The sequence below is a fragment of the Mauremys mutica genome, chromosome 8 (genome assembly GCF_020497125.1).
Source record: "Mauremys mutica isolate MM-2020 ecotype Southern chromosome 8, ASM2049712v1, whole genome shotgun sequence".
NCBI lineage: Eukaryota > Metazoa > Chordata > Testudines > Geoemydidae > Mauremys > Mauremys mutica.
Genome location: NC_059079.1, coordinates 43,228,766 through 43,372,944, shown reverse-complemented (window position 1 = coordinate 43,372,944; position 144,179 = coordinate 43,228,766). Strand labels below are relative to the sequence as shown.

General features: G+C 41.1%; 2 protein-coding genes across 2 annotated transcripts; both read right to left on the bottom strand.

The window, feature by feature from the left end:
• Positions 1-1,193: 1,193 nt before the first annotated feature.
• ZNF281 (zinc finger protein 281) lies at positions 1,194-6,297 on the bottom strand. The gene has a single exon (XM_045028391.1). The coding sequence runs from the start codon at positions 6,079-6,081 to the stop codon at positions 3,460-3,462; it is 2,622 nt and encodes an 873-aa protein (XP_044884326.1). The 5' UTR covers positions 6,082-6,297; the 3' UTR covers positions 1,194-3,459.
• Positions 6,298-61,189: 54,892 nt separating this feature from the next.
• Positions 61,190-140,449, bottom strand: KIF14 (kinesin family member 14). Its single transcript, XM_045025988.1, has 30 exons — positions 140,380-140,449; positions 136,246-137,535; positions 135,195-135,449; positions 131,976-132,063; positions 125,888-125,986; positions 123,389-123,441; positions 122,902-122,932; positions 122,226-122,333; positions 120,678-120,794; positions 119,402-119,520; positions 117,215-117,387; positions 115,015-115,162; positions 114,842-114,905; positions 112,981-113,165; positions 106,461-106,563; positions 106,004-106,164; positions 103,675-103,822; positions 102,332-102,484; positions 101,372-101,498; positions 100,151-100,244; positions 99,088-99,226; positions 92,861-92,961; positions 85,625-85,719; positions 84,510-84,734; positions 84,190-84,374; positions 83,381-83,539; positions 82,212-82,334; positions 76,086-76,160; positions 74,516-74,654; positions 61,190-64,666 (listed from the first exon to the last, which is right to left on the bottom strand). The coding sequence occupies exons 2-30, from the start codon at positions 137,400-137,402 to the stop codon at positions 64,281-64,283; spliced, it is 5,010 nt and encodes a 1,669-aa protein (XP_044881923.1). The 5' UTR covers positions 137,403-137,535; positions 140,380-140,449; the 3' UTR covers positions 61,190-64,280.
• Positions 140,450-144,179: the final 3,730 nt, after the last annotated feature.

Genomic DNA, 144,179 nt, shown 5'->3' with positions numbered 1-144,179 from the left:
GGATACAAATGATTTGAACTCAGTGGTTAGCTAGGAAAAATATGTTTGTGCTCTACTTAGAAACACATTTTCAATTGATTGCACAATTACCAGTGTGAGTATAACAGTTTCCATCTCCCAATCTTCCACAAGGGTTCCTGTCAATCCCCTGGATACTACCTATATTACTTGCTTAAGTACTTTGTGTTAATGTAATTGTTTGGTTTTTGCCCATAGTTACCATTCTGTTTCTTTTTGGCATACAGATATCTTCTACCTTGAGTTTCAAGTAACTTCAAGGCAAATGGAACTATATTCTCTGCTTAAATCTACTCAACTTCCCTACTTCCCTTTTCAAACTGTTTTGGGGACTTTTAGCACTATTGCATTTATTTTCTACAAGTGAGCTTACGAAACAGTCGATAAACCTATTAAGGAAGCACAGAACATATACTTAGGGCTGGTCTACACTAGGAACTTACATCGGCATAGCTATGTCTCTCCGGAGTGTGAAAAATCCACACCCCCGAGAGAGGTAGCTACGGCAACCTAACCCCAAGTGTACACAGCATTAGGTCGAAGGAAAAAAAAGCTACCACCTCCCTGAGAGGCGGATTACCCTCGCTGACTGGAGAACCCCTGCCATCAGCATTGGGAGTGTCTACACTGAGGTGCTACAGCAGTAGAGTTGTGCCACTGTGGGAGTTTAAGTGTAGACATACCCTTATGCTACCTACTGCTTGTTTGAATAATGGTTTTGATACCTTACTTTTGGTAGGTCCTTCTTTAAAGGCAAAAAAAAAAAAAAAAAGAGCAATGGGTTCAAAGCAAAAACCAGTTAACAGAAAATGTTTTGTTTAAAATCTTAGAACAAAATTATCTCTGCATAATATCTACAGAAACTCTAGCTCTCAACTTTCAACAAATTACAAAACATTCAAATTACAGTAAGTGCACTACCACTGTACAGAGCCATACACAACAAAGAGGATCATGTTGGTCAACTAGTTTAAGCAACATCTAACTAATCTCAATGGAAAGTTAAACATTAATGGTATGATGTGGCTCAATTTTTTTTAACAGTGTATTCAAATAAGAATTTCCAAACCAAAAAAGAATCTAAAAGCATTAAAGTATTTAAGTCTGCATGCTTAATACCAAGAGTATTTTTATTGATCTAAAAGAACAAAAATTTACAATAAAAATACCTTAAAACATGCCATCAAGCTATGTTGCTTCTGCGATGCTATTAAAAACATTTTATGGAATTTTCTTAATAAAAATGTCTCAGAAGTGTGACTGGATAATATAAGTGATATCTTCATTCTTTATGATTTTGTGAATAATAGGCTTTTATTATTAAGCTAAAGCAAACAATCAGAATACATATTCAATATCCAGTACACACAATATAAAGAAAGTAAATCATAACCTCTGCAAAACAAGAGATGATAAAAAGCACGAGGCCTACAAAAGTTATGGTCTACTCCATCCCTTGATGACAGACTGGGCTCCGTGTCTGGCGATCAGAGGAAGCTTACCTCACTAAATCGAAATAAGGATGAAATACATAATCAAGTTTAGAGAAAAAGTTAATGAGATTAGATTAATTCTGTGGAATCAGGCCTACTAATAGTAAAAAGGTGATAGTTCACTTAGAGAAACAGGGTTTAGGTTTGTTTTTTTGAGAGGGTGGAGGATAATGGGACAAATTACCCAATTTTTTGTAACAATTTGTTTAATAATTCCATAGTTTTCAAAACACCACTTTCATATCAGAAGTGTTTTACACTTGCACAATGTTAATTACTTTATTATACATGGAAGCCTGTAATAGGCTGATTACACTAGAAGACTGCAAACCACCACTGGTACTTTTCTGACACCAGAAAAGTACGTAAGACTGAAACATCACCAACAGTACATAAAAAACCATCAGCATAAACATCACCAAAAATTACATAAAAAAACTAAGCAGAAAAAAACATTTTCAAAAAAGTGGTTTAGAGCAGTGCCACTGCCTTTCAGCAGCTTCAAATGGCCACTAGCAATTCTGGGTTTCCGTGGCTCCACAGGCATTAATCAGGATTCACATATAATAAATAATGTACCACAAAATATACATAAAGTATGGCAATAATTCCATTAAAGGGTTATGGTGACATTAAACCACTCAAGCTCCACCCTTGTGATGTATGTCATCACCAGAAACCTTTGATGGCATTGCAGCCTTAAGCCCCAAGCCTGCAGTGAGATATGTTGTAGACCAGGGCACCTATATGGAGACCCACTGAAGTTACTGGGATCTGTTGGACACAGCCATCCATGTTAGCAAATCCCCAGGCAGCATCAGGGCCTTACTTTGTACAATTGGGAGTATATTATTTCTTATTGTACATGGAAACCTTAATAGAATTATAAAATACATGGGTGTTTACATTTTTATTTTTCTGTACTTGATGTCATAAGACGACACCAGTAAGTACATAATAAATTATGCACTTTCCGGAATGTAAATCTTTTCAAATTCCAACTGTTAAGATGGGAAGTAACCAGGGAAGGACCACAAACCATGTAGGATTGAACCAGGGAGGACAACAAAATATGCAGAATGAGGACCTAGCATGCTAACAGGAAGGGATGGAGGAGAAGGGAAAAACACTGATTTGTTTTAAACCATGTATAATAAATAATGTATCCCAAAAGGGTATATAAGTTATGACTGTAGCTTCAAGTTGGGGGGTCTAATGACATGAACGAGCCACTTAAGTTTTGTTCTCAGGGCTTATGTCACTAGAATCTCTTTATGGAATTACAGCCTTGTACAGGAGTTCAGGGGACATTATTGTTTATATTAAAGCTATCATTCTAGGCATTTACCATGGATCCAAGAATATTTGCCCCACCAATCTGGAATGAGTCACCTGGAAGAAGAGGAGTACATTAAAAGCCACAGCAAGATGTAGGTAGCGAAATTCTCAGAATTTTGGATCATCCTAGATATAAAAGACAGCAGTCTGAAAATGTTTTAGATCCCTTCCTTAAATGTTGAAATATATTTGCCACTATCTGTAAATTGGAAGTTCCAGTACACAAATGGTGCATAGAATTTCCATGCTTCGTTACACTTTCCTGAGAGTAAAGCAATTAGAATAAACCTTAATCCTAGGAACAAAGTTAATTTTTTGCATTTTAAACTTTTGGGCTATTCCCTGACACTCTATGTATGTAAATTTGATTGCTAAACATTTGGAAAAAAAAAACTATTTTAATCTATTGATTTTTTTTTATTAAAACCCATAATAAACAGACCTAAAAAAAAATTACACTAACAAAATAAACTAAATATGAAAAGTTGCATTGAAAGGGCATGTTACATTATTCTTAACAGGACCATGTAGAAACATTCCAATGGCAGTGTTATGAAAATAGAACAAAATTACATTAAAAAGACCCCACAGCCTGGTCACACTTGGGACCTTACCTGTAACTTTGGCTGGTAGGGGTCTTTACTCTTGTACTACATGGCTCATTTACATCAGACATCATATTTGTATACCCTGAGAAATCTGACACTGAAGTCCTTATTCTATGGTCCACTTCTCCATTAGAGTTAGTGATAAAAGTCATTGGCACCCTGCTGCCCAACTTAAATTGAGAACCAAACGCTTGTGCAAAGTTCTCAATCTGGTATGTTGCTCTAGGCTCTACATCCTTCTGGGGATCTATCTGGCTAGCTAACTCCTGAGGTGGAATCTGAAAGCTTGTTGAAGATTCTAAATTTTTCTGTTCCTTCTGGCTACTCAATTTCTGAGATGTAGACTGGTAGTTTGATGAAGTCTCTAAATTTTTCTGTGAATCTATCAGATCATCCAGCTCTTGAGAAGGAGTCAACTGTTGATGTGTAGCCTCCAAAGCAGATAAATAAAAACCTGGTTGAGATCCAAGCAACATCCCAAAAGGAGGCTTTGGCAATGCAGTTGGCAACACTGAGGTAACAGACTGGCTGAAGCCACACTCAAGAGGAGATGTAGTGTATATCTGTTTGTCTTGAAACAAACTGTGGTTATGGAGAGTTGAAGACAAACTAACAAATTGGAAACTGGGCCCAAAAGCAAAACCAGTGCTATTGGTCGTTCTTTCAAAAGCCTGTTGGAGGTATTTAGAGTATTCTTGCAACATGCTTGCCTTATCATTTGAAGATGTTTGAGAGTTTGGGCTCAAATTTTCTTCTTGAACCATCTCTGAATGTTCTCCCGAGGTGTGCAAGTCTACACGCTGTTCAGTTATACTGAAAGGATCTTCCTTCTGGACTTCTGACTTGTGAGAGTACTGGTCCAAAAGACTCTGCAAGACTTCATCAGGAATTCCAGACTTGTCATGGCAAGACTTCATTTCAGTATTTAGAGATGTTGAATCAATAAGAGATAATGGGGCTTCATTATCCATAACACTTACACCTGCAGACTGGATGACAGACTGTTGGGAGGCCATATGTCCAACATTTATAGAAAAGGCACTGTTACTGCTGGCGGTTTGCAAATATCTTCTTTTCTTTGAAAACTGCATGGCATCATCATAATTGCTACTTATTTGACCTGGTTTTCCACCTGCATTTTGAAGAAGGCCAATAGCTTCTACACCAGTATTGGTTACTATACCAAGAGAGCCACTTTGTTTCCCAGGCAATGGTTTTTGCCCAATAATATCTGGTAATGGTGACACAAAATTAAGGTAACTCTTGTCTGCATTTTTTCTGTTTCCTTTTTTGAAGACCAACTTTGGCACCTTTTTTTGTAATTCTTCCATGCCAGCACCAACTAAGCCACCACTGGAAGACACAACAGGAATTTCTACTGCATAATTCTGCATGGTCATATTACTTGCAACTTGTGATTCAGCTACTTTATTACTAGACTTATGTCCTTTGTTATCAATGGATATACTTTTTGTTTTACTTTTTCTCCTTGAAGAACTTGTATTTCCCTGAGACAACACAGCCAGGCTCCCCATGTTGTGATTTGATGATCCAGGTTCCATTCCCGCACCTGCTTTACCTATGGCTTCACCACATGTTCGTCTGTGCTTCAACAGTCTATCAGTCCTTGAAAAATACTGCTGACAAGTGTCACATTTGTATGGCTTTTCTCCACTATGTGTTCTCTTGTGTCTCTCCATATGGTACTTCTGGATGAATTTCATGCTGCACTGGTCACATCCAAATGGCTTCTCCCTACTGTGAATCTTCTCGTGTCTCTGGAGCAAGTACTTCTGGATGAAACCCATGCTGCACTGGCTGCACTGGAAAGGCCTTTCCCCAGTGTGAATGAGCACATGTCTGCGCAAGTGATAGGAGCTCCTGAAGGCAGCGCTGCAGTGTTCACAGACATGAGGTTTCTGACTTGAGGACAAGATGGCAGCTTCTGTGTCTCCCGCCAGTGGGGGTTTGGATGAGGCGCTCTGCTTGCGCTTGGCTTTGATTCCCTGAGATTCTGGCTTTGGCCTCTTCACCTTCTTGCCGTGGCCATCGTGCTTTGGCTCATCGGAGCCCCCAGGGGTGCCCTCGCTCCTGCCGCTCAGTAACAGGTCCCGGTGGGGATGGTGGTGCAGGTGGTGGAGGAGGCTGAGGTCCTGAATCACGCTCTGGCTGGCTCCTTCCCCACTGCCACTGCCCAGGGCTGGGTGCCTCTCCTCCCCAGCCCCTCCGAACAGCCCCCCATAGTGCTGCTGCTGTTCCTCCTCGCTGGGTTTCTCCTGCTTGATGCTCACCAGCGACTGGAGGAAGCCCCAGGGGCTCCTCTGCGAGGAAGAGGAAGGGAAAGCCCCAGCCGGCTCCTTCTTGAAAGTCACGTCCTGAGAGGGGGGCGGCGCGGGAGTCTCGGCCGCCGCAGAGGAAGAGGCGGCGGCGGAGGGAGGAGGCGGCGGCAAGACGCACTGCGAGGGGTGCTGGGCCGCCGGCGGGGGCGCGGCCGCCCGAGTGAAGCTGGTGACCGGCGGGAGGCGGTGGTTGAACATGACCATGCTGGGGGGGAAGGTGGGCTCCATGGCCGCCGCCCTCTTGCTGCCGCCGCCGCCGCCGAGGAAGCCGCTGCCGAGTTTCATCCCCCAGGAAGCCGGGCCGGGGAGGAGGCGCGGCCCAGAGGGGCTGCGGGACCCGCCGCTCGCCCGCAGCCGGACGCCGCTCGCTCAGGGTGCCGCTCAGCGCCCGTTCACCGAGCCGGCCCCGCCCGGGCGCATCGTCACCGCCCCACCCGCGCCGACGGGCAGCACCCGGCCCTGGCTGCACTTACGGCTCCCGCCGCCGCCTCCAGTCAAAAATAACGCCGCGTCCGCTCCACAATGGAATTAGCAGCCCCCGAGCGCGGCACTGCACATGCGCAGCGCGCGGCATGCTGGGAACGACCCAGCCAGGAGGGCCGCGCTGGGCGGGCAGCGCTCGGCGAGCAGCGCGCAGGCGTAACAGACCCCCCGCCCCCCCCGTTCGCGCCCATCGGCCATCTCTGCCCTGCGGCCCGTCACGCCGCCTGGCTGCGCCCGGCGACAGAGGCCGAAGGGGGGGGGGTGCGCACCCTGTTCCTGGGGGAGGCCCGTGCCCCCGGCGTGACACAGGGGCAGGGATGGCCCTGGACACGTCCCTGCTCTGCATCAGGGCTGTGTAACGGGCTGCGCGCTCGCCGGCCGCAGCTCCGTGTCAGACCCCTCGGCATCGCCTCAGGCATAGTCCTAGCGCCAGCGCGCAGGCTGCCTTGCGCAGCCTCTTAGCGCAGCTTCGGGAGCAGAGCCTGGTAGAAACCCCCGTGAAGACACAGGCGAGAATGGGTGACGTTAGCTCCGTGGGTTTGGGGCCTAAGGGCCCCGTTAACTAGCCCCGGGTACAACACAACCTAACGGTGTTTCAGACCTGTTAGTGTAACGCACTTGTGGATGGTTAATACAGGTCTCCCTCTTTAGCCTGTATCGTAACAGGGCTTCTCAGGCATGAAAAGCTAAATGAACTAATATAATTAGGGGGGAAAAACCCATACCGCTCCGCGCGCACACACACACTGGGCCTAACACTAAGTAAAAGCACGTGTGCATCTTCACTCCTGCAAAGTATCTGCAGGATTAGGGGATATCTAGATATAGACATAAATAAATCTGTGTATTGTTTTTGTTGACAGACTAAAAAATAATTACTTTGACAACATCTTCTACACACACAGAAATTAATATTTTATGTATTTAGAGCCAGATTCTGATACCCCTATTGAGTTAGCATCTTACTGCACTGACTCCATTGACATTAATGGAACCACTCCTGAAATATTACTTAAGACTAACAACCAAATTTGGCCTATTGATTGTATATATGTATCCATTCAAAACAGATGCATATTTGCTTGTGGGCACTTCATCTGAAATCTGTGACAAGTGCAAATTGGAAAGCACATCTAGATAGGTCATCCTTTCTTCCGAAAAAAAATAGCATAAAGTAAAAGACAACTCAGTTAAAGAAAACTGTGCAAGCAAATTAATTGTACATTTAGAGACTTGATAGTTGTTATACCTGAAGACTGCTACATAATTACTCTCATATCAGTACAGCCCAATTGAAAAAGTTTGGCACACAGTTGTAACAAATATACATATGCCTGATTAATGGTGCTGCTTGCCATTTTAGTTGCATATAAGAAAATCCCTTCACTATTATTAGGCTTAGCAGAATTTGATTTTGAATGTTTTTATAATTTTGACAGCTAAAAATATATATTTTAAGCATTTTTTAAATTTTTGTTTATTTAAATTTTCACAGTTGCAGAAAATTATGGGGTTGGGGGAGTTTAACCATTACTTAATGACAGTAGACAAGTCTAAAACGTTAAAGCCTTATAACTATTAAAACAAAAATTGTCAACATCATGTCAGCATCTACAAAATAACTATCAATAAACTAAACTCTAATAAGTTGTCAAGCAGCATTTCTCTTTGCCTATCTGTAAATTTGTATTATTATTGATGGAGATTTTTTTTTGTCAGTTTGTGTGTATTTGGTGAAATCAACGTTGGCTGACATTTACTGGTAAAAATCTCATCTTTCCAAATGTAATTATAATGGACTGATGCAACTCCAGAGACATATTCACAATCACACCACTTTAATTAAAAAAATAACCTCTCCATGAAAGATTGCAGCTGACATTTTTCTTCATTTTCACTAGTGTTGTTAAACTAGATATGCAGTCTTGACTACTAATAACTTTTGAATAAAATTCTGTTTAATTTCCAACAGTTGATTCCCAAAGCTTTTTATTTATTTATTTCTATAGATTTTTAATATGGCATCCCAAATATAATATGCACCCAGGTGTATTAGTAACTTCTTACTGAACTGATTAAAACTCTTTTTTTATCATGAATGGAACTAAGGGCACAAGGTATGATAACAAAATTATGATTTGTTTACATTCCGTTTGCTATATCTATCACCTGTAAAGATCATCAAGTAATTTCCATAGGCCCGTTTGCAGCTATTAGAAAGCCTTGCTGTAGATTTTAAACGTCTTCCAAAATATATAAAAGATGTAAATATTAAACCTAGGATATAAGAAGTTTCTATACCCTACAGAATTCTAAAGTCAGTTATTAAGTAAGACTAGTTCTTGCTACATTTCATGTAACTATAAATGCAGTTCCATTTAAACTGTGTGCAAACTAAAACTTAGTTATATATAAAAACCAACTTGAATTGTGAAAGTTTAAGACTGTCAAGTGTAGCTAAGTGTTAAAAGAAAGACTAGGAATTCAAAAACTTAAAGCAGCAGTAAAATATTAGTCAATGCCTATGAGAAATGAGTCTGTCCCTTTATTCAGGGTGTCTATGTTTAATGGTAAGATGGGATGCATATAAGCTAGTCCAAGCATGAAGGGCAGTAGGACACTCATATGGAAAGCCAACTTTGTCCCTCAGTTATCAAGATAAGAAACCTGTCATTTCTCTCATTCACTCTGTCAGCCTTGAGATACTCCAAGCAGACTTACCTCTGTGTTGTACACCCCATATATCAGGAAGATGAAGAGACCCTGTAAAATAAAATGGAGGGAAAAAGCTGTTAACTCTAATCATTTCAGCAGTAGAAATACCTGAAATAAACTTTCCTGGGAACAGACAAAAGAAGACACACTTCATCAAGGTCAATTTATTTTTCTATTTTTCAACATTATAAGCTGTACCTTGAGCATTTATTTGATAATATAGGAGTACATTGCCTACAATATTTGTGCTGTTCAACTGTTTGGCAATAAAATATTCAGGACCAAAGAATCTAAAATGTTAATTAGAAAAATTTAAGTCACACCTGAATGGTCTCTTGAACATGAAATAAAAAAACATCAAAAATGCTATTAAACTAAGAAAAGAGCAAATATTTATATTTCTAAACATCTTTTAAAATTCAATCAGTAAAAAGTTTTATAGTTTATTACCATGTTCCATAATAAAACTATATGTATGCATGCATACACGTTTGTGTTTGATATATAGATACATACACACCTAAAAACACAAATATTCAACTTTTAAAATGAAACTAAAATAGCAATAAAATAAGAGATGTATCATTATAAAGAAAATATAGAGAAAGGTAACAAAAATTAAATGAAATAGCTAAATTGTTCAATATTTCATTAATCAGAGATCTCTGTCTCGACAGTAGGGAGTAGTGAACTCTCAAGGCAGACTTAGACGCTACAAAATATTACAGAACAGTAGATACTAATCATGATTTATCAAAGCCAATATATTTTATGAGCTTCTTCAAATCTGACTAGCATCAGACAATAAACAAGCAAAGAGACATTTTGGACTTCTGTGGGGCTCTGTGTGATCTTTTCACAGGAATTTATTTGCAAGATCAGGGGCTGAGTTAATATACTGTTAATTCTTCCAAAGACTAACAACAGGCAAAATCCTTCAAAATATGAGCAAAATACATCAATTAGGAGCATAGCAAATCAGAAAAACATTATAAAGTTGTAGAAGTACTTTCTTAGGGAAACTTCAGTAACTTGAGTTCAACACCTCTGGTATAATTACCCTGAAGAAATAAAAAGTCTCATATTTGCTCAACAGAATTTTGAATTCATATGTGGGCCTACCCTACGTTATAATAAGAACTTTGTTTTGTTTTTTCCATTGGCATATACAAGCTGCCTGTAACACTATGATACATGAGGTTATCTGAAGCAGAATAGAAGATAAGGTAACAAAAGAAGTTACCGGTTTTAAGTTCTATATAAAAATTATTTAAACACAGCTAGGGTATTTCTGCAGTTGTTACATCATCAGAATTACTGTATCAAGAGACATTGAACTATAAGGGAGATTATGCACAAGTATTTCCCCAGTTACACAGCATGGAAGTTAAACTCTTGAGGGGGAGAATAAGATTACTTAATTAATTTATAATAAAATAAATATTAAACTTCAGTACACCTTTTTGGGGTGTTTCTTATCATGATGAAAGCAGTTTATTTAATGATACATATAAACTGATACAAAGGACAGACACCTGGTTCTGTACACGCAGTATTGAACATTCTGCACTTCTATATTGTGCTTCTTGTTTGCAAAATAAGTGCCAGATCCTGCAAACACAGCAATTCATGTAAGTGAAGTTACTTACGTGCATAAGTGTTTGCAAAATTGGGTCCTAATTTTGCTTTCAAATGAGGGTGAGCATAAACTTCCTTATGTGGAACATATAGTGTAAAACACAAGGATTAATAAATTTTAGTATACCACTGGCTTCTCTTAAAGAAGAATTTGAAATCCATGTTGCTTAGACTAAAGGAGAAGATTAGCCTGAATTTACATATTTCATTAACTGAAATAAAATTCAAAGATGAATGAAATGTAGTTACAGAAATTAAATAATTATGGTTGTATGATAGGTCGTAACAAAAAATAAAAATGTATGGAATTTAAATTGAATGTTCAAACTTGACTAAGCAATAATCAAATGAAGTTAATGCGATACACAGTAATTGACGCAGTATCACAATTGTTATTACAAAGCTGAAATACTATAACTTTTTTCTAATATTCTGCACAGAGAATTATTGTATAAACATGGATCCTTTTTACAGACCTGAAGGTCAATCAAGCTCATGACAATTAGTATTGAAGACTGTCATTGACACTTAACATTAAGACAGTCATACATTTAAATTATTTGATTATTATTTAATGGCCACATATGGACCAAACATATGCAGCTGCACAGGACTAAGAGGAGGAGTAAGATACACATCTGTATGGCCTCCTCAAATCTCTGTTGCAGGTGTAAAAGCAGGAGTTGAACTCTTGGTACTTCTCTTTCTACATAGGTGGACAGCGAGTGAGTGGGGAGGGGCAGGAAAGATGAGTTGACACAGAGGAAGCAGTAAGCTGTTATTGGTAAGAACAGATAGATTACTACTCTCTGGGAGCAGGGAAGGAATTGTGCCTCTCTTAGTACAGATCATAGAATATCACGATTGGAAGGGACCCCAGGAGATCATCTAGTCCAACCCCCTGCTCAAAGCAGGACCAATCCCCAGACAGATTTTTGCCCCCAAATCCCTAAATGGCCCCCTCAAGGGTTGATTTACAACTCTGGGTCTAGCAGGCCAATGCTCAAACTACTGAGCTATCCCTCCCCACAAAACGGGACTCAAACCCGGAACCTTTGAATCCCTTCATCCTCTAGAAGTCCAATGTGCTATCCATTGCACCAGAGAGCCACCTAACTTACTCTGCTCACTCTGTCACCTTACTCTGATCTAAAAAAATCCCTTCACTAATAGGCATGAAGACATTTTATTATTTGTATTACAATAGCAACTAATGACCCCAAGTGAGGTTGGGATCCCATTGTGCTAAGTACGGTACAAATACGGAAGAAGAGTTCCTGCCTTGAAAAGTTCACAATCTAAATGGACAAGACAGACAAAGGGTAGGGGAAAGGATAGAACATACAAGCAGAGTTGAGTCTCATTTTCCAAGAGTTCAACAGAAACATTTCACACTTCTCCTCTGTTGTTTTACCTAGAAGTTCCCACCAGTCCTTCAGATCAGCTAGGGTCTACTGCTCTGCTTTTTTGACTTTGGAAAAAAAAACAAAAAAACAACCAGTTTTGCTCTGTTTAGTATTTACTCAGAAAACCTCTTTAACTGGGTCTCTCTCTTGGGTATAAATCAGTAGTTCATCTTTAAACCTCAACTTTTCTCATCAAAATTGTCCTTCCTACCTTTGATAAGATAGCCCATGGACAGTTTTAACCTTTAACTATTTCTCAAAATCTGTTCTACCTTGGTTAGTAACAGTTGACTGTCGTATTAAAAGTCCATTTGGATTTAGGGCAAGAAAGCCCTGAGGTCCAGTTCTTTTATCAGAACATTCACCCCATGATTTATTATTTGTTCCTTCAATCTGCTGCTATTTGAAATTTGCTAGAATCTTTTTTTATTGACAATATATTTGTAAGATTTGAAAGACATAAAATATGCAATGTGTCAACATCTGTTAAACATTGCATAACATCAAAAAGTGAATATAAAGTATGTTTATGTCAACATTGTTTTAAATATTCCCTGTATCAGGACTTTTCTTTTTGGATCATATCATCCTTCAGAGTGTATGGCATTATTTAATCCTGTTTACCTTTAATAATCACATTTTTGAGGCTCTTGCACTTTCATTTGCTTAACATAAAAATAAAAATGAACAGCTAAAAATTCCCAAGTACTAAAAACACAGCCTGAGATACTTCAGTGAATCAATTAAATATATTAGAAGATAAATTGTAAATCTAAATTTATCACTTTGATGCAATGTAAAGGAATTAAAATACCTGAATTGTAGTTTTACTATGTAAATTCCTGACATGACCACAAATATTTTAACACATGCATCTAATTTTAACTTATTAAAACCTTTCTTTACAGAAATAAATCTGTGTTGTAAAATACATTCTTTAATATACATGCAGTGAGGAAAAGAGAACACTTCACCTGCAGACACACTGAATTAATTATGCTTATTTATTCCATGTGTAAGAAATGGGTGCATGTTTTGTGGCAGTAGGCATGTATGGATTGCAAAAATTACATGGTGAGACTGAGCAATCTCCCTAAAATCATAGATGAATTATATCAACCCTTGTCCTTGACAAGGATATAGAAATTTTTTACATTCCAGGGCCAGGCTTCATAGTCACCAACTTATATATGGCCTTGCATCATCAGGGAAAGAATTAAGTACCCTCAACTCCAAAAGTACAGGTTTTTATCACTTAAATTAAAGTACTTCCATTAGCTTGTCCAAAGTATTTGTTTTGACAGAACCATGTTGCCATTTAAAATTACATTAAAAAGCTTCAAAATTAGCACCTCAGACATACATAGGAACAGTTCACATCTCTTAGCTATTGTTCAAATCTATCTGCACTCTGTGAAAATGCAGGGAGATAGCATGGCTTTGGTTCATATTCAGGTGGTTTTCTTCATAACTATAAATACTAGAAACTTTTTAAATGATTAAAGATTTAATATCAAGGTAAAATGGCATTCTGGCTCATTCTCCCACTGCAAGAACAAGGCCAATTTCCCCCCCCCCCCAAACTCTGTCCTACGCATATTGCTGTGGAGACAAATCTACCTGGTACTCGAGAAGAAGATCTAAAGCAGAACAAATAACTTTAAATAGCATTGCCTACATCAGAGGACAAATTCAGTCCATAACTATTCACTAAAGATTGATTGAACCAATCCAAAGGAAAAAAGGTAGCAACTGTTGAGACCTGAGTTATAACCAAGGGAGTGATCTACCACCATACCTCTCAAAGTTAAACAAAAACAATTATCTAGACAGCTGTAGCAAACATCTTCCTCAGGAACAAGTGCTGCTAAGAGGCTCGTGGAAATTCCAGTAGAAATAAATGAGATATTTATAAATGAGGGGTAAGCACCTTTGCCAGGCTATTGACATAAATACAGCCAAATTCTGCTATCCTAGCTCATGTTTACTAGTAACTTACAGCACAATTAACACCATTAATTTCAATGAGACAATTCATGGATTAAGGTACTGCTTAATGTGAGTAAGGGAGACAAACTTTGGCTCATGGGAAATGGAAGGTTTAAAATTATTACCTCTAGAGATACAGATGTAACGTTGTAAATAAACAGGGATGCAATCAAAATGTGATCCAAGTGTTTCTGTCAGGTCCAATTCTACATTTTCAGGTATTCGTTTACCTTGGATCTACAGATACATTTATTTTCTGCAAAAGGTTCTGACAATATATCAGGGTGCAGCAGCCATTTCAAAATGTCTGTGTGTATATTTACCATGATCTTTAGTGTAGTTTTATGTATCATATCACCCTTCCTTTTGGTGCCTAATAATTCAGGGCTTGATCCAGGGCCACGTCAAGTCAATGGGAGTTTTTCCATCGATTTGAATTTTTTTTTTGATTAGGTCCTTAATCTCTAGAGGTTGGATTAAACTAATTTAATATAACTTTCATTCTACTAGAACAAAAATGTTGTAAAGACTAATTAAAGGGTTAGAGTACTGATGAGATAGTAAATTGGATCTAGTGCAAATTGTATAGCTACATTGTCTGAAATATAATTTAGTGATTTTGGTCAGAATTCAGACCATTTAAAACATCCCTTGAAGATCGAGAAATATGAATTTACTTTCTAACAAATCAGACAGAGGGTTATCCATCCTATGTTTCATTAGTGAGGTATAGATATAACTTATGAAAGCTTTCCATCTAAATTCTACCCAGTCACTGAATTCATGCTAAATGTTGTTTCCTCTAGAGCTAATGTCATGTGATTCAACAGTTCTGCCACAATTTTTTCCTCATTTTAAACAAATCAGATCAACTCTCTTTGGATTAGAAGCAGTCAGCACTGGATTTAGGGGCAGGCGACCCAGAAGACTGTCTGGGCTAGCAGGCTTGGGCTCAGGGTGCTATTTTTGTTGTTAGCAACAAAAGGGAAAATAGAATGTGTGCAGTAAAATATTTCCGGTATTCCATACGTGGATGCTTTTTTCACTAACCTCCTAGAATGTTCTGGACCTTTATAGAATCTCATGGAACCTTCCAGACCTTCTGGGAATTACATTTTCCTTGAACTTCCTAGAATGTTATATACCTGCAAGGGCATGGCTGACAAGGGGCAGGGCATCGCCAGTCAGTGAGATACAAGAATGAAGTGAAGTGAAAGCCCAGATAGGATACTGTGAACCTTTGTTTTATTGTGTAATTGTGAAAGTGTACTTGTGTTTTAAGACTTGAAGGGTGTAAGTGGCAAACTAATAAAGGACATATTTAATGAGACACCAAAGAGATCTATCGAATGCCTATCTATGCAACAATATAAAAGAGATACTGTTACTTCTTTTCCCAGGCTTAACACGTAATATTTGATGACTTCCTAAGACTTCAAAACATACACTTTTGCTCTCCCTATTACTGTTTGTTTTCCCCCTTAGAAAACAAAAGATGCCCCCAAAGAATCCTTCAGGACCTCAGTATAGGAAGTTAAAAGCTCAATTGCAATCTAGGTTGCAGGAAAAGGCAAATTTGATGGGAAAATATCTGAAACAGAAAGAGAGACTGGGCTTTAGGCAGTTGCAATTGTCCCAGCACAGAAGAAATTGAGAAGCGAAGTATACATGATGGACATCCTACTGAGGAATTAGCAGATTTACCTGAACATAAGGAATGGAAACTTGAAGAAAGTGATGGAGAATTGTCCAGTTTTCCTGGCAGCGTAAAGGAGAGTGATGAAAGAAGAATGTGGCTCACATGAAAAGGAGAGTAACAACAAAGAAAAAAGGAGAGAAATGATGAAGAATCAGTCTTGCATGATGACAGAAACAGCAGTGAAAAAAATTACATATCACAAATCGATACATCGAATCCTGCTTTATGGCGGGCAGTCCTAAACTCTGCTGATATTGATAGTATAATTTTGAACAGTCTGGGGAAAATCAAGGATATGACTTTCCAGTAAATAAGCATAAATGACACTTTTCAAAGTCACGCTGCGAAAGAGTGCTCAAGAATGGTGAGAAACTGACTCGGTGTTGGCTAGTTTCCTTGAAATTAAGTGACAAAGTGTTCTGTTTTTGTTGCAAAATATTTAACAAGAATGCCAAATCATTGCTTGCACTTTCTGGGTATAGTTACTGGCATAACTTAGCTGATGCTCTGAAACAACATGAAAAGTCACCCAGCCATTTTATGACCTACTCCAAACGGCTGGAGGTTGAGTCCAGGCTCAAGATGAATAAATGCATAGATGCAGAAAACCAGCACATTATTAATGTAGAAACCCAGCATTGGAAGAATGTGCTCAAGCGTCTGATCTCAATTACCCTCTTCCTTGCAAACAACAATTTGGCTTCCCAGGGCTCGTCAGATAAGTCGTTCACTCAACATAACGGTACTTTCCTTGGTTTGGTATAGCTCCTTGGGAAACAGACAATATCATGTGTGAGCACCTACATCGAGTAGTTCGTGAAGAAGCTATGGACCGTTACTGCAGCAAAACAATTCAAAACAAATTGATTAACTTTATGGCAAGGAAGGTACTCGAAAACATATTGATGCGGCTTGGCAAAGTGAATTACTACGCCATAATAATGGACTGCACTCCCGACAGTCACAGTGAAAAGATGTCATTTACAGTAAGATTTGTTGACAACGAAGATCGCTGTATCCAAGTAAAGTAACACTTTATCTGTTTCCAGTCTATGGATAACTCTACTGGAAAAGGCCTAACAGAACTCTTTATGAAGTTTTGAATGAGAATAAAATAAAGCTTCATGACTGCCAAGGCTACGACAATGGCATAAACATTGAAACAGTGGCATCCAGACAAGGATCCTTGCACTGAATCCAAGAACTTTTTTGGTGCCTTTTGGCAGCCATTCTCTCAACCTCATTGTGTCAGATGCAGCATCATCTTCTTTAGATTCAGTATCTCTCTTCGAAGCATGGGAAAGGATGTAAGTCCTGTTTTTAGCATCAACTATCAGATGGAAGATCCTCATGGACAGTGTTACAGATCTGACCACGAAGCTGCTAAATGACACTCACTGGGAGATCTGCATTGACAGCAAAAGGACAATGAGGTACCAAGTGACTGAGGTTTACGACACTCTGATGGAACTGGAGCAATCAAGTAAAGCTGAGGCCAGAATCCTACACAAGGCGCAAAGCCTGGCAAATCCGATCACTGACTTCAAATTTCTGGTCTCAGTTATGGTTTGGCACAATATCCTGTTCCAAGTAAACATTGTAATCAAGGCATTACACACTCGGTTGATGGACATTGCAACCACTACCATCTGATGAGAAGCTGCCTTGATTTCATTGTATAATAGGATTTGTATAGACAAAGGATTTGATGATGCCATCACTGCTGTCAAAGAAATGCTGGAAAACTTAGGAGTTGAGCCTGTCATCTTCAAGGAAACTCATATGCATCAGTAGAAGAGAGAGTTTGGTTTCAAGGGCAGAGATGAGGTGATGGGAAGCTCAGAAGAAAAATTCAAGAGGGAGGTTTTTTGCTTGCTCGTTGACACTGCACTCGAGTGTCCATCGAAGAAAGGTTTGGACAAATGAAGCACCATGAAAAAACCTGGGGTTTTTTTTGTATGACTTTAGTAAGCTGCCAGCAGACAGGAAAACACTCTTGAATAATTGTATGGACCTTCACCAGACACTGACTCATGGGGAATGTTTGAACATCAATGATAAAGACCTCTGCATCGAATTGGACAATATCCATCACATTTTGCAACATGGGAAGGAGTCTCCACTCCAAGTTCTCCAGTTCATTCATGATGCAGAGCTGAAGGACACTTTTCCTAATGTTTGGCAGGCCTACACTGGTATACTATTTTCATCAAATCCCTAAAAACTTTTCAGTAATTTTCTTCTATTACATTATTGGGCCAGTTCTCCAATACTTACTAACATAAGCAATCTCACTGAAGAGAGATCCAAAAACTGGCCAATGGCATTTTCAAGCAATAAAATAACAAATGATGTCAGTCTCTCATTGGCCATCATCGACTGAAGGTGTGTTTTAATGAGCCTAAGCTTTGAAAAGCTGCACTCACCACTTGTGGCAGCATGAACAGAATTCTCCTTACAAGACTGGGCCCTATTTTTCATAACTGCTGTAAAGTCAGAGTTACAATCCCCAATATTATACTTCCGTAGAGACTTGGCATTTATATTTTGTAAAGGACAATAATTCCAGTAGCACATGAAACAACTGTGATGATCCCAAAGATTTCTCTAAGGGTAAAATGTACACTACAATGTTCTTAAACAGATATTTGATGTGTTCACTTTAGTCTTAAAATGAGATTATAATCTGAAAATGCTTTTCTGGGGTTCCATGTTTATGTTCTTGAAGTCTCTTCCATACAAATGTATTCAGTTTACAAATAAAGTTCTTATAAGTGCCAGCACAGAAGAAAGTTGTGGGGTGGAGGGTAGAAGAGACCTAAAACTCCCCAGATCCACCATGGTTTTTATGTAAAATCTACCAGCTAAATTTCAGGCATATGCTAAAGTATCATCTCACTAACTGTCCTGAAAATCCTTATGTTGGTCCCATGCGTGAAAGTGGACAGGAATCTGCTGCATTTGGATGCTGGAGAAAGGTACCAAAATTATCTGGAGATTAAGAAAAGTACAAGTTGGAGACCTCATTACTCTTTTTATATTTAAATAAGAGAAGTCAGGTAGCATTTCATGCTCAGTGCAGAATGAGAGAGAGAAAGCTGGAGTTCAGTGGTTTTCACATTCTGCCTATTTCTCTGCTGGGATCTTCTCTCTCTCTATTTTAATTCTTCCTGTTGGCCTCTTATCACCACAACTGAATATCCCCATCCCTGGACAACTGTCATGGAACATTGTTTCCAAAAGTCTATCCCATCCCCTGGTACAAGGACACCGCCGAAAATAGTCTGCTCTCTGTTAGCAAGAGGGAAAAATCGTCACTCCATGGGTGCCTTATAGCGGGGGCAACATTAAGAGACCTCACATGATGTTCATCCATCGTTGTCAATGAAGACCTCAACAACTCATTCATTCGATGACCGGACTCTGTGCGTCCGAAGATGACTGATCAGTCTGATTAGGGCGTGGAACTTCCTGTCACGTCGGACAGACATGTGATGGCACTGTCGATGATGTGCGAGCAGCTCTGGACTTGCGCAGCTCACGCTTTCTTTCAGCCTCAGCAGTACGCCTCGCCTCAGAGGTATTACTGCCTGTGTGAATGAGGCTGCGCCATGCTGGACGGTTCAGTGCGAGAGTTTCCCATGTGGCGGTGTTGATCTCGAGGGACTTCAGAGAGGTCTTCAGCGTGTCCTTGAACCGCTTCTTTTGTCCTCCATGGGAGCGCTTTCCCTGGGTGAGTTCTCCGTAGAAGAGCTGTTTAGGAATGCGCTCATCTGACATTCTCACGACATGTCCAGCCCATCTGGTCTGGGCTCTCATCAGCAGTGTGTGAACTGACGGCAGACTGGCTTTGATAAGGACTTCAGTATTGGGCACTTTGTCCTGCCATCTGATTTTTAGAAGCTTTCACAGACAGGAAACGTGGAAGTGATTGAGCCTTTGTGCATGACTCTGATACACAGTCCACGTCTCACAGGCGTACAGCAGAGTTGGAAGCACCACTGCTCGGTAGACCTTCAGCTTCATTGGTAGGCTGATCCCTCGACGTTCCCAGATGTTGGAGCGCAATCGGCCAAACGCAGAGCCGGCTTTAGCAATTCTGCAGTTTACTTCATCATCGACTGACACTGCTCGGGAAAGGGTACTGCCCAGGTACGTGAAGTGGTCCACTGCCTGAAGTCTCTGTCCATTTACAGTGATGGACGGTTTTGAGTACGGAGCATGGGGAGCTGGCTGGGGCATGACCTCAGTCTTCTTGATGTTAATGGTGAGACCGAAATTGTTGCATGCAGATGAAAACTTGTCCATACTGGCTTGCATTTCTGGCTCTGTACTAGCATTCAGAGCACAATCATCAGCAAAGAGAAAGTCTCGAAGTACAGTTTCCTTCACCTTGGTGATGGCACGCAGTCGCCTCAGATTGAATAGTTTCCCGTCAGTTCTGTACTTCAGGCCTACTCCTTCAGTGCAGTGTTGAAAGGCATCAGTCAGAGTGGCAGAGAATATCATGCTGAACAAAGTGGGTACTAAAACACACCCTTGCTTGACGCCGTTGGCGACTGGGAAGGCCTCAGATATTTCACCGTCATCCAGGACACGAGCCATCATACCGTGATGAAATTGACATACCATTCGTATGAATCTGTCTGGACAGCCAAATTTTGACATGATCCTCCACGGGCCCTAGCGACTGACAGAGTAGAACACTTTCGTGAGGTCCACAAAAGTTGTGTAGAGTTCACGATTCTGCTCTTGACATTTCTCCTGTAGCTGACGCGCAGCGAAGATCATGTCAATAGTCCCACGTCCCTTGCGGAAGCCGCACTGTGATTCTGGCAGTAAGCCCTGCTCCAGCTGAGTGATCAATCGGTTCAACAGAACCCATGCAAGAATTTTCCCTGCTGTAGAGAGCAGTGAGATTCCACAGTGATTGTCGCATACCTGGCGATTGCCCTTCCTCTTTTATAGAGGTGCATGATGGACGCGTCTCTAAATTCCTGTGGAATGGATCCCTGCTTCCAGAAGGACTGAAACAGCTCAGTGAGTTTCCGTAGCAGCACGGGTCCACCGACTTTATACACCTCTGCTGGTATGGCATCTGACCCTGGGGCTTTGTCACTTGACAGCTGGTTGATGGCTTTCTTCACTTCGTCCTCTTCTGGTGAGGCATCCATGGAGTCATTGACTGCAACCTGGGGCATCTTGTCAATGGCCTCATCATTGATGACTGAGGGGCAGTTGAGAACTGCTTCAAAATGTTCAGCCCATCTGTGGGGAATCTGCGTCTTCTCTGTAAGGAGCACAGTGCCATCAGAGTTCAGGAGGGGAAAGCTCCCAGAAGACTGTGGACCATAGAGTGTGTTGAGGGCTTCATAGAACTGCTTATAGTCGTTCCTGTCCGTATACGCCTGTATTTCATCTGCTTTGGCACTCAGCCACAAGTCCCGCATTTTGCGCGGTCGGTTCTGTACTGTTCTGCGAGCGTTGATAAAGGCGGTCGTCTTTGCCACTGAGGATGGGTTGTTCTGATATGCACGATGCAGGCGGTGCTTCTCAGCAAGTAAGGCCTGGATTTCTGCATCATTTTCATCAAACCAGTCTTGCCGCCTGCATGTGGAGGGCCCCAATACCTTCGATGCAGCTGTATGGACAGTGTTGTGGAATCGCTCCCAGTCTCTCTCAGCATCATCCTCAATACGAAGATCAGCAAGCTCATTCTCTAGGTCTTCCGCTAGATTTTCAGTGATGCGGCTATTTTTCAGCTTCGACACGTTGATCCTTCTGAGAGCCTTACAGTCTTGTGGTCATCTCTTCGGCATGATATGGAGCTTCATTTTGGATACTATGAGCCTGTGATCCGTCCAACAGTCAGCGCCGCACATAGCTTTTGTAACCCTGATATCTTGTCTGTCCCTTCTCCTGATGATGACATAGTCAATCAGATGCCAGTGCTTGGAACGGGGATGCATCCACGAAGTCCTGTTACGGGTAGGGAGGCGGAAGACCGTATTGGTGATCAGGTGGTCATGTGCTGCACAAGTTTTCAGCAGTAACAGGCCATTGCTGTTACACTTTCCCACTCCATTTTTCCCCGATGACTCCTTCCCAGGCTGCGGCATCGCATCCGACTCTTGCGTTAAAATCGCCAAGCAGGATCAGCTTGTCTGTGCAGTGCACTGATGATAGCATAGCATCTAGTTCTTCGTAGAATTTATCCTTCACATCCTCTGGGTTGGTCATTGTGGGAGCGTATGCGCTGATCAAAGTAGCTTGTTTTCCTTTTTGAAGCGGAAGCTGCATTGTCATGAGTCGGTCATTCACATCCTTGGGGGGAACTGGCAAGTTTCCGAACAAGGTGATTCTTGATGGCGAAGCCAACTCCAGATTCGCGACGCTCATCACTGCTGCGGCCACTCCAGAAGAATGTATAGCCTCCACCTGATTCGGACAGCTGTCCTTCATTAGCAAGGCGAGTTTCGCTAAGGGCTGCAATGTCAATGTTGTAGCGTGTGAGCTCTCTGGCGACAAGTGCTGTTCTTCTCTCCGGTCTGTCTGCCATGATGTTGTCCAGTAGCGTGCGCACATTCCATGTGCCAATGGTGATCGGTGTCACCCTAAGTTTTGTTTTTGTTCGACTGCTTTTATGGGATCCCTGCCAGCCGCGGTATGCTGGCCAGGGTAAGGTGAAGCAGGCAATGTTTAGGGCACCTTTTCTAGCCCCTTCCTCATTCTACGGAGGTGAGCAGTGCAATCCTGAATAGGGCTGCTCAGTCGCTCAAGAAGACGCCGAGCTCCACTGCTGCTTGGGTCAGTGAGGATCAACCATTATACCTGAGCCGCCTGTGTGCAGGTCCATGGCTACATCTCCCAGTGTATCCACACCTGCTGCTTCGTCACTCGCCCATCACCACAGGACTTGATATGATGTGATATATGATGTCGAGACTTGCGCGTGAATTGGATTAAAGTGAGGGAGAGTTGCGCAACGTCAACCTCACTCTCTCTTCCCAGTTCCTATCTGTATCCAGTGGCAGGACAAGGGTCGAGACGGCTGGAGATAGGGCAGGGCGCAGTGGATGACCAGGACGCCTACGTGTCTTGTCGTGCTCTTGAGCGTTCCACAACACTTGCTGTCACCGCCTTCCTGACCGTTGAGCCAGGTTTCCTCAGTCAGCTGGATCCAGCCTTCACATGCAATGGGTAGAGAGGCCCTAACTCACCGAGGGTCTCAGACTTATCGGCTACCCTCACCTGGTTTAGCCCGCCAGTCGAGATGGTTTCTGGGGTGTGGCCGCTGTCCATGCTGACAGCTACTTGGAGCCACAGGTGAGAGCTGAGTGTCAAGTGGGGACCAAAGTGGATGAGCTACTCCTAGGAGTACGACTGCTCCCGTATCAGAGGTACTACCCCTCCCTGACAACCCCATCCACCCCAAGAGACCTCACATACTAAGGAGTACAAGGGAGAGCTCAGAAGATGGAAGGAGAAAGGAGGAGACAAAGGGAAAGAAGATGGTCAGACAACAAGAGGGGAAGAAAGGTGATGGTGGTGAAGCAGGGGACTACATCAGGGTGCTCAGATGGGCTCAGTATAAAAGGGATAGATCACAGCTGGGTTCAGATGTCAGAAATGTTATCAGTCTTAGACCTAGACAACAAGATGAATGTTAAAAGACTGATCGTGAAAAGAAAACAACTCTACACTGTCCAAGAGGAAGTATTAGCTATCAATAGGAAATCTGAACAAGTAAGGTATCAGTTGACTTCATGTGGTAAATATTAAACCCTCAGCTTGAGGCAGTGGTTTGTGATTGCAGCTCTGCCATCGTTAGCCTAACTAAAAGAGAAAAATATACTTAAAAAGGACAATGACAGCTTGAAAAAAGAAATCACACTTCTGTTTAAAAGTAAGTGGAGCTCCTCAGAGGCATAGAAGTCAACCCATGTGGTATGACTTGCAGGACTGGGGCATAGCTGACTATTGAGGGGAACACTGAAACTGACTACACAAAGCGCTGTCAAATGTACAAAGTAAAACTAAAAAAGACAAGCATTGTTTCCCACTGACTTTTCAGTTATCATAATTCAAGTTATTACTTGTTACTGTATTTTAAAGAGTCTCTTGCCCTTTTCCCATTGGGCTCCACATAGACACCGGCGTGGAGTAGGTCCAGGATCCAAATATTAGTGATTCCAGTTCGTGTGTGCTGACAGGCCCCTACAAACATCAAGGAAGCAGAAAAACCCTTATGCATTTTTTTAAAGTAGAGTTTTTAAAAAAAAAATAGTTTTTGGGAATAGTATCTAAAAGGTCCTCTATCTAAAACTGGATTTTTTTTAAAACTAGTCAATTAAAAAAAATAAAGTTGACAGTATCCCTTTAAGGCCAAATTTGATTTAATCAAAAAAGGGTCCAAGTAGGCCAGAGAACCTCTATAGAAAGAGTGGTTAGAGAAAAATATATATTCAAAACAGTAGGGAAATAGTGTTCATATCCTTTCCATTACTATTTTCGCTAATCTTTCTTCTATGAACTATTTTTCATAGTTGAAGGGTACATCATGAAATTTTAATTTGAAGAGATATTCTAATAGCAATTATTAGCTATATTAGCCCTAACAGCATGTGTACCAATAGACGTATTGGTAAACCTTTCAGGCAGTTGACGCCACTTGGTCTTCAGGTTTTTTCTTGACAATGAAGCCAGGATATACGCCAACAACCTGTGGGTCTTTGTGTGGCTTACTACTACTGTATGTTAAGCAATAAGGCATTCTTGTGGTGATGATTAGTCATTCTGCTACAGCTAGAAAGTCTTGAAAAGCTAATGAAAAAGAATTAAAAGTAAATAATCGGATTGTCTGAGAGGAATAAAATTTAACCTTTTGGGGTTGTGATAGAGTCACAATCCTTCCTTTCTCATGCAATTTTTACACAAAAAGGGCAACATTTTCAAAGGGTCTTGAAACCAGCTTCTAGTTTTGGATCCCTGATCAACTGTAGATACAATATGTGACCCATCATTTCTGCCTAAATTTGAATTTAGGCATTTAACTGCCTGATCTATGGGTATAAGCAGCATTTTATTATTAGATATCCAAATTCTAGCATTTGCAGGCACAAAATTATATTTCCTTTGGAACATCAAAGATGGATGCTGTGTACTTATAGCTACATTTACCTTCCTTGAGCTATAAACCCAGCGTAGTGTTGAAAGAAAGTAGGCTGGGAGTGAGGAAGCATAATTATTGCCCGTATAGGTAAACAGGATACAGTGGGACTGTAGTGTACATAGCAATCTTTACCTGAGTGCTCTGAATATTCTTGGGAACTCATCTCCCAGTATTACTGGTAATGGATTGATGACTTATTTCTTGTATGTGTACACAGTATGCAATACTAATTGTATTCATAACATGAAATGTTCACAGCATCTTCTTTGGCTGATGGACTGAGAACAAGAACCCTGACTTGTATGATTACCCAGTTAAATAATAATTTGATGGCTAACTCATTATGGGCCATGTTGTATAAAAGAGCTACAATACATCTGTTCTGGAATTTTAGGAGGTCCTATGGAATTCTCTGTGATTTGTTTATGATGTTGTGATGATTGACTGTCAGTAACTAATAAATGGTAAATAAAAAAGTAACCTGTGATATTAAAGTACTACATTAGCTACATTGTGATTAAATTACAGTAACACCACCAGCTATAAACCTTTATAGAATCTTCTCAACCATGCAGTAATTCTCCTAACTATACTATTATGTAGAGCACAAATATTTCTTTGTAAATCCAAAGCAATACATCAGGGAAGCATTTACTGCTAAAGCTAGATTGAGAGTAAATGCATCTTGGGTTGCTATGAATAAAAGCTCTAGCTTCTCATTACTTTATGACAAGACACAGAAATTCACTTTACTTTTCATTTAAGCTTTTCTGCTCCAGTTTATAGATGTATGCCTTCACGCTTTTATTCCCTTCTCGCTTCAGCCGTACGTAATAAATGATTATAAATTTTCACATTTGACCACCTCTCTGCTAGTCTCATGCTTAATGCACAAAGTTAGGAAGCTGCAGGTAAAAATTTCACAAACACTTTTATTTATGATGTTGTCCTTGGTAACGGAAATTTCAATGTACTGAAATGAAAAGTATGATTAAAGGGATACGACGTTCTGACAAGGATAGTAGAGGGCAGCCTTCTATTTCCCACTGAAAATATATAATACTTTTTTGACATCAATTTCATAGAGAATAGACATGGGCTAGTCATGAAGAGAAAAAAAGACACAAACCATTTCTAACTTCAGCGTTGTTGTGCCTTCTTAAATAAAACTTCTCTCAGAAACATTTCTGAGTTAATAAGCTTCTGAGTTGAAAATTATTCAGACAGAATCACAGCTAATTTCCAGTGAGTGAGAGTGGCAAAACAACACAGAATAAACAAAGGAGAAAAGTGATCTGGGACCTATATGATCAGTTTTCTGTGCAATTAAAAAAATACTAATAATAAAAAAGACACCCCTTCAAGAGAAGTAGTCTCTATCATTTACTGTTGTCAGACTTCCTGCCATATTCTTATCACAATGGGAATTATTTTCTGGGTTATTTCTCTAATTTTTCCTTTTTATACATCTGTAAAGTGCCAGGCACACCTATGGCACTCTCTATATAGTAATTAATAGGTGAACAGTGAATGTTTTATTTTGAATTACACCAGTTTATCTATAAAAATTGTTTGCCATACTGTGTTAAAGATGCAGATATGGGGAGAAAACACTAGAACCACATTAAGTAATCAGAGTTTTAATTTACTCTACATGAAAAATAAGTTATCTAGCATTACAAAAGTGAACTTAAATCTTTCCTGTTAAAGTTTTAAATCAATAGTCCTAATCTATAGTATTGACTATCTAAATATGTGATATTAGGTCCAAGGTATATATTTTTGTTAGATGACTTTATCAATTAAAAAATGGCCAACCAGTCATGCTGATCACAAAACTCCTCTCACCAAAAATATTCTAATCCTGTTTACAACAATTTACATATGGAAATAAAAAATCTGTACTCAAAATTGTATAGGTACATGGAAATATAAATTGAATCAGTATTTCTCCAATTAAAAATTAAAAAAAAAATCTTATGCAAATGTGCAATTTTAAAGGAAAAATAGGCTTTATGAAACAATGTATTTTTAGCAACCCAACACAATAATGCTGCTATATAAACTAGTAAACTCTTATCCTTGCATTCAAGGTCTTAAAGCTTTTCTGTTTGGGATTCTTACTCTTGAGTGGTCTCACACAGAGGAACTGGATGCATCAGGGAATTGGTAAATGAAATATGGACCTTTTCACCCTTACACCACTATTTCAAATTCAGTCCAGACTGGCAGTGACTGAAAGTTGTTCCTAATCTGATGGCTCTTCAGTAGTCTACATTAAATAATTTGTTGGTCTATGTCCAGTTCCCAACAGACGTTTACCAACCACAGTAACCGTCCTTCTTAACCGGCATTAACTGGACCCAGAAAGACCAATGGCTTAGCTATTATTTTAGTTGGCCCCTCTAGTTTAGGGCTGAGTTACATTGACAGGGCACCATGGGGAGGCTGGCACTGTTAGAGCCCATGTTCTATGAGTTCTATAGATGAAAAAAAAAAGAGCCTTGAACACTTTTCAACACATTAAAAAAAGATTTACTGAAGAAATCCTTGAGCACTGCATACACTAGTTATGAGAACAAAAGGATTTTTTTTTAGAAGAGGGCAAAAGAAGTTGTTATACTGCAGATGTCCATAGTCATTACATTGTTAGGAAAATATTTCATCAATGTATATGCTGAAAAATTTTCAATCTGTTTTTGTACTTTAACAACGTTACAACCTTCTTCACTAAGGGGAGTTGCAAATACTTTGTGACAGATTCCATTTGTTGGTTAGCTATCGCAGAACCCTGAAAAACATATTATGTATCATGTCAGTTATAAAAATAACACCACAAATTATAACCAAAACAAAATTACATGGCAATTATCATTTGAATGTCTGTTTTAATCCATTTCAGATTTGCTGTTACTCTGCACTGTTTTACACCTAACATTTTTATATTTTACCATACAATTACAAACTACTGTGGTCATTTAAATTATTTGTTCATAGTCACTGCTATTATAATACCAGCAATCTACATTGCTGAGCACTCTGCATAGTGTCCTCACCATAAGTGTGTTGTATTCCAAATGTATTTAACATTTGCAGCCTGAAACTTGACAAGAAGTGCTTAGAGTGGACATGTGGTATCAATTATGGAAACTAAAAGCATACAGGTTAAAAGTACAACAGAGCTCACACTTTCTTTTAACTACCTAATGTCTCTGACCCCTTTGTACAAAAGCACTTTAATCAACATTATATATATTATATTTTAGCCTCACGATTTAACAGGCTGTAAAAAATGTTTGGCTATCAATTATACACATCAAGTTGATATGCTGCAGAACTGAGGGTCATTTAAACTTAACAATTATAGCTGAAAGTTGGGGAAACCCATATGGGGAGCAAACTAGGGGTTTTTAAGCTTGCAAGCAAAGGAGAGACTTAATTAAATTAAATAGAGAGAGTTCCCTCAGCTGACACTTATGAAAAAGCATTGGGGCTCCAAGATACTCCACTGTTGTCTCCCACTCTCTCAGATATTCAAGCCTTGCCCGTGCATACATACAAGTGCCAATAACAAAAATGTCACAATCAAGTGATCATGTTAGATAAATTTGGTCCTGATCTCACTTTAGGGCCTAATCCAATGCTGGAACAATGGGCTAAGTCTGGATCTGGCTACTGATGGCTGGTATGAGATACGGGTCAATACACGTAAGTGCTCTATTTGTAATCATAAAAATGAGATAATGTATAGGATGCTAAACCACTTCTTTACATCCCCTTCATCTTATAGGGAAATTGATAGTCCATGTTCTTCAGAATGATGAGGAGAGATTGTGGCCAGTTAGAAACTATGTTTTTGCTAACCAAAGATCTTTTCAGAAGTCTCTTTTCTCACTTATTATGCCAAATTCCTTGGAGATTACTGATAAATTTAAATTTCACTGCTATTTTGCTGAGCTATTTCAGAGAGGATGTCCTATTTCCTCTATTCCATGCAACCTCAATTTCAGCTCATGCCACGTAGGAAATGATCGCAAATTGTAGAAATCATCCCAAGTGTCAAATTTTGGGTGCCAACACTGAAATCAGACCCCCACCTTCCTTCACCAGAATTGTTTTGATTGCAGGCTAGGAACCTCTCTTACTATTGTACTTGAAATCCCAGGCCTGACTTTTGTTTGTGTACTGTAACTTGGGCAGTAGAGTTAATATGATCAATTCTGGAACTGGGCATTTGACATTTTTGCATGGCTGGTGCCTTTGTAATCCAGGATGGATTGCTGCAGTATCTGTTTATCTTATTTTGGCAGAATGTAACCATGCTGTGCTGTTGTTGCCTTTTCCCTGTTGGATTTGAACCTGTCGTCACAATAAATAAATTGTAGGGTAGGGCTGAGGTTATCTTATGGTTTTAGCAGCTCCTTTGCCAGAAGCAGGTATGATACTTTCAGCTGGTTGAATAGCTCATTGATGTGACTTTCAACTCACTCTTTGGGATCAACCTGTTGGACAAACAACAGTGAGCTTGTTCATCAGAATTTGAAGCTCTGGTGAAGAGCTGAAAACAGCTATTTGTGAGAAACAAAATACTCATGTGCATTTTAATTTGGTAAAAGAAAAATGACACAAAGCAAAGATGATGCATGGTCTCTTGTACCTTTCTCAAAAATTCTTACCCTGGATTGAGCATGTCTCTGAATTATTACAAATGCATTGATCTGACTTCAATCTGAAGTTACCAAGGTTTTATAAGACTGCAATAAAGCTTTCTTTGCATTAACCAGCCAAGCACATAAAAATTTTAATGAACTGTTTTTACATGGTTCATTGGGTAGCTCCCAATCGCCTATAATACAAATCACTCCTCCGTCACAGTCAGTTTTCCCATGCAGCCTTTACTTTTTAGTTTACAAAATGCAAATTGAATAGCAGTTCTAGGAGACCTCAGCAAGTATTAGGTTACACAGGAGGTGTACTTCCTAATAGGGAAAATGACTTTGTAATCCATCCCATTTCAACTACACAATTCTAACAATTTAAACCAAAAACCTCCAACATCCACAAGTAATGCAACAATATGTTTAGAAAAGCACACTTGCTTGTTGTCATCATGCAAACTATTACAGGCCAGTATGAAATGAGCCTTGGAGATATCATCTGAAGCCTTCTCAGCGTACTGCAGTGAGTGACAGTATTGCTATGGAGTGTTTGGGGAGCTAAATTACCATTAATCATAGAATAGGCTGTCTCCCCAAACAGGTATTTATTTTATATTGACCTAAAGGCAGAAATGAATTATTGAAATCAACATCAATGCAGATCAAATCTCTTTGGAATAATTAAATAGCATTAACAAACAAGTATTTTGGTGTATTCTAGTCAACCTTTAAAAAGCAACACGAACAACATTAAATATTTATAGTTATGTTTTCAAATAAGCTTTACGACATATTATGTATTTAAGATTAAAGATTAGTTGTAACACATGATTTAATAATGAATGCAAATTATAGATGAATATTTAACAAACCATATCACGTTTTATGTCTTAACATATCCTCTGCCATTACTGTGACTGAATGAGAAATGGCTGTATGATGTATTGTCCTGCTGCCTAGGGCCCTGGGTGTTTTCACCTTGATATGGCCTTTAAAATAAATTAATTTGTTAACATTTAAGAACTCTGTAACAGCTGACATAAAACATTTATAAGTCTGTTTATGATCTAACCAGCCATGCACTAATCAAATAATATATTTTTTTTAAATTTATTTGGCCAATTGTTCCATGAAAAAGATTTGGAAATGTTTATTTCCAAATTGAGGTTGGGATTAAACGGTACTAATGGTACCATAAAGATGTTATATGGTGTTAATATAACCTGAGTATTAAAAACATAATGAATTTGCTATTTATGAACCATTAAGTTTTACCTCACCCCTAGAATAAACTTCATACCATTACAGACCTATTAATAACTTTTCTCACTCTCTCTTTTTTCTTTTCATCCCTATTCCCCTTCCTTTCTTTCCTCTACATGATCAGAGACACATAAAAGCATAGACATCTATACAGTAGGCACAAATAAACCTACTATTTTATTCTGAACATATTTTCAGCATTTTGTATGTTTAAACTAAAAGAAAAACAATTGCACAGAGGAAACAGCATCAGTAAGATTCACTTAGTTTAGGATGACCAGATAGCAAGTGTGAAAAATTGGGACAGAAGGTTGGGGGGTAATAGGAGCCTACATAAGAAAAAGCCCCAAATATCGGGACTGTCCCTATAAAATCGGGACATCTAGTCACCCTAACTTAGTTTTCATTATTATTAGTTTTTAAATGTACTATCCAGCCCACTAAACTAGATTTATTTTAAGTCCATAGATCACCTAAGAGAACGCAAAACAAATATAAGCTTCCCAGCCTCAAACATCCAAATCCAAACCCAGTATTAGAGGGTGAAATCCCAGTGATTTAAATGGAGATGCACCCATTACAACGAGTCTGAGTTTGGCCCCAACTCTCCAGCAAGTTTCTAAAAGAAAAAAACAAAACAATTCAATTTCTGTGCAGTGCTTAAAGGGCCTGATCCAAATAGATTGTTGTCCTGATTCGAAAAGATTCAGATTAGGCTCAGAGGGAGTTAAAATAGAACTGGGTTTCTTTTCCGATATGGGTTGCAAGTTTTTATACTCTGCATAATATTTCTTCATTTTTAGTCTTCTAATTTAAAGGAAAAAGTTAAATAGGATTTCCCTCTTCCCCACCCCCTACCCCTTACATTCTACTTTGTATCAGTCAACCCTGGAATCTGGTTCCCTAGAACAGCTCCCGCTCTCCACTGCCATGTTACATAGCAGCAGCTGGGCTGCACTAACTATGTCTCACATGTTGGGGGTTTTTTTCCCCATTTTTTCCACAGTTTTTTTTCCCCTGCTCTCATTTTTCTTTTTACCCGTCTCATTTCTCGAATGTTGCTCTCCATATTCTATTCTTGCTTTCTCTCCAATAGTCTCTTCCCCTGAGTGCTCTTCTCTCCATTATTCCTGCCCCTTCTCTCACTCAATTTCCCATGCTCTCCTAGCTAGCTACTATTGCCCCTGCTGTATCTCTCTCCCCCCCCCACCCACCCACCCACCCACACATCGCTCCCGGCTTCAGAGATATTTCTTTGCCGGGCCACTCCCCCACTCAGAATTTGGCTATTGTCCCCATCAACATCCGCCCACTCCAATGGGGATGCTCTTCTCTCCTGCAGCTCCTCTTTTAGAGGCGTAGTTGTTACATAAGAATGGCCATACTGGGTCAGACCAAAGGTCCATCTAGCCCAGCAGCTTGTCTTCCAACAGTGGCCAATGCCGGGTGCACCAGAGGGAATGAATAGAACAGGTAATCATCAAGTGATCCATGCCCTGTCGCTCATTCCCAGCTTCTGGCAAGCTGCCGTACAGCCTCTTGTCCCTCTCCTTCCTGGCAATAGCCATAGAGTGTTCAGGGAGCTGTTCCACATAGCACCATGTAGTGGAGGGCAGAGGACACAGGGCTTGGGACAGCACAGAGAAGCAGGTGTGCCCTACAGGTTTGGAGTGCCTGCCCAAGAGCCAGAGGTCAAACCCCAGAAGGGTCCCCTCAGCTCTTTGTTTTCCCCAAGACAAACTGAGTTTTCTATGGGTGGCTCTCAGAGAAATCCTCAAAATACTGTGGGCCTGTCTCCTTTGCATATACATTAAATATCCCATGGAAGCTGGGTTTGCCCCAGAGTCCTTGGCCAAAATTTCCATCCTCCCCATAGTTGTGCACCAGGGAAACAATCCTGCAAGGTGCCAAGCAACTTTGCCTCTTATTGAAGCCAATGGGAGTTGAGGGAAGTCAGCAGGGTTGGTTTCTTGGTCCAAAGTTGTGATTGTCACTTAGGAGATGGGAATGCTCCCAGCTTTAAATCTTACAGAAGCCCTCAGAGCACAAAATTCCTCAGTGCTGAGATCTATTGGAGAGAGAGAGATAGGAGGCACTCAGCAGCAGGCAGGATTGAGCCCTAGCACTATCCACTTAGCTGCCACATTTCAGTGTCATTATTTATACTGAGTTTTGGCTTACATTTAGGGCCCCATCCCAAAGTAACATGTTAGAAGAGTAAAACTGAAAGAAGAGGGGGAGAAAAATGCTTCTGTAGACTCTCATGGGCACTACGGCATTTCTTAGGCCCCAGTACTATAAATACTTAAGCCTGTGAGCAACATTAGTCAAGGAAGTAGTTCCATTGTGCCAAGGGCTGTACAAACATGTGGAAGATGCTCTCTCAGCTCTAACTGAAGTAAAACGGGGCTACTCCCATGGGGGAAGTTGCACATATACTTAAGTGGTTGCAGGACTGGGGCTAGGGACCATATCTTCCTACAGCCCTTAGCACAATGAAACCCCAAATATGTTTAGAGACACTGATTGCAATTGTAATGATCTGGCTGGAGAAACTTCAACGGAACAAATTCCATCGGAATGTACAGTTCCATTGAAATCTAAAGACATTGTGAAATTAGGCAGATTTTTCCAGAATTTCATTTTTGAAGAAAACTGGGTAAAAGTTCTGAAAATGTCAAAATGTAGATTTCAATATTTTTGAAACAAAACATTTTGAGTTTTTGTTTTGAAATGACTTTCCATTTTGAATTTTGTATTATAATACAAGATACGGTCAAAATCAAAACGAAACGTTCAACCAACCTGAAACAATGGAGAATTTAAAAATGTTCAGTTTTCATTGCAATTCAGAACTAAGCCACATTTTGAAATCTTTTGCAAAACAGAACTTCTGTCCTCTGCACAGCTCAATTCATAACCCAGCATGCTTCTGTTGCAGACCTCAAACCTGCAACTGTAGCATCAAATTAATGTCTCCCACATTTCTTCCCTCATACACCCAATCTTCTCCAGAGCAATTTCACGTTAGGATATTTTCCACTTCACTCTGAACGTTGACTTGAAAGCCTGTTTAATTTGCCCTGCTCAGACACAGAATCTCCTCCCCTTGAAGCTGATAACAGTGAAATGGCACACTCAGTCTATCACTACCTTCAAGCACAAGTTACAATCTGGCTGATGCACAGTACCCTTCAGCCCCACTGGTAGAACTACTTCTCTACCAAACTCATAAGATGGAGGGATATAATTAACATTGTAAATTAACACAAGGCAGAGTGTTACCAAAATGAGTAATATAGTCAACAAATTGCTTGACAGACCACAACACTAATTAGCTCTTTTGTTTGTAACTTGTTATAATCTTTAAGCAGAAACAAGTTTTGTGGGATCTGGGATTTAAAAAAAAAGTCTGTTTATTCTGTTTGAAAACTCGCTAATTGACATAGTCTACTCTTGTCTGGGTGAATGTCAGATTTATTATTTCGCTGGTGCAATAGGTGTGCATAGCACTTTGCAAACACATTTTAAAAAGACAAAAAGACAAGTCCCTATCCCAGCTTATAAGATCAGTATTTTCAAACACATGGATAAGTCTTAACAAAAAACAAACAAACAAGACAGAGAGAGGAACTACATAAGATTTGTTCCTCATGTGTTTTGTTCTTTCCTGATGATGCACATCTGCTCTAGAAGACACATGGACTAACCAGCACCACCAGGATCGGTCGCTCCACAGAGCAGCGCTGCAATAGTGACAAGAGCAGCTTCAGAAAAGTCACTTAGGGAATGACAAGAGTAACCTATTCACTTTGGACCTGTTCCAATGGAGTTGTTCCATTGACTTCAATGGGCTTTGGATCAGGCCTATAGCTTGGAGGGATCAGGGCACCTGAATGATAGTCTTCCTTCATACATTGGTGAAAAGTCTGGATTTTGTCATGCATCAGTTTTCCTTCCTTAGCCTTCAGATTTGAGCTCTGTTAACTAATTAAACAGGGAGCGTTGACAAAGTCAAGCCCACCAAAATATGCAAGACTTATTAAAATAATCTGTGCCACTGTCTACTTAAGCCAAGACCATCAAAGTCAGTTCACCTGTAAACTTACCATGAAATTGGAGTCAGGGTTTCTATGAAATGAGAGTTATAAAGTACTGCTCGTGATGCTACCTTGCAATCTGCTTCTGGTTACAGTCTCTCCTCTGGGAATAAGCAGCTATACCTGTGCCCAGGAGAAAAAGAAATAAGCAATGTAGATGTAAAATATAGTGTTATTTTAGATCCTCATAATGGGGAAAACAATTGACAACGATCAAACAGCTGCTTCATAAAAGCAACAATATTCTCAATATTTTCATATGTAACCCTAGCAATGAGGGAAAACAAAACAATTCCACCCAGAAATATAGACAAAGAAGATAACCCTCCCAAAGGAGCCCAGCATGATAAGTAGCCACAGTGAGAATCACTGTGATCAGTCAGAAAGGCAGGAGAGTTATTAGCTTAGCCCTGAACCTCCTACTTAATGTGGGGCCAGTGGTGATAGTTAACAGACCCTGGCTAAGGTGACAAGCTTTGGACCTGCTTGAGGAAATCCAATTGAAAAGCAGCCAAGAGGAACAACAAGCTATAGAAACAGATGTTCCAGCTACCAGGATGTGCACACATTTAACCTGAATATGTAGCAAAAATATTATTTTCTAAATATAGTGATTTCATCTCCTCCTGCAGCACAGATATTGTCAAGTATCATTATCTCCAGCTAAAATACTTCCTTCACGTTTTGGAATACATCTTAAACCAAGTAGCTGTCTAAGGGATAGCTACCGAATAAAGAATTCAGAGCACTCAATTGATTTTCTGAAGATAATTTCAGCGTACGAGCAAAATGAGGTCAAAATTCAGATCCTGGAAAAACATAAAAAAAAGGAAATTCCACCCCAAAGTTACAACACTTTCTGATATTAAATTTAACATAGAAGGTAAAACATTACATCAGGAAAATTATTTTTTTTTAAACTTTCAATTCATGTTTAGCAACTATGGCTGATTACATGTACTCCTATCAACAAGCATCTAACCCACTGCAACAAGGGCACAGACTGGCTTGTCAAAAGGGTCTAATTACAGTCGAAGGAGAGTTCTGTCAGATTTAACAAAAGAGGTGTCATGGTCCTGGATAGTCTTTTGTGCATCTCTGGACTCTAATGTGTAGAGGAATGTCCAAAGGTCCTAAGGGATGTTAATATCCTGTATGTAGTATATACATTGGGCTATTTCCATAATTCTCATTAATGTTAATGGAAGTTATATATGCACCTCAGGAGGAGAAAATGCCCCACTGTGTTGATTTTTACAACATAAACACTCTTCTGGTCCACATTTCAAGCACACCCCTTTTTAGGCCATACAACAGTCCTATATGGTTGTAGCTAAATTTGTCTGTGGTTCTACATTAAAAATAGAATAAATAAAATGTGTACAAGAAAAAGTGATGCCACACATCATCCTATCTTTGAATACAACAAAGAATAGAGAACAGCAACATCTTTTACTAACAGCGTTTTCTTACACTGGAGTAGAACCCAATAAATGTACATATTTGAGGAGGGGAGCAGAGTAAATTTCCTTTCAATCTGTCAATTATCTTTGTGTTTTATTGAAAAGAAGTTAGTGACACCACTTTCTTATACAGCAAAGCTTAAGTGTTGCTAACCTCGGGGACTCCCAAATATTTTTGAAAAGCAAAACAACAAAAAACCCAAGTGTCCACAACTTTTTTTTTAAAATCACTTCCAATAGAGGTAGAGGAGTTCAATACATTACCCTAATTGTATTTATATATATTAAGAAAAGCTTCTGTATGAGGTCTTTGAAAACAATATTTTCACTTGCTTTCTGGAAGTAATACCATGAATGCAAAATGAGGAGAAGCACATGAAACCAAAACCTTCACTATGGAATCTATTAGGACTCTTTCCTAGGAAAATTGCAAATAATCAGTGTGGAATGATCATATTATTCCTCTGGTCTAGGCAAACTCAAGGGTGGAGTATGTGTCTCTTTTCCCCTTCTAAACTCACTCCCATGAGTTCCAACTTGTCAAGCCCAAGTTAATGATACACGTCCTTTCCATATCTCAAGGCAATTTACAAAGTTTAACAAGATATAAATCATTGTCAAATAAAGCTTTGTGTTACATCACTTCTTATGAACTAAAAGCCAACCTTGTTTTCAGTGTCTTTTAAAATGGCCCTCTGCTTGATTTAAGCAACCATAAACAATATAGGTTTGTATGTCTTAATTTTTGGAACATTTGTAAAAAATAAAAGGCTTTTCCATGCTGCTGCTTCTACTTCAAAAGGGACTCAGTGACCAAAATGGTTACCTGCCTTCTTCTACATGAAAATAAATTTAGTATTTTATTTGTCATTTTAGGAAATAACATGTTCTTTAATGTTGTCAAAGTCTCCAACATTAAAAAAATTAATATTGTATTTTAAAACTTGCAGTGAATAAATCATCTTCTGTATTAGCATATAACTCAATTTCTTTTCTTCTTCGATCCTTCAGATTCATCAATTTGAAAATAGGGTTACTTTAGGATGAAAAAATCTGTAAAAATTTTTTTTGCAGTTTTAATAACAGTTTTAAAAAGCAAGACATCCAAATATAAAGCAGAGTCTAAAACAAAGTATACTAACTTCTGAGAACACCTACACCATCAAAACAAAAAATAACCAATTTACTTGTATGGGTACCACTGCTCAAAGCTAAGCATCATTTTCATTTACATTCAGCAACTTTTATAAAGTTTTCAAATAATGCAGACAGAGGACTCAATGTCTCTTGCTAGAAAGCACTGACTAGAAATGACTAACATGAAGTTACCATCTCCCTTACAAGAGACCAGAGGTTGAATTGTTTTAAGGCCCCAATACTAAAATTGATTACATGTGGGTGGACAGCTGGGCCCGCCTGGAGCCATATTGGCATCAGGGGTAGCTCCATGTGGGCACAGCTCCTTGCCCACATGCTGTTCATTGCAGGATCGGGGCTTTGTTTATAGGGTATTTATTGTAGCAGTTAAAAAAATAAATAAATAAAATACCAAACTAATCCAACAAAAGAGTTTACAAAAATTCATTTATGAAATGTTCAAACCCCAAAATCTTTTTAAGAACATATCTTCCTGCTAAAATCAATAAAAAAGTTACTGCTCTGAAATAGTACATGTTTAGAAACTTTTGAAAGTTAAATGAGATTTCCTTAATGGAGAGTAATAAATAAATCAATAAATAGGCACTTGAAATTTAAGTAGCACTTTTCATCTGTAAATCACAAAGAACTTGAGAGAAAGTTGGATAACTCATTACTCACATCTTACATATCGGGAAACTGAGGCACAGCACAATTGAAATGATTTGCTTAATCAAACAGAACAAGTCAATGCCAGTGCCAGGAACAGAATCCAGGTCTTGCAACTACAGAACTGGTGCCGAACCCATTCAATCATACCGCTCCCTATTTTGACCACAGAGGCAATGTAATCTCTTACAGACTGGAAACCCCATATCTATGTCACTTAAAACTGGACTAGTTGAAAACACACCTAAACTAGCCTCCTTGGAATGGATAAGACAGATAAATGGGCTACCTTCTCAAAGCAGGCCACTACACAAATGCAAATGTCCAAGCGGGCATTTCTGCCTGCCAAACTGGTACTTAGCTTATAAGCACTTTGGAGCAGAGATCGTTTTTTTGATCTGTGCACCTAACACAATGGAGTCTCTGGCCCTTGACTGGGCTTCCTAAGCACTACTACAATACTAATAAACAAACAACAATGAGCCCAAGTACCCGAGCTGCGTGGGCAAGAACCTTTCCACACATCTAAGTGACTTTTGTTTTTTAGTGTTTTGTAGGCCCAACAGGTGTACCCTGCTTAGAAAATCTAGCTCAATGTTTTCAGATTCCAATTTCTATGGCACTATATAAAGCAATTTAGGAATGACATTTTTCCTTGCTTTACTTAACTCAAATTAGATTCTGATGTTGGAAAATTTTAAAGTATCAAATGAAGTGACACACTGATTCTACAAGTTGGACATCTCCACATCCCCAATTTGTGTGCAGTTTGTGTGCGTGCGTGTGTGTGTGTTGGGATGCGGGGGAGGAAGAGTTCCTTTCCCTACTTACACCAGCTACTGTACTGTTTCCTCTATGGTTAAAGAGTCACCAGCATTTCCATTAAAGAAGCTTGTTTACAAGGACTTAAAATGAAGCCAGAAGATGGTCTGAATTCAAAAATGGTGGAGAATTTTCACTAAAACTGATTTAAATTAACTTTAAACAGGACCAAATTCAGCCCTGGCATAGCTCTAAAAGTGAACCCAGGCAGGATTTGGCCTTTTGATTACAAACTGTACTAGTGTTGCAGGTATGAAACTCTCTTCTGTGCTCTCATTACCCAAAGCAGCTTCAGTTTTAAAATGTGAATGTGCACGTCCCTAATGTGCACCATTGCCTTAGGGGTGTGCCATTGGCTCATTAGATATAACTTAATACCTAGGAGTTAAATTCTTCAGATATCCATTTGGCACGAGGGCAGTATTTGGTGTTCGTGTTAGGCCTTTTGGGTGGGTCTGTGGAAAAAAAAATCACTTATCAACATAACCATTTATTCTGCACCATGATCACACCAGTGTGGGATGGGCTGGCCACAGAATTTGGGGATGGTTTAGGAAGATAATTCATTGGGGTACAGTCAAACTTAACCCCTACTACCACCTCCCCTCACTGTCCTTTCCTGCAGAAGAAAGGGAGCCTCGCTGTTCATGCTGGGGTCTGTACAGAGTTGAAAAATAGCTTGTGTGAGGGACAGTTATCCAAATAAACCAGATACATGAGGGCTGCTAGGTCCCCCATCACCAAAGTTGTAATGTGCATTTTGGTGAATTTCAGCACTTCTAAGGCACTTTTCAAACATTGTCATAAACTCCAAGTGAGGCAGATAAGTATTATCCCCATTCACAGATAGAGAAATTAAGGCAGCAAGGTTAAATTGATTCAAGTCACTGAGGAGGTCAGAGCCAGAATTAGGACACAGGAGCCCTACACTCAGTCCATGCTCACCTCTGTTATGATGCCCATCCTAGGGATCAGAGATCACAGCGTCTGCTAAGCAGAAGGCCTGGTTCATCAGTCAGTAGCTGGCTGAAAGTGCTCCACAGCTGTACTACCATTGCTCCCCCACAGCCACAAACTGATCCGGAATGAAGATCAAGTGACCTTTGGACATGGCTTTCATGCATCCCAGTAGGAATAATTCAGAATCTATCCTTCAATTTATTTTAGGTTTTCTCCATCAGAAGGAGGGAGAGCTGTGGCTAGCACATACATTTCTATGTTCACCAAATCAGGAAGCCTGCAGCCACACACATCAGTACTTTCACGTAGGTTAGTACTGTCTCCATGGGTCAGCTCTGGGGCTTTCTGACTTTGTGCCAGCAGATTGGGTGAAGGGCAGGTTTTCTCTCTGAGTATTTTCCCTGAGAAACCAAATAGTCATTTTCTAGCTCTTAAAGCATTTGTTTTTCCAATGTGCCTCATTCTAGCTTTCATATTCTGAATGGACTTCCTAGTCAATGATTTCAGCTGCAATGGCCCTGGCTCTTCACTTCCTAAGATTTAGAATATCAATATCCAATAAACAATCAATGTTCAGATCAGGGGCGGCTCTAGGATTTCCGCCGCCCCAAGCAGGGCGGCGCGCCGCGGGGGGCGCTCTGCCCAGGGGCGGCTCTAGGCACCAGCAAAACAAGCTGGTGCCTAGGGCGGGCAAATCTAGGGGGCGTCCCCTGCTGCCGGGGGGGGGCGGCAGGCTGGGCCGGCGGACCTGCCGCAGTCATGCCTGCGGGAGGTCCACCGGAGCCCCGGGACAAGCGGACCTGCCGCAGGCATGACTGCGGAGGGGGCGCTCGTCCCGCGGCTCGGCTGGACCTCCCGCAGGCATGACTGCGGCAGCTCAAGCGGAGCCGCCGGACCCGCGAGCCGTCCGCAGCCGCGGGAGGTCCAGCCGAGCCACGCAGGACCAGTGGTCCCTCTGCAGTCATGTCCGCGGGAGGTCCGCTGCTCCCGTGGCTCCGGGGCGCCTCCCGCGCATGACTGCTTGGGGCGGCCAAAAAGCTAGAGCCGCCCCTGGCTCTGCCGGTCGCCAGTCCCGCGGCTGCGGTGGACCTCCTGCAGCCGTGCCTGTGGAGGGTCCGCTGGCCCCGCGGCTCCGGTGGACTTCCCGCAGGCACGCCTGCGGATGCTCCACCAGAGCCGCGGTCCCAGCGAACCTTCCGCAGGCATGCCTGCGGGAGGTCCGCTGGAGCCACCTGCCGCCCCCCCACTGAGATGCCGCCCCAAACGCGCGCTTGGTGCGCTGGGGTCTAGAGCCGGCCCTGGTTCAGATGAAGCGCCAGACTCCTAATGGCTAAACATATGTAACATTATTCACTGAAGGACCCAAGACAGTAGTTATTACCACTGTTGAACATTGTGTAAGACAGATACAGATAAAGCAAAGAAGGGCTGATACTAGAGGGCTCTTTAACCTAGCAGATAAAGGCATAACAAGATCTAAGGGGCAAAAGTTGAAGCTAGACAAATTCAAACTGGAGATAAAACTCAAAGGTTTAACTGTAAGGGGAGTTAACCACTAGAACAACCACCACATCCATTAGTAAGATTCTCTCTCACTTGAAGTTTTTAAATCAAAATTAGATGTCTTTATACAAAGGTATGTTCTAATTCAGGGGGTTGGTAACCTACAGCACATGTGCCAAAAGATGGCACGCAAGCCGATTTTTGATGGCACGCGGGGCCAGCCCGCCGCTGCTCTGGGGATCCCGCTGCTGGCCCCTTGCCAGCAGGGTCCCACCGCCAGTCCCACTAAGCGCCCGCTGCTGGCCTGGGTAAAGGAACCCCAGGCCAGCAGCGGGCTGAGACCCCGGTTGGCAGGAGCCAGCGGCCGAAACCTCAGAGCGGGGACAAGCGGAGACACTCAGCTCACCACCAAAACCCCAGAGCTGGGCAGGCTGACCCGCTCAGCCCGCTGCTGCTCTGGGGGTCCCGCTGCTGACCCACAGCAGCCCCACTCACCTTGCTTCCAGTTGGAAGCCTTCAGCCCTGCTTAGCCCTACCAGCTGCCAGCTCCACTCACCTCAGTTGCCAATCTGGGGTTCCAGCTGGTTAGCAACTGATCACTCAGAAGCCTGTGTGCAGCTTAAAGTATCCAAATAGGTGCCACCAGACATTGGAAAACTCAGCAAGGAAAAACAAGGGCAAGGATCACACTAAACTGATAAGATCTGCATTTTAATTTAATTTTAAATAAAGCTTTTGAAACATTTTGAAAACTTTGTTTACTTTACGTATAACGGTAGTTTGGTTATATATTATAGACTTAGAGAGAGACCTTCTAAAAAATGTTAAAATGTATTACCGGCACGCAAAGCCTTAAATTAGCGTGCACACATGAAGACTCGGCACACCAGTGCTGAAAGGTTGCCGACCCCTGTTCTAATTCAAGCAGAAGTTATGGTCTGTGTTAAGCAGAAAGTCAGACTGGCTGATCATAATGGTCTCTTATGACCTTAGAAATCTATTCATACAGAATATTTTGTCCACAATTCTCCAATGACTAAACTTCTTTGGCTTAGCTATTATATACCTTGAATTTCAGCCTAATATGGACCAGTCACTGTAGGATACCTTTTATCCCGTGGATATATCCTACTTTGCAGAGCCACAGTATATTTTCATCTCTATTGAAAGGTTATTGATCTCTCTCTCTGAGATGAAAGAAAAGCTGTTTGCCTTAGTACAGTATTGGTCTTCTCTCTTTCTGCAACAGGATAACTTTTCAACAAATAAATAAAATTAAGGTTCTATGGCGAGTTACATACTCTGCTGTAAGATGCTATGTAATGTGTTATGTTATTTTATACCTTACAGTATATGGGACACACATTAATGAAATCAGTATTTTGAGTTATATCATTAAAATACAAATGCAGAATAACTACTCTATTAGAAACCTATAGTCTAAAGTGTCCCTTACAAATTTAGCACCATCCCACTTCATGTTAAGCTAGATCTTGATCCTGCTTGGTCCTGAGCTGAAGGTGCTCTGCGCAGGATAAGGCCATGGTGGATACCATTACGTACTGACCTCAGGCCCTTGCTATACGTCTTGTGGGTAGAATGTGGTAAGGGCAAAGGACAAGAGAAAAATCTTAAAACTCCTTTGCTTTTGTGAGTTTAAGTCAAACCTTTAATGTCATTTGTTGTGTCATCATGATAAGAGATATGTTTGCTTCCAGCCCACTCAAATTGTAGTTTCATCCCTTGATCCAGCTTACAAACAAGGCTTTCCTATTGAGTTCAGTGGGAGAAAGATCACACCTAAAAAGCTGAGAGAGGGCACTGAGCAACAGTAATGAATCAGGCATTAGTGCCCCAAATACAGTATCTTAATCTACTGATACTACTACTACTCCTCCCACCTCCAATCAGACTTTGAAAAAAAATTCTAGAAGATATTGGGTGAGAGACTCACTTAGAGGACCCTGAAAAAAAACAAGCAGTCAAATTCTATAGTTGGGAAAGCATAGTAAATTTGAGGATATGTAGCAGAGAGTAAACAGCAGCAGTTAAAATTAGATGCAAATACCCACTTCTGCTGCAGCAAAGGGAGGACATGCCTATATATTAATGAGAATCAAATGACCCCAAAATGAGACCTTTTATTGAACCAGTTGATTTTTTTTCTGTAGCATTCTTTGGAGTATTTGTATGTTTAATACAATATCACATTAAAATTAAAACCAACAGAAAATAAAATACCTCAGAACAAATATTTTATATTTATATTTATATTTGAAATACAGATGCAAGACTCTTGCAAATGATTGGTGTTTTTAAAGTATAAAGTTGATTGGCACATGCTTTCACTTAATGATGGTAATTACAAAGAATAACAACTCCAAGCCACATCTGTTCAATGTAACAATCTTGTAGTGCTATGCAGATTACATTGAGAGCTGTCAGAAATGCCAATTTTACCACAAATCATGCATAAGCACATTTGTAAGACAAGAAACAGATTAATAAGCATCAACACTTTTCTGTAAACACTTGTTGAAGAGAATAAAAGCTGTTAGCACTGAAGGAAATGATACAACTGTGGAGGCTCTCTCTATCAAGCCTGAAATAAGAAATCACAGGAAGGACAAAAGTGCATGCTGAAGCCAGGAAGAACCTGTCCCCCATCAAGGGATCAAAATATAGAAAACCACACATCCACATTTCATGTGAATAATATTTGATCAAATTCACTCTATCACTAGTGTCACATTTTGACTAAATTCTTCATTTAACACATTCTTATAGCAACACTAGGTTGTCATACAAACAAGGTGTTCCTGAATGGACCTGAAATTGAGTACCTAACAAATTGAGCAATTCTTTACAAATATTGAATTCCTTTTATGGTAAAATAAATTTTTGCTGTTGTTTATATTTAAGCTAGGAAAATAATTCTGTCTGCTATTTTAATCCTATGTAAACTCCCCCCAAAAATGTGTGTGACTTTAACCATGTATTAAAAAAAAAATCAGGTAAAATTCAAATGACAATTGACGTTCAAACCAATAAATGAAAATAACTGAAACAGCAAATTTATAAATACTGTGAACTTTGTTACCATATCATAATTGTAGGAGCTTTTATTCAAAAGATGTTTAAGATTCAGGGTCATGTTTTTTATAGCAAAGGGGCATGGAATTATAGCCAGTCAGTCATATGATCTCAGACAAGTCATTAATGTAACATGACTTTGTTTGCTTTTATATGACACAAGGCATTACAAGATATAGCTAACACACAGTAAAATTGCAGAATAAATAAATAGTATGATTTTAAAATAAAAGATTCTTAAATATGTTCCTCTCAGTAATTTTTTTAAATGAAAAAGTTAACAAAATGTATTTGTTTGTTGGAGAAATAGTTTTCCACTAAATGTGTCTTGGTCATTTATAAACAACCAATCCAAGTACAACCAGAACATGCACATGCAATGGAAAATTAAATCTCTCTGAAATAAATAGATTTGCAAGAAGTTCCTTATATGTACTCATGTACATGACTATCCCAAACTCTTACTAGATAAATTAGTTACAGACTGGATATCAAAATCTATTCATTCAAAAATTAGGGCCTTTTTATTTTGCATCATTTGCTTTTAAATCAAATTTCAACCTACCCAGAATTACGCAAAAGCATTCCTTTTTAAAAAGTGTGTGTTTCTTGGTAACATTGAATCCATAAGGGAAGGATCACAAGAGCTCAGCAATTTAAAATATTAAATCAAGTTATTGCATCACTCCCAAGTATTTCAAATGCAAACTATTTAGTATGTAAATATTAACAAGGCTGAAGTGTAAGGAATACAGAACAATTCTACAATTACTCTCATATTTTATGCTTATTCAGTTACATATTTTATTCATGCTCCTCAATCATTTTGGAGGGGTATTTGTAAGGTCTATAAGAAAGGCTCACTTAGACTCTTAGGCCCCATTCCTGCAAACACTTATGCATGCTTTAGTCACCTAAGTAGTCCCAGTGAAGTCAATGGGACTTCTCACATGAGTAAAGATAAGCATCTGCATATTGGCAGACTCAGGTTCTTACCCTGATTTGTAGCTCTCACTCACCTAATTCTGCCTTTTTCTTAAGCCGCAATAAACGTAGCCATCTACCGGAGCTGATATGATGGTTTTACCGGCCAAAGTTCACAACAAATAAATCAAGCAAATATTGTCCCACTACATTCAAAATGTGAATTTATGAATCAGTTATAAAACATACTGAACATTGCTTCAGAAATGGCAGCTAGAAGGATTTAATAAGGTTGTAATGTTATTTCTATCAAGCCATTAGCAATAAAATTAACTTTCAGTGATATTTTTACAGTGCCTGTCAAGCAGGAACAGTGACATTATTTAGTCAACTTGCTTGTAAACTCAATGTGGCAAGGTTGAAAATTTTTGGACTAGAAGTGCATCAGCCTGCTAGAAATATAGTTTGACCTGCTCTGAAGGGTATAACACTTCATGTATTCTATTTCCATAGGAAGAGATTCTCCTAAGTAATATTCTTATCCACAACAAATATGTAAGCCTGAACACATTTTTCTCAGAACCAGCTGCTTCTGTGGTATCTTGGCATCTGAGTAAATGATTTGCAGAAATTCCACAGGGAAGGAGGTACTTTAAAGGCTGCCAGGCAGTGTTATAGGGCTAGAAGAAGAGTGAAGAGGCACAGCTGTGACAGCTGAAAGCAGGATAAGCTGCCACTGATCTGTTTCCATGCTTATCACAACACCCATTAATCAATTCCAATCACAGCAGGCCCACCAACTAAACCACACTCCACCTCTCAAAAACTGACTACTCAGCCTTGTAATCCTCTTGAAAAATTGTTCATCTGAGGAAAATGGCAGAGGGACAGTGTGTTGTTTACTTTATTAAAATTAAAATTAGTTTGGGAATGTAAAAATAACAGAAGCAACAGTTAAAACAGGCACAGGCTTTTCTTCTTGGATATCTTATTTTCCGTCAACATTTCACTTACTAAAATATTTTGTATCATTCTAAATGAAAGGATCACATTCTACCTCTGCCTATTGTTGTAAGCCATGCTACAGATACTCATTTTAGACAACCAAAATTCCCATCTGTTTATTGCTATTGAAATGCAAGCTAACCTTTAGTGTAGCCAATGCGATAGTTAAGATCTGACAGTGTCTTTGAAAAAACCCATCGTCCTAGAACTATGTAAAACATTAACACACTAGAATTATGCTATGAAAATTATGCCACAAAATATACAGAATTACCTACCAAACAATATCAACCAAATCATAACTGAATGTGTTAGATAATGGTGGGTCTGTTTTCTCCTTAACATGTGCGTATACATCCCATTAATGTTAATGCTGATATGAACAGGCGTTACGTTCTGCACCAAGGATTTAAAAGGACACCCGTCCCCAGTGACTACACACATACTAGGCTCAACGCTGATATGTAAGCAGATTTTGAACTGACCACTTGATGTTTACTCAGTACCCAATTACATCACACTTGTTCACTTTAAGTACCACTCATGCAGGCAGCCCCATCTTTTGTTTGCTTGCTCCCTAATTTCCCCATCATTAATGTGATTTAGGCCCTTCCTGTGCTGAACCTGGGTCCGCCCACACCAGGCCAATTGCAGGATCAGGACCTTAATGAGGTTCTAATGTTATAAATCAGAGACCCAAAAGAAAATAATTGTATACATAGTTCTCTCTTGCAACCATTGGGCCATATGCTGATGCAATGAGCACATAAGTTTTACATGTAGTTCAAGGACAATAAGGTAAAGACTTCCATGAACTTTAATAAGAGTTAGAATGGGCTCAGAACTCAGAGTAAGGAATAGAGACTGTTATAAACTCTGGGCCACCATGCCCTCTGCTGCTGTGCTGCATGGAGCAGATTCAGCCCTGTGTTGACAAGCACCATTACTACTCTAGCACCATTACAACATCCTCCTTGAGTATCAAGGAAAGCACTTAGGCAGAAGCCTAGATGCTTGAGACCACACGTGGAAGGATTAAATGCCCTTTATGAATCTCTCTGAAGTGTCATGTTTAAAACACAGGGAGATTTTCCAAAAGCGCTAAAGAGATTTTGAAGCACAAGTCCCGTTAACTTTTGATGTGACTTGTGGTCCTAAATACCGTTGCTACTTTTTAAAATCTCCCCCCATCTATAGTAAGTCTGTAACTTACCATGTCCTCCTTTATTCAGCTATCATTCCATATTTGAGTAAACGAGTACATATGTTGTAATGGTGCTAGAGTCCTGTGGCAGTATTTGGAGGATAGCTCTGGTTTCCACAGAATTGCATGGTTACTTTCCAATATTCCAGCAATTTATAGAACTTCAACACATGCTTTAGCTGATAATTCCTATTATTTACATAGCATCAACACTAGCACTGTATACAGCGTGTACTGATACACCAGCAAATTGAAGATGGTGAAATAATTACTGTAAAATAGCACAGTTCATGGTCAGCAACATTTGTACCATTTACACAGGAACAATACTCCATATAAGAGCTAGGCACTGGAGAGTTGTGTATGCATCTTGGTGAATTTTAGGTGGTTTTTTGTTTTTGTTTTTATTAATACAAATATCTGAAATTATCAGGACCTCAGAACTGATCCAGTTTTCAGGCTAATCTTAAATCATCTCTCCGACCAGGCCAAAACTCCACTAGATCCAACATGCAATATGTGAGGTCATCTCAGATGTAATGTTGATTTATCACAACAATAATAGTGGTAAAAAACTATATCAGTTTGTGCTTCTGCATTGTGAAGATACACATTACATGGTACACATTACAAGGAGACCCCCCCAAATTTCAGAGTTTGGGATCTACTCAAATACATAGTATAATATTTGCAGGCGCTTCTATGGGTCCTGTTGAAGACTCATCAGGTAGCACAACCGTCACCACAAAAAGCATTGGCATCGCCTTACCTTTTGTCATGCTCTCAGCTCTATGGCCTGTTCTGCTCATCTACGTGGGCCAGGAGCTAGACAATATACTTTCTTCATCCCTTTAATGTCTGTCTCCGGGGTATGGATGGGAGCTCTGCTCCTCCCATCTGGCATCTTTGCAGGCCATCGCCATCTGTTTCAAGTTTATCTTGTTAAAAGCCACCTTTGTTGTGACTTGCTTTACCTCTGTGCTCTGGTTAGCAGGCCAGTTTTTGGGACAGGAACTGAGGTCGCATCTTCCTCTCCCTGCTGTGAAGCTCTTAAAGCACGGAGAGAGGAACCATTAGAGAGAGCATGTATGATGGCAAGGGGGACCAGGAACAACCAGTGATCACCTCTGACTCATTAGTTTCCTCTCCTAGCCAAGGTGAAAGCTGCAGCCATCTATTCAGACCCAGTTGCTTACGACTGAGCCCAGAATCGGAGCTGCACCCCTATATTCAAACTGAAAATAGAATTGGATCTCTGCTGTAATAAGCCATAGGTGCAACTTTAAGTATTGTTCTGTCTAATGCATTTATCCCTTTGCATCTTCTTCCATGTCATGTACAGCACACTTCTGGAACTCTTTAAATATTATTATTGCTCTCAAGATGCACTCAAGTATCTGATCTCAATTTTGGCATTTAACCAATATCTTTGAAGAGATTTACGCTTGTGAATATCTCAGAGTAATTGCTGACAAGGGTCTAGAAAGTACGTGTTACAGAGGGGAGGTGAAGAGTTGGGCTAACCATGAGTACAATAAATTAGGCAACCTCTTTAGTTATAAAGTTTGAATGAGAAGTAGTTTCTGCATCTCCATCTGACTACCTAGGAAACATTGTCTTAGCAATACGAAGAGGAAAGATGATCTTGAAATTAAGGCACTGCACTTGGATCAGGAAACCTGGAATCAATTCTTAGTTAATCTGTGCCTCAGTTCCTCCTCTGTAAAATGGGGATAATACTTCCATTTCCTCCTCCTTAGTCTACTTAGATTATAAATTCTTTGGACCAGGGACTGTCTTTTACTATGGGCACACGTCAACTAGTACAATAGGGCCCTGATATCAGTTGAAGCCTCTAGGTGCTACCATAATAAAAACAGCAAATGATGATAATATGGTGTCTGAAGATTCTGAACAAGAAGTTAAAAATGAAATGAACGGCTATGGTGAACAGATAGGCAAGTAACATTACAGAAGCAAACAGCAAACCATTTGGGAGGTTTTGTCTCCTTGACCCACCTCCAAACTGGTAGCTGGTGTGATTCAGGTTATCATCATTCCTGAGGCTGGTATTTCTAGGAATGAAATATCAGAAGCAGATCAGGAAGAAAAGCCAAGGAGTTTCAACTCTGGTCTAACGACACCTTTGCATTTTTTTAAATTTGTGCACTCTGAGGCAGAGATGATATCTTCCTCTGTATTTGGAAAATACATGGCACATGGTGGGCACTAATGCAATTTAAATAATAAATAAAAACAACAATTCCTTCAGTATAAGGATAACACAGCTGTCACAATGGCGTGTGACATTCCTTAGCACACTAAAAGGACCCACCCCCCGACCCAAATAAGAGCCAATCTTGCTTTTTGGCTAAAATAAGAATTGTTATACATTTATGATCTAAAAAAATTGAAAAACTCAAAGAATATTGCTTCCAGCAGATGAACCACAGACTAAAAACAAGAGATAATGTGAACCTACATATTGACTTCTTGGGAATATAGTGTACAACAATATGCTCTGAACATTGTGGCATTTGGAAATATTGAAGTTATATAACGGAGATCAGCTGTACAAATGTGCGCACATGTGCGCGCACACAAAATAATATATGCTTTTTACTTTTTATTTACAAAGAAACATAATGACACTGGGGATCCATTGCATTCCAGGATTGGATGAATCTAACAAGAGTCTAATAACTCAGTCATAAACTACTATGTAGTATGAATATGGCTTTTATTGACCTCATTTTTGGCTATAAAAAGAACAGCACTATGCTCCCAAGGGAAACATTGATACATTTTGATTTACAGAAACGCAGACCTGTTCAAGTGCTGTTATGAACAGAAAAGTGACTGTAAAAATGGCACTTTTATGCAACACGTCAGCTCCCTGTGCGTATTCAGTCTATCTTGCATTTTTAGTGGCAAAAATAAGTTTTACTACTTCTTACTCCTGCTGTGACTGCAAAGCCAATGCAGCTATGGGAAAGCAATGGATTCTTATCTGACTCACGCATCATCAACAGAATTGTTAAGTTCCCATTGAATATTCCTTGCAACTGAGTCCTTCCCACAACAGATAAGAAAATGCAGACCTTCCACGACAGGGAAATTTCTGTTATCCATATTTAGGGTCATTATTGCATTACAGTACCAACTACCTGCATACTGGTATTACATAGGTTTCATATCCAGTAGCCTAGACACAAAAGAAGCCTTTCGGGGGGGAAAAATAAAAATAAAAATCAATCACATTATTCCCTGATGTCCTAACCAACTTCCTTTGTTATTTAGTGCATCTACAAGATCCTGTCCCCTTAAGCAACTATTTTAATATTATTTAATACTTATCCAATGCTGTGAACTTTCATTATTGTCTGCTAATTCATTTTACTTTAATGAGAATATAAAATGTTTAAGGATTTCTTTATGAATATTAAAAGGCCAGAGGATTTTTCTCTCTGAAAGCCTCAGTTATCTGACTACAAAGAAATTAGAAGGAAGAAAAAAGACATTCTAAAGAGCTCTGTTTTGCATACGTTTGTGCACATTTGAGAAAAGTGGCTCACTGATGTCTAGATTTCCGGATGTAGATGGCTCCTGTGGACATAGATGCTCGTTGAGGACACAGCATTGGTTGCATATAGCACGTAGCACAGAACTATCTTTATTCTCTGGACATCATAACCTACCAACACAGTATTGCCACTGCAATGTATCATAAATGTGTTTTATGTGTTCTATATCTCACTGAAGTCTCATCTTTCCTGGACCATTGCCGTAAGCTAATAGTATGGAATACAGTCTAGTCTCAGATACAGTGAAAAAAGGGCCATCAAAAAGAAAAAGTTGACAATAGTGTCTGCTGGGGTTCCTGGTACTGTAATAGCAGAATTCCAGGAACAATGCTGTTCTTGCTACTAGACTGCTCCCCAACTAAACTGCAGGCTAATCTATGTGCAGGATTCATAGGCAGTAGAATAATAATTTCTACTTCACCCATCACCATAGTATCTAAGGGCTGTTCTATATACAGTTTCTGGAAATAAGCTATACTGATTTAAGCACCTTTGTACCAATATAATTGTGTCTAAACAAGGGGGATTGCAATAGTTGAACTTATATCAGTTTCTTAATGGATGTTGTTAAATTGGTACAAAAACCACATGTAGACCAGCCTTATGAGTAAATACAACATAAGGTAATTGTCCTAGTGAAGATCAGAACACGTTGTAGAGTTAAAGTGAACTAAAGAATCTGTGCTTGTAGCAGGGGCTGTTCATAAAGATGTCATTAGACCTGGATCCTATTCCCAGTTCTTCCACGGATTCACTGTGTAACTGTGCACGTCAGTTAATTTCTCTGTCTCAGTATCTCCATCTATAAAATGGAGATAATTATATTTACACACTTTTGTATAGCACTTTGAGATCTACAGATGAAAAATGCTATTTTTGTCTGATTCCCACCCTGTTGTGGAGAAAGGGAGACAGTCTGATGCTGACTCAGGGACACATAGTTGGAGCATTGTCTGGCTATGCTGGAAGGAGGACCGGAGGCACTAGATGTGGTGTAATTAGGCCGCAACCTTATTCCTAAATGTCTAGGAGTACCCAGCAGAAAAAAAAGCATACAGCGCAGGTAATTTCATAATCATGTACATATAGCAAGAATGGGGAGGCTGCTGTCCTTTACCCATCCTCATCCCCAGCCAACCAACTGCTGGGACCTCACCCCCACTTGAATGAAGGTTAAGGGGGCTTTATACTGCCAAACCAGTTATAGTAGCTCCAAGACCCTCCACCCCCGCCATTTCCATTACTTTAAAGAATTTATTTAAATCCTTTACCAATCCATTTTATCTGATCACATATTCCTTCCCTACAGTGTACCTGCACTGGACATCTGCCCACATTTACATAGAGTTGTGACAATCATAGCCTAAACCCCGTTTCACGTCTGCCACAATTAAGCCTCTAATTCTTTGTGGGGAAGGCAGAAAACTTCACCTTGGCCAGTCTGTCAGTGATGGGAAAAGTCCTTCCCAGCCCCCTGAGAAAGGAGCAACTAGGGTAACGACCAGCAGATCATGACAAAACCTGGTATAGTATTTAACTACACCCATGAGCAGGAGGTGGGTGCAGCTCTGCCTGGTCCAGGGAAAAAGAGGGCTTTTCCAGGGCCAGTGTGGACCTAAAATAGTCTCCACTTTCTTCCAGGAGGAAGATTGGTCAGCATCCCCATGCTCACCTGGTCTGAAGTCACTTCAGCAAGGCACTCTCTGGCCATCTAGCTCTTAAGGGAGGGGGGGTTCTTTTCCTACAAGCTGGACAACAGCCCTCACCACTTAACGTATGGTTAGGTCATTTTGTCTGTTGAGAAGAATGACCAGAGTATATTGATAATCTGTAAAAATTGTGGGAAATTCTCTCCCTACACCACCAGCACCAAAAAGCGTGCCTGCTCTTGATTTGCTGACAAATACAGGACAAAGTTCTTGTGGGCCAGACGTGCACACATGTATCTATTTGTGCACTGTTACTGATCTGTCTGCAAAACATTCTCTGCAAATTAAGTGGCAAATGGACCCTTCAAGAAGAAAAATTCCACACCACCATTCACCTTCTAATGCTAATCTCATTTCATTTCTATGTCTTTGGTTAACCTCTTCATCTCATAGGACTGATGTTAAATGCAGACAAAACAATATTTGAACAATCCCATACCACCACAATACAATTAACAAATCAGGTTCTGAACCTCTGGTCTAAATTTTTGCAATTGTAATTTTTTAGTAATTGACAGGTTGGATTACTTCTGGCCCACTTTTATTCAAGGGGCAGGATGTGGATAAATGCAGATTGCTCACTAATCGAGGAATCACGCTCTCTTCAACTCCGTAGACTGCCTCTGGTTTATAGTCTAAATCTCCTGAGGAGACTAGCTGAGGCTGGGAAAACATCCATACATACAGCTTATTGCAAACCTTTGTAGAGCCAAAGGATACACTATTTAATTATGATGCAAAGTTAAATTAACGGCTGTCTTAATTTATGTTTAAGTAGAGAATAAAGGAAAGGTTACTAAAGATACAGATCTATGTAACAATCTTCCTTGTGACATACACAGTTGTCTCTGCTCATAATATTCCTGTGTTAATCATTTATAAACGTTTATTTCACCAGGAAAAAACATTTAGAGCAAGTTCTTGTTTACAATAGTATTCAAGTGCTCACAAACTCCTCTACATTATTTCTTAACAGGGGGGATGCTATCTAATGGTTAGAACTGGGATTTGTCACCAGAATTCATGGGTTCTATTCCCAGCTGTCACTGATTTACTGTGTGAGAGGATAAAACCTAGACCCACAGTACAGCAAACTATTGAAGGACATATTTAAGCACTTTATTGAATAAGGATGACTTAAGCAAGAGCTTAAAGCTAAGCATGTGCTTACATAATTTACTGAATTGAGTACTTCATCTCTCCATGGTTCATGTTCATGTTCCCCAACTGTAAAACTGTAATATTAGTAATAATATTTTCCTACCAAACTGGCTATGTAAGTATCACAGGGAAAGTCATTACTTAAGGCTGTATGTTTAGTGAGGCTTAATATTTTGAAATCATCTGATAAAAGATGTGATATTGGTGAAGTCTTTTCTTATAATTATTATAAACATATATAACAATTATGTTAGATTACAAACAAAATAGAAAACAAGAGCAGTAGGATTCTTTTTCATATTGTTGCAGTCAGAGTTTGTAAATTCTATACAGTATATTTTGCCATCTAGTTATGACTGTTCCATGTATATCCTGCTATTCCATGTAATTACGATTATGAGTTACATGTAATTACTTGAAAAACTATATACAGAAAAGGACCGTCCTAATAAAATATAAAAATACAGGTTTTTACAGAAGCTGTTTTCAGGTATGTTACAAATGTTAACTTTTAGTTGTGGTTAGATTCCCTTCCATGAGTGAGGTTAATACAGACACTTCTTAAAGGCCTTGTAATTAGCATAGAATTGTGAAACACTTCCATCTAGTGGCTAATATGAGAACTACACACTACTGAAATTGAGAGTACAGATGGCCAAGATTTCAGTCAATCATATTGACTTACTAGAGTGTTTGCTATTTGATCAAGCTTTTCCACCACCATAACCATAACATGAATAGCCACATCATCAGCCACCCTTTCTCTGCCCTCCCAAAAAAACCCAGCCTACCCAGTAGAGCTTTCTTTAACTTTGTATGGGAAAAGAGCCAGAGGCTCCCTAAAGTCCATTCTGGATTTCGCTCTGGCCAATCTCATTACAGTAGAGGGTCTTAAGCACTATGAAGAAAAGGTTACTTACTGTAACTGTGGTTCTTTGAGAAGTGATGTAGAGGTGTATTCCACTTGGCTGTGTGCACACCCAGAGTACTGGAGCCCAGACACTTGTCTAGCAGTATCTGTAGAGGGGAGGTGCTCGCGCCTTGTGGCTATGGCCCCTTCCTTGGCTATATGAGGCAGCACTACCCCAACCCCCTCTGTTTGTACCACCTGTGGTTGGAGTCAAAGCTCTAGGCGGTTGTAGTCTCACAGCCTCACATTTCATCTTCGCATCATGTATTGTGTATATATAGGGCCCTACCTAATTCACAGTCCATTTGTATCAATTTCACGGCCAGGGGTTTTTAAAATTGGTCAATTTAACCTTTTCAGATGTTTAAATCTGAAAGTTCACAGTGTTGTAACTGTGGTGGTCCCAAACCAAAAGGGTGTTGTAAAACTGTTGTAGGGGGGTTGCAGGATTGCTACTCTCACTTCTTTGCTGTCTTCAGGGCTGTTATAGTAGCAGTTAGGAACAAGGATCAAACTCCCATTGTGCTAGGCAGCATACAGACAAATAAAAGAAACTGTTCCTGCCCAGGGAGTTTTACAGCCTAGGTCTTAGGACATGACAAGTAGACAAGAAGGTAGAAGAGGGGGATGAGGCTAAAAACTGAACAGAGCTTAGTGGGAAAAATGGATTTTTTAATGGAAGCTTCATTCAGTAGAACCCATCTCAGATAGTGGGTAAATACCTTACAGCAAGCCAAATCTGTCCCATAGGCCTGGTATGGTAACAGCAATGGACTAGCTGATTTGAAGATACGAGAACATGAATGTCAGATGTTTGATACATTTGTTACTGCATTTCTTTTTAGGAGGTCCAAAGGACGAGGCAGAAGAATATTTCTTGAGCTTTAAGGAAGCAAAAGAAATTCTACCTTATAACTATTGCCTGGTCTACACACAAAGTTGCACCAATTTAACTAAAGGTGTGATGTTAAACTGAATTCATGAAACTCCAGCAACTTTGTGTGTGAACACTCCAATTCAGTTTAAACCTGGCTTAAATTGATTTAGTTTGTCAAATTTAGGCCTGGTCTACACAGATTCAGTACTGGTATAACTGGGTCTGATAGGAGTGATTTATTTAACAATATAGTTATTTCACTCTAACCCCTATTGTGGACACAATAATAATGGTATAAGGGTGCTTTACACTGATATAACTTATTCCCCTTCTCGTACAGGGATAATTATATCAATATAAACCAGCTTTATACTACTATAACAATGTCAACACGGGAAGGCGGGGGGGGGGAGGGGTTGTACCACTTTAACAGTACCGGTATAGTTGGAAGCAGTTTTCTTGTGTAGACAAGCCTTTAGGATCCTAAATACCCATGTCATTTTTAAAATGGGTCTTACAAATCCAATTCACTTAGGTTCTTCTTAAAATGGTATCCATACATTATACATTACAGGGGTGGCCAAACTGACTCCCGAGCCACATGGGGCTCTTTTACCATTAAAGTACAGCTTGTGAAGCCCCTCACAATCTCCCTCATTGTCCACCTACCAGACTGGGGTGGGGAGCTCAGGACCTCTGCATTGCAGCAAGGTGGTGGGGTAGGGGCTTCTGCCCAGTGGGGAGGAGGGTCCTGGGGCTTCTGCGGGGTGCACCTGCCGGGGCTTGGGGCTTCAGCAGGAGTGGGGCTGAAGCCCCGAGCCCTGGCAGGTGTGCCCCAGCTCTCAAACTTCTGAAAATTGTTGTATGCGGTTCAGAGGGTCAGTAAGTTTGGCCACCCCGATATATTAGAATTAAACTCAATTTACTCACAGCAGTTGCCTACCATTTACCATACCTCATAGAAGCCAGATAAAGATTCATAGGTAATATTTGTGACATGCTTGAGATATTTGGAAGGGACACACTATACTGCAATACAATATAAAATACTTTTCTTATTACAGGTAAATGCCACAAAATTCATAATGCCCTCTAAAAGCAATATTTCTTTTTTCAGATGTTCCCTATTTCACCTCTTCCCCTCTACCAGCACACCTGTCTGATTGGGATTTACCTGGGCTTATCTAATCATTACAGGTAATTCAGAATAAATGCATCACATTCAAAGATATTTGTGATATTTCAATCTTTATCTTGTCACAGGAATGGATTCACTTTCTATGGTGCTCTCTTTTCATTAAATGCCAGCCTCTCAGGAGAATGGACACCTTTTTGGCTCTCTTTTCATTGCAACAGTCAAATTGATGTGAACGTGGACTGGATTTTATGCCATTTCCCATTCTGGCTTCCAATACTCTCATGAGAATACGTATAACAGCGCAGAATAACATTTTCTAAAAATGGCTGACAGTAACAATAAAACTGAATTGATTCCGAGGACAAGGCTAAAAATAACAGAAACAAGAGAGACTACACACAATATGTACCTTTTGTGCCAAAACACATTGTGACAGGAACAATCTATTGTTTAAAAAAACCCAGACACAACCACTGCTAGCATCATGATAGATGAAAGAAAGCAAGAAAGCAAGTAAGAAAGCCTTTAAAAAAGTAATAGACCATTTCTATTTACAGTATATTATGAAGTGAAAAAGAGGCAGAGCCCAGTCCACAAAAGCTTACTGTTGTATTTGGTGAGATGAAGTAGCTGTAATCTCCTCTGTTACCTGTGGGTGCCATTACTGAACCAAAGGAAGGCAAAGCTGCAGCTTGCTGGTTCACCTCATCTTCAATATTCTGAGTGCATTAATGGTTTGCCCTAATTTGAAAACCTTACTGAGTGTTCTATAAAAGATGTGATTATAACCTGTCTTTTTATAAATGTGTTTGTGTGTTGTACTTTTACAGAGAAATGCAAAATATTTTAAGATACTGAGGCACTTGAAACCAATCTGATGTTCGTGCTCTGATTTCTCTTCCAGCTAAACTGAATCTTCATCTGAGAGATCACAACACTCGACTTCAGAAATACAGTCCACATGTCAAAAAATTTTAAGTGGCCTTTGAGGCACAGTAGGCCAGAATCATGATTGGTTTAACTCCCCTGATTTCTTTGGAGTTACACCAGAGATGAACTTGTCCCGATGTCTTTTTGCTGTAGCTCAGCTCAGGTCATGTTATGTTATTGCCAGCTAAGATGTCAGGGTCTGTAATTTTAATAAGGTTTTCTTGTAGTTATAACTACATTAGCGGAATTATAAAAAGAGCAGAGTTACAGTCTCAAGCTGAGAGAAATTGCAATCTAAACAATCCTGCAAAAATAATATTCCACTTCTCATTTCTGTGAAAAATTCAACAAAACTCCCCTTTGTTTATATTAGTGGTTCTTTAGCCAGGATCCAAGGAACATAGCAGTGTCTTCCCTGACTGTGGAGTGCGGGCCATGATTTAGGAAGGCATTATATGTGCCAATATGTGGCAGCACAGACTTTAGGTTTGGAAATACAAAAGCAAAGGAGAACTATAGGACCAGGAATGAATAATCTTTGTATTCAGTACAGCCACATCCTGTCCTTTTTCTGCCACAAGGGACTCAAACTATTAATGCCTTTATTAATGCATGGACATATGAGATACTAAGTTCCCCGATTATACCCTGTGCAGTGTCACGTGGGTGAGTCTAGTAAGCCCTTCGTAGTCGTATAGTGTTTGGTGGAGGATGAGGAGTGAGTCTTGATTAACAATTGTCTTATAATCTGCAGCTAGGCTGGGTACTATAGACATGCATAATTTAAAAAAAATTAAGGGTGAAATTCACCCTTGAACAAACAGCCTACACAAGGCCTTATACACCACTTATGCCTCACACCCTTAAAAATGATGCACAGGGCCTTGTAGGGGCCTACTGCAGAGCGGTCAACCTCACCCCATGCCTATGTGGATTTGGTGATATTTCAAATGAGAACCTACCAGTACACATTAGAACCAGGCTGTTAACATGGTGCAGGATTGCTCACACAGCTCTGCTAGTGCCTCTTTGTCTTCATCTGCATCACCCATAGTATTGAGCCTACCTAGAGAAAAGCAACTCCATTAATCTGTATGGTGGTTTTGTGATCTACATGCATCCAGCAGGGAACGTTAAGACAATAAGGATGTGGATGTAAGCAGCTGTATCACTAGACTGCAAACAATATTCCCAGCTGATACAGCTGTTCATTACTCTCTCTCATATACTACCCTGTCCCTCTGCCCCTCCCCCAGAACTGAGAGAGAAAAACAGAATATTAGCCAGGGAGGTTCAAGGCCCAACCCAGCCAGGGATCTCTCAGGACAGCACATCACAAAAGCAAGACTAACTATGCCTATTTTGCTTTACATGTAGCTGATCTTACAAAGGCCTGGTGCATTACGTTACCTTCTGCATCACAGAAACCAAGGAGAAAATATCCGTCTCTACTTCATTCCTGCGATATATCAGGCAGGCTATACCCATATCCACCATGTCGACATCTCTCTTGACCTGAACCTTACCCACCCCCAGGTTTACCACTGTTTAATAAGACACCATTCATATGTACATCAGTCCATCCCATAATCTGCCTGCCAGGATCCAAACTCTTCAACATCCATAGATTGACCATAAACCCCTCTCCCTGATGATATATTACACCAATACATGACTAGAGTCACAGCTAGCTTGTTGATGTATAAATGTAATATGTCCTGAGAACACTAGTTCACCCTGATGACGTACAGTATAATTGCAGTATATACCTGTAGCAGGGTGACCACCTGCTCCGGCCCTGGAGGGGTTGGAAAAGCCCTGCAGAGGGCTGGGGCTAGGCAAGGTAAAACCCTGGCTAAGAAGTGGCTGCAGCTGGGACCATGCCCCAAACAGAGCAAAAGGGCCTTATAAGGCGGCCAGGGAAGCTAGAAGCAGCAGTCTCTCTCTGACTTGAGAGGGAGATAGGCCTGGCTGCTGGGGAACTCACCCAGGGGACCTAGAGGAAGGTAGGGCTGGGGAAAGGCCTTAGGAGCTGGGAAGCCCTAGGCCAGCAACTCCCCAGGCTGCAGGGCCTAGTTCTAGGCCTCCTAGGTATTGGGCTTGCAGAGGGGCAGCCAGAGGGTGGGTAAAGGCAGCCAGTCCAAGCCCCTTGTTGCCTGTGATGATCGGCTGATACACTGCAGTCTGTCCCAGGGCACGGGGGCTAAACAGAGACTGGCAGTAGCCACGACTGAGGCGATGTGGGGACTGGGGGTGGGGAAACCCAGTAAGACTGTGGGGTACTGCAGGAGGCAGAACCCTGGGATAAGGGCACCGGGGTCCTGGGAGGGACACAGGGGCCAACGGCAAGTGGATCACTGGCCTGCAGAGGGCGCTCCTGGGTCAAAGAGCTAATTCCCGAGGACGACCAGCAGGAGGCGCCGCTGGGTGAGTCTGCACCGTGCTACAATACTCTAAAAGTAAAGCACTTCGGTGATGTACAACTGTAACAAGAGATTTAGTTAAGATAATGGGCTAAAACTGAACACAGCACTAATGTACTTTTTTTTTTTTGGCCTGGTATCAGCATATTGGCCAAAGTTTCACTTTCCCCTCCATAGCAAAGTTTGCTGTGTCAGTTGTCTACATAGCTGCTGCCCTCTCATACCACTGGTGGCTGCATTTTAGTAATGCTGCATATTAGGTTTGCAAAAGGATAACTCCAGTACAGATATACTGGGCATGATTTTCAGAGATGCTAAGCACTTGTAGCTCCCCTTGACTTTAGTGGGAATTGTGGGTGTTCATAATGCCATGTCCTAGCTATAAAATTTCTTACAAGATAAGAAACTTCCTGGAGAAAGGAGTCTATTATCGAGATGTCAAACAAACAAGGATTTAATTAGCTTCCCAGATGTGTCATAGTAATCTTCCAGGAAGGTTTTGCCATGTGAACTTGAGACTACAGTAAAGCCACCAATCTCAGCTCAGGAAGCAAAAAGCTTGTGTATTGTTACATTGAACTGAGATCTGAAATCATATACTAACTTACAGTATTACTTTGAACTCTGTCTCCCCAACCCGCATCTGTGTAACAATAGCGTGTGTTAAAAGAGACAAAACTAAAGAAACTTGTTTCAGTGTGAAAGACCCCCTCCCTGCCAAAAAAACCACCCCACACATTTGATTTGTTTAGCTTTCTGTGAAATATTTTATCAGATTTTTGTAACACACTATTATGTTCTCAGCAGGTGTACCATAGGTAGGTCTCAAAGCAACCATAAAAATGGAAACTAATAGAATGTTTACAAGTGTCTTAAATTATGGCAATTATCTCAGTTACACAGTCTGATTCTACTCTTTACAATAGTTTACAGTTATATACACAGTACATGATTCTGAACAGCAAATTACATTTTTTAAAGTTCAGTCAAATACAAAATAGCACTTTTCCAGAACGTGTAAACATATGTTGGATCCCACTTGTTAATTATTTTTAAAAGCCACACAAAGGTTCCTAACAGTAGATTATGATGTCAAGCTATGAATAAACTTTTACATTTCTTCTCAATGAAAATGGAAAGTGATTAACTGAGTCAATATCACATTTTATGTGATACAATGACAAATGCTACTAGCAATAAAAATATTCTGTCAACCTTTCTGAAAAACACATTGACAAAACATAACTGCACTGCAAAACATTCCTGGAAAAGATATTAAATTATATTAATTTTAAGGAGAGTACTGGATGTGCATTACAAACTGAAGCAAAGCTTTTATTTTCCCAATAGCAAAGATCAGAGAAATATAGTTTATACAGTATTGGCCAAAATCACTGAATTACTGTTCACAAAATATTTGGACAATATTTAATGTGGAAAACAAATGTATATTTGACAAAGCAGGTGATTGATTTTCTATTCACTTGCAGCCAATTTTTCAGGTCACTTAGTGTTCTAGTTGCTGTACTATACAGTACAAATCACATTTTGCAGATCTTTTACTGCATTCAAGAGGACTTCAAGAAATGACTGCAAAAGGAGTGTATTTTTTCCTTTTACTAGAATAAATAGTCTTTGGCATATTGTATATTTACTTGCTTATTAGATAACTACAGCTTCCCAAATACAAAAACCTCATCCTATAATAATTCTTAACATCCAATTACTAAAGTCACAGGAGAAAAATTTTATATTGTTATTGTCTCCTTTTGTTCACTTATATCACTTCAATGGGGATCATTTCTGGTGTACTCAGACTTTACTACTTGCTGTGTGAAATCCTAGCCTCACTTAAGTTAATTGGAATTTTGCCACTGACTTTAATGGGGCCAGGATTTCACCTGCTCTATCTGAAGTTGGATAACACCATTTCTGCTCCATCACACTATAACCAAATAAAGCATTGACTAACAAGACCAAGTGAAATGCTAAAAAAGGAACAAAACAAAAATGGCATTGATCTGGTGACTGAATTTAATCAAGAAAGGGAACTTTATCTTTGAGAGGAAGTTTTACATTCCAAAAAGGGGGGGGGGGGGGAGGAGAACTATCAAGAAACATGCTATCCCTGAATACTTGGTTGAAAGGTTTGATAATAGGCACTAAATGTCACTCATTACTAGGATGGACAACATCACTGAGCAAATCAGGTGCTCTTAACAGAACATGTGTTATGATCTCTCAGTTCTCAGTGTTCAAGAACGAACACTTCTCAAATGCCCCATTAGACTTGATTTTCACAGCAATCATTAGCTCTACCTAGAAGTACTGTAGCCTTTTTAAACTACAGCCAACTAGAAAGGGATGTGGAAAGGGGAAAAGTTGCTTACCAATTTGACACATTGTAGCCTAGATTTGGTCCACATGTTTGCTTCTATTACTCTAGCTATTATACAGGAACACAGAGAAAATGAAAGTCTCAAAGGTATCTGTTTTTATCCTTGAAAAGAATCACAGCTGAGTGTATTTCACAAAGGAACACGGAAGTAAACACTATAATGAGTGTTCTGTAAACCAGTCACCAAAATATTCTTATAAATCTTTCAACATTAGTACAACTGGGGCCAGACTGTGGCTAGCCAAAGCTCCCAGAAGCAGCCAGTATCACTTGGGATGCAAGTGGGCTAGTCTAGTGACTGGTGTAGAGGAGAAGATGGCTATGTCCTCACCCACTTTGGTAAGCCCACTGCCAGCACTGGACTGAGAGGGAAAGACCCTGGCCCCACTGAAGTCAATGGAACCAGGATTTCACCCAGAGTCCTTGCTTTCCCTGAGGTCTCAGATTCTACCCTGTACTTACGCAGGAGCATGAGGTTCTGGGAAAGATGCCTTGTATCCTTCCCTCTCCTTTGTGCACCTGCAAAGAGCTAAGCTCCACCTGGCCTTAAAATTTCAGTATGAACATATTAAATGTAGGCTGCATGTCAACATAATTCTCAAGTGCCTCACATGGTGATTTATTTGTATATTTTAAAAGTGTTATGCCTCTAAACTTCTATGCATAGCACTAACAATTATTTAAAATCAAGGAAAATTGTTTTTGCTATATAATTTGCAACATGAATCGTTATAGTCAATCTGCATTAATGTTATCTTAGCTCTGTAACCCCCCCCATATCCTATACAAATTATCCCCTTAAATGTGTGTTTACCCAATAATTTTTGTAGCCTTTCAAATCTTTCCTAAGAAAACAGATACCAAAAACCTCTCTCAAAAATATTAAAGCTGACAAACCAAAAATAAAAAAGCCAGGAAACATAGTGGTAAGGATGACACTGCACCCTTAATAAATTATCATGCATTAAAGTGAGGCTACATTATGAATGGAGGATAAAGTGCCCATTTTTAACACTGAATTTCCTCGCTTTTCTCAGTTTTTTGTATTTACATATTATTCTTGTACTAGATTTTTACCCACTGTCTGGTTACTTCTTGTATGCTGCTCTATAATTTACTACAGTTAGATATAGGTTTGAATAAAAATACTTACACTTGTTTGTAATTTTCTTAAGTGTAAGTCTAATGTAAAGTCTTCTGGGTTTACATTTGTTCCTGTGCAATTCAGTGCAACATATCTTCTTGTACCTCAAGTCCTCTACTTTCACACAACACTGTTCATGCTCATGATAAAATTACGAACACATTTCAACCTTCTACGATATATTATTTTTCCTTCTAAAAATAAAAGAGACAGATGCCCTCCTTGTCTCTCTTTCATTAAAAAAAAAAGATAGCCCATAATGTTTTTTTCCTACATTCAGGAGTCTACTATATTTAATGCCTTAATTTTATACCCACTGTATCCCACTGGGTGAAAGTTTCCCTGAACTTGTAGCTGGTGGCTGAAGTTTATATTCGCGTTTTGGAACTCCTTTCTGTTTCCAAGTAGATTCACCAGTTTCAAGCTGTTTTTCTTCAGTCTTGGTCTTTTGCATACAAATGGTCTGAGAGGCCAATGAATTATGTCCTTGTTCAAGTTCAAAACTTATAATGAGTGACTTGGCTAGAGAATCCAATTCAGAAGTGACCATAAAAGACGTGGTTGTTCCGCAAGTAGGACTGTTTGCTGAAGCAGAAGGCAAGCTAAATGAAGTGCAGTAATTATTAAAATGCCCAGCTAAGATGCAAATCTTTTCTGTATAGCTTCTGAGTTGAGTTGTATTTCTGTATGATCCTGTGGAGTACAAAAGCAAAAAGAACCAATTCTACTACTTTGCTAAGCAGCATGTTTCTTCCATGCACACCTTTGCTTTCATTTCCGTTAGAAACAATACTGTATTTTGAAAGTATGTTAGTAAATCTCTTGTGAGACTATGACGTTAACATGAGGAGTCAGTTGGTGGAAAAAAAGACAAGACTTTGCCTATAGACCCAGGCAGACACAATCACAAGGTATTACCTACTATCCAAAAGAAACTAGTTGGAGTTTTCTATAACATTATCAGCAGTGAAATGGTTAAAATTTGACATTTAGTTTTTTTTAATTAGGCTTCAGAATCAACAATGAATTGATATGAATGGAATAAAGATATTGTTTTAGTCTGTAGACTCAGTAGTATAGCATCCTATTGGTTCACTATTTGGAAAGTTCTTTCCTCAACTAATTTTTTTTCATATGAATCTTTAAATTCTTCAAGAGCCACCAAAGAAATGCTGATATAGTCTACCAGATCAACCTAGAGTATCATGGGAACAATGGTTTTAATTTGCTTATTTGTGCCTGGTCCCTGTAACTTATATAACAGAAAATTAAACATAAGGAAGGCTGGATGCAAAGGAAAGTTACCTTAGGGCCTGGTCTACACTACACATTTAAACCGGTTTTAGGAGCGTTAAACCGATTTAACGCCACACCCGTCCACACTAAGAGGCCCTTTATATCAATATAAAGGGCTCTTTAAACCGGTTTCTGTACTCCTCCCTAACGAGAGGAGTAGCGCTAGTATCGGTATTACCATATCGGATTGGGGTTAGTGTGGCCGCAGATCGACGGTATTGGCCTCCGGGCGGTATCCCACAGTGCACCACTGACCGCTCTGGACAGCAATCTGAACTCGGATGCAGTGGCCAGGTAGACAGGAAAAGCCCCGCGAACTTTTGAATATTTCCTGTTTGCCCAGCATGGAGCTCCGATCAGCACGTGTGGCGAGGCAGTTAAAAATCAAAATAAAGAAAGAGCTCCAGCATGGACCATGCGGATGTGATTGCTGTAAGGGCAGGCAAATCTGTTCTATCAGCGCTCCGTTACAGAAGACAAAATTCAAAATCATTTTTAAAAAATCTCCAGACAGACGCCATAGCAGGGACTCAGCTCACTGCTGCGTGACAAGCGTAACGGAAAGCCAAAGAATCAAATGGACGCTCATGGCCTGGAGGACTCAAGCTATCCCACAGTTCTTGCAGTCTCCGAAAAGTATTTGCATTCTTGGCTGAGCTCCAAATGCTTCTAGGGTCAAACACAGTGTCCGCGGTGGGTCAGGGCATAGCTCGGCAATTTACGCACCCCCCCACCCACCCCCAGAAGTGAAAAGGAAAACAATCCTCTCTTGACTCTTTTACATGTCACCCTATCTTTACTGAATGCTGCAGATAGACACGATGCTGCAGCACTCAACACCAACATCCTTGCTCCCCCCCCACCATGGGTGGCTGATGGTACAATAAGACTGATACCCATCGTCATCATCAGCCTATTGGCACATGGGGCAGTGCAAAAGGACTGGTAACCATGCCAACTAGCATCAGTTAAGTCGATCAAGGGTGCCTGCCCCTAATTTTTTCCTGGTAGATGGTGCAATATGGCTGGTAACCGTCTTCATCATAGCAACAGGGGGCTGAGCTCCATCAGTCCCCACCCTTCATGTGTAAAGAAAAGATTCAGTTGCCCCTGGACTAGCAGTGGGATGCTGGGCTCCTCTCCTACACACTGCTTAATGTCCTGTCTGGACTATCATAGCAGCTGGAGGCTGCCTTCCACTCATTTCTCACTAACAAGTCACTGTGTCATCACACAAGTGGGGGGACAATGCTATGGTAGCCCAGGAAGGCTGGGGGAAGAACAGAATGAACAGGTGGGGTTGTTGCAGGAGCACCCCCTGTGAATAGCATACAGCTCATAATTTCTGCAGGATCTGACACAGAGCAGCTGTGCTCTCTGGTTATGATATACAGTGGTTCTCTAGTACACTTGGCCATATTCTAGGCAGGACTGATTCTATTTTTAGATACCAAAAAGGAGGGATTGACTCAGGGAGTCATTCCCAATTTTGGCGTTTGCGCCCCTGGCTAAGAGCAGCCAGGGGCACTTATGACAGCAACAGATGGTGCAGTGCAAAAGGACTGGTAGCCACGATTATCTTATTACCAATTTATGGTATGGTAGATGGTGCAATATGGCTGGTAACCATCTCTGCTGTCATGCAAAAGCAAAAGCATGCTGCTGTGTAGCGCTGCTGAATCGCCTCTGTGAGCGGCATCTAGTACACATACGGTGACAGTCACAAAAGGAAAAACAGGCTCCATGATTGCCATGCTATGGCATCTGCCAGGGCAATCCAGGGAAAAAAGGCACGAAATGCTTGTCTGCCGTTGCTTTCCCAGCGGAAGGAGTGACTGACAAAATTTACCCAGAACCATCCGCAACAATGATTTTTGCCCCATCAGGCACTGGGATCTCAACCCGGAAATTCCAAGGGGTGGGGGAGGCTGCGGGAACTATGGGATAGCTACGGAATAGCTACCCACAGTGCAATGCTCCAGAAATCGACGCTAGCCTCGGACCGTGGACGCACACCACCGATTTAATGCGTTTAGTGTGGCCGCGCACACTCGATTTTATACAATCTGTTTTGCTAAACCGGTTTATGTAAATTCGGAATAATCCCGTAGTGTAGACGTACCCTAAAATAATCAGGTAATTTGAAACCAGGAATGTGGAAACACAGTAATTAACTATGTCAGAGGTTGTAAATGACTTAAAACTTGTAAATTCTCTTTCTTATTAATGTTGAAGTGATGGAAAAAATATTTTATATTCTGTTAAAGGTGACTTGCTTCTTTATGCCTGAAAGTGTTTTTTCAACTCATCTTAGAAATTCAACTCTAGTTTACCCTTTTCCTAAAAAGTATATCGGTGACTGGAGAACTAGTACATTTATGACATCCTTATTATTAAAAGAAAAATGCTGTTCTGGGGGTGGGGTAGGGTAATATTAATCAAACTGTTTAAAATATTGTTATTGTTAAAACTTATTTAACTTGAATGCCTAACAAACAGTGGGAAGAGAAGATTGCATTAAAAATTCAACACTGTTCCTTCAGGTAAGGGCTAAGAAAGACCCCAAACCACTTCCAGAAGACACGAGAAACAAGGAAGATACTGATAGCCACAGGAAATGGTTACTTACTGTAACTGTGGTTCTTTGAGATGTGATTCAGACATGTATTCCACTTAAGTGTGTGCACTCCCAGCTCACCGGAGCTGGAGTTTGCCTAGCAGCAACCATAAAGCACTTATGCCTCATGGCCATAGCCCCTCCCCTGGCTACATGAAGCAGCACTGCCCCGACCCTCCCTCAGTTCCTTTGCACGGAATGCCCAGAAGCTCTGTGAACTCTGACATAGTCCGGCAGGAATTGAAGCTATATCTGCTGAGGATCGCCTAGTGGTTTGAAATCTGAAGCTAAGGCCTCCCAGTAGAATAGACTTTCCTCCCAAAGAAATCCAGTTTCTTCATGTCTCAGGCTTTAGGTGAGGGTCTTTGGTGCCCATGACATTAGCATTTGTTCACTGCTGCTGCCACCACTAAGGAGTCCAGTGGCGGGTGTGAATAAAAATGTTCAAACTCTTTAGAGGGTACAAAGTACTTTCTCTCTGTCCTTTTCACGGTTGGGGGCAGGGAAGTGGGGGTCTGCCACAACATTTTGGTGGTATCCTGTATGGTCTTATGAGCGGCAAGGCAACTCGGGAGGGTTCCCAGGGGGCCCTGTTACAGATATGCTGTAACAATGTCTACCATGTGGTCTGAGGACTCAGAGCCCCTCCTCCACCTGGAGCCTCAGGTTCTGGGTCACTCTCTTCAGGAGCTGTTGATGGACCCTACCGTCCTTGAGTACAGGAGCCATGGAGGTTCCAGCCACTGCTTTGTCTAGCGATGACAAGGCTCTAACTGGGACCAGCTCTTTCTCCTGGCCTACAGCGCCAAGGGGATCGTGCGGTGCCAGGTCTTCCAGTGCGCCATGGAGTGCCTAGTCCTGCACTGAGGGAGGTGGAGAAGATGTGTGGGTTTCCGAAGCCACCGACACCAAACTCCTGGAATAGGACCCTTGGCTTTGATAGACTGGCCAGGAGGTCCAAAACGGCCATTGGGCTGAGGCCTGCCATTGAGTGAGCCATGGCATCGGGGGAAATTGCTGTCTCTCCGTGTCCAACCTCGAGCATCTGTGCTCTGATTTGTGCTGGCTCCACCTGGACACAAAGGACTCCACCTCCGATTAGGAGGTCTCGCTCTGAGAGGACCACAGGGAAGCAGTGCCACCAGGGAGCAGTGCCAGGACATTGGGGACTGGTACAGCTCCACTGCCAGTCTGCTGCCAGAAGGTACCAGGGGATCAGTGCTGAGGTGATGGTGACCGACATGGTTTGCCTTGGGATGGCACCGAGGGTTTCAGGGGTGCCGTTGCTTTTGAGCTCGGTCTCGCCTGGGTGTGGAAGGTGGTGCCGTGAAGGCAACGAGCTCTCTCGCTGCCTCGAAGGTCTCCGGCATGGAGGGCAGCTCCAAAGCCTCTCTGCGACTCTCCCAGGAGGGGAGTCCTGCGGAGCTGAATTCGACTGACCCCGTATTGGGACAGCAGTCGATGCTGGGCTAGGTGGTGCTGCACTTGTGCAGCCCAACGCAGGTCTCCCTGCGTTTGAGTCTCTGTCCCAGTCTCGGCATGGGTGAATGCCCCGTCCTCCATCTTCTTGCGAAGCACTGGGGACAGGAAGTAGTGCCATGGTGTTGGGGCCGAGCATCTCTATCAGAGTCCTTTCTTGGCGCCGAAGTCTCCCATGTTGATGCCGGGGAACTGCGCATCAATGTTGAGGTTCAACCAAACTCTGCTCTGAGTGAGGATGGAGGGCGGCCTCCATCAGGAGGATTTATAACCATTAGTGTTTTTCTTTTTGAGTCCTGGGGCAGAATCCCCTACAGATCTTGCAAATGGTCCTTCTGATGCGATTCCCCCAGACACTTCAAGCAGTAAGTGTGAGGGTTACTCCTGGGGATAGGCTTGTTACAAGCTGCGCAGGGTTTAAACCCCAGGGACTGGTGGTGGGGGGATGTAGGAAAAAAGGGGGGTAACCCCCAGAACAATTCCTTACTGGAATTCTAACTATACTATGACTAGTATCAGGGGGTAGCAGTGTTAGTCTGTATCCACAAAAACAACAAGGAGTCCGGTGGCACCTTAAAGACTAACAGATTTATTTGGGCATAAGCTTTTGTGGGTAAAAAAACCTCACTTCTTCAGATGCATGGAGTGAAAGTTACAGATGCAGGCATTATATAATGACACATGAAGAAAAGGGAGTACCTCGCAAGTGGAGAACCAGTGTTATACTATGACTAAACTAACTAAAACTACTAACTAATTTAACTATTTACAGAGAACAACTGAGGACCACTAGGGAGAAGGCTTGCCAAACCAAGAGAAAACAAGTGTTCCGGATAACCCTCACAGGAGGTAAGAAGGAACCGAAGTGGCGGCCAGTTGACAGGACCCTATATGTGGCGCCATGGAGGTGTGACTCCAGGGGGTGCCTGAACTGACCCAACGGGTACTGCTAGGGGAAAAACCCTTCCACTTCTGTGCACGTGGCACGCACACACCTAATTGGAATCGACATGAGTAGACACTCTAAGAACCACCAGCACTGGTCTCAGCATGCCGGGGCATTGAGAATGAGCCTGGCCTGATCTTGAGCAGACCCGACCAGGAGAAAAGCCTACAGGAGAGCCAATTGCCAGATGAGATGGAAAGCATTGGCAGGGAGCTTGGACTGATGCCCTCTAGAGAGCAGAACAGACGATGTTTCCTATTGTCCCTTGTAGCGAGCAGGTCAATTATTGGAATATCCCAAGCTGTGAGGATGACCCAGGGCGTGTCTTCAGGGACCAGTTGTGACTCAGCAAAAAATACCTGCTGAGATGGTCTGCAAGATAATTCTGAACCCCAAGCGAGTGAACAGCTATGTTCTTCTTGATGCAGAACAGTCATAGCCTGATTGCCTCTAGGCAGAGCAACCTGCATCGTGCTCCCCGTTGCTTGCAGCACATAATAAAGACAATAGCATCATGATGTAAATATGCACACTAAGTCTCTAATATAGTCTCACAAAGCGTGACATAAGTTGTAGATAGCCTGAAGCTCCAGCAAGTTGATACAAAGTGAGGCCTCCTGCTCCGAGCATAGTCCCTGAACTTTCAGGGACCCCCAGGTGCACCACCCACAACTCATCAGGGAGGCGTTAGTAACAACCGATCTGGTTGGCAAAGACTGGACAAAGGGAACACCTTGGCAAATATTCTCTGGACACATCCACCACTGCAAGGAGTCTAGGACCGTAAAGGAAGACTGAACAGTCTGTCTAGAGGGTGACGACTAGGACAGTAAATCACTCTTAGCCACATTTGAAGGGGAGTGAAGGCACAGCTTTGCAAACTGGACCACCTGTGTGCAAGTGGAAACATGGCCCAAAAGCCTCAGACACATCTGAACTATCATGGAAGGCTGAGACTGCAGACTGAGGCAAAGATAGCAAACTGTCTGAAAACGGCCGGTCAGTAGAAATGCTTTCAACATCGCAGAATCTAGCAGGGCCTCAATGAACTTTGTTTTCTGAGTGAGAACAAAGGTTGACTTCCAGGTGTTTAGTATGAAACCCAGACAGTCGAGCAAGCATAGTGTGGTGCTGATATGAGCAAGAACTTCCTCTCTGGATCTGCACCCCAGTAACCAGTTGTCCACATATGGGAAGATGTGAATTCCCTTCTTCCTGAGATATGCTGTAACAGTGACCATGCTCTAGGTAAAAACCTGGTGTACAGAAGAGAGGTCAGATGAAAGCACTGTGTAGTGACAGTGGCCTTTTACCATGATAAATTGAAGGAACTTTCTGTGATTGGCAAAACTGCCACATCAAAGTAGGCATCCTGAAGGTCCAGAGCAGTACACCAGTCATTCTGAGACTACACAGGGAGAATAGTCAATAAGAGTGACATTCAGAACTTCGTATACCTGATATATTTGTTGAGGCCATAAAGGTCAAGGTTGGGTCTTACCCCTCCCTTGAATTTGGGTACCAGAAAGTACCAGGAGTAGAACGTGACGCTGGTGTTCCGGCTGAACCTCTTCCACCACTTCCAAAGCCAGTAGAGAGCAGACCTGCTCAAGGAGCACTATCCTGTGAGGGGGACCCTGAAGACGGACAGGGAGGGTGGGTGGGGTGGAAGTGTGGAGAGGAACTGGATAGCGGGCACCAGACGAAGGACCACTGCGGCGGCGGAGCACCCGCCAAAATGCTGCCGAATTTTGGCGGCGACGCCTCTCGATGACATCACTTGTTGGTGACAAGCGTTGTCATCGAGAGGCGTCCCCGCCGAAATGCGGCTGCATTTCGGTGGGTGCTCTCCCGGGGGCCAGGACGATAGCATAACCTGATCTGAGTGTGCTTAGGACTCAGCTGTCAGTGGTGATCAAGCCCCAGGACCGGCTCTAGGCACCAGCAAACCCAGCATGTGCTTGAACAACACAATTCCAATTCCACTCTGGGAGGTTTGGGGTTTTTTTGCGCTTGGGGCAGCAAAACAACTAGAGCCGGCTCTGTCAAGCCCCAAGCATTGTGATAGCAGGCCAGCCTGTATGAGGAGGGAGGGGCAACAACAGGAACATAGCTCTGCACCAAGACGACAAAATGGGTACTTGGAGAGCACTGGAAGGAGGGCATGTGGACTGGCTGAACCCCAAGCCTGACTGCTTTCTCCTGTGGGATCTGTCCCTCTTTTTGGGGTAGTGCTGGTGCCTCAAAGGAGGGAAAGCCTGGCCAAATGTACGCTATGGACGATACTGCTGTTAACACTGGCGTGGCCACCCCTACAACACTGGCATGGCCATCCCCAAGGACCACAGCGTACTGAAGGGAAGGATGAGCTGGGCAGCACAGCATTGTCAGTAGATGAAGATGAGGCCCTGGATGGGACAACTCTGGAGGGTCCACAGGGAGAAGGACTGCCAGTGCCTGGGCCTGTGGCAGATCAACGGTCACCACCACAGACCTGGCCCGCGATCTCACCTTTAAGCAAGGCAAAGAGCAGGACCTCCGCAACTGAGGGGCATCCCACAGATTCCATGGAGGCCACTGACATGGATAAGGCATTGGTGACCAGTAGATGCTGGGCCATATGCCTCCGTCCCAACCATGGGACGTGCGCCAATCTTGGTACCCCTAACAGTCTATCAACAACCCCCAATTCTGGTCAGGTGATGGAGAGCAGGAGGATAACGATCCCCACTCAGATGCTGAGGAGCCTTGAGATCAAGGTGGAGCGAGACCAGAGGTGCAAGTATCTGGTCTGATTTGTTCATTGCCCAGAATGAGGCAGGAAGTGGCAGTGCCAACAGAAGTGGTGCCATCAATACTACGCATGCTAGTGCTGGAAGCAAGCAGCAGTACTGTCTGATGGTACTGATGTTGAGGGTGGTGAAAGGCACCACAGAAGCATTAGCAGTGCTGAATGCAGCAGTGCATTCCTGGTAGTGACGTCCCCAGTACTGAATCCAGTACCAGCCCTGCTTATATAACCTGTGAAGGGTGAACATTGGGGTGCAGTGCAGACAGACCAGAGGGTTCAGCGGCCCATTCAATCAACAGAGCTATAGATGACAGTTCTGGCAAAGTCCTGGACCAAAGGAGAGATCGGAACCAAAAGGCGGAGGAAGTCTGTAACTGCCTGGTACGCTGCTGACATGGAAACAGTCAGTACTAGCATCTGCCTCTTTGGTACTGTACTCAATGGATGGCTGGAGTCCAGAACCGGAGTCAACAGTACATGGCTTCCAACCTTTCTGTTTGGTACCAGAGAAGGATTAGAGGTATCTGCTCCATCCCATGCACCAGCACCAACTCCATGTTGGTCCACACTTTTCCTGGGGGAAGCAGAAGAGTCACCCGGAGACCTGGAGTGGTTTCGATTGGTCTTATGCAAACTTTTCCTCAGCGCAGTCGACAGGGAATGGCTCATCTGTGTCTCTGAAGAAGAGCCTGCCTTGGAATGTGAAGCAGCAGCACTCTTGGAACCTGAAGGTGATCTCCAACCCAATGAAGACCTCGATACTGAAGCAGGCCACCTGGCCTGTTTGAGCATGTGCTGCTTCAGGCGAAGGTCGAGAGCCACTTGAGTCCATTTCTTAAACGATCTGCAGGTCATGCAATGCCAAGGCAGAGGAAGAATCACAGGTGCAGATCACCTCCCACACGAAGGACAGCGTTTAAACCCCAGCGAGGAAAACGCCGAGGGAAACAAACTACTACAACGAACACTACTCTAACACTAATGGTACTACTAACTATATACAAGGGGGAAAACGAAACTAGTTGAGAGGTTGTGAAGTTAAGATCACACAGAGTTATGACTCCAGGTAGAGGCAGAAAGAAAGAACAGTGGGATGGTCGGGGCAGCACTGCCTCATGTAGCCAGGGGAGGGGCTATGGCCACGAGGCGCAAACGCCAACCCTCTATGGATGCTGCTAGGCAAATTTCTCCAGCTCTGGTGCATTGGGCACACACATACCTAAGTGGAATACACGTCTACATCTACTCAAAGAACCACCTAAAAAAACCAAGCAGATTAAAAATAACCACCACTCTGTGTCCTCCAACATACACCAAACAGAGAAGCAAAAAAGAGCACAAACCTCTCACTTCACAGGTCTCCTTTAGTGTACAATTTTCTGGTACAACACACACAGTAGCTCAGACACATACCTTGTAATGAAGTAGTAATGATCTGACAGACTTTATCTATGCACTGCTCTAATTCCAAGTATTCAGAAGCAAGATTAGTTGCCTTCTTTAGTTCCTGGTGGGCAGATTTTTCTTTTGTTAATTGAGTTCCCATTTCTCTCTGTATTAATAAAGAGCAATTTATTTGAAAGCTATAAGATACATCTGTAATGCTTAGTGGTTAACATTCTGATAGCAAATGTGGTCATGGGTTCAAATCTCACACCGGCTTTCATAGGCACCACTTCACTGTTGCAATGTATTATGGGGATGTTGGGTTGTTGAAGTTTCAAAATACAATTTTGGCAAGAGTTGCAATTTCTGCCAGTCTTAAAATCACCAGCTGGAGCTGTAAGATCCTAGAACATTATTTGACATTCAAGGAATAGATAACGCCGATAACTTGGTCAATATTCCATTCTTGATTCAAAGTAAATCACGGTGTTAATAGTCCAGGTTGTAAGCTATTGCCTACAGTGAATGTACTACTAGTATCTAACACAACACTTTGAAATAAATAAAAGTGTTTGACAAGTTAAACTGTATGTAAATCAATGATTTCAGATAGACCAAATAGAAAATAAAATGAATATCATCTTTAATTTTTAATTGACAGTGTTTTGTCGGTCTCTGAATCACTTGTATTTCTGCTGTATGATTTCAGAGATGAGACGACCAGAACAAGGAGATGCATTCATTGGGCTGTCCAGAGTGCAATAGTGGGGAGGTGGTGATTTTCAAAGGCACATATAGTAGTTAGGTGCCTATCTGCCCTTCGAAAGTCTCCTCAGGTGTTTTCCTTGAGTCATTACAGTCAATTTAGAACTCAAAAGCATCTATGAGCAATTCAAGTTATTCCATCTAATGTATATTATCTTTCATTTGTCAACATTGAATTTCAATCCACAACACAATACTCAAAAGTCTAAAACTAAGTCCCTCTGGATATGATCGCTCATTTCTAGTCGGAAATAGCCTCAAAAATTCTGCCAACAACAAAATCCGCCCCCTCTACATCATCCATTTTAATCAGATTATTAACAGGCAACCCAAGAACCTTAGGTCACCTCACTTAATTTTGCCATTTTGAAAAGTGACAATTTATTCCTAGTTTTCTTTTGTCATTGAACCAGCTTCTAAGCCATAATACTATTTTATTTCTGACCACACACACACCTACTTCCCTTACTAGCTTCTCCTTAGGGCCTTTGTCAAAGCTTTTAAAAAGCCCGAAAAAATTATATCTTGTTCCTCACCACTCTGACACACACACACACAGAATTCAAGTTGCATAGAGGGTTACTTTAAAAATTGTAAAGCAGAAGAATGAACCAAATTCTGTTCTAATAAACACAAGAATTATATTTATACAACTATAAGATAGTTAAGAATTAAGTAAAGAAATGCAAAATGTAAAGTTCTTACAGCAAGATTAACTTGTCCACAATGCATACAAGTAGTAATTTTTATTCCTTTCTTGTTAAACTTTTAAACAAGAAACCCTTTGAAGTTAACATTTAAACAATGTAATTTTGTGAATGGGTTCCCTTACCTTTTTGCAGTCAGATATTGTATTTTCAAGGGATCTGGCGAAAGCCACTGCATTATTCTTTATTTGATTTTGAACCTATAAAAAGGGAAATTTAATTATTATTTTGCATGCATTATTCAAAGCATTAAGAAAGAAAAATGTGTAAACCTATATCCCAGAGACAGGACAATGAGTACATATGATTATGGAGGAAAGTGTTCAAAAGAGAATTACAACACAAGCAATAGTCGAAAAGTGAATTTTCTATCATTATTCTCAACCATTTCATAATAAAGTGACCACTTCAATTCTATCACCATCATCATAACTCAGTGGTAGGATTTTGGCAGTGCCATTTGGCTTCTCTCTGATGCTTCATGTTATATGCGCTGCCCTCCAGTGAAACTAAAACCCTTATGGGTCCATAGGTCTCTGCTACAAGCAAAGACAATAGCATTTAGCAGGTTGGCTGTTCAATCCCCACCCTGGGCAAAAAACTAAAAATAAAAATTTAATTTGCTGTGAATAGGGAGATTTGAGTTCCCTGGGAACAGTGCCAGTTGTGGGAGGTCCAGTGTAACACTGGATTGTGGAGAGGGAAAGGCAGCCAGAGTGAATCCTCCTCTTTGGGAGCATGGCTTGTTGTGAGGGAAGACACCTGCACAAATGCACCAATTAGTGTAAAAATAGATTCAATTATTGTAAGTATTTGAATATTTTGTGCAAAAGGTTTGTTTTCAAGACCCAGTTATGCCATGGGTTAAACAATTTCACTCTCCAATTCCTTATCGATATAGCCATGCTCCCTCAACGAAGGCTACCACAGAAGTTTTCAAAAGGCATCCCTAGCTCCAGCTGTGGTCTGCTGTATAGTAGTTATTGCAGCCCTGGCCATTAACTCCCTATGGCAGGGGTGGGCAAACTTTTTGGCCCAAGGGCCACATCTGGGTATGGAAATTGTATGTTGGGCCACGAATGCTCACGAAATTGGGGGCTGGGGTGTGGGAGGGGGTGAGGGCTCCCCCTGAGGTGAAGGCTCTAGGGTGGGGCCAGAAATGGGGAGTTCAGGGTGCAGGAGGGAGCTCTGGGCTGGGGCATAGGGTTAGAGTGGGGGAGGGGAGGGCCCCGGCTGGGGGTGCAAGCTCTGGGGTGGGGCTGGGGATGAGGGGTTGGGGGTGCAGGAGGGTGCTCTGGGGTGGGACCATGGGGTTCGGAGGGCAGGAGGGCAATCAGGGCTGGGACAGAAGGTTGGGGCAAAAGAGGGTCGGGCTCCAGGTGGCGCTTACCTCAAGCAGCTCCTGGAAGCAGCGGCATGTCCCCCTCCGGCTCGTAGGTGTCACAGCCAGGCGCCTCTGCATGCTGCCTGGTCCTCAGGCACTGCCCCTGCAGCGCCCATTGGCCGCATTTCCTAGCCAATGGGAGCTGTGGGGGTGGCGCTTGGGGCCGGGGCAGCATGCAGAACCCCCTGGCTGCCCCTATATGTAAGAGGCGGAGGAGGGGCAAGCCCCCTAGCCTGCAGCCCAGCTGGAGCGGGGCAAGCCCCAGACCCTGCTCCCCGGCGGGAAATCAAGGGCCAGATTAAAACATCGGAAGGGCCGGATGTGGCCCCCGGGCCATAGTTTACCCATCCCTGCCCTATGACATAACAGAGGCTTGGCCCCCACTTCATTCCCTCTTGTGCCTTGAGTGTTCCACATGCACTCAGAAAGAGGATGCAAAGGTAGGAAGAGGATTATGGATGAGTGAAATTTTGAGGAGAAGGGCAGGATAGAGAATGTAGGGCACATGAAGACAAAGGGATTGGTTACAGGAAAGTAGTGAAAAAGAGGAAAAAGAGGAAAGAATAAGGGGATGGGAGAAGAAAGAAGGGAGAGAATGTTGCGGATGAGATGTTGGGAATTAGTCCTAGGTGAATGAGGGTGGGTTGCTTGACTTCTCAACCTTAGTCTTCATTTTTGATTTCTCCTCCACTGGGAATAGCTCCAATGGCTACTTTTACCATTCCTCTCACATTTCTCAAGCAACAACAATGAAACTGAAAAGACACTGGCCCAGTTTCACTGCTGCCCAGAGAGTTAAGAATAGCAGCAGTGGAACTAATAAGAGCTAAGAGATTTCTCTTGTGGCTCAAGAAGCCATTGGGCACTGCTCTGGGTCACATTTGGAAGGTTTACTGCACAAGCATAAGGAATAGTTCATTTTGTTTAAAATTGAAACTTAAGTTTTCCAGAATTGTATGCTCTAGATGCTCCCCACTTGCCAAGGAATTTCTCTTACTTTCCACTAGCAAGTAGATTATTCAAGCTCTGTTGTACTCTGGAAAGACCCATACAAAGTAAATAGAAGACAAGAGAGCTTCAAACGCAAGTGAAGACTAGGATTTGCCTTGCACACTATCTGTCCAAGAGACAAGTTTTTATTCACAGAAGGAAAGAGGTGGAACAAGAATGCATGTGTACTCTAAGGTGAAAAGAGATATGTACACTATGTGCAACCTAATACTTTTTAAAAGAATTTTCATCCTTTTATAACATTACTTGTAAGGCTGCCAGACTCACTGTCAACGTGAATTACCCACTATGTAAGTGGCATCTTTCCCAGGACTACTGTAACTTGCATTCCTGAATTTTCAGACTTTTTTCTGAGTACATATTTCATGGAAAAAATTTAGCTGCAGAATACAGTCTTTGTTTCTATCTTCCTTTTTATGCAACTCTCCCTACATGAATCTCCTTATTAGACTTACCTAACAAATATATATAATAGGGGAATACCAAGACCATGCACCTTATTTTAAAGAAACTTGTTAGATGGGCTCTCTTCAATTTGCTTTAAAAAAAAAATCTCTGCATGCAAGAAGGGCTTGAACTATTTTAACTGAAGTGACAAAATACTGTTTCTACCATTTCCCAGACAACTGTGTATCTGACAATTTTAATTTAAGCCTATGATTTTCTGCTACAAATTTTAACCAAAAAGCCTGCATTTAAAAAAAAATACAAACCCCAATTTAACAACATTGCTCTGAAAAAATTGTGTGAATACTGTTAACATATGCTTTCATGCAGAACTTTTATTGCCTAATGTATAATTAAAATATCAGTTGCCACCAGAAAAAAAAACACACTACCTTTATTGCTCTAAGTGAATATGAAAACTCCCTCATATTATAGAGAATAATTAAATTCAGAGGTCTTATGTAAAGTTAAACAGAACACTGGTGTCACTTCTTTTCACATTATAGTGTTTCTGGGGAGGTGGCAGGGTCAACTCATTAAAATGTCATAAATATATTTGCTGTATTTATCCTATAACTGAATAAAGTAGCTGCTACAATGGAAATACCAATGCTGTTTAGCAACCCAGAAAACTTTTGAAGGTTATTCCTGATTCCAGTTGCTACCATGAAAATGAACAACATTTCTGGCATTCATGCTGTTAGATGCTTGCTTGGAATAAGCCACTATCCTTTTAGAGGCCCCAATTCAGCATAGTGCTTAAGTGCATGCCTAACTTTAAACATGTGAGTAGTCTGGGACTATACCAGGGGTCTCAAACTCAAATGACCCCGAGGGCCGCATGAGGACTAGTGCATTGGCCCGAGGGCCGCATCACTGACACGCCCCCTTGCTGCCCCTGGCCCCACCCCCAATCCACCCCTTCCATGAGGCCCCGCCCCTGCCCTGTCTCTTCTCCACCTCCTCCCCTAAGCGCGCGGCTCCCCGCTCCTCCCCCCTCCCTCCTGGAAAGTGCTAAGCGCCACCAACAGCTGTTTGGTGGCTTGGCGGCGGGGCACTTAGGCGGCGGGTCCCGGAACAGAAGGGGCCCCCCACCGCCGAAGACCGGGCTGCGCTTCGGCGGCGGGGGGTCCCTTTTTTCCCCACCCCGGCCGGTCACGCTTCCCACCCCGGCCCCGGCCGGTCCCGCTTCCCTCCCCCACCCCGGCCCGGCCCCGGCGGGTCTCGCTTCCCTTCCCCCCCCCCCGGCCCGGCCCCGGCGGGTCTCGCTTCCCCCCCCCCCTTACCCGAGCGCGTCTCCGGCGAGGCCTGAGCTTCATCCCGCTCAGAGCCGCGTGGTGAGGGGGCGGGGCTGTGAGCTCCACGCCGAGTGCAGCGCTCAGCCCAGAGCTCCCAGCCCCGCCCCCTCCCCACGCGGCTCGGATCGAGGCGGGGCTCAGGCGCTCGGACGGAGACTCGGCGCTCTATGCGGCGAGGCTCCAGGAGAGGGGCGGAGGCGGGAGCCTCCGCTTTTCTCTTGGGGGCCCCTGCGGAGCCCGGGGCAAATTGCCCCCTTTGCCCCCCCCTCTGGGCGGCCCTGGGGAGCTCCGCGGGCCGCAGGGAAGAGCTCCGTGGGCCGCATGCGGCCCGCGGGCCGCATGTTTGAGACCCCTGGACTATACTAAACTTACTCAGTTTTAGGTACAAGCTTAAACAACATGCTGAATGGAGCTAAAATTATAACAGCAGAATATAGGAAATACTATTATCTTAACCTTCTAAAGATGCCTGGATACAGGATTTTGTAACGCTAACAGCAAGTGCTTGCTATTAGTACTATGAAATGTAGTCAATTTCAAAAAACAAGTTAAAAATAGTTTCAGGTATCATACCAGCCCTTGAGTGTCCCTGCCAATTTTTTAAGTCTTGTGATAATTTTCCCTTCTCCTTCCACTAAGTATCTCTCTCCCTTCTTGGTGTGTGAAAGACCCCCACAACTAACTAGGGAAGCTGAGTGGATACTCAGAGGATACAGTAAGACTCCAGACAAATAACTGTCAAATGTACAGAGTAAACACTGAAAATACACCGAATACTTCAGTGGAATCCATCTGAGCAAAAAGGGACCAACTGTGGAGACTGATTGAAGGATTATGTCAATATTTATTCCCCTCCACTGTGTCAAGTTAACAGTAATTGTAAGTTTTGTCCATAATAATAGTAGGCAAAACATTTCCAAACAAGGTTTTAAGTTGATATTGTATCTTTAAAGGGTCGAATTATAGTAACAAAGATACAGATAAAATCTCTGCAAGGTGTAACAAATACAGATGCATATACAGTCTATACCAGGGGTCTCAAACTCAAATGACCCCGAGGGCCGCATGAGGACTAGTGCATGGGCCCGAGGGCCGCATCACTGACACGCCCCCTTGCTGCCCCTGGCCCCACCCCCAATCCACCCCTTCCATGAGGCCCCGCCCCTGCCCTGTCTCTTCTCCACCTCCTCCCCTAAGCGCGCGGCTCCCCGCTCCTCCCCCCTCCCTCCTGGAAAGTGCTAAGCGCCACCAACAGCTGTTTGGTGGCTTGGCGGCGGGGCACTTAGGCGGCGGGTCCCGGAACAGAAGGGGCCCCCCACCGCCGAAGACCGGGCTGCGCTTCGGCGGCGGGGGGTCCCTTTTTTCCCCACCCCGGCCGGTCCCGCTTCCCACCCCGGCCCCGGCCAGTCCCGCTTCCCACCCCCCCCCCCCGGCCCGGCGGGTCTCGCTTCCCTTCCCCCCCCCCCCCCCGGCCCGGGCCCGGCGGGTCTCGCTTCCCTTCCCCCCCTCCCGGCCCGGCCCCGGCGGGTCTCGCTTCCCTTCCCCCCCCCCCCGGCCCAGCGGGTCTCGCTTCCCTTCCCCCCTCCCCCACGGCCCGGCCCCAGCCGGTCCCGCTTCCCACCCAGGCCCCGGCGGCTCCCGCTTCCCCCCCCCTTACCCGAGCGCGTCTCCGGCGAGGCCTGAGCTTCGTCCCGCTCAGAGCCACGTGGTGAGGGGGCGGGGCTGTGAGCTCCACGCCGAGCGCAGCGCTCAGCCCAGAGCTCCCAGCCCCGCCCCCTCCCCACGCGGCTCGGATCGGGGCGGGGCTCAGGAGCTCGGACGGAGACTCGGCGCTCTATGCGCCGAGGCTCCAGGAGAGGGGCGGAGGCGGGAGCCTCCGCTTTTCTCTTGGGGGCCCCTGCGGAGCCCGGGGCAAATTGCCCCCTTTGCCCCTCCCTCTGGGCGGCCCGCGGGCCGCATGTTTGAGACCCCTGGTCTATACTATTATTGTATGAACTCCAGGATTTCACAAATCAAGGTACAAGTTTCCAACCCATATGTGCTACAGCAAAAAAGTATTAGCAAATATCACTAAAAACTCTGACCCTCAAGCAACAAACTTTCTCTCTCACCTCATTTTGTGGATACTGTTTCAAAAGTTCTTTCTGCATCTCTCTTGTTTTTTTCTGTACAGAATCCAAGAGACTCTTCAGTCCTGAGCCTACTCCATCATAAATAGCAAGTATAAAATCTTCCTAAAAATATTCAAAATATTTAATATTCAAATAATGGTTTAAAAAACTGACATTTGCATCAATGAATTTGTAACATTTTGTTATATTAGGCAAATTGACCAACAGAGCCAGACCAACTCTTATGCCCAAATTAGACCTAATGTAGTCAATAGGGTTCTGATAATGCTTTCCCTTTGAGAAATCTGCATCTTCAGCTCTTATTCAGATTTCTGAGAATTCTTTTTTGAACAGACTTTTACAATGAGCATATTAAGTGGCAAAAAACAAACACAAAAAAAACCACACACAAATTATTTTAATTCTAAACTCTGCATACAGGCTGTCAGCACAGGATTCAACCTGATACTTTTTTTTTTTTTTTTTTTTTTTAAACTTAGCTCTATTGACCTGTTTTATCCTTCCCATGGTAAAACAATTTTTAATATCCAGGACTCAGTGTGAACACATAAAAGCTGCTATATCACTGCATCGAGGCCTGGTCTATGCACACATTTTGTATTAGTACATCTATTTTAGTTAGAGGTAAGATTTTTATCACAATAGTCATAATTATCCACACTAGGGTTGTATCAGTATAAAGGTGCCTTATACTGGGACAGTTTATTCCTCGTCCCATATGGCAATAAGTTACACAAATATAAAGATGCCTTATATCAGTATAATTTCAGCCACACTAGGGAGGTTGTTCCATTTTAACTATATCTATACACTTAAATGATTTAGGATTATAAACAGGGTTTAAGTCATTGACTTGAGAAATGCTCTGTCACATTCCAAAGGTGCTATGTAAGACCAAATTTTATATTAGATATTACATTTGAGACAAAGTTACACTGTTAGTGTATTAAATGTGCAACTATGAAAATCTGAGTGTAGACATTTAAATTATTTTAAATCTTGCCTTCACACTACTACTGTGAAGAATATACTTTCTATAGTATTCAAAAGATACCTTTATTTTGATCCAGTGGAGTAGTCACAGTCCATAAAAAGTTCTGATATTAATCTTGAAAACTGTTGTATCCAACAAAATTTTGTTTTTTTACCTGTGAGATAGTTGCACCTTCTTTGGTCTCTTCAGAAAGGTGTAGGTCAGATCCTATAAATGCTGTCAAGTGTCCTACATGTTTTCCTGCTTGTTTCACTATTTGGATTATTTTGTTGTGTGCTTCCGTTACCATTGAGGATATATCTGAACAACAACCCTGAGAAATGAAAATAATAATTTAGTTAGTAAACTTCTGCAATAAAAGTGTAAATGTTTTATATGTGCAATTGAAAACAGTGTTTAAACTATCCTGAAGCATTACCATTATCATATCCTTAATATTACTAATAAGTGGCTCAGTCATTGTCTCAAATAAAAATGGAACGAACCTCGCAACCACATACAGAAAAATTATAATTACCCTGCAGGATTAAAAATCATAACTGCAAATACATGTTAGAACAGAATAGAAGGAATAATAAATGGGTTTAAAAAAATCCATAATCAATAACTTTATATAGAATGGTACTGAACAGACAATGACAAGTCTATCAAATTACAAAATATCTAGAGAGACAATCATTTAAAAGAAAAGAATAACCACCAAGCATACTTGTCGAAAGTGCTGTATACTTCTTCATCCAGCAAAGAATTCAGAGAGAAGATGATTAATTTAAAACTGGCTGTAGCATGTTTATCATATCTCTTACCAAAGTCAGCTTGTGATTATATGCATTGTGTGCCAGATTGTTGTTACAAAGTCTATGGCCAATAATATGTGTATATACACATTACACAACTCTAGATATAGTTTTAATTATTTTTTCTTTCAATTATTTATATGAAAATATAGTGAATATAATTTACCTGCAACAGTAATTGTAAATAACCTCCCAGGTTTTTTACACCCAGTCTCAATTCATCATCAATTTTTAGGGAATCAGTGCACTTTTGGAAACTATTAAGCCAAAGTTCGGTTAGAACCACAAGTTGTTCAAATGCAGAGGTAATTCTGATGCTGCAGGACTGAGTAGCACGATCAAGAAGGAAAACTACAAAAAAAAAAGGAAGATCAATCAGAATCTCAGGTCTGCGAATGAAAGCAGGAACATTTATACTTAAGTGTAAGACATGACCGAATAAACAGTGTAGAATATTTTGTTTATGTTAGTAAGAATTAAGCTTACAATTATCTTGACTTTCTTCATCTTGTTGTTCATAGGCATTTGAAATGGCAGTTACTCCAGTATAAATAGTAAGCAAATTAGTTAGGAGACTATTTGCTATACTCTTTTCTTCTTCATGAATCTGTCCTAGTAAATCCAAAGCTGAACCAATTAATTCTTTGCAAATTCCAGGTAGAAATGATTCAGAAGAACCTGAACATATGCTGCTGGATTTATTGACTGAACCTGTATTAATAGAAGAGCAACATGAATTAAAAGTTCCTTACAAAAGTAGTGGGTCTGTTAGACAAACGTATCCTCTTATGATAGTTTCATGTTGGTTCCTTCTGTCTCTACTATCTAACCTGAAGAATTAAAATAATTATGAAAAATAAATTAGACATACTTCTGTTGAGAAAATTTAATCCCATAAAAGTTTCTATTAGTTAAACGAGAAAAGCATGAAAAGAAAATACGCGTATTTTAAAGTGAAATAGATAATAATGTACGCTATCACAAAACTATTCTTGCCAATTGCACTTATCAGTAGCTATGATAAAACAAAAGCACAGCTGATCTAAAATGAGCAAACACATATAAGTATAAAATATTTGGGAGACTCAGGTAACTTATATCTGAAAAACATACGTTTTAAAATTTTAATTTCTGAAATTTGTAACCAACAAACCAGAGACAATGTCAGAGAAGTTGAGTAACTAGCAACATCTCAAGCAAAGAATCACTCAGTGACTGTACTGGAATTAATAGTCTGGTACAGCCAACACTAGGCACTGGGTGACAGCATCATCCTAGTTAACCTTCAATGGCTATGTGTAGGGAGTTTCCAGCCAAAACCCTCAACATGATAGACAGGAGCCTTGCTCACGAGGGTTTTACCCTCAAGAAGGATGACACAAAGATTTAGGCAAAGAAATAGTGTAAGGTATACAGGCAGGCACAGGAACACCCACTACAAATCTGAATATTTTACTTGTAAAATGTCAAGCTTCTCATTTTCTTTACAATAAATTCTCAAATTATTACACAGGCATAAATTACTATTAATAATAATAAGCTATAAATTTCCAGCTCTCAGTGTGAAATAAAAGAATCTGCTATACAGGAAAAAAAAGCACCTGATAAGTGCGACGTGTGTAGGGTCTGGATCGGCTGCAATTTTATATCAGACAAACATCCAGAAATTCTCCTGTTCTTCATGAAACTTCTGCTCCTAGAATATGAGGGCATGGATGGGAAACACAAGAGAGACAGGTCTTTATTTAGATTTATTTCAGAAGGTCAGTGGAAAATTGCAGACATTTGCCCTCAGAAAGATTAGTGAGAATCCCACTTATCTTTCAGTGACCGGATCAAAACAGCACAGACCATAGGTGTACCAGTCATCACTGTCCTCTGACATATGAGCTAGGAAATAAAGATCAAGGGAGATCCTCAGTTACTGTGAAGTGTCATACTTCCATTTGAGTCAATGGAATTATGACAATTTACCTGAGCTGACTATCTGCTCCTACTCTCCAACTAGAACTCCTGTGTGACTCACTCTTATTACACTGGACCCTCTTCAATTTGATTACATAAGCAGGAATGATGATCAATTAAAGTAACAGAATTTACCCTCCTCAAGAATCTGCTTCCTCCAAGTTCAGTTCCTTCCAATATGAATGAACAAAGCATTAGCCCAGTGGTTCTCCACCAGGTTTCAGGGTGTCTGTCAAGCAGGACCAGTGTTAGACTCACTAGGGCTCAGGGCAGAAAGCCTAAGCCCTGCTGTGCAGGGCTGAATCCCAGGGCCACGGGCCCCACCACACAGGGCTGAAGCAAAAGCCTGAGCAACTTAAATTCACAGGGCTCCCTGTGGTGCAGACCCCGGACAATTGCCCTGCTTGCTACTCCTTAATGTTGGCCCTGGCTTTTACATGCAGAAAATAAGTTGTTGCGGCACAGGTGGGCCATGGAGTTTTTAATCACATGTTGGGGAGGCCTCAGAAAGAAGAGGTCAAGGACCCCTGCATTAGCCTACACACCACCCTATCTATAAGTCTCACCCTCAATCCTAGAATTCTAGGAGAAGGTGGCTATCTTGACTCAGCCACAGAAAATGGGAATATAACTTCTCTTTCTGTGCCTGCACAACACAGACCTTGGGTTCTGAACATAGTACCTCAGCAGGCATCCAGGGAAGAGGCTAGACTACCCACGGAGATCTTGTCTTCTCTAAAAAAAATTTTTCCTTAAAAACCATATATTAGCTAACACATTGTATCTACCATGTGGCAAAATCCTAGTGCCAACAAGATAGTTGCAATTTTCACATCCGTTTGCCGGGCAAGATAAACTTTAGATTACCTCCTAGGTAACACGCAGTAAAAAACCTCAAACCTTCTTACCTACAGTGGGCATACTCTGAAAAGATTTAGGAACATAGGGGCATGGACACAAATGGGATGCCATGTTCTTCTACTTATCCCTCTACCAGATGGCTCCCTAAGGGAGGGCAACTCTAAGCACTATGCTTATTTGGTCAGAGTCCCTACTGACTAGGTAAAAACTCCCCCGACATAGACATTCTGCTTAGCAATGTAGGTGGCTCCAGATGCGTCAGACTTATTGATAGCAGGTTTCCTTACATTAATATAAACAGCAGTGTGCCCCCCCTTAGCTATGTGAGGTTCCTGGTGCTATCCAGATAGTTCAAATATACTAACACCACAGTATTATCAGAGTTTATGAGGAAACACCTGCATACCTTGGAGGCGGTCAGTTTAGCTGACCGTAGATTGGGGCAAATTCAATTAAGTAAACTTGAGATATAGACAGTATCTGAAAATCTCAAGCTAAGGGGATTTGCAACTGAACAAAGCCCAGTAGCCATACCTGATGAATATGTTTGTCAGACTCCGAGCTCTTCCTCTGTAGAAGCTGCTGACTGAGCTGGACTGATCTCTCTTGTTTGAACAGAAACTAGACTAAGTGTGGCTCAATTTATCTATTTTAATAACTTATAAGGCCCCCATTACTTTACTATCTGAGCATCTAACAGTCTTTAATGTATTTATCCTCTCAACACTTCTGTGAGGTAGGGTAGTACTATTATCCATATTTTACAGATGGGGAACTGAGGTACAGAGACTGTGACCTGTCCAAGGTCACACAGGAAGTCTGTGGCAGAGCAGGGACTTCAACTCAGGTCTCCCCAGGAGTAGGCTAGTGCCCTAATCCTTGGACTATCCTTCCTTTCTAAAGCCTGGAGAAAACAAAGGACTGCTTCCTCCCTGATTCACAGGGCTTAGCAATGTTAAACATGGGCCTGCCCCTTTAGAGAAAAGGCTGATTTTTGGACCCTGTCAGAAGAAAATAACTTCATACAGTCAGCCACCCACCTTCTTAAAGGAATAAGTGACAATAGCTTTGCTTTTCTCTGTGTCTATTTGCTGGTTGAACAAACTTAACACCACATATCAGGGGTGGCATCAAAGGGGACAGAATGCTTTTTCAAAAACAGAAACTGCTAATTACCCAAATCCACACATTTTTAAATGAACTCTTACTCTCCATGCCATGAGGTTCACTATTTTCTTTTCCCCCTGCTATAATCAGCAACATCACAAACTCCTACATGGAAATTGAATTCAATTTCCTTCACCATTAGTGATGTCACCAAGTGTTACAGAAGAAACACAGAACCTTGAACTCAGGTGTTGACAGTTCAAAAGCTTTTTCTTTCAATTCACTTTTATACAGGATATTGTTTAAAATACGCAGATTAAATACACAACTGAGACTCTGACAGTGCACAGGAATAGCATTCCATTACTGCCCAGCAAGCAACAGACCAGGAAAGCTGTTGCCGTTCCAACTTTATTCTATTGTTAAACCAATATTTAGACTAGAAATAAAGAAACTGCCTGTCAGATTCCTTTTAAAGAACTTTTATTTAACCCCAGGGTAGAATTTACTTTGGGCTGTCAACAACGCATATAAAGATTTACAATCAGCTGAACCAAACTGCTTTACTGCAGAACAACAGTATCATATCTGTGCCCAGTAGCAAAGCCATAATTAAGGATCTGTCAGCATTTCCATTATAAGCGACTATTTGCAGGAGTTTGCAATTCAGTCGTAAACACTGTTACAAGGCTAAAACTTCATGTACAAGGTCTTAGCTCAGCTGGAATTTACTTTTTTAAATATGATGCTTTTAAATTATACAAGTGTAAATAAAACCTTCCGAACCAGACACTATTTTGTACTGCTGATAGCTAAAAACATTTGGCGAAATTTTTTTTAGAACATAACATATTTTTGGTATTTTTCACCTTTCCCTAAAAACCCTCCCCCACACAGCTTCAAGATTTAGGATAGGGCTGTCAATCAATTAAAAAAATTAATCACGATTAATTGCATTGTTAATAATAGAATATAATTTAAATATTTTTTGATGTTTTCTACATTTTCAAATATATTGATTTCAATTACACAGAATACAAAGTCTATAATGCTCATTTATTTATTACAAATATTTGCACTGTAAAAAACAAAATAGTATTTTTCAATTAACCTACTACAAGTAGTGTAGAGCAATCGCTTTATCATGAAAAGAGAACTCACAAATGTAGAATTAAGTACAATAAAAACCTGCATTCCAAAAATAAAACAATGTAAAACTTTAGAGCCTACAAGTTCACTCAGTCCTACTTCTTGTTCAGCCAAACGCTAAGAAAAACAAGTTTGTTTACATTTACAGGAGATAATGCTGCCCACTTCTTAAATTACATAGTCACCTGAAAGTGAGAACAGGCATTTGCATGGCACTCTTGTGGCCGGCATTGCAAGATATTTACATGCCAGATGTTCTAAAGATTCATATGTCCATTGATGCTTTAACCACCGTTCCAGAGGACAAGTGTCCATGCTGATGACGGGTTCTGCTCGATAACAATCCAAAACAGTGTGGACTGATGCATGTTCATTTTCATCATCTGAGTCAGATGCCACCAGCAGAAGGTTGATTTTCTTTTATGGTGGTTTGGGTTCTGTAGTTTCCGCATCAAAGTGTTGCTCTTTTAAGACTTCTGAAAGCATGTTCCATGCCTCATCCCTCAGATTTTGGAAGACACTTCTGATTCTTAAATCTTGGGCCAAGTGCTGTAACTATCTTGCAGTGAAAAAGTGGTCTTAAAACAAACAACATGTGCTGGGTCATCATTCAAGACTGCTATAGCATGAAATATATGGCAGAATGCTGGTAAAACAGAGCAGGAGACAAACTTCTGCCCCAAGGAGTTCAGTCACTAATTTAATTAATGCATTTTTTTTTAAATGAGCATCATCAGCATGGAAGCATGTTCTCTGGAACGATGTCCGAAGAGGCATATGAATCTTCAGCGCATGTGGCACATGAATATCTTGTGACGCCAGCTATAACAGTAGCTGTGAACGCCTGTTCTCACTTTCAGGTGACATTGTAATTAAGAAGTGGGCAGCATTATCTCCCGCAAATGTAAACAAACTTGTTTCTCTTAGTGATTGGCTGAACAAGAAGTAGGACTGAATGGACTTATAGGGTCTAAAGTTTTACATTGTTATGTTTGAGTGCAGTTATGTAACAAAAAATCCCTACATCTATAAGTTCCACTTTCATGATAAAGAGATTGCACTACAGTACCTGTATGCAAAATACTGAATACACTGAAAAATACTGTTTTGTTTATCATTTTTACAGTGCAAATATTTAATAAAAATAATAAAGTGAGCACTGTACACTTTGTATTCTGTGTTGTAATTGAAAGAGATACATTTAAAATGAAGAAAAACATCCAAAAATATTGAATAAATTTCAATAGAATACCAATTGCTTAACAGTGTGATTAATTTTTTTAATAGTGATTTTTTTTGAGTTAATTGCGTGAGTTAACTGCGATTAATCGACAGCCCTAATTTAGGATTATAAAGTAACTGCTGTGCATGAAAGATAACTATTCTCTTTAGTTAGATTTACTGCTTACTTGATAATCCACAATGTTCAAGATATTATAGCTTTACAATGCCCACTGAAAAAGTCATAAAAAATATATTGTACCTATATACACTAAGTCTGCCTTTAAAGGTACCCTTTTTTATTTTTTCCTATGATGCATGAATGTGGCCTGAGGTTGGGGTGGGAGGATTTTTTTTTTTTTTTTTTAAGTTCAGGTACAAATTCATGCCCATACAACCTTAACTCTGCCCATCAGAGCTCGCAATAGCCACTGGGAATTATCTGCATGTACTCCAGCTTTATTCACTGTATTAGGTATAACTGTACTGAATAGCAGAAGACGCTGTAATAGCTTGGAACAGCTGTGATTGTGATACAAGGTGTCCTGGGAGACTGCGGCCCTCTGGGGGTGGTGTGAGCCCCTCTCCCTGACCCATGTGTGTAATCACACGAAAGAGGTGCAAGAAAGAGGGGGGAGAAAAAAAGAAAAAAGGGTGCCTGTGTCCCTTAACAGACCCAGTATGCCTCATTTCATCACTGCGCTGTGTAGGCTGTGTCACTAGCAGGGCCTGGGAACTTCTTGCCATGGGGATTGTCAGCAGTTAGGTGGGAAATGAGCGTGGTCTGTGATTTTAAGGAAGGGTAAGTGAAAGGATAATCCTATTGGGAACCAGGAAGTGGGCGCCCACTGCTAAAGGCTCCCCCCTCCCCCAGCCTAAGGGGAGGATCCACAGGGCTGGAAACCAAATAATTCCGGGGGACAACTAATGAGATAACAGGGATGAGAGTGAGGTCAAAGGGTCAAACAAAGGGAACCTGACAGGGACACCAAGCAGCGCCCACTGCTCCTCAAAGACATCAAGGGAGCCCGCGGACGCCACCCAGAGGAACTCTGCCCGGATGCATGAACAGACAGAGGATCGGAAATAGGCCCCACAGTCACAGGAGACCCCATTGGCCAACCTCCTCTCCCTGGTTTTATAGATGGCTGTTTTAGCCAAGGCCAGGAGGTTGACCAGGAGATCCCGTGGCTTTGTGGGGCCACAGATAGGGAGTGCATAAATAAAAAGGTGAGGGGAAAAGTGCAACCAAAATCTTAACAAAATATTTGTGAGGAGCCAGAATAAGGGCTGCAGCCTGGCGCACTCCAAGTAAATGTGCGCCAGGGTTTCCCTCACACCGCAGAAGGGGCAGGTGTCCGGGAAAGGGGTAAACTGCGCCAAGTACATGCCCATGCTCATGGCCCCATGAAGGAGTCGCCAACTGATATCCATTGTATTTAAGAAAGGATAATGTTTGGTGACATAGTGTGCCTAAGGTGAAGGGGTTGTGAAAGGGGTTGAATGGGTGTAAAATTTAGTATATGTGGAGTTCTTTCTGTGGAATAAGCTAAGTATGAAAGTATATGGAGCTCCTGTGCAATCCATAGCAAAGGCAAGTGAGAATATCTTTTATGGGCTTATTGGGGCAGACTTAAGATTGCACAGGTATTTACTGTAACTCTGTATTTCCTGGTTTTCACAAGTTTGAGCTTTGCTGAACTCAATGTTCTGGTAGGGCATCAGCTATCACCAGGCAACCTTAACTCTGCATTAAAGTTTTGAGGTGGAGGCTTTTTTGGACATTTTATAGACATAATGGCAAACCACTCTTAGTATAGACATGGTCAAGTTCATGTGACTGGTTTCTCTTAAAAGAACCCCACACCTCTAGACAAACATTCAATCTCAGGAATTAAATTGATTGCTACTTTGTAAAGTAAATCTGGACACTCCCCAAACTATCTTAAGTTAATTGTCAACCCATTAAGCAAACACATTAGTGCAGACAAGCCTTAAAATAGACCTCCAGCAAAAGTAGTGCAAGACTCAACCCCTTGATATCTCCAAGGGAAAACATAAGGGGAAAAAAAGCATTAGAAAAACTCCCACCTTTCAGGCCTCCTAGGTACATCATAAAGTAACAAGATGAGGAGTAATCCATTTTTGTTTTTTAAGGTTACTTTTTAAAAAAAAAAAAAGATACAAAAAAGTCACTGCTAAGTGCATCACATTCACAATAGGAAAGTCATTAATATGCATGAAGAGCATACTTCCGCCATTCCACAAATACATGAAATTATATTTATTTCATCACTATTGGCATAATGTGTGCAAAAGAGTCTCAGAGCTTGCTAAGATTATATCAGTGCAATTCCACCTTCGTTGCCAATACACAAGTTGAATGGGAAATAATTTAACAAGTAAGTATCAGCACCATAATAAGGCAAACAAAATCAATTATGTAAATTTATGCAGACATTTAATTATACCAATAAACAAGTTTCTGAAAATGTAATTTTTAAATATAAAAAAATTAGAATAAAATTATTTACCTCCTTTTGGAAAAGGAAGAAACGGATGTAGTTGTAAGGTCAGGTTCCCACTCATCAGCAGGATCATAAAATACATCATCAGCTTTGTTACTACCGTTACTCTGAAAGGAGAAGAAAATCTAGTTCTTTTAGCTATGTTAAAGAGAGGAATGGTGTAATAAAAGTTTACAATTTATTTGTAAAGAAAGTAGGCTGGTCTTTAAAATTAGCATTTGCCTTTTGAAATAAATGTATGTTTGCTTGCTTGTTAAGGTTATGTCAACTTGAGACACAAAGGTCTAATGTAAACTGATAGCAATGAACTTGAAGTACTTAACATATTTGTAAATGCTAATGCAGAAGAGTCTCCACAGATTTGTTCCGGGCTACAAACTTTTATGGAGTGTCCACACTAGCCTTTACAAACAAGATAAAAGTTTAGGGAAGACAATGTTATCCAGCATCCTGGATTTGGGAGAGCCAAGGACAAAACTACTTTACAGTTCACTCCCTAAGAAGCAAAAAGACTAAATGCATTTAGATTTCACTAAAGGGTCTTGCATTATGATAACATTTAGAAATACATAACAATTCTAGCCATATTTTTCCATATGTAATAGCACCTGATCTCTAGTATTGCCAAGACCAAAGCAGGTCCTAACAATAAATGTACCTAAACAAAGTTTTGTTATTTGATACACATACACAAACAGAATTTCCCTCAACTCCATCCCCACACCTCAATTTACAAAATTTGAACTAGATAATACTGAAGGAAGAATTCTGGAGCTTTCTTTTTACATTTCTGATTTCAGATACCTACTTGTGTCTGAATAAATTACCTTTTCAAATGAAAGGGATTCATGTTTCACCATTTGAGGGGCAATTTTCTTTGAAAGGTTTGATAAAAATTACAGAATAACATTTTCCAAACATGAAAAGCCAGTATTTTTTTCTACTGAGAAAATTTTCTGATGGTATTTTTTGGGCTCCGGTAGCACAAATCGTTTTTTCAAATTCCAAGCGTGCCACTGAGTTGGCCTGCTCTACACTATAAAGTTAGGTCGACGTGTCAACCTGGTTGTACATTTACATGTCTCTGCCACTGATGTATGTGCCCCATTACACTAACATAGAAACACCAGCTCCCTGAGCAGCATTGTGCTATGGTCAACGTGCAGAAATCGACACAATTCAAGTACAGACACGGAGTTACCCATGTCGACCCAAAAAGTCCTCCAGCAGCTGCCCCACAATGCCCGACACTGACTGCTCTGGTCACAATTGTTAACTCCAGGGTTCATGCATCCCAGAAGCCCCCCCCACCTTTAAAACCCCTCATGTATTTTGAAATGCCTTTTCCTAGTTGTTCAGCTGGGTGAGCACACCTTTATCTGCTCTCCCTTGTCGTATGCAACTTCCCAGCTGACTATGTCAGCTACACACTCCAGATGCACTCCTCCTGCCTGCAGCAGAGAGGAGCTATTTGATCTCCTGGGTCTGCAGGGAGAAGGGCTGTGCAGGCACAGCTCTGAACCAGCTGTAGAAGCGTCAACATCTATGAACAGATTGTTGCGGAGATGCAGGAAAAGAGGGTATGACAAGACCAGCAGTAGTGTCATATGAAAGCCAAGAAATTGTGTCAGGACAATCAGAAGGCCAAGGAGGGTAATAATCCATCTGGTGCTGAGTCATAGACCTCCTGCTTAAACCACACCACCACCCAGTACACCTTAGATACCTCTGAGGTGCCTGAGTCAAAGGCCCCTGCCACGAACAGTGAGGAGGACTATGACAACAACAAGGAAGAGGTGGTGGCATATGGGGACAGATGACCAGGAGGGTCCAGCTGTGTTGCGAGCCAGGACCTGTTTTTGACTCCACTGCAGTTCAGCCAGTCTCTGCAGTTGAACATAGGCAAGCCTGATGTAGGGGAAGGAACCTCAGGTAAGAATGTAAATAAATTTCTCATTACTGTGAGAGCATCCCTAACAGCAGGACACAGCTATCTATCTATTTTGCATTAATTTACTTGTACTACAAGAGGTAGCGGGATGACAAAGAGGTAGAGATGCTATCTGCTATTCATTCCCCTGTAGAGTTAGGGGGGCCAGGTGGAGCAGTTTGTTTATGTACACAGGGCTGTTTTTGTAAGTGAATAAAACTCCTTTGTTTTGAAAGTTGTTCATCTTTATTAATTAACACCACATGTTGTGTAATGCCTGCTGGCAGTGAAAGTAGTGGTCTCGTACACTCGCAACCTATAGGATCAGTGTCAAACAGAGTAGTCATAATAAATGTACATCAAGCAAACCAACATTAAATAGGTGATTGTAGCAGGGTGCTGGCACAAAAGTACCTAATTACCCCTGCTCAGCCAGCTCCAATCAAGAGAAATAGATTGGGGCTGGTGAAACAGACTTGATGCTTGGCCTGTGGATTGGCTCCACCTGCAGGCCTGACAAGCCAGCAGTTATAAGGGTTGGGAGCCAGCAGAAAGGCCAGCCAGGGAAAGGTCAGTCTCCTAGCTGCGGGCTGACTGTAGGAAAAGGGGGAACTAACCCTGCACGCCTTGTATATAGCTCAACACTGTGGTGGGAGAAGTGTGTGTGTAAATAAAGCCACAGGTGCTGCATAACTGGAGGCCTCTCTGCACTTTATTGAGAGAGCTAGCAGGCCCAGGAAGAGGGGCGGGGCACTGGACTCATTACAGTGATACATGCACAGAAGTACATCAAGCACCACACAATTCCTAACAGGCCTCCAACTGCAGTGCCAAGTTGAGTACAGTCCACGACAGCACATTGGTGTGGCTTGCTGTTAAAATGCTCTTTCAAAGCTCTCTAAGCCGTATAGCTCCTCATTGAGCTCATCTGATAGCCCTTGTGTCTGGCTGTTCAAACTCAGCAGACAGTCACTTCACCACCGCCCCCGCAGCAAGTTTTCCCACTTTACTTCACAATTATTATGCAGGACAACAGGCACCTATAACCACTGAGATTTTTTGCACTGACATCCAATCTGGTGAGTTGACAATCCCAGAGCCTTTTCAATCTACCAGAAGCACATTCACCTGTCATTCTGCACTGCTATAGTTGAATCTTTCCTTGGTGCTGTCAAGGTTACTGGTGTACAACTTCTGGCATTTCAATATTGTCAATGGTAATCTGCCAGTTGGGAAGGACGGTCCATACTTGTAGCTTTCTGAACAGTTCTGTGTTCTTAAGTGTCATGCACCTTCCCTGACCAGCCAACATTGATGCATCCCCAGTGATCCACCAGCACTTGCATAAGCATGGAAAAAGAGACAGTTACCTTTTCTGTAACTGGTGTTCTTTGAGATGTGTTCTTATATCCATTCCATAATAGGTGTGGGGGGAGGGGAGGGGGGAAGAGCCGTGGCACCCCTTATACTGTGCCATGCGGGCACCGCTTCAGAAAGCGCCAAAGCTGGTCCCCCGCGGATACTGCTAAGAAAAAAACTTCTGGCACTGGTGCATGTGGCGAACACACACACCTAATATGGAATGGACATGAGCAAGCACTAAAAGAAGTAGTCACCCTCTTTGTCGATGTACTCTGTAGTAAGGTGAACTAGGGCCAAAACAGGAATGTGCATGCTGTCTATTGCTCCACCGCAGTTTGGGAGCCCTTTTAACTGAAAAGCCATCCACTATATCCTGCACATAGCAGAGAGTCACAGTCCTGCACAGCAGGAGATGTTTAATGGCCCTGCACTTCTGCATGACAATGGCCCCCCACAGTGGATTTTCCTACTGACTGGTAGCAATCCAGCTTTGCAAATTTCCACAGTGTGATCACCACTTGCTTCCCCACTAGGGTGACCAGATGTTCCGATTTTATAAGGACAGTCCTGATTTTTTGGTCTTTTTCTTATATAGGCTCCTATTACCCCCCACCCCTGTCCCGATTTTTCACACTTGCTGTCTGGTCACCCTATTCTCCACTGTCAGTGCAGCTCTCAGTTTGCTGCCCCTGCACTGGATGGCTTGGGCGAGCTCAGCACACAGATCCAGGAACGTGGCCTTGTACATCCAAAAGTTCTGCAGCCACTGCTCATCATCCCAAATCTGCATTATGATGCAATGCCACCACTCAGTGCTCATTTCTTGGTCCCAGTAGTGGCACTCCACCATTTGAAGCGGTTCTGTGAATGCCACCAACAACCTTGAATTGGTTCGTGCTATGTCCCACAGCAAAGTGACTGCCAGGAAATCATCCCCATGGTTCTTCTTTGCAGCTCTGCAAATATTGGAGAATCGTGCATCCTGTGCTTTCAACACCCAGGACAACAGTGCAGAGCTGTGCAGGCCCCATGCTCTGTCAGAGATGACAGACAGCGACAAGTCTCACACGCGTTCATGGAAATTGAAAATGGGCAATAAAAATTATGGGATACAGATATTATGGGATGGAGGACACTGCATTATGGGAAGTTAACCCTCTGCTCTCAGTCACTTCTGCACTAGCCGTTTCTGCCCCACCTTGCATTGCCAAAACTACCCAAAAGAGAGCGCACTGAGTGTTGCACTTTGGGATACCTCCCTTTGGTGCCCTGCACATTGACACAAGCACTCCCAGTAAGCACACACAGTACTGACACAAGGAGCCAAGTATGCACATACACAAGAGATATACTAACCATAGTGGCTGTATGCTGAGTCAGCAAAGCTTTGTAGTGTAGACGTGGCCTGAATGCTCCATCAAAATTAGTGCTTTTGAAATGTTTGAAGAAATTTCATTTAGAAACAGCAAAAATCAAAATATTTGATTGTAAACTTGACATAGCACATTGTTTTCTACTATTTTGTCAACAATGCATGAGGCTGTGCTCAAAATAATGTTGAAAGGAAAGAAGAACAAGTGTGCATATATCCAGAGCATCACACACTGAAGCACGTATAAACTAATTAAGACAAACTGTTTTATGGTCCCACTTGATAGCTTTGGACCCTTCCTGCACTGCAGCCAGCTCTCACCTCTGAATACCATCTACTATGTTTGTTTTAGTATGCAATTAGATTACACTCTCACATATTGCACAGACTGAAGAAAAGATACTGCACTCTGCAAAGCTCCTGAAATGAGAACTGAAATGCAGCAGAAAGACCACACTCTGTGCCCGTTTTGTTGCCCTCCTAAAAATGGAAGGAACCTGAAGAGGCCCAGCAGGTTGGGTGGATTTTTTACTAGACTTCTTAAGCTACCCATTCTAAAACTTCACACAAGGTATAAATCCATGGTGCTCTTTAGGACATATTGTCCTAGAACATGGGCAATTTGCACTGCGCTTATATGTTTATGAACAATTGTACAAAGATGGATTTACTCTGCCACATTTTCCTCCCCCACAGACCAAGGCCGACCATTTAAACTTTGATATGCAATGGGAAAAGAAGTTGCATATAGACAAGACTAAATAAAAAGGGCAATATAATTGTGACGGTGTTGTCTGCCTTCATGAAATTTCAAATTTTAAAGAAGTTGTTTTTTTTTAAATATGTACAACTGTGGAGTCAAATACAGATACTTTTCTTCCTTTTTTTCCTGCCCCCTCTCTTCCTTTGCACATGCTCCTCTTATGTACAAAGCATTAACATTAACACCATCTATCCTAATACAAAATACTGCATGTACAAAGGGAACAAGGTATAAATTCTATAGTCTGTCTAAAGGAGATGTATTTAGAGTGATGGAGATTTTTGCTGCATTTAACTAAGATAGTTTAAAGAACTTTTTTTAGGAGACAGATGTTTTACATTGAAAAAATGTCTTTAAATCCTTCCCCTGCCCTTGAAAATCTAAGATTGCACATGAAAACAAGGATCTGCCTGAATGTCAAATTATGTGTTTGACTAGCAAGATCCAAAAAACTAGTGAAAATTTGAAAAAAAATCCATGACCTTTTACAACTGATATTTTCTCAGAATGTATGAGCACACACGAGCACGTGCGCACATACAACAGTTACAAACATGGGTCCAAGTCCAGAATTCATTACTCAGTTTTTCCTAAGTAAATGAGAGCTTTACCTAAGGAAGGATGCAGTAAAAACTAAAACACATAAAACTGAGTAAAAACTAGGATTTCTCCTACCCTACATAAAAAGCACAGATGTTTAGTTCATTAAAATCTGACAAATTCTGAACTCTAACTCTAAATGATTTCATCAATATCTTAAATTAAATGTTTACAATTAGTGAAGTTTTTCTTCAATTCTTACAAACCTCATAGAGTTCTTTCATTGCTGCTAGCTTATATTCAAACTTCTCCAGGCTCCAGAAAGTTGCAATTCCCAGCTTGAGGTTACGAACCAGCACTTTAACAGAAGGTCCAGTGCCATTTCCTTGTTCTGATATATCATGTCTAATTTAAAAAAAAAAAATACAAAAGCCATGATCACCAAAATTAACAAAAGAGTGGATTAGTATGAGGCTAATAGTTTGCCAATAGTAGACAAAGATTACTTTTGAAAAATTTGGCTTGCTTAAGTAACAAATAATATCAAGGGCCTAATTAAAATAATAGAATCATAGAACTGGAAGGAACCTCTAGAGGTCATCTAGTCCAGTCCCCTGCACTAGATGGCAGGACTAAGTATTATCTAGACCATTCCTGAAAGGTGTTTGTCTAACCTGCTCTTAAAAATCTCCAATGATGGAGATTCCACAACCTCTCTAGGCAATTTATTCCAGTGATTAACCGCCTCCTCCTTGTAACAACCTTTTACATACTTGAAAACTATTTTATCCCCTCTCAGTCTTTTCTTTTCCAGACTAAACAAACCCAATTTTTTCCATCTTCCCTCACAGGTCATGTTTTCTAGACCTTTAATCATTTTTGTCACTCTTCTCTGGACTTTCTCCAATTTGTCCACATCCTTCCTGAAATGTGACACCCGGAACTAGACACAGTACTCCAATTGAGGCCTAATCAATGCAGAGTAGAGTGGAAGAATTACTTCGTGTCTTGCTTACAATACTCCTAATACAGGAGTAATCAGGTTGGTTCTGTAAAATTTTCTTGTAACAGTCAGATTCAAGGGAGAAATTCCAAAATAATATACAAGATCCTGGCTCTTGAGAAGCCTTAAATAGAAGTTTCTCTGTCGTGTATTTATTATAAATCAGTTTACTCAAAATAGCTTACAAACCAACAGGTTTGAGTTAAGAGTATTAAGCAAAAGTCTTCCAAGAAAAAAAGATAAGCTCATTCCACATCCAACATCAAATTTAGGTGTTTTTTTTTTTTTATTTATTATGTGCCTTGTATGTGAATTAGGTAACTCACCTGCAGAAGACTGTGTGCTTTCCTAATTTGCTACTAATGGTATTGGCCTCCTGGATCATCAGAGAGAGTTTCATAGAATTCCAGTTAGGCTTAACTAAATAAAAAACACAAGATTATGGTTGACTGGATCAAACATAATGAAATGATTCCAGACCAAAAAAGGGAGACCTTTAAAGGAGTTTGGTGGACAAGGCAGTCTCACAGATTTCCAATTTACTGAAAACATTAAAAAACAGTTCACACTTTCAAAGGATATTTCAAAACTGGAATGCCATTTAAATCATTGCAGGTATCACATTTGCATGGTTTTAGAAACAAATACATTTTACCTTCCTGCTCTGGTCCTTCAGCCTCCACAACTGTGTTTCCTGCTCTTTCCCACAAAGCCTAGACTGTCTGATGATGGGAGAGCCTTTGGTCTGCTGAGAAAGTACGCTAATCTACATGTTTCTGTTTGTTCACCCAGCCCAACTAAATGTGAACAAAGTATCACTCTAGCGCTGCCTGATATGCATGTCTCAAAAAGGGCAAGGATCACATCCCAACAATAAAGATGAAGATCTTATAACTTCAATACCACTGAGATAACGTGCTGGGGTAAGAGATTAAGCTACTAGGATCCCATCTCAGCCAGAAATGCAGCAATTTTCTCACAAGAAGCATAGTGAAAACAGAGACTAAAGAGGTCTCTCTGCCAGAAAGTAAACCTCCCAGCAAGCGGGAAGAAAAGGGGAGAAAGCCTCTCTCTCCATTGCCAGACAGCAAAGGAAATAATAATGAATTGAAAGTTACACTGTACACCAGGGGTGGCCAACCTGAGCCTGAGAAGGAGTCAGAATTTACGAAAGTATATTGCCAAAGAGCCACGGTAATATCTCAGCAGCCCCCTAACTGCTCCTCAGCGCCTCCCACCTGCCAGCAGCCCCCACCAAACAGCGCCTACTCCCACCTCCCACCCCAATCAACTGTTTCACGTGTGTAGGAGGCTTGGGGGGAGCGAGGACATGCAAGGCTCAGGGGAAGGGGTGGAGTGGGGATAGGGCTTGGGGCAGAGTAGGGGGTTGAGCAGTGAACACCCCCCAGCACATTGGAAAGTTAACATCTATAGCTCCAGTCCCGGAATCAGTGCCTAGATAAGGATCAGCATATGGCTCCGGAGCCACAGGTTGGCCACCCCTGCTGTACACAATCTCTCCACACATACACACCCCACACACATACTAGTTATAGTTTTATTCCCATTTCCACGATTCTGCTGGAGAGTTTCTATTTCTTTAGCAATTTTCTGCTTCTCAGCCTCCAGAGCTTCAAGAATCTTTGCATGACGAATAGTATGATCTTCTAAAGCCTAAAGAAAAGACAGATCCATCCATGACAATGTTTTTACAAGAAGCAAAGAATAAAATGGGGTGAGAGGTTATTTTATCTTTTGAAGCTGCATGCTTTACAATAAACTTCTTTTTTATCTGATCCCTCTACTACATCAATTAAGACGACAAATTCTACCAATTTTCATTGCTTGCTTAAATTCTCACATGTATATGCTGGAGCATTTATTATTTAAATGGGACTACTGAATTCAAGAAAAAGGGAACAGAATTTTCTATCAATTATTTAAAAAAGAAAAAATCTATCATAGAAGTTTGAAGATGAAAGAAAATGTGCACTAGCAGTCATGGAAAATAATGAAGTTTTGGTGTCTACTGCAATCAGCAAATGTAGAAACCTAATCTGGGTCAAAATGTAAGGTATTACATCTATTAATACGATTTAGGAATAATTCCTCATTTTCAGGGGTACTGTCAAGTCGTCTTTAATGTTTTTATCTGAGGAAACAAGTTTTGAAAGTATTCTGGCTCCCTCAGATATTTCCCCAAATACTGAACATTCTAGACATTGCTTGCATTTATGCCTGAGTCCATCATTTTTGGTGAGCTCAACATTTCCCTAAGTTTGGAATATCAGCAATCCAGCCCCCATTACATAAAATTATAGCTGATCTTGTTATTTTTGATACCCCGAATAGCAGCTGATTTAATAAGAGGGCAGTAAGTGAGACATGTCTGTCTTAAAATCATTTTGGAGAGGATTATTTTTAAGAAAGCCAATGAAGTTAAATAATATTATAATGGTTTGTTTAAATATATGATTGATCAGATAAAATGCATGTTTTAAAATTACCTGTCTGGTGGCTAATGTCTCCATTTCCAGGCGCTTCTTGCTGAAACATACTTCCAACTCAAGATGTTGCTTTGCTTTTTCCAGTTCTTGTATTTTGTTAGCAGTCTGCTGGTGATTCATTTCCTGAATTTGTTTCTTATGAGATTCTTCTCTCTTTAAAAAAAAAGGATAGAATAAATGGGGTATAGGGAGAAAAAAAATCACATGCTTCAGCTCATCCAACCCATTCACTAAAGATGGATATTAGAGTCTGTTCTTCTTTCTGTCCATGAGAGATTTATGGCCACTAGATTACAGAGATAAATTCACTTTCTCAGCAATGGGAGGTTATATCCCAGTCAATGAACATCAACTATTATACCCTATTGTATAGAGAAGGGCAAACTATGGCCCGCAGGACCGTCCTGCCCAGCCCTTAAGCTCCCAGCTGGGGAGGCTAGCCCCTAGCCCCTCCCCTGTTGCCCCCTCTCCCCCACAGCCTCAGCTCGCTGTGCCACCAGCACTCTGGGCGGTGGGACTGCAAGCTCCTGCTGGGCAGCATGGCTGCGAGCGCCACTGGCCTGCCCCGGTGCTCTAGACTGTGCGGCAGTGTGGCTAGCTCCGGCCGGGCAGCGTGGCTGCCAGTCCTGATGTTCTGAGTGGCATGGTAAGGGGGCGGGGAGCAGGGGGTTGGATAAGGGGCAAGGGGTCCCGGGGGGCAGTCAGGGGACAGGGAGAAGCTGGCAGTTGGATAGGTGTGGGAGTCCCGGAGGGCCTGTCAGGGGGCAGGGTGTGGACAAGGGTCAGGGCAGTCAGGGAACAGTGAGCAGGGGGGTTGGATAGGGGGTGGAGTACCAGGGAGCAGTTGGGGACAAGGAGCAGGGGGGTTGGATGGGTTGGGAGTTCTGAGGGGGGCAGTCAGGGGGCGGGGGTTAGGCTGTTTGGGGAGGCACGTCCTTCCCTATCCGGCACTCCATACAGTTTCAGAACCCCAATATGGCCCTCAGGCCAAAAAGTTTGCCCACCCCTGCTATAGTACATTTGTTGAGAAGTATAGTATCATAAATTTATCACTTTGCCACCATATATTATTCTCTATTAATTATATCAAGCCAGCATAATCCTGAAAATTGTACCCTGCTTGTAGTAGTCCTCGCCCCCAAGACACATGCAAACACAAGAAAGAATGAAAACCCCGTACAAAAAGAGCGCATTATATCTGGAATACTTTGTGCAATAGGTGGATTTTTATAAGTGTTTCAAAGGAGAGGAAAGAGAGCCAGGGATTCAGCTGTTCAGGTATGCGAGATAGCATGAAAGGCTAAACAATCCACCTTTTCATTTAATTATGCAAAGCAATTTACCAGTTCTGCTTCTAGTGATTTTATCTTGCTTTCGTAAACTTTTTTTTGAGAAATAAGTTCTTGTTGAGCCATCTCTTTTGCAACCTGGATACCTTGCATCATTTCTTCCTTGGCTTTCAATCGTGCCGCTTCAATTTCTGATTCAAGTCTGGAAGTAGGAGCAACTTAAATTAAAATGTTAGCTTTTAACCTTTTTTAGTATGTTGCATAGGAGATAAAAAGAGTAACAAATGCTATAGTCATTACTTTATTGCTTCTGTCAAATGTGAAATTTAGGTCTAAAACCCTCTCATTTTAATTGTCGTGGGTGTGCTAAAATTTTGTAGTTTATTGATTATCTCCCCCACCTCCCCAGGGCAGAAAATCACACACAAGAAGGAGAAAGACTTTTTAGCCACAGCTGCTACATTTTGGGCAATTCGATCATTAGAAACATAGATAGCTGGGTTTGCGATGATCAGGAGAACCGCATGGTGACTTGCCTGCCTGGTGCGAAGGTTGCAGATCTCTCAAGACATTTTGATAGGCTTATGTGTAGAGTTGGGGAGGAGCCAGTGGTTGTGATACATGTAGGTACCAATGACATGGAGAAGGATAGGAGAGAGGTCCTGGGCATACCCGGCATACCCCATGTGCGTGCCTATGCTCTGCCTCCTGCCCCTCCACGGAGGAGAGAGGAGGCAGAGGGCGGAGAAGAGCGAGCCAGGCCAGACAGGATTTTTAATGACATGCTGCTCCAGCAGGCAGCAGCGTGCCATTAAAAATCAGCTCGTGTGCCGTCTTTGGCACACATGCCATAAGTTGCCGACCCCTGTGATAGAACAAGGAGTAATGGTCTCAAGTTGCAGTGCGGGAGGTTTAGGTTGGATATTAGGAAAAACTTTTTCACTAGGAGGGTGGTGAAACACTGGAATGGGTTACCTAGGGAAGTGGTGGAATCTCTTTCCTTAGAGGTTAAGGTCAGGCTTGAAAAAGCCCTAGCTGTGATGATTTAGTTGGGGATTAGGTCCTGCTTTGAGCAGAGGGTTGGACTAGATGACCTCCTGAGGTCCCTTCCAACCCTATGATTCTATGAATGGGAGTGGAGGTGCAGGGCCACATGGGCAGGGGGTGCAGAGCTACAGGGGGCAGGCGGATGACTGAGTGGGGGCACAGAAACACATGAGGACAGAGGGTGTAGAGACACACGGAGATGAGGGGAAGGAGCTGGCTGAGGGGATGCAGGGGCACAGACACATGGGGACAGGAGGAGGGGGTGCAGGGCCACATGGTGACAGATGTGCCTGACTGAATGAGAGAGACTACGGGTCAAGCAGGGTCTGCATGGGCGACGCTCCCTAACAATGCCTTCCCGCCCTCCCTCAAACCCCCCCCTCATTCTATACTTTTCCCCACCTGTTCTATACATACCCAACAACCCTTCAAATTTATACACAAGCTCCTTCCCAGCAATTACTTCCCTCTCCTTCAGCTTCTCCATTACCCCTGACTCCCCCAAGCCTTTGCACTGCTTCTGAGGGGTGCAGGAAATATGGTTCTGTACTGTAGTTTAAATGAATTATTACTCAGAGTTCTGTATTAACATGCCTAGTAAGTAATCTATTTGTCAAAAAACATTTCCTGAATCTTTTTTGTTGTCTATATTGTTACAGACATACTTGCTGACAGGTATTTTGAAATAAGTTACCAACATAATTTAAACTGGTGTGATTATATTGTGTTATTTTGACAAATAAAATATGCAGAATTTTAAAATATTGTGTGCAGCATTTTTTTGTTTTTGGCACAGAATTCACCCAGGACTAAAAGTATTAAGATGGGACCAACTTCCTGTGCTGAAATTCAAGAGGCTGTCCCTCAGCTTCACACTCACCCATTTTGCATTGCATTAAACATATCATAATCTGTATTTGGAATAACCCTCTCTGAAAGTCTGATTTTTGCAGTGGAATAAATTCTCAATTTAATCTTTTGGCAAGTAAGAAGATTCGATGTGAGAAGACAATTTTAGTAGAATTCAGGCTTATGGAAATATGTCATAATAAGAATTACGTATTCGAATTCCAAACAGTTAATCAAAAGAGTGCACAGCTAGAGATAACAAAAATAAATGTTTCATGGTTATAAAAACACTGCAATATCATTGTGTGTATTCAACTTTATTAAAATGTTCGACTTTATGAGAAGTAAAGAGTGACCTTGTCTTTTTTTTTTTTAAACTTTAATTTATTCTTATGCAGTTTATATGCCTATATATTTCCAGAAGAGAGCATGCTGCATTAGCATATGAGCAGTTTATTTTTAACCTGGAAAGTTCCACAATACTTACTGTGACCTCTGTGCAACCAACAGTTCATTTTTTGCAAATTCAAAATCTTTTGGCCCATCACATGAAAGGGTAGTCCCACAAGATGGCCTTTTTACTTTCTGAACCTCTACTGGATGATTAAACCTGAAATAATGGTCTCCACCGAGAATCACCCGATCACCCTGCAAAATACAGACACACTATTAGTCTATAATCTTACAAATATATATATATATATATATATATATATATATATATATATATATATATATATATACACACACACACACACACACACACACACACACACACAATACATCAAAATTAGAAAAATAAAAATATCCAGTAATCTGTCATGATGAACAATTCAAGAGCCTTCTCAAAAACTGCAGTCAACAGATAATTTACCATTCATGCCAGGTATTTTCAAAGCCATGCATAAATATATTTATTTCTGTACCAGTGATGGACAACTTACATGATGCATAACTGTTGGCTCTGAAATGTGTTTCCCATTAACATATGTCTTTGCTTCTCCCAGTGGCGTAATACTCACTCTACCATCAACATTTTTGATAATACTGAAAGTGAGAAACATCAGATGTGACAGCAATAGCTTATCATGAACAAAAAAAAAAGTTATGTAACTTAACTCCGGCTATCCATGACATTCATGATTTAGATGTGACTTTGAATCTCTTCCCCCGCTCCCCCAAATATTGACTGTATAGTTCCTGCTATTCTGTTATTACACCATACACCTCAACTATATTGCTTTCTAAGAGTCAATCCTCATTTTGGAACAAGGTAAGTTTGAATCTAAACACACCTGCTGCTAAAATACTTAGTGTAATTTACTGCTATCTGAAATGCTGAATCAGGTACTTGAGGTTATGGAAAACTTTATTAAAGAAAACTTCACCTTATCTCACATTTCTTCAACCTTTTTTTTTTTTTAAGTAGTAATGTTGTTTAAATTTCTTGTATTACATAAGTGGTTCTAGGCAGAAAGAGAGCTGCACATTATACAACATTTATATAATTTGGTCAAGGTACAACTCCATCTCAGAGATAAATTTTATTTCATCTAGGGAGTTTCTACCAATATAATTCATAACTCAGGAGAGGAGAGATTGAAACCTGTTAGCTAAAAATAAACTGCAAATATATCTCCTGATATTCTTATATTAGAAGGCAAATTTTTCTAGTTATATATTGGAAGATATACATTTCTAGTCAAAATTGAATCTATTTTTTTTAATAGTTTAAGCTCAACACCAGGTGTTAGTCTCCTCTGTCAACCCTCTCCTCCTCAAACAAACAAAATACATTGTTCAAGTGTTGGATTATTCATAAACGGAAGGTAATATTAAAGTTTACACAAAATCATCTCCACCAAAAAAAATAAATAAAAATGTTTTAATAAGGGCTACCAGTGTGTTTCTCAGTTCATGCAAATTTCTTCAGGCGTGGAAAGTTTCATGAAAGATTTACTAATGAGAGTATATATTTTACTATACAGTGAGGCCATACATTTTGTATGGGGCTGAGGAGAGGCCAAAGGGAAGTGCCATGAACTGGAAATGGCATTGGCCCACCATAAAATGGAGAAACTGTCTGTGTCCTTGGAAGACAGATATGGAAATAAGCATCTTTCAAGTCTCCCGGATCCAGGCAGGTCCAGACTGGGTTGTAGGCCCCCTTATGCTTTTGGGATCAGGAAATAGAGGGAGTAGAAACTTTTCCCCCTCATTTCCTGAGGGACCTCCTCCACTGCCCCCAGTTGTAGATGGTTGTCTACCTCCTGAATGAGGAGTTGCTAGTGAGAAGGGTCCCTGAAGAGGAAGGGGAAGAAGGTAGGTGGGGTGGGAAGGTGGCCAAAAGCTGGAGAATGTAGTCCAGCGACAATCTCTAGCACCCAGTGGTCTGAGACAACCTGCGACCAGGCCAAATGGTAAGGACGGAGACAGCTGAGGAAAAGATGGGAAGGAACCAGGGAGTTGACTGGAGTGTTGCTCTCTAGTGCATCCTTGAAATGCAAGCTTCTGACCCCTGTGGTGTTTCACTGGGCCAGGTTGCGCAGGTGAACGGGAGGAGGAAGGGCAACTGAGTCTAAAACTAGTGTCCCTTGTAGATACCTGCCAAGGCTGCCAAGGCCTTGGTGGCAGGGGTGGCCGGAATTGCTTCCTTGCCAACTGAGGTGCATGGAACCCCAGGGGGCGGAGCGTGGCTCGAGTGTCCTTCAGACCATGTCCTTCAGACCATGCAGCCTCACGTCCATTTGTTCTGCAAAGAACCCAACTCCATCAAATGGGAGATCTTGTATCGAAGACTGCATCTCTTGGAACAGGTCTGTGGTCTGAAGCCAGGAACTGCACCTCATGACCACCACCGAGGTGACCACCCTGGCTGCCGAATCGGCCGCATCCCAGGCCATCTAGCAGGAACACCTAGCCGCTGCTGTACACTCCTCAACCAGGGCCCCGAACTCTTGGGCCACCTCCTGGGGCATGGAGTCCTTAAACTTATGGAGAGAGTCACACAGCTTAAAGTTACATTGCTCCAAAAGAGCCTGATGGTTCGCAACTAGGAACTGGAGACTGTCTGTGGAATACATTTTCCTCTCAAAAAGGTCCAGTCTCTTGGCCAACCTTATTTTTGGGTGTGAAACTAGAGTGCCCTTGCTTCTCCTTTTTGTTGGCCACCAAAACAACCAATGACCCTGGGGGCGGGTGAGTATATAAGTATTCGAACCCCTTGGCCGGAACAAAATACTTTTTCTCAGCCCTCTTGGAAGTGGGCGGGATTGAGGATGGGGTTTGCCAGAGGGTTTTGGCAATCTTTAGGACCCCTTCGTGCACCGAGAGTGCAACATGTGCGGGGGTGGATGGGGACAGCACATTAAACAAAGTGTCTGATTGCTCTGCCCTCTCTTCTACCTCTTGGCCTAGGTTACTGGCCACCCTTCGGAGCAGGGCTTGGTGCTCCTTAAAGTCGTTCAGTGAACTAGCACGAGAGGACCCCATCATAGCCTCATCTGGAGAGGATGAGGATGACTGAACCACCAGGGCAGGGACTGGAGCATCATCCCCTGTGGGGAAAGGAGGTCTCGGGGTGAGCATCCGGCCCTCCATCTCAGCATCTGCTTGTGCTTCGCACAACTAGCCTGGTGCTGTTTGATGCTTGTCCGACGCGGTGACCAGTGATTGGTGAGATGGGGGCATCGGCATAACCAGCACGCCCCAGGCATTCGAGTAAGGCCATTGTACTGGCCACTGGCCCTGCTGCCAGGACGGCATCGCTGAGGTGGACACAACCTCAGGAGCCCAGTCACGAAGGTGCTGTCTCGGCAAGGGGCTGAACTTCCTCTCCATGCCGGAGAAATCCTCCTCTGGTGACCATGTTGGGCCATCGACGTCTGAGTCCAGCGGCTAACCATTGCTGTGGTTGCCTTGAGTAGTCAGACCAGTGCCAGGAGTAGGGGGAGCAGTGCCATATTGGAGAGTGTCCCTGTGGGGGGGGGGGGGGAAGAGTCCTTTGCGCTTTGGGCGCCAGGAAAGTGTTGACTCAACCATCAGTCTGAGTCCCCTACCACTCAGACAGAGTCGGTGACAGATTCTTTAGGGGGGTAGGAGGTCTCCTTGCAGCTCCAGTGTGGGCAGTGGCCCAAACAGGGACCCAATGCCCCTTGGTCTGTCTTACTCACTACGGGGTCCCACTTCTTAGACTTCTTCTTGGGCACCGGAGAAGGAGATCAGTCCTGGGTAGAGCCCAGTACCTGGGATGTGCTATGCACCGAGGCCAAAGTGCTGGGCGTCGTGTCTGGCCAGGCCAGCTCCGAGGCTGGGTGGAGAGCGGCCTCCATGAGGAAGGCCCTCAAATGAATGTTGCGTCCTTTTTGTGTCCTGGGACGAAAGTTCTTACAGATGTGACACTTACTTTGATGTGGGATCCCCCCCAAGCACTTCAGACAGCTGCCGTGTGGGTCACTAACAGGCATAGGCCTATTACACAGTCAGCACAGGGCTTAAAACCTGGCGACCAGGGCATGCCCTAGCTGACTGACTATAGTACATAATAGCTACTTACTAACTAATCTACAATAAACAAAACTATTTACAGCTGGAATACAAAGTCGAAAGGGAAAGAAACCACTGACCACTCGTGAGGCAAGGAAGAGAGGTGCTCCAGGAACCAACCACCATGGACAGTAAGAATGAACTGAGAGGGCGTAGGACCAGCAGCACCTGATATTCCGATGCATGGGTGCGGCACTGCAGAGGGCGCCACAGCCGACCCTACAGATCTTGCTAAAGCAAAAGTCTCCGACAACACACACCTAGAATGGAATTGATATGAGCAAGCACTCAAAGAACTGGGTATGTTTAGTTTAGAAAAAAGAGGAGATTAATGGGGAACATGATAGCTGTTTTCAAATACTTGAAAGGCTTTCATTAAAAAGATGGAGAAAAGCTGTTCTCTCTCGCCACAGAGGGCAGGACAAGAGACAATGGGTTCAAGATACAGCATAGCAGATTTAGATGAAATCTCAGGAAAAACGTCTTAACTGCAAGAACAGTAGGACAATGGAACAGACTGTCTAGGGAAGTTATGGAAGGTCCTTCACTGGAGGTTTTCAAAAGGAGGATGGATAGCCATTAGTCTTGGATAGTTTAGATGCAAAAAATCCTGCACCTTGGCAGGGCATTAGACTAGCTGACCCTTGCAGTCGCTTCTAACCTTATGATTCTATGATCTTATGACTGGAAAAAACCATGTGTGGAGTTAATTTGGGGATCCAAAAAGGGAAACTGAGGTGAAGGGCTACATGCAGGTCTGCCCAAGGTCACCAGGGGGCATCACGAGGCAGCCACTCATCTACAATCTTTCATTGTTCAGATTCTCTGAAGTACTGCTTATCTGATGTACACAGACCAAAACAAAAACAAAAAACAAAAACAGAAGTGTTTTGAAACAGAAATTAGATTCATATTACATGCAGACAGCACACCACTGAATGGAATTCTGATACTGACATAACAGCGTATATTTAATTCTGCTTTTAAGAATTTAGCAGATTTTTTTTCTGTGTAGAACTAATTTAGTATCTTTCATTGGAGTTATTACTGTATTTTAATTTTGAACTTCTTATTTCCTAACAGGAAATTTGTTTGTTTTGCATATGAGTATATAAACATATGATGTGAGGCAGTATTACTGCTGATGTTGGCTGACTTTGACAAAGAACATGAACACAACTAAGAGGGATGTGGCATTGAAAACTTCCCTGCTCATCCCAAAAACATGTGAAGTGTTTTAGAAAACTAAACAGAACACTGATCCCTATAAGTGACTCAAGCCCCTCTCACTTTCAGCACATGAGTAGTCCCAAACTCATAGGGACTGTACACATGCTTAAAGTTAAGCTCATGTTTAAATGCTTCACTGAATTTGGGATCTTAAAACAACTCTTCCTGATTACTTGAACTCTCATTTAGATAAAAGAAAAGGATAGTCAGGGTACATCAGGACTGGGTAATTAATCTTTCTATTCAGCAGGAGAAGTTATTATACACAGCATCATATGATCATGTTTCTCTCAACCTTTTCTACCTTAAGCAGATACCTTAGCTATGTCAACACTAAAACCCATAGTTTTGCTGTACTAGATGAGAGATCAGACATATGCTTGCAGTGATTAACTTACCGTATATACTCGATCATAAGCCGGTTCGTTTATAAGCCAACCCCCCAAAGATGGATAAGTAGAAATGGAAAATTTTTATAACGCATTCATAAGCCAACCCTATAATTCAGGGGTCAGCGAACTTTGGCTCCCGGGCCTTCGGGATAAGCCGCTGGCTGGCTGAGATGGTTTGTTTACCTTGAGCGTCCGCAGGCACGGAGATAAACCTAAGTAAACAAAGTGTCCCAGCATGCCAACTGCTTACCCTGACAGGCCAGGACAGCAACTAGCGAGGAAATTTTTTGGCGAGAAGGAAGCTGGGAGTCAGGGGAGTAACCCCTGTGACCACCCCCATGGTGACCCCATTCCTAGCCTAGGACCCCCCCCACACTCCCCATCCCATCCCTTGCCATCTTATCTGGGGAGGGCCAGGGGAGGATGTCCCCGGCCTGGCTGGAGCTGCTCCGGCAGGCTGGGCAGTGCGGCTGCAGCCTGCTCTGGCGGGCCAGACCGCGTGGCATAGCTGCAGCATGTTCCAGTGGGGTGAGCCGGGTGGCATGGCCGCAGCGAGCTCCAGTGGGCCAGGCGGCGCGACCACAGCCTGCTCTGGGGGGCGGGGCCGAGCAGCAGCTTTGGAGCTGGGGAGAGAGCAGCGTGGCTAGAAGCGGAGAGACTCTGGCCCTGCCTCTTCCCTTCTGTCTCTGCTGCCTCTCCTTGCTCCCTCTGTTGGGGGGAGGGGCTATGTCCCACCTCTCCCTCTCTATACCCATTCATAAGCTGACCCCCTTCTCTGGTGCTTCCCTTTTTTACTAAAAATATTCAGCTTATGAACGAGTATATATGGTAATTTCTAGGGGGAGGTGCAAAGAGTTCTTCATTGAAAACCACTCTGTGATGTCTGGTGAATCCCCAGAAAGAGGTCACATCATGTCTGTTATCCTGGTCAAACAGCAGCTCCATACTAGATGAGAGATTGAGCACCCTGTGAATTATTTCATACAGCAGCCCAGTTTAATACAGCAGTAAGATGCATAAGATATCCCACCAGAAATCCATCTCTGCACATTGGCTAATACAGCATCATTGTGAATGCAGTTACATGGGTCTGGCACAGATAGCATAGCTGGAGTGTCCCCACTGCAAAGAGCTAAGACACTCCAGCTATGCTAAGCTATCCCAGGTTAACTCTACAGTGAAGACATACCTAGAAGAGACACTTGCTGGGGGGTGGGGAAGGGGAAGGAGGGGAGGAGGTGGTAACCCATTCTCACATAGCCACATGAAGGATCTTTCATTTTAGGGTATCACATACCAGTGATCATCAGCAATTAGCACTCCAGAGAGCTGGATATCATGATGAGAATTTGGTTTGTACTTTCCAACTGTAGTTTGCCCTTCTTTTATCATATACAGAAGCATCTCAGAGAGCTGGGGATCTTCATTGAGATTGACAAGGTTTGGCAAACGATTGTCCATCTTGAACGTAATTCCTGCTTTCTAGGTGATTGATTCAGAAAAATACATACAAATAAATCACTAACGTTTTCTATAAAAAAATACATCAAAGTCTGCCTACTGTACCATAGGTCAGCGTTTCTCAAACTGGGGTCCGTGGTCCACTGGGGTTGCACAAGTGTACTTCAGGAGGTCCACAGGCCCCACTTATCAATTCCTCCCCAATGCCGCTGGGTGGGTGGTACAGGCGGCGGACCAGGGTGGCTCGCCAAAGGGAGCACCGTGCACAAGGTTTGCTTGATTCCTACCTGACCTGACAAGAGCCAGCTGGCAGGCGGAGCAGCAGCATTTGGAGGGGAAGGGAGAGGGACCCAAGCTGCAGGGGGGCAGTTGAATGAAAAGCCGAGCCAGGTCTCTTATCTGGAGCAGGGGTGCCCATCCTGCTCCACTGCCATGTTCAACCGCCTCTGCTTCTAGCCCCCCCCCCCCTCAGGACTGGGAATGCCCTACTGTCTGCTGTGAGGGGGGTGTGGTCAGGTGGGCAGCACAGCTGATGTCAGGTGTCCCGCACCCATGTACTCGGTCTCCACTGAGCTGGGGTGATGGGACAGGGCAAAATCTGTGTGTGCTGCTGCCTCTCTGGGTCAGAAGCTGCTAGCAGCTACTTGTGTCTGAACAAGTCTTCAGGCCCCTGACCCAGAGTGCTTTATTAAAGGGAATGCGCTCAACACTCACTCAGGCGTGCACGTGCGCGCGCACACACTCCCCCCAACACACACACAAAGTCTCCCTCACACAGTCCCCCCAACACACACCAGGGCTCCCTAGGTCAGTTTCATCACCTGGCCTGTGCTGTGAGGTGAGCACCAGGAGCTGCTGCTCTCCTGCCCTCTACTTACGCAGCCCAGGTGGGGAAAGTAACCTGGATGTAGGGAGCCCTGATGTCGCTCTCCGCTCGCCCCTCACAGCACCCTAGGGGGTGCATGGGTCAGAGGAGCATCAGTCCAGTGGGGAAGCAAGCAGCAATGCCAGCTGCTCTGTCACTGCATCCAGGTGAGTTTTCCCATATGCAGTTCTCATATGGGTGCAGGAGGGGAATTCAGAGGTTAGGGGCACAGGAGAGGAGTGTAGGGGTTGGGGTGAAGGGGATACAGTGCAGGGGTTGGCATGAAGGGGGTGCAGGGATTGGTGTGAAGAGGGCACGGTATGGGGTTAAGGCTGAAGTGAGGGTGGGGAGCCTATGGGAGACAGGGTTAATGGGGCAGGGGGTGCACCACACCCATGGGGCCAGGAGCACCAAAATGAAAGTTTGCCAAGGGTGCCATTTTCCCTAAGGCCAGCCCTGCGGTTGCTGCGGAACAGCTGTTCTCCAGCATGCATGAGCCGCTGGGAGAAGAGCGGGGATGGGGCGCACTTAGGGGAGGGGGCAGAAAGAGGCGGCGAAGAGGAGGGGTGGAGTGGGGGATTTGGGGGTCCACAAAAATTTTTAAATCAAAATGGAAGTCCACAGGTTGCTAAAAAGTTTGAGAACCACTGCCATACATAAATTTATTTGAAAGCACTGACCTGAAGGGAATGAATAATATTAATTGCTTCTTGCAAAGAGGAATGTAAACTAGGAAAGAGGATTCTTAGGACAATCCCAATTCTGTGTATTAAAGGGTTTATTGGTATTAAGCATTTTCTATACTTCTTTAATTCTTGTGAATAAAGGGTACCTGTAACTCCTTTGTTTCTTCAAATTTCCTCTGTTCTGCTTGTTCAAATTTTTCTTTCCAGGCCCTTAGCATATTAGGAAAAAGAAATCAAAATAAATTACTTTAGGGATATTTTATTCCAATATTTATAAGACTACTACTTACTATTCAGAAGACATTAATGACTACCCCACCTTTGCATCTCTGCCATATCCCTCTCCTGTTGGTGTAGTTTTACCCTTAGGGATGTTATTTCTTGCAGATACTGTCTATATTTCTCAGGATCTCTATTTAGAGTACTTTTGCGAGCTGCTTTCAGTTTCTCAATTTCTGCTTTCAGTTCTACATTTGAAAAATAAAAACATAACTCAGCTTTTACAGTAAACATAGGATCCTACATTAAGCAGGTGTTTAATACATTAAAAAAAACTCATTTTTTTTTAAACAGTAAGTCTGAGGATTTTATCCTCACTTTGGCAATATCCAGTGGAATTTATGTTAAATAGAAAGTATCCCACCCAAGCTTTAACATGCCCATCTAGCTACAAAAGTCTGTGTTTGTTACTTTTAAGAACAGCGAGAAAATAATTTTATGTCACTACTCCTGAAATGTGAGACATTAAATAACCTGCTAAACTGCACACTGAATAGTGCCTTTATATATGGCAAACTGATTGTTTTTGTTTAAGGTCTAGAGGTCACTTTTATATCATGCTATTCTCTGAAACACACAGGTCACACCAATTGAAGAGATGTCCCCCAAGGAAGCATTAGCTAAATTAACTGATCAACTAGAGTGCTGACAATAGCTTATACTATACATCTGATTTCATTTGATTATATAGCACAGAGACAGATTCCAGTTAAGTACTGCCAGGTTTTCAATCTGCATACAAGGTTTTTGAAGAAGCTGCTAATTTAGAAAACATAACAACTGGTTCTCTCTCTCTCTTATAATACACCATGGTTCTTTTTGTTTGCCATCCACCTAAGCACGTCTTCATTTATTTTATTTCCTCTGTGCAACACCTGCTGAGTTCTCATCTATTTTTGTTTTTATTTTTAAATGTAAACAAAATAAACAAGTACTCAAATTTAATAAGTAAAATAAAATCCTACTTTGTGAATCAATCCCATTGTATCTCTAACATAAAACCACTTCAGCATGAATACCAAACACCACTGGAAGTGGTAGTAACCCAATCCCCTCAGTAAACCTAACAAGAAGGGGACAGAGTAGCAAAAGGGAAATGCCAGTTTTTACACCCTCATTACCACAATACTACTCATCTCCAGTATCACTGCAAGTTAGTCTGCACTTGCCTATTGGCTGCAATACTAATGTTCCCCACAGGTAATACAATGATTATATATGCAGCTGTAAATTATTTCATAATTCAGACTGACTGGAGAAGATCATAATAGTAAGTCTGTCTGACTCCACTTTTCTGCAGTAAAAGACTTTCCTCCTCCATTTTCAGTAAGCACTATACAACTAAATGCCAGAGAAGCTATTTTCTCTTCAAAAGGGAAACTTCAGGTTGAATGAATACTTACAGTCTACAAAATACAACAATGTCCTAAATAAGAGTACAATAGCATGTGTCTAAGCAGGTTGCTACTGACCCCACTCAGAGGGAACAATAAAACTATTTTGTGTGGAGAATTAAGGGCCAGAATTTGAACTCCTTGTTCACACTACATAGCAATTTAGTAGTACCACTGACGTCAATGACTACTAGTGCAGTACAGTGCTCTTTATCATGTGTGAGTATATCACAATCTGACTGTACGTAAAAGCAACATTATAGCTGAGATTTTTAAGTGTACAGACTTCAGGAAATCCAACTTTAATGTGACCACCTTTCACTCATGTAGTATTTTGTGTATCACTGTGGGAATCGTACTGAATTTCCTGACTCTTATTTAAAATCTCAACCATAATGTTGAATTACATGTAAAAAACTAAGGTTAATTTCCTTGTTTCATAAACAAAAATAAACGGAAGGAAAACTTAGGTTTGCTTGAATGCACAACTGAAATGAACACATTTAAGTGGATGCTGTAATATCTATAAAAGTGTGTACATTCAAACATAAATACAGTACCTAATTACTTCAAATAGGGTATAGGTTTAAGCTCAAAAACAAAACGTAACCTATAAAAAATACTGATGTAAGTTTGTGAAACTGTATCAAAGAAAAAAAAAAAAAAAGAGTATCTCCAGTTTTGAAGTATTAATAGGCCTGTAAATTGTTTAAAGCCAGTTTAGAAAAATCTTAATGTTAAAATGAATAAACCTCAAATATGCTGTCAATCATTACAAGAGTATTAATATCAACATCATGGACAATTAATTTAAAAATGCTTGCAAATAAAAAAATCCCACCTTACCTCTAATTAATTTAGCATTCACGTCTTCATTTACTTTGGCAACGTTGATTATCAAACGAGCTTGTTTAGCATATCGAAGAGTGCTAAGGGTTTCCTCTACATTGCTGGCAGCAGGGCTTATTGTGGCAATCATGGTTGTTTTTGAATTTCCACCAAGACTTTCCTTTAATAACCTTAATTGACAAGAAAATGAAAACAATTATTTCCACCATTGAAACCAAATTAACTTCTCAGAGTTCATAAGGAATTAAATACAAAAAAGCCTGTGTGATTTACTATATATTTCAAGATGATTTTCAACCAGATAGCCAAATCCAAAACACGAGCCTGTTCCTGCTTACAGATACACAAGGTTTTTTTTATGCTTAGAGAAAATTCAATCAAATACTTATACACCTACATAATTTCACCCTATTCTACTTTAAGACTCTTACAAACAGGGGCGGCTCTAGCCATTTTGCCGCCCCAAGCATGGCAGCATGCCGCGGGGGGGGCGCTCTGCCGGTCGCCAGTCCCGCAGCTTTGGTGGACCTAAGCAGACGTGCCTGCAGAGGGTCCGCTGGTCCCGTGGCTCCGGTGGACCTCCCGCAGGCGTGCCTGCGGATGCTCCACCAAAGCCGCGGGACCAGCGGACCCTCCGCAGGCACGTCTGCGGGAGGTCCACCGGAGCCGCCTGCCGCCGTCCGGCAGAGCGCCCCCCGCGGCATGCCGCCCCAAGCACACGCTTGGCATGCTGGGGCCTGGAGCCACCCCTGCTTACAAACCATAGAAACTATTATACACAAGCATTCCTTTGCTTTCCATTTATGCTCTCCTCTTTTTGGAAAACATTGATCCCAAATGCCTAAATATAGCAGAAAAAACATGCCTGCTTGTGTTTATATTTTCACTGGTGCACCAACACCATAGAAGACTTCAGATGAAAATGTCTTAAGAGTTAGGGGAATAGGTCATAAATCAATTTTTGATGCAATCAGCATGACAACTGCTTTCATTTCTTAGTGATAAAACTGCATTAAAATAGTCTATAATTCAGATGACATTCCCCAGCAAGTTCTAATAGCAACAACTTTCTATCTCGTACCAAATTACACAATCCTTGTTGCTTTTTCATCTAAATTTGCCAATGATTTCTAACTCTTCGAGCAATTTGCAAGACAGTACACCTTGCTACAGAGTGGACAATGAGAGAGGAATGCGGAAGGACGAATAGTTTTTACTTTGCCCAAGTTATTTTCTTTGATTCAGGAATGGAAGCTTCTCTCCCTGTGCATTTTTACATTTTTCCCACTCCAGATTTAGTATTTATGACAGTTTCGAGAATGAAGAAATGGAAACTAAAGTCCTTTATTTACAGAAAGCCCTATTCTGACTAAAATAAACTCAGGTGTCAGGCACGCATAAGCCCCAGGCCACTTGCCTCTACCAGCTGATCTACAGGAGACAGATGAATGGTGGTATAAGAACTACTCAGCTGACCAGCAATTCATAGTTTTAGGGTTTGTCCTTAATCTTTAAAAAATTAGCCGATTCTCAGGTGCATGACACTGTGGAACTAGTTCAGTGCCAGTGATGAGGGTTGAGAGAGTGTTGTGCCAAGGAGAGAGGAAGGATTCTGGCTGCTGGGGGGGCAGGGATGGGATCAAGACCATAAAGTCCTCTCATGTACTGTGTGCCTAATGTGACATGTCCGCCCCAGTCACTAGTTCGATCAGGCCAGCAACCTGCTGAAAAAAAATCTGTCTTTAGGAGAGAAAGAACCATCACGGAGCCAAAAAGGCAAGGCCAGCAAGTGAGAACATAGGCAGGTAATAGGAGATTGTTTCCTCTCTTGTGGGAGGGAGTTTTAGTGTTCAACAGATGCTAAAAATGTGAAAGCAGTCTCTTCAGTGCCAGGAGAAAAAGGGAACAGCAGAGAGATGAAAAGGCATTAGAAGCACATTTCTTCATCTACAGTATAGAATACTGAGGAAGAATATACCGGTCCTCAAATGTACCCACAATTAGCAGAACATGAAAATAAAAATATTTTTCAAGTTTACTTTACTTCATCCAATAGTTATTTCATACAATTTGTAGAAGTGAGAGTCCACAGATGCATGAATCTATCATCTGATAAGAGTCTCATCTTTTTGTTTCCACAGAACCAAGATTACTTTATAGTAGCTCTTCATGAAATATACATACCACGTAAGGACAGATTCCCGATAAGGAATAAAAGCCTTCTTTCTGTTCTGAGATTGCTCAGAAAGCGCAGATATAACTTTCCCCAGAGTTAGCAGTGATTTATTAATACTCACGCCCTCCTGTATAAAGCAGAAATAAAAATAAATGCACAGCCTCATTCTGAATATAAAACATTACTACTTAGATTTTTTTTTTAAATGGGCAAATTGCTAAAACAGAGCCTAACAGGCTAGCAGCATTCTCCTATGAACCTGTCCTATTAACTGGTGTTGTTGGTCCTACCGGGAGATGCTAAGTGAATCATGCTGACTCTCTGATGCAGATGTAGTGTATTAAATCCACCACTGATATAATGGAAACGAGAGCAGCTCAGAAGGATCTTCAATCTGATGTAATGAAGACCTAGGTTTTGGACTAAGCCGTTCCAAGGAGCAACATTAGAGAAGACTGGGGAGAAGACTTGGGATACATTTTATCTTATTGTAAACTTTTTTTTTTTGGTTTGTTTATAAAGCCAAACCCCAGGAAGGGGTGAGTTCTGACTCTACACAGTGTATAGACTGTTTTAGAGCAGGTTAGGAAAGGTACTTGCACATATAGAGCACTCCCCCTCCCCCATTCTTTTTAGCTTCTTTGCATTATAAAAACAGAGTTAAGCAAGCGCTTTCTCCCCTGTTTTAGACATAAAAGAATATTCAACTTTGTAAAGTTACAATAAATGTGTGACATACGGGATAAAAGCTAAAGCAAGCATTTAATATCTAGCCTTTTGGAAGAGAACTAGAAAACAAACCACAGATGTCCAAGCCTCTGATACAAAAACCACCAAAGAAAACCATTTTTTCCTGTCTTTTCCCCTCCCTCCAAATGCTTATTTATATTTAGGTATAATCAAGTCAAGTTAAAGCAGATGTGATGTTTTCCACATTGATTCAGTATTTATACTGAACCTGTGATGTGAGACTCAGATCAATAATAATTTATATACATATAGATTTTAAACAGTGAATCTGTTAAACAATTAAAGCAAGAAGTTAAATTTAACTCTATGAATAGTACAGAATATTCAGCAGACACTATCTGCATTATCTTTTTTCCCTGTCTTGTGAAAAGACCAGAGCAGCAATGCAAAAGACACCGTTACATCAAGATTCATTCAACATGGAGACCAATAGGTCTTCTCTTACACGTGAAGACCTAAAGCATTTTCATTTCATGGCCTCACAATACTGTACTCTGAGACAAACCATGTCACAAAACTGTAAATGCAGTTTACCTTCAGCCTCTCCTCACTGGTCTGACTTGGAGAGCAGCGTTCGCTGCCTGCTAGATCTATTAGATTTATGCGACTGGTAATCCTATGATCATGCCCTTCTTCTTCCACAAACTCTGTCTAGAGAAAAGAGATTACTGCACTTAGAAAAAACATTTAATTTTGCAGATTATGACTCATCACCAAAATAAAAACCCCATGAAGAGTCAGATCTACCATGCTATTCACTTTTAAATAATGCGTTAAACATTTTCTCATTTTACTTTTGTAATGAGAGTGTCATTTAAGATATAGTATAACTTTCACAAAGAAAAAGAGTAAGGCGAGGATAGTAAATAGTATCCAGAGACAAACACCTGAGGATTTCCAGTAGCCTAGCAGTACATTTTGCTACTTTAGTAGTCCTGATATGCTCCTGAGCTACTCACTTCGGCTTCAATCCAGCACCCATTGAAGTCACTAGAAGTTGTCTTTGACTTCCGTTGATGCAAGACTAAACCACTGGTGAGTGAAAAGGTCACTGACCTACTTGCCCTGATGGGGAAGACAGGGCAAAGTATGGTGATGGCAGCAACGGAGGAAAATCAGGAAAAAAAAAAATCTGTGGGTGGAAAAAAATTGGAGGCCCATAGACTTGGGAAGAGCGCTATCTACTTCGCGTCCTTTTCCATCCTCGTCTCTCTATGGAGGTTGCCTGTCTCCTACATACAAAATTATAGGGGGGAGAGCAGAGCTCACGTCTGCTGGGGATAGGTGACCTGAGTGCACAGGTGTGTTTCAGTAGCTTCTCGTTTAACAGTGCCTGGAACACTTTGCATTATCCTATCTCTGACCCAGGTCAGGTAAGTGGGAGACATCACTGGGACATAAACATTCAAAACTGGGTATTATAGGATTTTCTCCCCTTGCTATAACTGAACTATGAACATATTTGTATAGTGCAATAAGTATATATATAGTGCAGAAACATTAGAAAAGCAGTGTCCTGAAAAGATTACAGCAGGGGTTGGCAACCTTTCAGAAGTGGTGTGCCGAGTCTTCATTTATTCACGCTAATTTAAGGTCTCGTGTGCCAGTAATACATTTTAATGTTTTTAGAAGGTCTATTTCTATAAGTCTACAATATACAACTAAACTCTTGTTGTATGTAAAGTAAGTAAGGTTCTTAAAATGTTTAAGAAGCTTCATTTAAAATTAAATTAAAATGCAGAGCCTCCCGGACTGGTGGCCAGGACCTGGGTAGTGTGAGTGCCACTGAAAATCAGCTCGCGTGCCGCCTTCGGCACACGTGCCATAGGTTGCCTACCCCTGGTTTACAGTATGACTCAGACATGTTTACAATGTGCTTTTTAAAAAAACAGTAGTACTGTGAGTATGTAAAATAAACTAGATCTGGCTGTTTAGAAAGCAAGACTACTACTTCTTTATTCAGCCCAGTATATTTAACGCAACCCTCCCCTTCTTCATTCTTTTCTAGGCAGCACACGATAATTGAGTTTTCCACCACTACATTATTGCAATAATTAAAAAGAAAAAAAAGTCACATTATACCTTTGTCTGCGTCATCACAAGGGTGAAGACAGAATGAGATCTTGAGCTCTTGTCATTCATGCCTGTGGCAGCAGTTGCTCTCTGTTTATTTCCTAGCTCGAGCCAACTCTGATAACAGAGATAAGAGACAGGATATTAAGTGAAAGGATTCTGTGAGCAGCTAACAAAAGTTTAAAGAGCTCTGCAAAAATGAATATACTGTATTTACAAGCTGGTATTGGCAGTGGGCCACTAAAAGGAAAATGTTGGTAGCCCACAAAATACTTTTGGGATGTAAGTTATGTAGGATGCCAACATTAATCAATGTTTTGAGCATTATTGATCCATTTTTTCCCCCATCTCTAATCAGAGGGGCCAAAATGAGAAACTTTTTGAGACCCTGGTGTTAGCAAAAGGAAAAATGGAACCACTACTACTTTTGTCTAAGCTTATATGAGAAATTAAAATGAGTTTAGGCCCCAATCCTGCAAGTAACTTCACATGGGCACAAAGGGCTGCTGCAAGATCAGATAAGATGTCATAGGCTAACGGACTAGGCTTTGTAAGCTCATGTTTATCATCACTGAAAATAAGCATTCAGGAGTAAAGAAAGAAGCAGTCATGAGGCAAAAGAAAGATTTTTACTTACAGCTATTAGAAGATTAATTTTTATTAGTTAAAAACATCATCATCTTACCTGGATATCTGAATAAGAACTGACCATGTTCCTGTAAAACAAATAAATAGTTCTAGTTCAAACTGGTTCATTTTGTTTCTACAAAAGTCATTAGTGGTTTAATTTTTGAAAAAATTTACTGAGTTAGACAAATACTAACACTAAAGCCAAACTTCATCAAACACACCATGCAAGCTTAAGTGTCTACCCCAGCAAGATTGGGCAGGATCTTAGGCCTTGATTCTGCAAAGATAGGCACATGTGCTTAATTTTACTCACTGTGATCAGTTCCACTGGCCTCAATGAGATTATTTACAGATCATAAAGTTAAGCATGTGCCCAAGTCTTTTCAGAATAAAGGGTCCTGCCCAATCCTGCTAAGGTTGACCTTTATATCTGCAGAGCCTTTATTAAGTCAATGGGACTGCACAAGGGCATAAGAACAATAACTAGCATATTGCCATATCAGGCCAATGTATTTACTAGAATGACAATAGTTAAGGCTTACGCTGTCAAGTCTTCCACGTATGGCCCCAATACTGGATGTTCTCTTACACGGAGCTGTTGAGAATAATTGTAAAAGAAAAAGCTATTCAAATATATGAATTTGTCATAACAATTATGCAACAATCTCTTAAAAGTAAAAAAAACCTAATGAAAATAGAAGTGAAAAATTATTTTTCTACATGTCATGGTATGAAGGGTTTTTTTTGGGGGGGGGGGGGAGGGTGAAGGAAGGTCTTACAAAAAAATTCAATGCATGCTCCAGAGTAACATCATTACAAGAATAATAAAACCTTTATTTTACCAGGATAACTGAAAATTAGTTCTCAATTACAAAAGTAACCAGGCCAAAATAGGTCACAAACTGGAATATACTGTTGTTTACCAGATAGAACCGAAGATGTAACAATGTGTGAACAAAACAAAATTGAGGAAAATTCATAACTGAAATTTGCTAGAAACACTCTTTACTGCTTTGACACTGAAGTTTTAAAAATACCTGCAACACACTTAATTACATGCCCAAGACAACAGAAATTTAACCTGAGTCCATCAGCAAACATATTCTCCCAAAATCACTGTCCAACCTAACCCTCCCAATTTAATAGAGCTGTAGGGTGCTCTGCAGAGAACTAGAATTGAAAAAGTGCTAAATATAAATGAATGCATTTCACTAATAAATGCTGTGAATTGTGGGGGGTTTCTCCTCTTCTCTTCAGCATTTCTTGGTTTAGTAATCTCCCTCTCCTTTTCATTTTGTTTTTTTCCCCACTCCTGTCATTTAATTTACTCTCTCTCTCTTTTATCTGTTTATGATTTTCTGCTTTTACAGGCAGCACAAGATCTTGCATTGTCCTCTTCCTTGTTTGTTTTTCCCCTTTGATCTCAGTTTGTCCAATGCTTCCTTCTAAATGTTCTTCCACTGTTCTGATTTCCCCAACCCCACTCCATAGTGCTACATTTTCCACTGCAAAGAGGTGTGTTTTTACATCAAGGTAACTATCCTGATGTAAAATCCTAGTGGAAGCAAGGCACTGTAGTTTTTACATCAGTGTAGCTAGTCAAAGTCAATTCTAGGTAAGGGAAAAATAAGATTGATCTTGACCAGCTACATCAAGGTGAAAATTACCTGCATCTTGTCTCCACTAGGATTTTACACCAAGATCTCTCTCAATGTAAAACACATTTTTTTTAAGCTAAGACAAAGCCTTAGGGTTTATGTACACTAGGTGTGTTATTAGATCATATTAGCTAAACCAATCTAACGAATACCTTCTATGACAAGTTGTTCTTTAACACAGTTTAATAATTTAGCAACTTGCCTTGCCTCCAGTAGAGTTTCAAAAGGAATTAATTAGCTACTCGATCTAGCATCACACCTTTAAATCCTACTTAAAACAAGACTTTAGGGCTGAATGGACAGGCTCTGCTCCTCCAAAGCGGGGGGTGGGGGGTATACATGAGGAATCCCAAAATGTAAATGCAGAAGAGGACAAAAAAAGAGAGGGACCCCCAAAATCCTAGAATTGGAGTTAGGGAAATGATAGATAGAAAAATCAAAGTATCAAATCACAATTTTGGGGAAGGGATTAAATGTGTGTTTTTTTCAGATGCTGTCTGTCTAGCTATCTGCTTCAACTAATTTGGTATGAAGTAATGTTGCCAATTTTGGTTGGACATATTCCTGGAGGTTTCATCACATGACAGTCTTTAATTAAAGATTAATTTTTGTCCCAGAGTCTCCAGGAACTAATCCTAGAGGGATGGCAATCCTCCCTACAAAGAAGATAGTCAGAGAGCAATCCTCAAAAAAGTAAATTCCTCCACTTGGAAGACTGATGGGCAAAATTAAATTAAAGCCCTAGCTGCAGATTCCAGCTCTCTCACAATGTTACTTTAATTAGAAATAACCTTGGTTCTGTTTTTAACTTCTTCTATGCAGTGGCATCATCAATATCAGTAGCAGAAAGGTGGACAGATTAGTAACAGCATTTGGGTGAACAGAGAACCCCCAAATCAGGGTATATTTGTTCATTTTATCGCTGAAAACGTTTTGGTCATGCAATAGTGGAGAAAAATAAAATCTAGTCTGCAAAATATTACTCAGTTAATATTTAACAACCTTAAATCTAAAAACGATCTTAAAATTTGACAGTTTTTAATTGAAACTGGCATATCAATGTATTTTTAAAATTTGAACCAGTGTAAGTCCTAGGCACTGAGTACATAGCTAAAGATGCTTCATAGCAGACTAACATGTGTACCATCTTCTCTGTAACTCATTTAGTAGGAACATTTATAACAAGGTAAAATATTAGGAGATGAGCAAGCAAGAAGAAAGCAATGAGCACATCACACAACAACATTGCTACATGATCTACCTATACAACAACTTCTGAGCTTGCCTGACAGGAAGCTTACCATATCCTTCCAGTTAGAAGGCAGGTGCCACTACAGCTTGTATATTGACAGATACATTAAGAGTGTATGAGTAGTAACTTACAGGTTGTTTCTTTTGTCCATTTTCAGCTTTAAAGATGAGCAAATCATGAATTTTCTCATTGTAGACTTCAAAATAGCTCATTTCAAGATGGTACAAATTCTAATTTAAAAACAAATTATACGAGTCAGATATTCTACCAGACTTCTTTTGTCATTTCCAGTCAACAAATTTAATGGCAGCTGCAGGTATTCTATACCATCATTGCAAGCTTTTATTTTGAAGTCATCTTCCAACAGCAAGATCCTAGACAAGAAATCTTGAGTATACAAACTTATTACAATTCTATCCATTGCTTTCCGCAGCTGTGACATGTCATGTTTAAAAAAAGCAAGCAAGCAACACTGTGCTTTTAATACATAAAAAAAAAATTATTCACTCCTGCAGGAGTCCCATATTCTTTTATGGACTAAGTTTGCATAGTATGATACATGCAGTACATGAAATAAAGATTCTGACTGGTGGAGCTGGCACACTTTGGTGATTTATTACCATGTCTCAGAAGAGGGACATGCATTTTTATAACTGGTATCCACAATTATCTTAATTTATTGAATGGGGATTTTCTGTGTAAGTACTCACCCGTTCACTTAAACTCCGATAGTATTTATAAAATTAAAATGTGTTGTCTAAGGAGCAAAGAAGACTGAAGTAAAAAAAAACTGACAATGCAGATAAAAATAGAACTTGGATGATTTATGGCAACAGAATCACTTATTCACAGCACATAAGCACAGATAATCACTTATATCCACTCTATTGGCATTCATTAGAAACTATAATTTGATGTTAAATTTAGCAATAAAGAGTAATATACTACTTAGATTCCTCAATGCCTAACAAACCTTTTATAATTTCTGTGCCTCACAGTAAAGCAAAATGATTTATAAGCTTTGTAGCTGTGAATACCAATATATTTATGTATGCTGATGTGCTGAATAATACTTTGGCAATAGATAAAGAAATTCCAAGCAAGTTAAACAAAGAAACCTTTCTGTATAAACTTCACTCAAAATTACCTTCACTATTTTATAGTCATCAAAATTTAACATTTAGTCACCAAACACTTGTATGCAGCCTTTTCTTTCCTATAAGAAAGCAATGATATGTTCTTGATCTCTAGTTTATCTTTACATATGTGGACAATAGCATCAAATAAGATGTAAAAATAAGCCAGATGTCCATCTGTTTTACATTTAATATCTCCTTCAATAATCTTCTCAAAAATCAGATTTATAAACTGAAGAAAAGATTCAAAACATTCTTTCTAGGGAGCATCCATACCACTCTTACCAAGGACTGCATCTTGTATTTGTAACAAGGTGAGATTTAGCTGTCTCAGTCCTCTCTCAAGCTCTCTGGTCTAGGTAAAAAAGAAGTACAATACCAAAAAACAGCCAGCTCTACCAAATTATTAGGAATTCACTCTTAGCAAAGCCTGAATCCCAGTAACCATAGAAACAAGAAAAGCACATCTCTGGAAGAACCTCTAGTGATAAGAATCACCCAACAAAACCCCAATCCATCCTTCTCTCTGGATAGCATAGGTATACAGGGTATATACATACCAAGTTACCATGCAACACCACATACAGATTAGCCATTGTCTTAAACTGCTCAACAGCTCTGGTGACCCTTCTGCTAGACTTCCTCTCAAAGATTCCAAAGCAAAACTATAGAAGCTGTAATACTTGTTTTCAACTAATTGCAGATTCTTCAGTTTGGATCATTTCTTGTTTGTTGATCTCTCCATCTGATAAATGTTCCTCTCTGCATGAACACCACAATTTTTCTCCTTGAAATGCTTTTTGGCTCACTAAACAATTCAGTTTCAGCATCCTTTCCAACACGTTAACTTGGAGTAATGGGACTGTCCTGCTCATCCGCAAACTCTAGCATATGCAACTGCTTTCTTCAGATGGCATGACCTATGGTTAATCTAGAAAAACAACGAGGAGTCCGGTAGCACCTTAAAGACTAACAGATTTATTTGGGCATAAGCTTTCGTGGGTAAAAAACCCCACTTCTTCAGATACATGGAGTGAAAATTACAGATGCAGGCATTATTATACATGAAGAGAAGGGAGTTACCTTACAAATGTACAATACCACCGGCATCTGTAATTTTCACTCCATGCATCTGAAGAAGTGGATTTTTTATTCATGAAAGCTTATGCCCAAATAAATCTGTTAGTCTGTATCCACAAAAACAATGAGGAGTCCGGTGGCACCTTAAAGACTAACACAGCCCCTCCCCTGATATGTTACTCTAGGTAGCACCAATGCAATGGATGTAACAATGTTGCCTTCTAGGGTTTATAACATAGGCTCTAATAGAGTATTTAAAGAACTTCCCACTAAATTATAATCGATCCTTTCATGAAAGAATCAAACAAAGTATCACAGGGGAACAAAAAACCACCAACCATTTGTTGTCCTGAGAAATCGAGAAGGTTATTATACTGAAAGATGATATCACCCATATAAACTGTATGATACGACAGATTTGAAGCGCTGAAGTTCAAACAACTGAAAGGCTGTCTCCATTTGACCATGTAAGTTACTGTACCAAAACATATATAATGTACCTGAGTATTGTGAGAAACTTTGAGACAAAGCTTGCATTTTATCTTTGTCCTCCAAGTGTCTATCTGTGCTCTGGGACCCTACTTTTTGCCACTTTTCCTTTGGATAACGAATCCAGGCTTGAGGGCCTACAGACTTTATGGAATGTTCTTCCAACTGTGGATTCAGTAGATTAACTTTTGTGTTTAGACAAGCACTTACTTTTTAGTTGCACAATACAAACATGCTTTAGTCTTTCCCTTCTTTAAAAAAAACAAACACCTTTAATCCCACTTGTCTTTCCAACTCCCATTCCTTTCATCCGTAAATTCATTTAACAAACTATCTACAATCACTGCCTGGAGTTCCTTTTCTCCAATTCCATCCTACACCACCTTCAATCTAGCTTCTGCCTTCTATACTCTGCTGACCTTGCTCTCACTAAAGTCTCCAGTTACCTCCTCTTAGCCAAATCTCAGAACCAGTACACCATCCTCATTCTCCTTGACCTGTCAGCTGACTTTGACATAGTCAACCAGGCTCTTCTTGAAGTCTTGTCCTGCGTTGACTTCTATAAAACTTTACTCTCCCTGTTATTCTCCTACCTCTCTATTTGCTCCTTCTATGTGTTCTTTGGAGGATGCCCCTCAGCCCCCTCTTCCAACTTTCTGTGTTCCCACAAGGTTCTGTCCTTGGTCCCCTTTGCTCCCTCTAAACCTTATCTTTCGGTAATCTCATCTGCAAATACAAGTTCTACCAGCATCTTTGTGCTGATGACCCTCAGGTCTCTCAACCACACACTTGTCTCCTTCTGTCCAAACTAAAATCTTGGCCTGTCTCTGTCATAACTAGAAAGGGAAGGGTAACAACCCTCCTGTAGACAATACTATAAAATCCTCCCTGGCCAGAGGCACCAAGATCCTTTTACCTATAAAGGGTTAAGAAGCTCAGGTAACCTAGCTGACACCTGACCCAAAGGACCAATAAGAGGACAAGATACTTTCAAATCTGGGGGGTGGGGCAAGGCTTTTATTTGTGCTCTTTGTTTAGGGGTTGTTTCCTCTTGGGACTAAGAGGGACCAGACATCAATCCATGTTCTCCAAATCTTTCTGAACAAGTCTCTCATATTTCGAACTTGTAATTAATAGCCAGGCCAGGCGTATTAGTTTCATCTTTGTTTTTCTCAACTTGTGAATGTTCCTTTGCTAGAGGGAGGTATCCCTGTTTTGCTGTAACTTTGAAACTACGGCTAGAGGGCATTCCTCTGGGATCTTTGAATCTAATTACCCTGTAAAGTTATTTTCCATCTTGATTTTACAGAGATGATTTTTACCTTTTCTTTTTAAAAAAACCCTTCTTTTCAGAACCTGACTGATTTTTCCATTGTCCAAAGATCCAGGGGTTTGGGTCTTTGATCATTTTTGTAACCAATTGGTTACGATATTATTCTCATACCTCCCCAGGAAAGGGGATGTTTTTTGGGGGGAAGAGGAACTCCAAGTGGTCCTTTCCCTGTTTCTTGTTAAATCACTTGGTGGTGGCAGAGTACCAGGTTTTAACCTAAGCTGGTAGGAATAAGCTTAGGGGGCTTTCATGTGGGTCCCCACATCTGTACCCTAGACTTCAGAGTGGGGAAAGAACCCTGACAGTCTCTGATATCTCCTCATGAATATCCAGCTGTCAGATCAAGTTCAACATGGCTAAACAAAGCTCTTAATCTCCCACCACACAATTTTCTCTCTCAATCACTGTAGACACCACCACCATCCTGCCTGTTCTATCAATCAGGCCATGCCCCAGGTGTCATCTTCAACTTGGACCTCTCTCAGGTCTTCACAACCAGGCTATGTCTCAATCTTGACAATTCTTTCTGCATAACATCTCTAAGGTATAGCCTCTCATCTATCCACAAAGCTAAAATTCTTATCCAGGCTGTCATCTCACATCTCAATTAGTACATCCTTTTCTCTGGATATGACAAATGCAATCTTGCCCCACTGATATCCATTTAGAATTCTGCTGCAAATATCACTATCCTAGCTCAGCACTTTGATGCTGTCACCTCTCTTTTTACACCCCTCCACTGTCTTCCTCTCTCCTCTATCACATCAAACATAAGCTACTTGTTTTCACTTTGAAGGCCCTTCACAGCCAACTCACCCCCATCCGCAAAGCTACCTAATTATCCTCCTTGAAATATCTCCATTAAATGCTCTTTTGTCTTGGTACCTACAAAAATTTTGACACTAGTTAAGATGCTGGTGTACCAAGACCACTTCCTATCATTCTGACCAGTATTGTCTCACTGTTTCCTTGTACTCCTCTGCTAGTATGTCTATATCCATCGGATGTCTTATATTTAGGTTGCAAGCTCTCTGTCTTTATGTTTTGCATCTGCACAGGCCCTAGCACAATGCTCCATAACTAGGGCCCCTAGGCACTATGACAATACAAATAGCAAAAGTGGTACAACCCCATTAGTGATGATGCAATTATATCGTACAGCTACTCCCATATAGGAAGGGAAATAAGCTATACTCCAGTATGAGACACCTTTACACTGATATAACTGCATCCACTCTAGGAGTTGTGTCAGTATAACTATTTTTGTAAAAGAGTCATATACACCAATACAAAAATCATGTAGAGATCAGGCCTAAAAGATTGTTCTTAAGTAATCCTGGAGCTTTATGTGAACTAAAAGATGACTTCACAATCATTTTAATATAACCAGAGACAGTTCATCTAATTGTTCAAACTTTGGTTCTTTTTCATGGTTTCCTTTTTTCATATTATGCTCACCCGTGTTTATCCCAAAAGTAATTGTTGTAATAATTTTAATGAAGAAGGGCTTACATTCATTAAGTTAGGAAAGGATTGCACATACCATAGCAAGAAAACTGAGGTCTTGACATTAAATAAGCTGTGCTCTGAGTAAACAGAAAGGCTACTATACAGTGCAGACTTGTCCAATAGTAAGACATTGCCAAGACTAGGGAGAGGGAAACCCAGAATAACCACTGACATTTACACTGGGGATCTCTTAAATCTCTCAAAATTTCAAAATCAGAAAAGTTTAGAGGAGGGGTGTTTGTTTTTAAATAGAGTAAAAATAGCTACCATCAGGCAGGTTTTATTTAATTATTGAGTTTCATTTGTATACACCACCAGATGTGCTAGGATTTTTATTTACCCTTCTTTCTGTAAATTTTTATCTTTTAAACACAAAAAGTATATATTAAAAAAACCACATAGCCTTTTGGTACAGCACCAACAGTATGTACATACCTCTTTTTGTATTATTCCTGATATGGGACTATAGCACAATATATGATTTGGATTGTCTAGAGAACGTTGCTTGTCAGTTCTAGCAAAAATAAAATTTAAAGCAGCAGAGTACAGAAACTAGGAGGAAGTAAAATAGCACTAAAGAGTAGAATGACAGAAATAAATATCAAAATCCTTGATAACAATATACCCTAATTCAGTACAGCCACAATAGAAATAAGCTTTCTGACACAATACCTGCTGTGTGTCCATCTGTGCTATTTGAGTAAAAAGATCTTCACAAAATCTTGGAATTATTCCTAGTTCTTCACCAAATCCCATCATCCTGTAATTACAAAAGAATGTGTACGCCAGGGGTCAGCAACCTTTCAGAAGTTGTGTGCCGAGTCATCATTTATTCACTCTAATTTAAGGTTTTGCGTGCCAGTAATACATTTTAAGAAGATCTCTTTCTATAAGTCTATAATATATAACTAAACTATTGTTCTAAGTAAAGTAGATAAGGCTTTTAAAATGTTTAAGCAGCTTCGTTTAAAATTAAATTAAAATGCAGAGCCCCCCGGACTGGTGGCCAGGACCTGGGCAGTGTGAGTGCCACTGAAAATCAGCTTGCGTGCCGCTTTCGGCACCCGTGCCATAGGTTCCCTTCCCCTGGTGTACACACACACACACACACACACACACACACACACTTGTAGTTTTTTAAGAAGATGTTTACATTTATCTGCCTAATATAAATATTAATCATGTTGCAGTTAAGACCACATTACAGTTCAAATCCCAGATGCATTTCTAAATTATACAAATACTTAATTATAGAAATAAATCAGAGACATTTAAGGATCAGGAAAAAAAAAAAGTTATCAATACCTGACCTTTCACCTGACCTGGTGTATACAAACCAATTTATCCCCAGATTCCAAATTGATGTTTATGGGCCTCCCTTTCAAGTCCTATCAGTCCAACTTCTTAAATTCATTACTAATTTTATGAAAAATTCATACTTAACACATTTCAAAGTATACCAACATTTATTTTAAAAAAAAAAAAAATCAGTGCATAGAGGCCAATTCACTTGAAAATCACCAGTTTGCTCAAAAATAAATCTGGCATAGTTGTTCCTATACTAATCACCTCATTATCTCCAGTTTGTACCCCTCTTGATTTGAGTTTTGCATCTTTAGTTCAATTTAATTTCAGTTTCAATTTGAAAAAAAAAAGACATTAACTCAGCTGGTAAATGTTTACATTAATAGCTGCAGTAGTACAAAGAAAACTGTGCTGAAACTATAATCCCAACACAGTACTAGTTTATGTCAAACATTAAAACGCTGTAAAATGTGACCTAGTTTATCATGAAAATGAGTACTGTCCTCTTCATTCTCCTCCCCTACACAGCTACTGAAAAACTTGTTTAAAAAAATCATATAGAATAGACGTTGTTCAAGTAGGAAGTACAGTGTCTTGTGTACTTCTAGTAAAGAGCTATGCAATAGAGGAATCATAAATTAATCAAAGCCCTGCACAAGTGTTGTGCCAACATCTGAGAACTGTGAAGCTGAGTAAAGAGAGGTACAAATCAATGTTTGCCAGAAAGAAAAATGACAAAGTTGGGAGAGAACAAGTCATTTTCAAGCTTTTAAGAAGGCTGCTACAATATGACAATTTTATACTATAGAAAGTATTGAATGTGTGTTTTAGTCCACCTTTACTAAATACTGCATGTCAAAATTAGGATTTCAAAAGAATGACAAAAATTTAAAAAATACACTGTCTAAATATTTTGAGTTACAACTTTTGCAAGTAACTGCTCAAGATAATTATAACAGGAAAAGTTTAGAGGAAAAATGATCTTTTCCCCCCCACTTCTTTACTTTGTGCATTTGGCAGTACTTTGCATATAGTCACTTTTACTCTTTCCTTGTAGTCCATTTCCCCTGATTGATGTGTGGGTGTTGGGAGAAGAATCAGTTGTTAAAGACAGCAGAGCCTCTACTGTAGATGCAGCATGTGCCAACAGTAGTAATTTATTTGCATCTACACTGAGTTGCATCTACACTGGGGGTTTGCTGGGCTAAGAGTGTAGAAAAACGAAAAACAGTCCCTAGCCAATATAACTGTGTTGCCAAAACTTTGCATAGACTAAGACCAGGTCTACACTAAAAGTTAAGGTAACCTAACCCCCATTATAGACAGTGCTAGGTCAACAGAAGAATTCTTCTGTTCACCAAGCTATCATCTTTCGGGGAGGTCGATCAACTGCAGTGACAGGAGAACCCCTCCCATCGCTGTAGCACGCGTCCACACTGAAGTACTATAATGGTGCAGTTGCAGCATTTCTAGTGAAGACAGCCTAATGTTTGACTGTAAAACCACAAAAATGGGCTGAGGAAGTCAGTGGGAGATACATATGTGTATTTTTTTTTTTTATTGACTAGATTTCAAGTTGAAAATGTCTTTTTAAAATAAAATTCCCATTGACTTTCTTTAGATTGAATATTTGGCGGGTATTGTTTTTTAAAAAGACTAGGATCATCTTAAAACATTCCTTCCTTTCATTCCTGAGAAACTATAGCCATAACTATTTCTGCTTACAGAGCTTCTTTAATAAGCACCATATTCACTAGGATTGTCAATTTCACCAAAAATTGACAAACTACAACAAACAAAAAGGGTGGGATTTTCAGAAGCGCTCAGCCTTAACCTTAAGCTAAAAGTTCCCATTAACTTCACTAGGAGTCAAGTTACTACGTAAAGAAGAATCTTTTGTGGTTCGAGGCATTTCTGGACAAAAGCCTATGTGGGTTTGATAAAGCTGCCTGCCAAGTGCTATTCATATCCTCTAGGCACATTGATACATATTTGATTTTATTACAAATATGCAACACTGGAATTCAAATCAAAGATCCTTAGAAGACATACATTTAAGAATATAAGTATGGCCCTACTGAAGCTTTGGTCTGATACATCTAGCCCAGTATCCTGTCTTCCGACAGCAGCCAGTGCCAGGTGCCCCAGAGGGAATGAACAAAACAGGTAATCATCAAGTGATCCATCCCCTGTCGCTCATTCCCAGCTTCTGGCAAACATTTGTTACTGCTTTTAAGATAACATTTTTTTCAGTACGGTTTTCTCAATATTGCTCAGCCAAACAATGTTAATTCTACTTTAGCTGAAGCCAGTGCCTCAGACTTGAATTCATTAGATCAAACAATGGAAGTAGCATAGCCCTTGATATAATAGCATAATAATGTATTCAATTAATAGTATTTGCCCAGCTCTGATTGTCTTAATTTCTATTAAAAGAATTACATTTAAAGCAGATTTTCAAAAGCTTAACAAGTCAATCATTTACAAGCCTATTTAAATTAGGTCTCTTTTAGCAAACCCAGGTGACTTATAAATTCAGCTCCAACAGAAACATTTCCAAATTATAACATTTACAATGAAACTTACGTATATGATTTTCCAGAACCAGTCTGTCCATAAGCAAAAAGACAGGTGTTGTATCCCTCAAAGGCTCTTTCTAGAAGCGGTACTGCCAATGCCTTATATATCGTCTCCTGGCTGGCAAAGTTAGGATGACAGTGGTCAAAAGACCAGAATGAAAAGTCATAAATGAAGTCGTACACTTGTTTTGTTTCTGGATGTCGCACAACTGTCTCCAGGCCACTCATGGAGACCACCTGGAATGCTTTTTCTTTTCTCTCTCTGAATAAGACACAAAAACAAACTTTACAGATAAATGTAACATTAAAAGCAAAGTTATGTTATGGTGGTCAACTCAATCACATTTTGTGATCAATTATTTTCTTAAGAGCCAAGGTGTTTTACATTTATGTAGAACATCATCATCTAATAAAGAACAGCTTAATTTTGCAGAAAAAAAATAAACCTAAGTCCTTTACATGGAGCAGTGACCTATTTTCTACCATTGGTTTCCCATCCTAGCCTTAACTACATCAACATGCTTCTTAACGCTTTTTTCTTTATTTAGAAAGAAATCAGATCTTTTCACATACATTATATGTCAAGAGAATGAACATCTTTAATAGAATGACCATGCTGCCTACTTGATATATATAAAAATGTTTATGATACCACACATTTAATTCAGCTCAATGTATAAAATAGACCTACACCAAAATGAAAAGTTGACTTTAAAATAAAGCTGAAGATTTGTAATATGGTCAAATAAAATACTTGCTACATCCTTTCTAACCATGCACTGTAACTCTTTGCCTAGACGACCAACTGAAATGATTCAGGAAACATTAGCAATTAAACATTACTAACAAACAAATTAAAAGTTATATTACATTGCTTCTACCAAGATAATAACATCATGAGTCTGACGAAAGCTCATGCTCCAATTACTTCTGTTAGTCTATAAGGTGCCCCAGGACTCTGTCACTTTTTACAAGATAATAACGATTCTATTGAACATATACTGTAGAAACTATTTTAAACTGTTTAAATCAATCTCTGAAAACAGTTGATTACTAACCTGTCACTGAAGGGCCTTACTCGCACAGCCACAGTCACTTTACTGTTTTCTACTTTGAGAGGATTTTCCTCTATGCAAGTGTTCTGAGCTACAGTTTCTACTTTAAGTGCAGCAGGTCGCATAAATATTTGACTCCCTTCTGCCCTGGCACTTCTATGTATGGACAAAGAGCTGGATGCATTGGTGTTCTTTTTCTGTATAACTTGAAGACAAGGTGTCCTGTTCTTAAGAGTAGGCATAGCTGGACTTTTGGCATCCTGAAGAGTGCCACGCATTGGTGTAGCCTTTGTTCCTTCTGTTGTACCACCTTTCCTAGGTGTTCTTTGTTTTTCCAAACTGCCATATTTAGCAACTGAATTTTGTATCCTTTCCTTTCCAGTCAGTTCATTAAAATTATCTTTTTCATTCAGCTTTACCCCTGGGGTCCTGTTAACAAGTTTTGTTGCTATTAAATGTGCTGATCTGGGAACGTCATTTTGAATTTTGGCATCAGCAATAGTTGTCCTATATTTCAAACATTTACTATTCCCATTTCCACTTGAACCATTAAGATTAGCAAGGGAATCTTTATTTTTCAGATCAGAGCATCTCTTTTCATTCATCTGACCTTCAACTAACTGAGTACTAGATTTAATGTAATGGGTGTTATTAGTACTAATGTCTGGTGGAAATCCATTTTTGTTATTTGTCTGTGCAACAACAGAATCTCTATTTTCTATCCCAGGTTCACTGTTCTTATTTGTTTTATGTTTCTCTATTGATCCAGTCCCCAAACGTCGCTTCAGGGTAAGTCTTCCATCTGTTTGGGTACTTTCAATGTCCTGTGCTGTCTTCTCCTCCAACTGTTTATCAATAGAAGAGGATATTTTGCTTGCTCCAGTTCTTCTCTGGAGAGTTAACCTACCTTCGGGTTTAAATGTAACTGAAGTATCACCTGCATTTTTACAGGCAGAAATCACATAGGTCCTATTTATTTCTTTGGTCTTAGTCAGAGAAAGAGACAGTGAATTATCTTTTTCATCTTCTGGTACCTGTGATTTAAGCTGCTGTCCAAACCTGTTGCTTTTAGGAAAGGTATTTTGTGGAGGATTTTTTTGGAAAGAAGAAACACCAAGCACCTCAGTGTGGTTTCTAGTAGGAACTGTGTATATGGGCATTTTGGCTTCAAGCACGTTTAAATTTTAGGATTTAAAATATACAACCGAAGCTTCTCCTGAGAGATTAACTTGATTTTTTAATTTTATCTTCTCTACAATCGAGTGGGCCACCCATCCAGCTTTTACATGGAATCTGTAAAAGTAAAGCAAACATATTTATTTTTATCCTGAAGAATGCAAGTTATTTTTACTACAATGTATTCAAGTCCTGTGTTGGGAAATATATATTCAGTCTGATGTTTAAAGTAAATGATATCCCCCTTCTACCTCACACACAACACACATATTTGATTAAAATGCTACTGGCCACAACATTGCACCACACCCTATTGGATGCAGGTTTGGCCACAGTGAGTCACACATTTGTGACCAATTGTGATTTTTGCAATTCATGTCTAAGAGAATGTCTACACTGCAGTCGGAGTTATGATTTGAAGCTTACATAGGCATTCCTGTATCAGCTTTAATCTAGCTCAGTGGTTCTCAACCAGGGGTACATGTACCCCTGTGGATATGCAGAGGTCTTCCGGGGGGTACATCAACTCATCTAGATATTTGCCTAGTTTTACAACCAGCTACATAAAAACCACTAGCGAAGTCAGTACAAACTAAACTTTCATACAATGACTTGTTTCTCCTGCTCTATATACTATACACTGAAATGTAAGTACAATATTTATATTCCAAATTATTTATTTTATAATTATATGGTAAAAAGGAGAAAGTAAGCAATTTTTCAGTAATCATGTGCTAAGGCACTTTGTATTTTTAGGTCTGATTTTGTAAGCAGATCTTTTACAGGAATTATACCTAGACTGAAATTCACAAACAGAAAAATTAAGAATCACTAGTATCTACACTATGTTCAGAATCAAATGAGGAACTCATCTATATAGTTTATTTCCCCCTCCCTATGTCCTCCCCACACACAACAGAGAAGAAAAAAAAACAAACTTACACTAATCAAGCTATTTCTCCTAGGATGCCAAAGGGAGACATTTCTTGTGTTTTCTATTTTTTAAGACTCAGGAGGCGTTCAAGCACTATAGTGTTGGGCTCCATGATACAAGTCCCCACATAGATTTGACAGATGAGACACACTCAGATGTGTATCACTCCTGACTATGCAACATTTTAGGTGCGATATGAGTATACTGTGCCTTCGATCATCCAGATGTATCACCTGGAATTTCAAAAAGGCCCAACAATCTTAGGTGCCCAACTGCCATTAAAAGTCAATATGAGCTGGATGCCTAACTCCCTTAGGTCCCTTTGAAAATTGCAGACATTTTACATAGAATACAAAATACATGTGGATAAAATACTCTTTGGCCTGTGATGCTATCTAAATATATTGCTAATATATCTTTGAGGTGGATGGGCTGCATACAGAGAGTGCGGAAGGTTGGCATGACAGCAGGGAGCCATGTGTTAGTTAAGACTAAAAGAAGTTTAAAGTCTATCCATTTTTAACTTTGTTTTTTGGTTTTGGATTTGATAGTGAGAAAAAGCTTAATTTTCTTCCTATAGTTAATTTCTCTCTCCAGTTCTGCACTTTTCATAATTAAAGGGCAGAGTTTATATAGCTCAAATGCTGGAAAGAGAGCAAAATACAAAAACAAAGCCTATTAGCCAGCCATCAGCTTGATGTAAGAAACTACTTCTACATTAGTTGGAGTTTGCACAAAGAGATTAGGGAGTGTTCCCTTTGAGCAATGATTTATGTTACATGCTTTTGGGTCATTTACTACTATGGTCTCTAAATTATCCTTATCTCATTTTGATTTGGCTTTAAAAATGCTTAAGACTGAAGATAATGTATCTTTCTTGTTCCTATATAGTTGTAATTTGTAACTACTTAAGGAATAGTACTTCTGCAGCAAGATTAATCTCTCAGTTTATAGCTGCCTTCATTTTATTAATTTTTGAAAGTTAAGTAATAAAGAAAATATACATTTATAACTGAACTAGACATAAAATCCAAGTGTTCAAAATTAGGTTAAAGCTTAAAGAGATCAATAAGCTATTACTCTACCCACCAAATCCATTCTCTTCAGAAAAAGCCGGTCAGATAATTTGTTACGAATTTTTTTATAATCACAAACTTTTACTTTTATGCCCCAAATGCAACTGCATCCCCAACCCTGCACAAATGCAGTGGTGCAAGTCTATGAACTATCCCCAGTACTAGTACTCATTTTGTAAAGATACAATGTTTGGCTAGGACATGTCAAAAGTGCCATATTTCCCCAAATGTAATTTTAACAAAATAAAGATCCCAATACTGGCAATAGATGTAATACTCTGTTGGCTGAGTGCACTTGGCTTGGGAAGGCCAGGCCACAATCCCTTCCTCCCTTCACAGCTGTCTCAATGGAGTCAACAACTTTCTTGCGTTCCTGTTTTTCCGGGTAGGGTAACCCATTATCCAACTGTATTGAGAGGCACTGCGAGATCTGAGGTGGGTCCGTTTGGAGCCTTCTTTTAGAAGGCAGAGCTCCCTGGAAGGGCAGGTCCCAAGGCAGCAGCTCAGGGCTGACCCCAGCCACTTGCAGATGCTGTGGCTAAAGAGGGCTAACGGGGTGCCCTGTGCACTGAGCGCGGGCTCGGCAAAGCAGGGCCCCACCAAGACCTTCCTCGAGGCCGTTGCCCTGCACCTGGCCGGGTGCGTCAGGGGGCAGTTAGTCAGGCGCTGCCTCAGGGCATCGGGCCCCGGCCCGAGGCATTCAAAGCGGGCACGAATGGCCGAACTTTCCCTGATCGGCCGGGGGGGGGGGGGTCGTCTATTCCACTAACAGCCTCGTAGCCCCCTCATCGCTGGAGAGGGGCCCCGGCTTGGGAAGGTGGAGGGAGAGCGAACAGCCCCCAGGGGCGCCCCATCTCCCGGGGCTAATGCGGGGGGGGGGGGGAACGAGAGCAGGGCACTTCCATTGGGGAACTAGCCCGCCCCCGGGCTCCGCGCAGCGACCTCACTTACCTGCCCCCAGGCAAGCGCACCAGCGGCCGCCGCCCTCCAGCGCCCTGTTCGAATGCGCCGCGCCGCCCACGATTGGCTACAGCGCTGGGCGCGTCATACGCAGCACGGGCGGGGCGGGTCCTAGGCGTTATCTGGGGAACGGGCGTCCCTGAGCGGCCTGGTTGCTTATGCTCTGGTCTGGGGAGCTCCTTGCCGGCCCCAATGAGGGAGGCTCCCCAGCGCGGCAAAGCCCGTCCCCAGGGAATCCCCCCTGCCCGAAGTGCCTGCTCCTCCCAAGGGGAGACCCTGGCATTGTGACCAAATGACCTGGCGCGCTGAAGCAATTGGTGGGTCCCCCGAGGGAGTGCAGGTGAAACCCTCCTTCGCAGCATGCAAGGTTTATGCAAGAGAGGCAGGACACCCTCAAGCAACTGCTAAGAATTTGCTTTGAATATTTGTTCTCACTTTTTTTTCCTACCGAGTCGTTAGGGAGGTGGGAGAAGGTTCCCCTCCTGAAAGTGTCCCTGGGTGTTACTTGGCTCTTATCACCTCTCCCATCTACCCTGCTCAGCACCATTTTCAGCTACTCACAGAATGTTGGCACCTTCTTCCATGCTGCCCTGCACCCATTAAATACCCTCTCTGAGTGGGCCCCCTAAGGCCAGAGCTGTCTCTTTCAGATCTGTCCTTAGGACCTCGCTGTGCTACAAAGCCTATAAGAAATTAATTACTAGTTGCTAGGTTGAGTTGCTGATTAAGATAGTTGATACTTCATTTATAACTAGCTGCTGAAAGCCTGTGCTGGTGCACCACTGTGATTCATAAAGCCATGTGTGTAAAAAAACTGGAAATGGCTGAGACCTTAAAACCAGTGGCTAAGAGCATTCAGAGCATGTACAAATGGTTAGGCAATTCATCTGAAGAAGTGAGGATTTTTACCCATGAAAGCTTATGCCCAAATAAATCGGTTAGTCTTTAAGGTGCCACTGGATTCCTTGTTGTTTTTTTAGGCAATAGATCATTTCTGAGTGGTCAAAGATTACTTCTGCTACCTTCCAGCTGATTTTAAGAAAAATATTATAAAATTACTAAGATTTTGCACTACCTATCAGATAAAAAGTAGTCAGATTTGAATCTTATACTTGAAAAAATATAATTAAATATATACATTGAAATTATGGATAAGATATTCATTCACAAAAGGAAGGACTTTCTGAGTTAATGTCATAGCCTTAACATTTAATATAGTATACCAATTTAACCGATACCTTCTCTGTTGAAAGATTCTATCCTTCCCTTCCAAGTGAACTCAGTGGTTTGTTTTTGCTTTTTCCCATATCTGGGAAATAATCCTATTGATCAATTAATCAATAATCCTATTATTGTTTGCAAATTCCCTTTTCTTAAAATGCCATACAATTCAAATTGATAGCCTTTGCCAGGCTTGATCGACTACATAACATTTTCTTCAGAAAGCTCCAGTGAAATCATTTTGACAATGTAAAGTCATTGTCATATATCAGTTACTTCCCATAAGAGATGAAGAGGCAACTTCCAGCTGAGGCAAATGTAGTTCAGCTCAAACTGAATCAATTGTCCAAAGATTTCTTTTGGCTCAGATAAATACAGCTGCTTCCTTCAGACCACAAGGATCTTCATTTAAGACTTGGCTTTAGGATAAGCCACCAGATGGGGCACGGCGCTTGTCTAATTGTTTATGTCTGATCTGGTGTCTGGCCAACAATTGTGGGACAAAACAAATCATACCATTTATCTCAATTAAGATTAATAACCCTTCCACTACTCTACTTTTTCTCTACTTTAAGAAAACATTATAATGCAGGTTGTAGGGTTTTTTTAATTTAGTTATTGCTTTATATTGAGCAAAATTATCAATTATTTTCACAAAAATTTTCCACAGAAAATAATCGTAAAAACAGGACAGTAAAGCTGTGTTCTACACATGCTACATGCAAGTACAATACCCCACCCTACCCCATGTTCTTTACTGGAAAAATACTGTTAGCTGTTTAGGTTATCAGAATATCCATCAGTCTGATAATCTTATATGTTTTGAGTAGTTTTCCAGTGGGTCTTAAAGCATTCAGCTCTGTTATAGGGCAGGTAAAACAAAACAGCTGGTATTCAGAAATATTGTACATCAACCAAACTAAAATATGAGCAAAGGTAAAAATATTCCAGCAGAGGGAGACAAAAGGAAGGATAAAGTTCAGAAGCAGCAGCAAAGTAAAACAAGACATGACTGTTTTCCTCATCTTAATCAAACTATGTTAACAAAGGAATGCCAGCAGTATCTGGAACACAATACAAATCAGGATGAAATATTAAATATGATATTTTACATAAATATTAGCATTTGGCACTGATTAAATGGAAAATAATTTAAAATATAAATATAGCATACAAACTTGGAAGGGTTACATTCTGCTAAGTGCAGAGAGTGCTATGTCATTTCCAGTACGTGCATATGCACATTCACAAACAGCTTGTCTACATGAGACTATCCAGGAACGTTAATTTGAATTAACTAAAGATGTGAATTTGAAATGGGTTAATTAAACTACATTAAATCCCTGTTGTTCAGAATTAGTGGCCTTAATTTGGTTTAGTTTATTTGACTCTGGAACTGAATTAAGGTCACTTTAATTCTGAATGAGGATGTTCACACTGGGTTAATGTGGTTTCACTAATCCACTTCAAATTCACACATTTAGTTAATTTGTATTAATATTCCTGGATTAATTAATATCCTCATATAAACAACCTCATACAAGACAAAAGCAGTACTGATAATGTATTGGTATTCTGGCTGTTAACCTGAAGAGGGCACCCCTTCTGAATTTCCTAAATTGTAGTCCATGGACCACTAGTGATCATAGAACAGCTGTTTTTATTTTGAGATGAGACAAATGGAATAGATTAGTGGGGGAGATGAAATAGACCAGAAACAGAGAATGACAACTTTCTTCAAAAAGGACAAAACATTTAATGCACTAAAGAGAGCTAAATGATTATTTCCTAATGATGCTCTTGTTGCCACAGGGATTTTATGAATGGGAGTAGGTGTCCCTAAGACAATTTATGTTAAGAAGCGGTTCATACTATAAATTAGAGAACTACTGCTATACAAGTGGGAATAAATAACACAGTAGCAGTGCCTAGGAACAACATCTATAGCAGGTCAAGGTGGAGAGCTGGTGAAACATGTGGACAATAACTCCTTACCTCCATTATGCTGCTCTGTAACTCCTGTTTTAGAGGTCCACTAAGAAAAGGTTCTTTACAATATTTCAGGGGATACAAGAGCGAGGAAGACATGTTCCTCTGTTTTTTTGCATACCACATAAAAAGGAACTCATACCTTTGTGAATTCCATATTGGATTATTGTCTGGGATCTCCTTGAAGACCATCCAAAAGTTTTAGATAGCTGTGTTAGGATGGATATGGAACACGGGTCACCTTATCACCAGAGGCTGCAATGGCTTCCGGTTAGTCTCCAGCTGCAATTTAAGGTGCTGTATTCTCAATAATAATGTAGCTGCTGGTAATTTCTGAGATCACTCTCTCTCCTCTTTATCATCTCAATTAAGATCAGTGGGAGCACTTTCTGTTAACAGATCTTATATTTGAATTGCAGTGGCCTGGAGGGACAGCTCTATCTAAACTTGTTTCCAGGATAGGTCTGAAAAAGCTAATCTTTTGAGATTCAGGGTATAGTACAAAGCTTTATTTATTCCAGACTTGGACTGATAGGATGACATGGAGTGAACTGTGGTCAGTGTGAAATAGTTTTATGTTT

Excerpts from the sequence above, each read along its gene's own strand:
- KIF14 (XM_045025988.1), bottom strand. The coding sequence starts at position 137,402 with ATGCCCATATACACAGTTCCTACTAGAAACCACACTGAGGTGCTTGGT. Across the intron at positions 123,442-125,887 it reads ATGGACAAAAGAAACAACCT|CTCCGTGTAAGAGAACATCC; the intron begins GTAAGTTACTAC and ends TATTCTCAACAG. Across the intron at positions 64,667-74,515 it reads CATTACTACTTCATTACAAG|GATCATACAGAAATACAACT; the intron begins GTATGTGTCTGA and ends TGTACTCCACAG.
- ZNF281 (XM_045028391.1), bottom strand. The coding sequence starts at position 6,081 with ATGAAACTCGGCAGCGGCTTCCTCGGCGGCGGCGGCGGCAGCAAGAGG.